Below are 121,896 nucleotides of genomic sequence, written 5' to 3'. Positions count from 1 at the left end.
GAAAGAAAGCATTGCCAGGTAAATGGGTCTACAAGATGAAGGTCACAAGTGATGATGTGCCTAAGTACAAGGCCCGTTTGGTTGCTAAAGGGTTTAAGTAAGAGAAGGGTGTGGACTTTGATGAGTTAGGAATATAATAAAGTTGAGAGAGTATGGGCCCCCATACATGATATGAGGGTAGTTTTTTTTTTCCCCGACTCACACACACGGTTGAGGCTATCAAGGGGCAACCCGCCTTGCCTCTATTTTCATGGGGATCCAACGAGGGCCGTTGCCCTGGTAGGCCGGCAGCCCATCCACTGGGCTGCCGCGGCTTCCTGGGGATATGAGGGTAGTTGGAGTGGCTGGGAAATTGGAATGCCCTCTAATTAGGACAAAACGTGCCCTAATAAACCGCCGTGATTAGTAGTTTTTCGACGACGCTCCTTCCTGAGCATTTGGCAAGATTGCTGCATTTTCATCGTTTGGATGCAATTTTGGCCTTGAAAACCACCGCTTCATCGCCAAAACACATTCCGCGCAAGCTTATGGAGCACCGATCTATCAATCCGTCCAATGGAGTTTTGCAGTCTTGGCAATCATAAGTGGTCTTATCGTGGTTTAATTGACGGCCAAGGTCTAGCCTGCATGCGCCAGGTTTTTGACTCCCTCGAATTCTTCTGTCCTTGAATCGATAGCGCTGGAATTTTCACCGTCTAACCCAGAAATTTAGTCCCTGCATTCGCAACGCATTAACTTGGCTCCATTACCCGATATTAATACAGGAATTGAATCGATTTTAATTGACTATCGACACCTTCGGAATTGAATCAATTTTCCGTGAAGTAATTTCATTGCGAACAATGGTCAACTGTCCGATATTTGAAGCAGTCATTCTTGAATTTTGCAGATGTACAAGTTACATCTGGCATCGCCTTATGGGAGGGATTCCATCACCACATTTGAAGTGTTTGATGACCATTGAAGATGCATTGTTTCCTGTTCCTGCTGCTGATGAAGAGATTCGTATCAATTTTTTGTTGTTCTTCAAATGGTACGCACGATAGCATCTGCTGTGGCGGGGTGCCGGTGTGCGATTTGCATATCATAAAGATTTTCGTGGCCTTCATAGGGCGCAAGAAAGCGTTATAATTTGTCTCACCACCCCTTCTATGTGTTTTTACTCTGTTAAAAAATCTAGATGGCTTTTTGGGCTAGCAAACTGGTTTTGTGAAAGTGAGAGCAAGAATCGGAAGTCATCGGCAGCCGTATAGCCTCATAACTGGTTATCCTGGGCTATAGGAGGGCATGCACGTTTGAGAAAATGTCAAGCTGTCATCCAGTCACTGCCCTTTGCGCCAAGTCAAATAAAGGATAAAGCATACTTGTAGAGTATTTTAAAGTCCTCAAAACTGAAGTCCAAGGAAGCTTTTAATTTATATATCATGTTGTTACAGATTCTCAATCGTCCAAAGTTTAGGCTTCTTTAGAACATTCAATAGATGGGTTGAATTCTCAATGTAGCAAAGATGTGTTTTTCTCATGCCTTTTGTCTACATTTCTGAAATCAGATGCAATTATCAGCATGATGAACAGTAGCAGCACATTAAAAGGGTCCTCTTTAAATTGGAGGACATCATACGCATGATGTCAGGGCTTGTAGTTTGGGAGTCCTTGGATTTTGTATCGTTGTTTGTAATCAATGAAAAGCTTACCAGAAAACTAAATAACTCATTTCATCTCAACACCTAAAAAAAATCCACCTGGCAAAACCTGTAGCGTTCTTTGTTTCAAAAAGCCAGGAATCACGGGCTTGCCAAAACAAGGAGCTCAAACTACAAGCCCGAAAAAGAAGAAGAGAGAAAACAAAAGTCCTTTTCTAAGGTGATAGAACACTTAAACCAAAGGATGCCCCAAGTAGACTAGATTTCATGAGCCAATATAGAAATCCAAATATAATATTCTGCTCACAGGCAGTGTACATTCTGAGAAAAGAAACTCATAGTCCTCCAGCTCAGGGGGAGGAAATATGATAATTCCAATGGCTTATCACCTAGGCAAAGAACGCTCCAAAGGCATAAAGATTTGTTAGCCGCCAGTCCAAAGTCATGAAGGTGAGGTTGCTCTCTCATCTCCAAGAGGAAGAGCTAGGTGGAAGGCACATGCCGCTTGAACACCTAGGGTGGACACTGAAGGCTGCAACACCAAAAAGAATACCAACCACCAACGTGACCTACCACCATCAACACCTCGCGGCCAGCAAAGTGTACAGGAACCAAAAATCTGCACCAAGAGACGAGATGAAAGGGGTGTTGGAGGCATTGGGTGGTGAGGTGCAAACTTAACCCAAGCCTCAACACGATTAAGCCATTGATGCCAATGCAGCATATTGAATTACAGAATTCATTAACAAAACCAAGGCAGTGGAGGCGATCTGCAGCAGGTACAGGCTGAAGGGGGCTGGAAGCACCAACAGGAATCTACTAGGAGCAAGAGAATGTAGCAGCTAAAAGGAAAACACTAACAGTGTCTCCAAGCAGCTAATATAGCTAGGACAACCTTTGCAAATATGCACAGCAAACAGAGGGCAGTGAAAGAAGGAACAAATAGTGCCATCTTCCAGTCTGCACCGACAGTACAGACTCTACGGCAGCTTGAGCACCATGGAAGAAAGATTACTAGAAAAGGTGCAACACCACTCAGTAATTGGGGGGTAAGGGTGCAAAGCTAAAACGGTCAAGGGGAAAGCCACGTCACACTCTTGTTGGGGGCTCCTTGACTAAGATTTTAAGTTTTACAAACTCTTTTATTCAATGAATTGGTATCTGCAAGGAAGTAATTTACCCTTTTGTAGTATTTTATTATCCAAATGGTGTCACTAGTTCTTTATGGAATAATCAATAACCACAAATGCCATGAGGCTTTTAAAAGTTGAGCCCTTGTCCTTTCTCCGAACACACTCAAAAAGATTGACCCTTGATGGAAGACCTTTCACATGTGTCAAACCATCCATAAGTCGAATGTTAGGAATTGGATCTTGGCGATTTGCCAATGTTAATGGTCACATTGCTTAATACGATTGAGAAAAAACAAAACAATTACAATAGTTTTGAACTAGATGTACATACCTATTTGAGGTTGTATAGGCAAAAGGATGGTTAAATGGCTATGGCGAGGCCAAGTCTACTCTCCCAAATTTAACTATGTGAGAAAGGGATTTGCCCTCAGTTAGCCATATACACCTTAGAATAAACGTCTCTTGTCTCCTGGAATTTAGTGGCCAAAGACTTCTTAGGTTACTAACCACTTGGATTTTGTATAAAGGAGGTCCAAGTCTAACTTTGGCTTTACTTGGTCCCGGGTCGTGACATGAAACTTATGTATTCTTAGGACGTCCAAGAGAAGCAATGCAAAAATGACTCTCTTTATGAGAATCAGCCTCGCCATAGTGAGACTTGTTGCCCCATGGCATCTAATCATTCTTGAGTGATTCAAAGTCTACCGTATTGTATTGGCCAAATATAGTTGTGTACAAGCCAACAAACCTCTAAGATATACTACTTGGAGCAAATGTCTAATTGCATGTGCCACAATGATGTAGATGCGATAGATATAGAGCAATCCTAGCAATATACCTACCTTTCAGTGATGATATTGTCTAGAATGCTCCAACCCTAAGCACAATCCGTTTGAGTCTTGTAAATCAAATTTAGAACTATATGACTATGGCCTTTGTATCTAGTGATGTGACTATCACATGCACCCCTGCACTAGGGAGCATTGTGACACAGTTTGACCCCAAGCAACAAGTTTAGAAGAGGCAAATGTCACATGCACCAGTGTCAAGCCCTTCCAACCCCCATGTAAGGAGGGCTTTGCCCCTCATTTCAGGACTCAACTCCCAGCCTCCAACATCGCCTATCAGCTAGCATATGGTCGAGGTTCGGTGTCCTGTTTCAGCAGCGTAGCTCCATCTCCCTCATGTCGCAGTTAGGGGACTAGGCATTTATGCCATCACTATAAATAAAGCAATGTACTATAGGAAGATCTCTGGTGTCTCTCATGAAGGAACATGGTGGAGAAGGAGAGGGAGAGAGAGAGGGTAGGCTAGGGAGATAGATAATGATACTCAAATGGAAACACAATGAGAGGAAACAGAAATGAAAGAAAGAGAAATAGAAGTACCAAAATGAAAGGACTCATATCGATAAGCTTGATGTAGACTCCTTGATGTGTGTTGATGTGACAGACAAGTACAATCATATATAGGATAGGTACACACACTAGAATACCAAAGTGTATATGAGATATCTCCCAATATGACACGTGGCACTCACACATAAGACTCTACTAGAACTCCTAGTAGAACACAATAAAAGAGACTCAACTTGACTTCATGTTCTAACACTCCCCATGGAGGAAAGGTGAGGGACTACTGGAATGGAACCAAGAACATAACATGACAATGATGGACTATGTAATTCAGAGGCTAAAGTCTGAGCGTGTTCAGAGGTTGATCCAAGCACTCTCATGGCTTGAGACTCAACATGCTCAGAGGCTCACATCTTAGCATGGCTACATGCCCAGCTCATAGGTCTAGGAATTCACCACCATCCTGGAACTTGGCCAGGCCTGATAAAGAGACCCTATCAAGCCAATACATGGCTCTTACAATACATCCCCCTCTAGGCTCCAAAACAAGGTGACATGGAGCCACACACTAGAGATAGCAAAACATCATTTTAGGAGGACTATCCAAGGATGAGAACCTTTATTGATTCATGAGATTATTACATTGAAGTTTTTGGGATTTGAATGTCTTTTTACCTTGGAATATAATGCCTGCTCCTCACAGACATCTGTGTTCTTCGTTCATGATCAAGAAGGATTGCAACCATATCATCAAAAGACATATCCCGTGCTACACGAAGTGCTGGTATAATATTACGACAGTGAGGAATATCCTCAATGCAGGAAAGGAGGACATCCACGTGATCATCTTCCCCAACAGGGGTCTTCAAAGCAGCAAGTTGGGTCCATATGATTCAAATGAGCATTAAGAGAATCTTCATGCTTCATATGGATCTTAAAGAATTCTTGCCGGAGAAAAACTTTGGAGTTGATAATTTTGTTACCAAACAGACGCTCTAGCTTGTCCCACAATTCATGTGCAGTATAATCAAAATCCAAGTGATAAATAACTTGATCAGACAAACCCAAACCAATGATAGCATGAGCTTTGTCATTGAGATTTCCCCAAGCTAGAATTTTCTTTTCTTCAGATGCAGGTTTCTTGTCTTTGCCCACTAACCACATTCCACACACCTTCCTGCATAAGCAAGAGACTCAGCTTGGTTTGCCAAGTGCCAGAAAAATTTTCAATAATAATAGCAGATTTGGAAGACTCCATTTCAGCAGGGACGAGAGGGAATATTGCAGACCTTAATCTCCGAGCTTTTGTCCCAACAGCCCTGAAAGAAGATGGCGACCAGCAGTTCGGCTTATGCTTGCATTGCACCGATCTTCTTCATGCCACGAACAAGCTGGAAACGGCCTCAGCTTGCTGAAATGTATGTACCAGTGAATCTTCTCCACGCATTAGCCAACACAGCAAAGAATGTGCTTCACGCAGTAGCCAGCGCAGCAAGAATATGTCCCACGCAGTAGCCAACACAAAACAGTCACGAATCAGGGATTTAATGCGCCTTCTCCAAGTAGCAACCACGAGCAGCTCCATGCATCAGCAGCAACGAGGCCTTACTGCCACAATCATAGTGTCGAAATTTGCAGCCAAAGTGAGGTGGAGGAGAGGCTTGCGGTGGAGGAGGAGAAGATGATGAAGGAGAAGGGGGCTGTCTTCCAAGAGGAAAGAGGGGGAGCAGCTCATCTTTCTTGGCCTCCCTCACCTCAATCCCTTGGAAGAGCAAGAGGGTAAAGGAATGAGGGAAGAAGAAAGAAAGCGAGGAGGAAGGATGGCGCTGATAGGGCTGTCTTCCAAGAGGAAAGAGGGGGAGCAGCTCCTCTTTCTTGGCCTCCCTCACCTCAATCCCTTGGAAGAGCAAGAGGGTAAAGGAATGAGGGAAGAAGAAAGAAAGCGAGGAGGAAGGATGGCTCTGATACCACATGAAGGACATGGTGGAGAAGGAGAGGGAGATAGATAATGATACTCAAATGGATCCGGGAGCACAAGAATAGGCTCTGTAGTCAACTTCTTCTTGAGTGTATTGAATGCTTTCTTCTGTGATATTCCCCATGTGAAGGCTGCATTTTTCTTAGTAAGGTCATGTAATGGAGCTGCGATATCAGCAAAATGCCTGATAAACCTTCTGTAGTAAGAACACATGCCTAGGAAACTTAGAACTTCATGCACAGTTTTCAGCTCTGGCCATTCTTGAATGGCACGGATCTTTGCCGGATCCATCTGTATCCCATTCTTGGATATTATATGCCCCAGATAATGGATTTCTTCCAAGAAGAATTCGCTTTTCTTGCTGTTTGCATAGAGCTGATGATTTCTCAGCTCTTAAAACACTATAGCAAGATGTTCCTTGTGCTCTTCTTCTGTCTTTGAAAAGACTAGGATATCATCAAAGAAAGTACCCATGAAATGCCTGTACTTTCGGAAGATGCGATCCATCATTCTATTGAATGTGGCTGGAGCATTTGTCAACCCAAAAGGCATCACTAAGTATTCATACAACCCGAATGTAGTGCGGAACGCTGTCTTGTGCACATTGGTGATAGCCACTCTTTAAGTCTATCCTGCTGAAATTTGAATCTCCATTTAACTGATCCAGCACATCATCAATGCGTGGAATAGGGAATCTATTCTTGATGGTCATTTTGCTTAGTGCGCGGTAATCGACGCACATACGGAATGAACCATCTTTCTTCTGTACTAGCAGTACAGGGGAACAAAAAGGAGACGAGTTGGGCTGAATCAACCCTTTGGACAGCAAGTCCTGTACCTGAGCCATAATCTCTTCTCGCTAAGTTGCACTAACTCTGTATGGGGGCCTATTGGGTGGCTCACTACCAGGCATTAACTCTATCTGATGATCTTCTGGTCTCTCTGGGGGTAACTCCCCTGGCAAAGCATCGGAAAAGCAATCTTTAAAGTTTACAAGAAACTGAAACTTATCTTTGTCTACATCATTCATTTCAGCATGCATATCATTCTCTTTTTCTTTTATAAAAACCATGTACGCGGAAATTGCAGACTTTATTGCTTTACCACATGTAACATCAGATACAATGGGGATAGTCTCCCCTTTATTCCTGGCAACTAAACGCTGGTTTTCCCCCCTATGCACAAACTCCAGCACTCTTTCAGGAAGAGTCAACTTCACTGCCTTGCGATGAAACCAAGGCATTCCCAAGACTACATCATGATGTTTCAGTGGAGAAATTAAGAAGTCTTCCTGATCCACATAACTCTGTACATGAAGACGGAGCTTCCCTATCAAGGGAGTGATTGGCACAGGATTCCCACAGAACATCTGATCGGCATCCAAAGCCCTGCCCAACTCCTCTGTCTTTATTCCCAGCCTCAGGGCTAGGTCCTTTGATATGAAATTATCAGTAGCCCCTGGATCAAATAAAATAAGCGCTTGCTGGTCTTTGACTTTGCCCCATGATAGCAGCAATTCTCGTTCTTCTGGGTTTGAAACATGACCCAGTATGTCAGGAATTCCTCCTGTCATTGGCTTTTGCGGTCCCCGTGGCTTCTCTGCCTCTTTTCCCTTCGAAGTTGAAGGCTTTTCTGGGCACTGGGCAGCCACATGCCCCTCTTTGCCGCACTTGAAGCATTTCCCATCTTTATGGAATTCAGCTATCTGTTCAGGGGTGAATGGAGATTTGCCTTTATATGACTTTGAAAACTGAGTACCTCTCGGCTTCTGAGGCTGAAACCCTTTCTTTTCAACCTTGGGATACTCTTTCTTTTCTGATTTTGAAAAATCAGTTTCCTTTCTTTCGGCACGTCCTGCATGCAAGGATAGTACAGTGGATGGATCTTGTAACGGCACAAGACTAGCTATTGAAGCTGAATGCATAAGGTCTTGAATGTTCTTTGCCCCCAAAGCATTCACTACTGCCTCGATTCTTGGACTGAGACCTGCTCTGTACTTTCTCATTTGGGTTCCTTTGGAGATCTTTTTGAAAGGTGCAACCTGCAAATAAGCATCCCAAAACTTTTGGTTGTACACATCCCCTGTATCTCCTGCATCCATATGCAAACTGTCCCAATCTTGAAGAACATGGTCTCTAAATTGTTTAGGCATAAACTACTGGTAGAAGGATTTCTTGAAGTCCTTCCACTTCTTTGGGGCTGACCCATCTGTGGTTTGTGCACTCCACCATGCACTAGTTGTTGCTGTCAAGTGCAAACTGTCCATTCCTAACTTGGAGGATTCTGAAAACTTTTTTGTACCAAATGCAGCATCAGACTGCCTGATGAATTGCAATGCTTTGTCTGTATGACCATACTGTCCATTGTAGGTCATAAACTTGACAGATTTACCTTCCTCTTTGAATTCCTTGGTCTCTCTGGAAGACTTACTCTTCCTAGACTTCTTGTGTTTCCTTCTTTTCCTGGATGGTTTATCTGATAAAGAAGAAGATACAGAAGTTGAACTCGAGGTAGACGGTGATGGACTAGGAGATCGGTGATGATGCCTCGATCTCTTCCTGCTATGAGACCGTCCCCTATGAGATCTCTCTTTCTCTGGCTGTACAAGAGAGTGTGCCTCTGGCATTGGCACGTCATATGCTACATTAGGCATAGCTTTTGCTTGAAACAAATGCTGAGCCCTTGGATCCTTTTTGAGATTTTATACGAGTGCGTACCATCTGCTCAAATTCTTGCTGAGTTTGTTGCACACCTCTGTCTTGGATGTACATCCCTATCTTGTGAATCCCACTGGATAGGCAATTGAGCCATTTTTCTTACAACTTGTCTGAGATCTGCAAGTTTCTCACACACACACTATCTATGCAACTGATGCACGCTGCCTTTGCTTTTCAAAGAGAAAATTTACCTCAACAAGAGGTGTCTTGCATTCACAATCTATGGCAGTACTGGGCTGTCAGCTCAAGGCATATACCCACAAAGTTGCCAAGGCATCAACAACTATATTGCCCCTTTTCTGGCTGCTGCAGAAAGCACTCAGAATGCATCTGATTCCCTTTTTCTGAACACAAAGGCATGCATTTTCTCTTTTTCTGCAAATCTCTGATTTCTCCTCTGATCTCTGCTGTTTCTGACAGTAAATACTCTCTCAGATAGGTGAGAACTGCTAGCAGAAACAGTCTCTTTTTTTTTGTTTTTTTGTTTTTTGGGGGACAGTAACCAGATGAAGTAACTGGCTGGTTACTCTAACCAGACTAGTTCTGGCCTGGTTTGGTTGGCTTTGAACTGCACCTCAACCATCTGTAGTCTAGTTAACCAGCTATGGTCTAGTTAACTAAAACTAAGGTTAGTTGTCAGATCTGGTTTGACTAACCAGTCTAGTTTGGTTAGACCGACTAACTGAACCTCTAACCAGGGTTAACTAACCAGAGTTAGTCTAGCCACTGGTTTGCCACCTCAGCAGTCCAAGTCAGCTGCCATGTGTCCTGCCATGTCATCACCCTACATGTGCTACCACGTCAGCATTAGCTCCCACTGCCATGTCAGCATCCACACGTGTCTGCCATATCAGCATCCACACATGTCTGCCACGTCAGCTCTATGCATGCCACATGTACGCCTGTGCCACGTCACCTGCCTGGCTGGCTGCCATGTAAGCCTAAGGTTGAACCTTGGCTGAGAAAATATGCGTAGGCGAATCGTCTAGAGCATTGTGCCTTAGAGACCGTCGCACGTCGCGGGCTTTTGCGTCTTTGCGTGAAGGTCCGTCAGCCAGCCTTCTGGAGACCGTCCGTTGCGAGCTCTTCTGCATACTCTTATTCTCCAAAAGAACTTTGGAGTGGTGAGGGTTATTGCATCATGACTTACGCCAACATGGAGACATCTCGTCACGTGAAAGAAAGAGCCCGACTTATATTTGTTGCACCTTGGTTGGCCTCTTTGAAAGTTCCATGGGCATTTGTTGGCAGGTCCCGCGTGGCTTTCAAGCCCCAAAGTTACAGTCGTTCGGTTACTGCAATATTTACACCTCTGCTAGTGTAATCCGTGATACAGCGGATAATGAAGCTCAGCGCCATATCTAGCAACGTCGTCAAACGGGCCAAGTGTTTCAACGTAAAATTGCTACGCTAGCCTTTATAGCTTTAGATCGTCACCCCCTTCAAAAAGAAGGCGAGCCAAGCTCTGGTACCAATGAAATACTAGCTCTCTTGTGGAACTCACGCTCGTAATTATCTGTAGAAACACTCTCATAAGAGCTCTCTCTCTCTCTCCCTCTACACACACACAGCTAGGGCCCAAGACAACATGTCGGGCTGGACCCCCCGAAGGTATTTTATTTCTTGAAGAGAGAATCTGTTTCAAGAGTTCAGCGTAGAGCTGCTTGATACATCAAATCCAAAACGTGAATGAATCATTACAAGAGCTTCAAGCTCATTTCAAATTGGCAACATGCCACTTGTCTAAAATCTAGACTAAGTCCTATTACATGCCACTAAGGACAACTCTGGAGTCTTTGAAGCACTTGGTCACGCGAACCGCCTCCTACATGCTTGTTAGGCTCCCGTAGCGCTTAGGAAAAATAACTCTTCCTAGTACTCGCAACAATTAATTAAAGCCCACCACCATGGCACCCATTAATTGTTAGCGCTTTGCATGCAAATAACACACTGTGGACTAATTCTAGTCACGGTGGGCGTCCTCACTGAATACATGTGCACACATAACAAATATAAAAATATATATTTATTTTCTAGTTGACCGAAGTCAACGCTCTTGATCATGATTAAGGAGCTTTGACCAAGGGTCGATGCGCCTTAATTATAGCCAAGTCTCGCCAACCGAAGTTGGCACAACTCTCCAACCAAAGTTGGCACATCTTGGTTAACCGTGGTTAACCCTCTTGGTGCATGCCAAGTCTCGTTGACCGAAGTCAAAACTCTCTGATTGTAGTGAGCTCTGTAGTTCTCTGGTTAACCGTAGTTAACCCTCTTGGTAATAAACCAAGTCTCCTTGACCGAGGTCAGTTTTACTTGACCAAAGTCAAGTATCTTTGACTGTAGTCAATTCTTTGACCATTAAAAGAACTCTTTGACCATAATTAACACATATAAAACTCTTTAATTATGATCAAATAAATGGTCAACTGTACTTTGACTTAGGATATTCACATTGTGGTGACATTGTATGGATGACAATAGATAGATTGAGTAAAATGGTTTATTTTTTTCCAGCTAAATTTTTTATGAAAGCTCCTCACTTAAGGACAAGTACCTTTCATGGTTGAGAAAAAGTTGACTATGTGCATATTTAATTGTCCTCAATGAAATGGTCAAAAAACTCTTTCTCATAAGCTGAATATCTTTGCTACGTTGAATCTAGCTTTTCACTTTCAAGAGCTGCAGGCCATCCGTCTTGGATGAACAAGCCATGTGCATAGGCTTCCACCTACTACGAATGGTAGATGTGGATGTGCTACCTTTAACATTGGTGCAATATCTATAATACATATCATAGCCTCAAAACTTTCTTGTTTAGCTCTAACCAATGAAGGTCTTTCCCCTCTCCTTAAGTTGGTGTGTCATTGGAACATCAACTTTGGCATAATCTTTTATAAATCTTTTATACAAGCTAGATAATCCAAGAATTATTCGTAACTTCTCAACCATTCCTTGGATAAGGCCATACAAGAATAGTCTTAACTTCTTCACGATCCATAGGGGTATGATTTTGAAAAATGCCAAATGTATTTGACCTTGTTGGTGAAAAGTTTTGGCAAAAATTTTATGTTTATGAAGCAAATTGAAAACTTTTTTCAAAATATTCTTATGCTCTTTTTTAGATTGACCAGATGAGGATATCATTCAAAAAGTCCTACAATGAACTTATAAAAAAAGGGTTTCAACATATTATTCATGAGACTCATGAATGTGGCTGGAGAATTAGCCATAATGGCCATTACGAGTTCTAAATGCCATCTTTGGCAAGGTGGAGGGAATCTACGTGGAGCAGCCAGAGGGATACACTGCATTTATGGTAGATTTTGTGGATGGAGCCGGATGATGATCAAGTTGAATGGGATAGATTGGTCTACTCTCACCCTAACAGCCCTGGAGAGGATGAGGACAGGGGGGAGTGACCTGCATCAGGATATGGGATGAGTGGACTGTCAGCTCAAGAGATGAAAGGCTTGCCATGTGGGCAGATGATAGGGCTGACTGGGATGCTATGTGGGCAGCATGGCAGGAGCAGAATGTTGGAAATATGTCTTGATTGGAGCCCATATTCAGGGCTGATCAGTCCCCTAGGGCCAAGGAGCTATTCATAGGCCATAACATGGGAGCCAAGCACTGGCACAAAGGCTACAATAAAGGATATGCTGGGGCCTGTTATAAGCCAGCAGCAGGTTGGCCAGTCTACAGACTGGCCAGCCAATGGTTGTCTGTGGACCTTCTAGGGTGGGTTCACAGACTCCTAACAGAAGGTCCGCCGTTTGTTCAGTCAGCCTCAACAAGGAGAGAGAGGGGGTCAATCCCTGCTGTAAATAGACCCCCCTATGGGGGTAGTTAATGCAAAATCTCTACACCCCCAAACTCGCCACTTTTTAATAAACCAGGGCCACAGCTTCATGTTATACCTTATAGACACGTTGGTGTTTTCGTTTTGTCTGGTGTCCTCTTTTATACACATAATCTAACTCGACTTCTCCATAGGTGTTGATATCAATCCTTTGATGAATATGTGGGGTTTTCATTAGTTGACTAATAAGGTCTGTTGTCAGTGACAACTGGTATGCTTCAATACATTCTTTGTGGGAGTAATTTTGGACTCCTGTATGAAAGCCCATTACAAATGCCCTACTTGCATTGCATCGTACTTCCACCTACTCCAATATTGATGCTGGATCTAGTTCATCCCCACATTTGATTGGGCTGAATTTACTGGCTGGAAAAGGCTCATCCTTCCAGCAGTGTACATCCGTGCAATTCCTTGTGGTGATATTGCTGGCAAAGTTCTCAGTGCTAGTGGTGCATTTCTTGTAACATTTAGCAATTAAGTACCATTCTTTGATGCCGTTTCTGTCTTTATTGACTATACCTTTTAGTATGCTGATTCTGCTCTTAAAGGTGATGCTGTGATAGCCATGTCACTGTTCTAACTGAGTGATGCACATCCCTTGTTTTCAATGCCCTTGTCCCATGATCCAGGAGTCTTGTTCATGTTTTACTGCTAGGATGCTATAGCATTTTAAAAAAAAATGTCACCACATTCATTGATACAGCATATGGTGGCTCAAGTTTGATTGAGGCTTTACAGACTCTATTCCTTTTGGTAAAACACATACTTTCCTTTTCAGCATCTGTAAATAACTGCTGTGTGCAAAAACAGTGATTGGCAAGGAATGAAACTGTTTTGGAATACATCAAGAATATGAAACGTCTTTTATTCCTACTTGGAAAAGCCATTCCTTTTTGCCTCATACTGATAATACTCAATCTGATTAGCCTAATTCTTTCTGCAAAAGCTACGAACTGCATATTGTTCCTTAATGTGTTTTTAGATCTTATAGTCTCCTTTTCTGTTTCTTATTTGCAGGCACTAGCATTGCCCAAAGGATGGCGTGGTTTGGCACATTTTCAGTTGGAAAGCCAGCGGAATGTTTTAAGGAAAAGGTATGTTGGAATATGAAGCCAAAGTGAGTCTAAAATGAGTGTTCTAGGTGGTCTAGGTGTGGTTTTATAGTCTAGTGAGTCCTAGACATGCCACGTGTCACATTGGGAGATATCCCATAGACATTGTGACTTTCTAGAGTCTAGTGTCACACTATATAGTGTTGTACTTGTCTATTGTCTATCACATCAGTCAACATCAAGCTATCAATACATTGTGAGTATTTTGGTTATTGCCTTGCACTTGTACTTTCTTTTTCCATTTTGCCTTTCATTATGCTTTCCTTATTTCCATTCCGTTCCTAGCTAGCTACCATGTCTCTTCATATGGTATTCCCTTCTCCCTTCTTCCTTTGCCTCTCCATCTTGAGCCCTTTTCCTCCTACCCAAGCCTCACCATCGAAGACCTCGAGCCTCAGCAAGGAAGGACCATGTGGAGCTGCAGTAACCGCCAATGCTCATCCAATTGAGCCGCCTCTCTGCCCGCCATCCTGCGGATCTTCTGCCCGCTCCTCTACTCGCCATTCAGCCCGCAGCAAGCAGCAAACAAGCCCGCCATTCTGCTCGCTCTTCTACCCGCCTTTGCTGCCTTACCACACGAAGCTGCCCATGCAGCTCTTGCTGGCCCTACCACGCAGCTCTTGCTGGCCTACCACGAAGCTCTTGGTGACCTGAATCTGCCCACACTGCTGCTCCAGCTCCTGCCCACACTGCTGCTGCGCTCTCTACCCACGCTGCTGCTCCTGCAAGTCGCCAAATCCGCCACCATTTCTCTGCTAAGTGCCTGCAATGAGCTGCCCAAACTGCCCACATTTTTCTACAGCTCATATGTGCCTCTGAATTCTCTCTCTCTCGCATTCCCGGCATTGGCATCGGTCTTCTACTTCCTGACATTGCTCTCTCACTTGGCCCGGACAGATTGATGTAAGCTCCCGAGAGCTCCCGAGCATGACACGGCCCAGCATCGACCTATGATTGCCCGTACTGATCGATGTGAGCTCTGGATATTTCTCGACTATCGACGATTGCTTCTTTGAGTTCTCGTGGTGCTCGAGCTTCACATTGATTGACTCTTCGAGTGCTTGTGACTCACCCGATATTACTTATCTGATTGGTGCCTGAGGTTCTTCGCATTGATCGACTTTCCGATTGCTCATGGTACCCAAGGCCTCTACATCGACTTTTGGGTGACTCTCCATCTTCTATTTTGAGAGTCATGCCATGACTGCTCCATGTAGCTACTCCATGGACTTCACCGACACATATTTTGGGGCATCCATGCCTAGTGCTTCATCGACATAGTCATCGACGTGCACATATGTGCAGTGGCTACTTGGAGGACATCTCTTACTCCTAAGAGATCTATTTTTATTATTTCTACAGCTTGATGTATTTTGGGGTCCTCTGCCCTGGGTAGTCCCCCTAAAATGATATGTATTGAGTGTTGGGTTTTCATTGAATCTAAAGGTCCTCTGCCTTGGATAGTCCTCCTAAAAAGATGTATTTGGTTTTCCTATTTTGGTGTGTGGCTTCCTAACATGTTCTGTTATGAAGCGAAGGGGGGGTGTACTGTGGGAGTAAATGTGTTGGCTTTGATAGGTCTATTTGTTTATCAGCCCTGGCTTGAGAGTTCCAGGATGTTCGTGCATTGGTCTCCTAGACCTCTGAGTTGGTCATGCATCCATGCATGATGAGCCTTTGAGCCATGCTAGATGAGATTTCTATGTTATTCTCACTAGCCTCTGAGCCATGCTCACTTACCTCTGAGATTGTGTGGGAACCATGTCTAGTTCTAGACCGGCATGCACAGTTTTGATGACCGTCATTGTCATGTTCTGTTCTTGGTTCCATTCCAGTAGTCTCTTACCTTGCCTTCATGGGGGAGTGTTGGAATACGAAGCCAAAGTGAGTCTAAAATGAGTGTTCTAGGTGTGGTTTTATAGTCTGGTGAGTCCTAGACATGCCACGTGTCATATTGGGAGATATCCCATAGACATTGTGACTTTCTAGAGTCTAGTGATGTACTTGTCTATTGTCTATCACATCAGTCAACATCAAGCTATCAATACATTGTGAGTATTTTGGTTATTGCCTTGCACTTGTACTTTCTTTCCTTTCCATTTTGCCTTTCATTATGCTTTCCATATTTCCATTCCGTTCCTAGCTAGCTACCATGTCTCTTCAAGGTACCCCCCTTCCCATTGCTGCTTTTGGAATATTTTGCTTACTATGGCCCATTGTACTCCTAGGGAAAAATTGAGAAAAGAATGAAAGGTCCTTGTTAAGCTTTGTCATCTTTTTGCATATTATATACAAGAAATAGATGGTAGCAGGTTTAAATTTGCAAACATAGAGCACTAACTTTCCCCAGAATGAATGAAGTTCAATACATATATAACTTATATCCAGGGCCTATGCTAGAGGGGTGAGGTGGGGGAATGAATACCCCAACCGCTCCTGCTCCCCTGCCCCCTATATGGAAGATGTACTAACTCTAATTGAGAGGAGACCCATCCTTTTTACTTAGCAAGTTGTGCGAACAAGATGGCAAAGCTATGGACTATTATGATCTGAGTGCCCAAATAACGTTAGACTGAGCTGTAAACATCATAAACAAGACGTAGATGGTATCAGGTTTGAATTGCAAACATAGAGCACAAACTTGTCATTGAATCAATGAAGTTCAGTACAATATAACTTGTATACCCTTGGAAATTTGTGTATGGAAGATACAAACTAACTCTAAGTGAGAGGAGGACCATCCTTGTTACTTACCGAGTTTTAAAGCAAGACGACAAAGCTATGGACTATAGCTTTTACGATCTGCGTGTCCTAATAACATTAGACTGAAGTTTTACAGACATAACCAAACATGCAATTGATAAACAAAATAGTATGCCATATTGAGTATCAGCACATGAGCAAATCATTGTGATATCATCAAAAGAGATCTGCAAACATCTTCCGGAGTTAGAACAATACAACATTAAATCTTTAAATCTTATGGAATTTGTCACTCTTACAGAAGAGTGATTTGCTCAAGCTCAAAGCTTTCTATGATGCGGGGGTTGAAATTCTTTGGACAGCAGAGGGTACATTTGGAGCAAATCGTCAGCTAAGGACGAGGATTTAGTGGCCAGTCACTCTAGAGCTGCTTTGGTAGTAATGATTCAGGGAGCAGGTCTGCTGGATAGATATATGACTCTAAGCATCAGAATGGCAAGAAGCAAGTATAGCTGAGTTTTCCACTTTAAGAGGAAAACGTAGGTGGAGCAAACACTAGAAAGTTGTCTGGCTAGAAATTACAGCTGCTAGAGAAGGTTCTCTATCAAATTGTCATATTAAAACCATTGGTAGCATGCAGGGTGGATAATTTTCATGATATAGTATTGAAGGAACATGGTAGAGAGAGGGAGAGAGAGAGGGTAGTGATGATGAGTCTAGTGTGTCACAATGCACCCTAGTGTTGGGGTGCATGTGACAGTCTGAAAAAAAAACGTACCAAATGGATTTTTGGAAATATATACGCAATGGGTTTTGGATAGTGTGGCAAGAGCTTATTAAATGATCATTATATGTGGAATGGTTGTCAGTATTAACTTCTTGTTACGGAAATTAATGAAGGTGTAGTGATCAGTGCCTATATCTCCCAAGAGCATTGATACTTCTCTCATGTACCTACGGGTGTTCAGATGGATTTTGAGGGTTATATTACAAATACTATATAGTGAATCCAGATCTGAAAGAGAAGTATAGTTTAGCAATGATTGGCATGACGTTGAAAGGTTATGACACTACTATGATTCTGAGATATATCAAAATCGGAACCTTGTTGAATATGGTTTACTCAAACCTCGGATGAGAATTGAGTAGGTGGGCTTGAATCAAATTTTGAGTTTGCTTAGAGGATTCTAGACCTTATACTTCTCCAATTTACTATGCTTGGTAAATGCATATATTTCAAGTTTTTTGTGTTAACTACCTTGTGGATACTCCTTATGGAATGCGACTTTGGAATGTGAAGTATAGTCTGAGAATAATTGATTTGTTTTCCTACCCTAATTTATGCTAGCGTAAATCGATTTTTAAAGGTGGGAGAATTTTATGTTCATAATTGGACTAACTATGGCGGATGAACTGTCTTGGGGAAGGCCAGGCTAATCTAGGATTTTGGATTGGGCCTAGGGTAAGGGTGTGGTGTAAGCAGGTGTTTTAATTAACCTAGGGTTGAGACCGAATTTGCATGGACGATGTTTATGTCCTATTGATTGAGCTAGCCGAATATTGGCGTGGATATTTTGGTATGAGAGCTAAATAGGCAAAGCGTGGGCCCTAATTAAACCAAAGCTATGTTGGACATGCAACCTAAGTTTAGGGCATATTGCTAAGGATAGCCAATGCTTGGTCGATAAGAGGCTCAGTATTGAGGGTCAGTGAGGTGGACTCTCCTTTGGATTTGACCTATTGGCAAGGGGGCAGTAGCCTAGAGGAAGGAGCATGTGGTATGGGACGTGTGTTTTGATGGCTCTCGTGGTGGTCTACACCTCAGGTGCACGGGTGGCTTGATGTACTGAGCCTATGTTGGGAGGTGAGCTGCTAACATGGGTTGTTTGAGGGATTGGCCCGTGTTGCTTTGGACTTTGGTTCGAAGTTACACCCCTCCAGGGTCAGATTATTACTTTACCAGGTCAGTAGATGTTTCATGGCAAGTGTACTTCAGCAAACTTGGGTATCCCCAAATTGGCCACATGCCACCAAAGCGACATTCTACAAAGACCTTTTTCTCTGCTTGACCAAGGATGGCTCGGATCCTACAGGTCCAATAATTAGATTTTGTACAAATAGCTATGGGATAGCTAAGGAAATCATCCCATCGATTTCACATTTAGACAAGTTGGTAGTTGACATGCAAGAGGAGCATATGTTGATGAGATGCCCTTCAAGATCCATGGAAGATAGCACAGTCTCTTTGAGCATAGGTTTAGGACATAAGTTACATCATTGACTATTCAGACCACAAATATGCTGCACTTTCTTTCCTTGAGGTCACCAGACATAGAGGGACACTAGTCGTGAGTTAGGGGCTTAGATAGCAGAGGATCAGAGGCTATTTTAGGGGGGGAAAGCATACCGAGTGGCCACCGTATGACACGAGATCTTGAGCCCACTCTTCATAGTTGCCACACAAGTAAGAGGATATCTACAAAACCAGCAAGTGGGCATCCTATTTGGGGCATCATGCTCTCCGTGTCGTGCGTTTGGTTGCTTGAAGGTGTCCATGAGTCCATCTCATGGAGCAAAGCGGAGGAAGAGAGTGACAAATCTTAGGCATGCTATAGAGATGCCAAGGATCTTGATGGGACCCTTGCCACGACCACTTCAGCTCTTGGTCTCGTAGGACTTTTTGGTCTTTTGCAGATGTTAATAAACATATTTCTCTCTCTCTCTCTCTCTCTCTCTCTCTCTCTCTCTCTCTCTCTTTGGACTGTGGTTTGGTATGAAAGCAATTTCTTGAGCCATATTGATGAGAGGGCTCGCCTCACTGGCTAGATTGGAGAGAGAACGTTTTCAAACCCAATTCTAGCATGTGCAATGGAAAACCTTCAGTTTGACTTTTAGGTCAAACCAGCAATGCTAAAGGCAACACTATCTAGGGAGTGAATCTCATGGGCATGGAGTGGGCTGCTCTTAGCTATGATTGATGGGAAGAGCTGCACTCCACATGATACTATACTTGCATGGTTTGTCACAGAGTACATATATCTAGATATCCCATTTCAGATTATCACATATATGGACATGGCAGAGAGTATGATGTGACCTTGGTGGGAAGGCAGAAGTTGCCATGGTAGGCTCTCTCATCATTTATGCAGCTTGTGGCAGATGGCGATGGGAGATGCTAGTACTCATTATCTATGAGATGGTTCCATTCTCAAGGCATGTCCCTTGGCCATCTCCTAGTATTCTCTTAGTGTGCCACCATGGGTGAGCTTTAAACCTCATCTCAAATTCCACATTGGGATTGGTTGAAAGTTGGATGCCACGTGCTGGCGCTGTGAGTCAAAACTTCATACTTTGTTACATGCAGGAGGTTGGAACAAATGAGCATGTGCTTATGAGATGTCCTTGATATTATGAGATCCAAAAGAGATACCAATGTCTCTTTGAACAAGGATTTCAAGATATGAGGGGAGTCTATGAACGACTTCTTCACAAAGGAGAAAGGGGACGATCTCGGATGTGGGATCCTATGCACAGTACTCATATGCACCAAATCGCCATGAGGATAGAGACAAGGCCAATGAGCATATGGGGTGCCCCATCCACGGTACTCTCTTTGTAGCCTGCTAATGCTAGGCTGCCTCGCGGTTCCCTCCAATGCTACCTAAAGGGGCAGTATAGACGGGTCTTATACTGTGCAAGAGACTACTGCATAGTGGATTGTTTCAAGACGTCCATGTGTATGATGTGAGACCAACACAATAGGTTGAAGGTTGGAAGATGCAGATCTTCAAGAGACGTTTGGCTACCTTGACCTACATCCATTGCTTTGAGATGTAGCTCTGCTCTATTTTTATGTTTTGTTTTTTGCACATGACATAGAGGTGTGCTAGCGGGAACCAAGCAGCTTTGGTTTCATTTGATTGGTCACCTCCAGCACAACATGCTACGTCGAAGAGTTAAAGAAACCTGGCAGGGTCCCCTCATCCATTGTACTTTGGCATTTCCAATTTACCGAGTGTCGTCTACCATTGTTGTTGTTGCGGTGGCGTTGTTCATGTTCTTAAGGATTTTGATCGTCCCTACTCATTGCTTCTTCAATTGTTATGTCCTCCATGCTGCTTGTCGATGGTGAGAGGTTGAATACTTGAAGAGCGTCGAGGGCTATATCCATGCACAAATAGGTCGTTAGACATGCATAGATCACACCACAATAAAGCATAAAGGTATTTATACACATGCATTGAAACGTACCTGTGCACTCCCCATATCTTCGAGAATCATGCATGGTCTACATCAAAATTCCCCTGATGAAAATGTTTACTGCCCTCCTCGGGGCTTTAAAAATATCAAAGACACGTATGTCCCTCGATGGGTCCGCAGCTCCTCGATCAAGGGTGCCATGTACATGTCCATATTTTTGGCCTTGTTCTTCCCTAACACAAGTAGGGCAAGCATGAGGTATCTCTTCTTTATTGCTAGCCATGGCGATATATTGTAATTCACCAAGACTATGGGCCATCTACCTCCCTTACATGGGGTGTACAAGCATCATGTATTTCAGTGCTTGGTCTCATTGGCCTTTTGTAGACGTTAAGAAATCTTTCTTTCTCTTCCTTCTTCAGCACCTCTTCTCTTTGCTCTTTCTTTTGTTACTTTGCATGCAAAATTTTCAATGGTGAGATAGTATGTATTGCTGTAATATTTGGTAAAATAATTTTGGTAATGCTAATTTTCCTTTTTGCATATAGAGATGGTTATAAGAATCTAACTTGGGTTGTGATGCTAATGAAAGTTTTCAAGAGAGGACATTTGACGAGCTGTATGTTCTTGAGGAGATTGCTTCAAATGTAAAATTTATTTCCAATCTTCCCTTCTCAAAGCGCCTTGAGGTAAGCTAATTCATCAACAGATCACAATTTGCATTTTCTAGAGAGTGGGCAAGAGTCTTTGGTGCCATTTAAACAAACGAATTTGCAATTCTGAAAGTCAAAAGAAGGGTCTTATTTATTTTTTCCAAGTATAGTGTTTGAATACTGATACCGGAAGATATGATGTGCATATCTTCATGGGCACTTAAAACATGAAGGAGGGCTGTCATAGAATGTAGTCTGTGCTGGCATTGTAGTGTTTATCTATTGTAGCTCTATGAGGAACTTTGTGCATCAAGACTACATCCATAATGTTTATTTTGTAATCCTATATCCACCTTGAATGCTTGCATAACTTTGGGTAACAACCAATCATGCTAGCAGATCCCTTTTGTCCACTCTACCATTACCTTTTTACTAAAGCAAAAGTAAAAGGAGAGATAACTTATACGGCTTACTCCAAGGGCTCTCGATATTAAATGGTATTTACCTACTTGATATTGAATGGCATTTACCTAGATGGTTCTCAAAATTGGAAAATGAGAGCAAGGATCCCCATGAGAATTCTATGTTGGCATCATTTCTAGTAACAATGTTTGTTGGGCTCCTGGTATTGAATGGTATCTACCTAGATGGTTCTCGTATTGCAAGGATCCCCATGAGAGTTCTAAGTTGGAGTCAATTCTAATAATAATGTTTGTAAGATGTATGCATTTCATTGTTAAGGCTAGTAAAGACATTTCACAATGAGGTAAGATATTTGGAAATTTATATGAAACGATGACTTGTCACACGTATGACAGTGAGATTTGTCCCACCTTCACTCAAAGTTGCAACATTTAAACAGTGTTTCCCATGTCGTATGTACAGAGAAAGGGGGTTTAAGCCTTATGATTGAGAGGATGGGGATCCTAGTGAGTGCATGGTTCTTATGATTGTAACTTATAAGAATAAGAGCATGGTGTAGGATTAGAAATGGGGACCGGGTAAGAGATGGTGTTAAGTGTCAAAATTCCAAGTGGAGTTGAGACAAAGCCTTCTCAATTCATATGTGGTTGCAAGGTTTAGAGAGGAGTTCAGGGCTGCTAGAGTTGGCCACATCAAGGAGGGTGTTTGGGCGTGAGTAGAGGTTATGAAGGAAGAAGAATGGTTCTTGGAGGGTGCTAGAAGCAATAGGTTGCTAAAGGGGGAGTGGGAATTTAACGGCTAAGGTAGTCTTAGTCTCGTGGAGTTTGTGAGAGGGAGCTAGCCTTCGTATGACTTGCAAGAGGGGGCCCTCTCAAAGACTACAAAATGTGGCGGCTTGAATCAACACAAGTTTTTAGTGCTTCAATCCCATTTTTTGCCTTAAATAGGGTTCACATATGGAATCACATCCTTAGGCTAATGTAAGGTCGAGATGACTTATTCTTACAACTAGCCTTAGGTGTAAGTGCTTCTTCAATTATATTTAAATTAATTAGAAACAAGACTTCTCACTACGTTCCTTGGCCTACACTTGCCCTGTAGCCTTGACTTAGTCGCAAGTTCTTGCGGTTCAAGGTTATCCATTTTCCAACATTATTCATGGTTTTGTCAAATGCTCATCGGGTGTTTCGAGGTATGGCCATCATTCCCATGTCTGTTTGGTATGGACCTTGATTTAGTAACTATACGAGTTAGGGATATAGGGATTGGTTTGGCAAGATAGGTCTCCTTGATTGTAAAGCGTTGAGGTCTCACCCTAGCTGTGTAAGGTTTCAATGAGAGGGTTTTGACAAAAAAGGAGCCTGTAGTTATGGTCTCACACCAATCAACCTAATTGTCTTGCCACCTCATCATATCAACACTGAATTTTTCCAGAGGGTTCCATCATGGCAACTACTAGGACAACGTCCTCAACATGTTGGCATCGGCCCTCGAAGTGTGGGTGAGAGGGGTGTTGGAAAGGTCACCTCCCCATTTGTAAGCCCCCGAGAGCATGAGGGAGCAAGACCTAGGGCAGAAGATTCCCAAAGAAGAGAGAGAGGGAGGGGTGCCACAATGGCAACACCTCACAAAAGAAAAGGATTGCAATAGATGGTGCCAAGTACAAAGCATGGAACTAGATTGGAAGGGGGCAGATCTAGAGCAATAGAAAAGGTGGCCGTCGGCAGGAGGCGACACCTATAGATCCAACAGGGCACGTGGCAACACCATTCCATCTTGTCAACGCCCCCATCATTAAAAGTTTTTTAAAATATTTAATTTATAATTTTATATTGATGTTAAATTCTTATTTGTAATATTAAAATTTGTGTTATTATATATTTAAAGTTCAAAATAATCTTAAAACCGTAAATTTAACAATATTACTTTAAGAAAATTTCTAATAATTTCAAAGAACTATTAATTCACTAAAAAATAAACTACAAATAAGAATTATGCTTTAAAAAATCATGCATTTTTATGTAAGCATACATACATATATCTCTCTATAGATACATGTATGTGTCTGCATGTGTGTGTGTGTGTGTGTGTGCACGTGCGCTATTCTGGATCTTTGGTGTTCATCCTGTTTGGGTAGGGTTTTGGTGTTCATCTTGTTCAGGAAGGGATTTGGTCTTTTGTTTCCTTGGGTCCGTTTTTGTGTACTATGGAGTCTATGGAAGGCCCATAATCGTAGAGTCTTTGGTGACCCTGACCTCTCTAAGTATCATTTCTTCCGTCCTTCTCTAGTGCAATCATTCTTTGACTGCCTGCATGCACGGGTCTGGAGATCTTTTGATGTTGTAACTGCTTGTCCCTTGTTTTTGCGGGGACAGTTTCATAGTTTCTTGTCACCAAAAAAAAAAAGAGGGGTGTGTGAATGAAATTTTCTGATCTTGTATTTGCTGGTCTCCACTTTGGGGACAGCCTCTTCTAATATAAAAAGACATGGATTTCACCCAAAAAAAAAGTGTCTTGTGTGTGTTTGATACGATCAGATGGGACTTCATTGCAAATGTCATGCAGCGGTTGGGTTTTGGGCCTAAAATGCAAAAGGTGGTTTACTGGCTTTATGATGGTGGCGCAACATCTTGTCTTTCATCTGATTCTCTCTCTTCTTCATGGTCATTAGCACGCTCTGTCCATCAAGGCTATCCGCTCAGTGCTCTGTTTTTTGCCATTGCTACACATCCCTTTTTGATGCATATGGATGATTTTGTCTCTCGACATCATTTACATGGCATTGATATTCTTGGACGTGCTCCCTTGGTTAGTCAGGCCTATGCCGATGATTGCTTCTTTTTTCTTAGGATATCTGAAGCAGATGTTAGACATCTTATGCATGCCCTTCACTTATTTGGCCTTGCAGCTAGATTGAAGGTGAACTTTGCCAAATCCAAACTTCTTCCTCTCCATGCATGTGATTGTCACCACATTTTATGGCATGGATTGATGTTGCCTTCAGATTTAGATTGTGTGCCATTTGGGCTACCCCATTGGTTGGCATATTTCTTTGCCACAAGAAAGACTATGGGTTTTACAGAAGCTGTTTCATAAGATATAATATTGGAAGCTGTCCAAATGGCCATTATATGTCCGTCTTCAAATAGTACAGTCTATTGTTATGGCCTATGTACAATTTCACTTGCCATCGATTCCTTGGTCTTTTACAGACATTGAGAAATTCATATCTAGGGCCATGGAATGCCTGTGGCGCACGTAAGTTGCTTCAGCTTCCAAAGTACAAGAAGAACTTTTTTTCTTGTTCATAGTAAGAAGATGAATAAAGTTTTGAGAGCTTGTACTTCTAGAGAAAGTATCCACAGCCTCAAAGGAGCAATTTTGTGGCAAAAATTTTGTGGGTTGTGTATCTGCAAAAACAAGAACCAAAAGAAGGTTTGAGCATATGGCCAAAATTTTGACCATATGGCTAATTCTTTGTGATATCCTTTAGTTTTTGCCATAAGTTCAAAACTTTGGCCCATCCAATTCATGAGATAATTCCTCAAGGATGGGTTTAAAAACCATTTGGACTTGTGGCACAAACTTTGTGGGTTGTGTATCCACTAAAACAAGAACCTAAGGAAGGTTTGGCCATATTTTGAATATTTTGAATATATTCATATCTAGGGCCATGGAATGCCTGTGGCACACGTAAGTCGCTTCGGCTTCCAAAGTACAAGAAGAACTTGCTTTCTTGTTCATAGTAAGAAGATGAATAAAGTTTTGAGAGCTTGTACTACTAGAGAAAGTATCCACAGCCTCAAAGGAGCAATTGGGGTTTAAATATTTTGAATATTGACACTAATGTGATAGTTCGCAAGGCTAATCTCTACTTTTCTTGAGCAGCGTCAGCCATGGACACTTGTGCTCTCCTTCTTGTTTAGTTCACTTCATTGACGCTTTTGGAAAGTGGATTCCTACTCTATCTGATGTTATTTTCGGGCATCTATATGGCTCCATCCCAGGCTGTCCATTTCCTACTCGTCTGCTCTATGATTGGCAGCTTCTTCTGGAACATTTGCATTGTCAGGCTGTCCCCCAAATCCCAAGAAATACACTCTATTTGCAGAGTATGCATTGGAGCCGTGTCTTTGATCCACTGTTGGCTCATCTTCAGCCTAGGAAGGCTTATTTTCTAGATTGATTGGGTATTTACGGTGGATGATGTGGTGGATGATAGGGGTCTTACTCTTTCGTTTCCACAGGCCAAGAGACAATTTTGCTTGGGGGCATGCATCACATGCCTATCTGGCATATTCTTACTATCATGATGCTTCCTTTTTAGTGTGTTCCCCATTATTTAATGACCATCTCTAATGGTTTGGAGATTTGATCGATGCATTATGGGTTATTCTACTCTCTTTGTGGATCTTACTGTCAAGAAAGCTTATCATCTATGCCTCTACGTCGGACTATATTCAGTTTTTCAGTTGGTGTCGTTATTGGGCACTATGGTCTTTATATCATGCCGGTAACTCTTGGCTTTACGGACACTCCATTGTGGATATTTATAATCTCTTCCATTCATTCTTGCATCGCTCCCTTTAGGACGTGCATTTCATGGGAGATCTTTCTGTGGCCCAGCTGAAGTGTTCTTTCACTGTTTTTAGCTTTCCTGTACTAGCTGTTCTTTAATGGAGCAGCTATCATATGTTTTCTTTTCAGCTTTTTTAGCATATTTTTTTACCGAAAAAACAGTGCTAATTATATTTCTTCGAGAACAAGATACAAAAAGTCAGCTTGTAGCTGACGGGCTGCGTACACAAATCGGACACAGCCCTAAAAGGTAACACAATAAATCACTCTCTCACGTCGGGATAAGGCGAGTGTGAATGAACAGCCATCGGGGTGGTGAGTAGCACCACTGAAGGCCCTGCGAGGTCTGCTCGAAGAAGAGGCCCTGAGTGTTCCAAGCCCGAAGGAAGCGTCTCCGCTTCTCTTGACCGGACCGGGAATCTCCCTGAATCTGGTCCCACTGGCCTCTGAGGGTATGAATAATCTCGCACCAAATATCAGTCATGACCTGGGCAGTCGATAAGGAGGTGCCACCGAGGATCTGCGCGCAACGCGAGGTCCAAATGTGCCACCCTGCTATGCTGCTGATAATCTCCCAGACTGGCTGCCTCTCCTGAACTCCTGTATCCGCCTCTGCTAGGTGCTGCGGGATACCCTCGAGCAGCCCCCATGTACCCTGCGTGATAAGGAAAGTGGGGTCCTGCTGGCATGCCTCGAATAAGTGATGTAGACCAGGTGCGGTGCTGCACCAACAGAACGCGCCCCACGTGATCAAGCCTAGCTCTGGTGCTGCGCGAGTGAGAATCCCGAAAGTCCACCTCCACACTTCCTGGGCGCGAGTGCAGCTCCACAGGCAGTGCTTTGGTGACTCCTCAACCACATGGCAGATCTGACAGCGTCCGTCCTGGCCTATCTGTCTCAACCAGCTCCCCACCGGAAGACCTTTGTGGGCGAGAAGCCACAGGAAGTAGGAGATCTTCCGCGGCCGCCAGCTCTCCCACAAGGCCTTCCAGAAGGCCTGCAAAAAGAATCTGGAAATACCCTGTGCATACCAGCTAGGCCGCTGGGTGGGGGGGCGACTCTGCATCCTCCCAAGAACTCGCCTGCCCAAAGTCGTGCTGTAGGCGAAGAAGGAGGTCGGCCCCTGTCCTGTCACAACCTCTGGCTAGCTCCACTCTCCTGGGTCCCACTCAAGCTCTGACAAGGCCCACCCCTCCCAGAGCTAGAGTCGCCAAAGCTGCAGCTGATCTTGCTCAATGCTAGGGTCGGTACGCCAGACCTTCCCCAAAAGGCCTACGATCCGAACCCTCTGCCATGGGAGTAGGGGGTCGATGAGTGCATCCTCTCTCCTGAGTCGTCCATCCCCCATAACCGCGAAGAAAGAAATAGAGGAGTCGACCATACGTCCTGCGACCACCAGTGGGATGCCACGGGGGGTGAACTGTCCCAGCCAACGATCGTCACCAGGCATGAGGATCTGAGGCTCCGGTGGAACCAACCAATCAGCTGGGATCGCGCCGTCGATCTCCGTGCGTCTCGCCTGGGCTCCACGAACACCTCTTGCGGCGTCTGCGAGATCAGCCGTCTCCAAATATCTGTACGTGTCCCTCCAAACTCGAAGGGACCGGGCTGGCCCCCTCATCCAACCATCCCACCTGATGTGTGATCTCTCCCCCCCCCCAACTGAAGGCCCTCGGCATCTCTGACCTGATCGTTCCAGATAAGCGGCTGGCGATCAATCTCCTCCTGACAGCGGGGAGGGGACTGAATGAGACTGAGGCGGAGCCGCCTCCAAACCATGAGGAGGCTACGAACGAGTGGGGAACGGGGCTGAGTAAGTGGGGCGGAAGTGAAGATCCACCTGAGGGATGGGAGCCACTCTCCACCTCGTCGCGGGACACAAGAACCGACCCCCTGCTGAAGTAGCATCTTCCACGTCTGCCCCCCCGGGGTCAAACCGCGGATGACTAACTTGCCTAGCAAGGCCTGACTCTGCAACTCTGGATCGATGACTCCCAGGCCTCCCTCAGCCTGCGGAAGAATAACTGTCTGCCAAGCAACCCTGGCTCTGGTATCTCTGAGGCCATCCTCCCCGGACCAAAGGAAGTTCCGAACCAGCCTCCTAAGCTGTGCCACACTGGATCTCGAGAAACACCAACAGGAAGCCACATACCAAGCTGTGGCAAGGAGGACTTGGTTGACTACCAAGGCACGACCTGCAAGGGAAAGCTTAGCAGTGCTCCAGAAAGCCAGCTTCCGTCGGATGGAATCTAGCACCGGGAGAAACTGCTGAGCTGGCGTGATGTCCAGGCCGACTTGAAAACCCAAGTATCTAGCTGTCTGTCCCCGCGGGATCCACCTGAAACCCAAAAACCTCCCCCACTGAGAACGCGCCCCGGGGTCTGTGAGGAAACCAACTGATTTGTTCCAGTTGATTTTCGCACCAGCAGCCGAATAGAAGACCTCCAGGGCCAACCTCACCCTCTCCAGCATCAACTCATCGTCCTGGACATACAGGGCTGTGTCATCCGCGTACTCCAAGTCCAAGAGCTCCGTGTCCTCGCGGAGGGGGAGGCGAACACCCCTGATCCCTGTAGACCTCGCCCGGAGATAGTAAGTCATAGCCTCGGCGAAGAAGAGAAACAGGTAAGGGGCAAGGGGGCAGCCCTGACGCACTGATCTCTCCAAGCCAAAACGCTCTCCCATCCTGCCTCCAATGATGACTCTGCTAGAGGCTGTCCTGTACAAAGCTGAAATGCCCTGAATCCAACCTGCTGGGAAACCTAGCCGCTCCAGAGTCCCCTCCAGAAAGGACCAGTCCACCCGATCGTAGGCCTTCTCAAAGTCGAGAAGTAGGATGGCAAGGTGTGATCCGCTGTGCTGAGCCCACTCTGCCGCCTCTGAAAAGGTGAAGACATTGTCCAGGATACTGCGATCCTGAACAAAGCCTGTCTGAGTGTCGTGAATGATGTCTGGAAGTAGAGGCCGAACTCTGGCGCTGATCATCTTGGCTAGGATTTTGTAGGCAGTGGTAAGGAGAGTGATTGGGCGCCACTGACGGATCTCCTGTCTATCTCCTCCCTTCGGGATGAGGCAAATCAATCCCGAGGAGAGGCTCTTTGGCATATAACCGCTGCTGAAAATCCTCTGAAAAGCTGCTAAGAGGGGCTGATGGATCTGGTCCCAGAAGGAGGTGAAGAATGCCCGGGATAGCCCATCCTCACCTGGGCATCTCTGTCCATCGATGGCCATCAAGGCCTCCAGCATCTCATCCGTGGTAAACGGTGCCAAGAGCGTCGCCTGCATGCTAGGCTGGACCAAGGAAGGAGTGTGTCTCCACACCTCCTCGCGGGCACGACGAGTGCGAGGAGCAAGTGGCTCCTGCTGAAAAAGGGTCCTGTAAAAGTCGGTGGCCAGTCCCAAGACCTCTCCCGGATCCGTGACAATGTGTCCCGACGCTGTCCTGAGACTCCGAAGCTGATTACCTGCAGCTCTCTGGCCATGTGTCCTGAAGAACTCCCTGCACATCCGGTCACCCTTCCGAGCCCAGAAGGAGAGAGAGGCGTGATAGGAAAACTCTGAGCGACGCTGGAGTGTCTCCTCAAGAAGGGCTCTGGCTCGAAGGGCCTGGATCCGAAGCTCCTCCGAGCCCGGGGATGCCTGCTAGAGCCGCTGAATGGAGGCGAGGTCTCTCTGAAGGGCTCTCTCTCTACCCCACCACTCCTGTCGAACCTGTAGGGCTGCGAGCTGCTGGCAGATTTGGCTGGACTCCTGCAACGCCTGCGCCACCGAATCAACCAAGTCCTCGCACTCGCCCCAGTCTCTGTCCCAAAGATCGCAAATATTGCTGCGCACGTCCTCCCTCGAGAAAATGGAATCGGGAATCCGGCATGAGCGGGGGGGAAGGGTCTGAGCTGCCGAATCTAATGATAAGAGCACCGGCGCATGGTTGGAGAGTGTCGTCCCTGGAACTATACCGGCCTGACCGCCTCTGCTGATGGCCCAATCACTAACATAGAATCTGTCCAGCCTCTCCAGGAGTCTGCCTCCTTCCCTGCGGAAACCCCACGAGAAGTCCAAGCTCCCGTGCCAACGCCGGAAGGACGGGTCTCGCCAACAGTCCCTTCCTCCTGTCGCAAAGATAAAAGAGTCCCAAGCGGACTGCTCTGCCTGAGCCATACCTGTAAACTCCGGTCCTCTGCCCTGCTGGTCCTCCAAGGTCTCCAAATTGTTGAAGTCACCTCCAACAATCCAGGAATCCATGTCTGGGAGAATCCCTGTAAGTGTCCTCCAGAAGGTGGCTCTACAACGGAGATCTGTGGGGGCATAAATGTTGAGGATTCCAACTCTGGAGCCCTCTAATTCCAGGCCTACCCAAAGGGCACGACTTGGAATCAACGTGCCATGATCGAAAACTCCCTGGGCTAGCTGCTCTCCCACGGAAGTACAGACACCACCACTCCTCCCCAGTGCGCCGATCGAGGGCTCCCAATAAGTGTGAGAGCGACCAGTGAGGATCTTCCCACATCTACGGGAGTGAGCCGCCGAAAGCTTGTGTTCCTGTAGCAGAAGTACATCCACACGTCCTATCACTGCTGGTTGAAGTTCCTGTCTCAGAATGAGCTTCCTGGGACCACGGGTGCCAGAAGAGTGAAACCCGTTCACATTCCAGGATACGAGGTGTAGGCTCATGGTGAGGACTGGGAGGCAGCGAACAACTGTCTGCTCGCGGTCGAGGTCGAAGAAGAAGCTGACATTTCGGAGGAGAGGCGCTGGCGCTTATGGGAAGGTTTGGAGGGGGAGGCGGGGTCGTCCTGCCCGTCCTTCAACACCTTCAGCAAAGGCGAGAGGCCTTTGGTACCATGAACAAAGGCTTTCTCGAGCCAGCTCGAGATCTCTGAGGTGGACATCCCGTAGAAGGCACGGAGTTTCTGAGGCGTCTAGGCTCTGACATCTTGGGGGAGGGGCCAAGACAGGGGGGGCCTGAGGATCACAATCAGTCTGAATCGTTTGGCGGCGCAACGCCACCGCAGGCGCACGTCACCCTCGGACCACTGAGTCTCGAGAAGCTGCCCACCGGGGACGGGCCTATCCAGGAACAAATCTGAGCATGCGTCTGCTCCCTGAGAGCCTCCCAAACCGAGTCGTCTGTCCAGGTCTCGGTGCCGTCACTGAGGAACGTGAAAGCAAAGCTAGGGCCATCCCTAGGGGCCAAGGCGGCTATCTTCCCATTCGCCCCTTTGCGGAGCAGGAAGATACTGATGTCGAGGCAAGCAGGGAAGGTCCCGAGGTCGGCCACGTCCAAGTAGTCCCAGGGGCCAGATCTGTAAAAGTCGCGGGGGAGCTCTCTCTCCTGAGGCTGAGGCCCATCAGAGTCTGCCACTGAGGGGCTAGCGGACGGAGAAGCCTGCACCGGAGGTGGTGGAGACTCCGGGTGTCCTATCAGCGGAGGGGGAGGGGGAGGGGGAGGAGGCTGGGGAATAGGCAGCTCAGACTCCTCAGGGGCGGCTGGCGGTGGAGAAGGAGGAGGGGGAGCGGGAACTGCCCTCGGCTGGGAACCGACGGAGCAGCTAGCTCTGCGGGAGAACTGAAAGAGGCGGGGGGGGGGGGAGGGATGGGGCTGCAACTGAAACTGGGGTTGAAAAGGAGGGGAAGAAGACTGAGGAGGACGCGGGGGCTGAAACTGCGGGTCGGGAGGCAAGGGGTGCCGTTGGGGGACGGGCTGGGGCTGGAGGGGGGGAGGCTGGGGAGAGGGAGAGAGGGTGACCTGAGGCTGTGGAGGGCGGGCTACCGTCGAGGAAGATGCTCTCCCAAGTCCCTGGGGCGGCTGCCTATCGGGTCTCTGTGGTGCAGCTACAGGTGGGGTAACCTCTGCCTCCTTGCCTTTATCAGAAATCTTCTTGTTCTTTCCCTTTTTTCTTCTAACCTCAGTCCAGCCGTCAGCTAGCTCTGGTCCGGGGTCCGGCTGCCTCTGCTCCTCCTGGCGTGGCTGTCCGGAGGGGGCGGAGCGGGGGGAGGCGGGGAGGGCCGAGAAGAGCTGGCGAAACGTGGGCAGGCAGCCGCCAGGTGTCCAAAGCCGTGACACCTCAGACACTGTCCTGGCTGTCCGGTGACACCATGCTCTGGGTGATGCTGCCGGCACCTGTCACGATCTCGATCGCTGTCGGGAGAGTCGCAGGATCCGCCACAGCCACACGGACTCGGGGGGCTTCTGCCGTAGTCACCGCATCGGCGAAGGTATCGTGCATAACCCAGCCGAAGTGGGAGCCAAGGTCCCTAACAATCGGCCGCAGCTCAGCAGCAAGACCAGGAAATACCAGCGTCACTGGATGGCGAGGTATACGGAATCGGGCATCAAAATCTGCTGCGCTGAACCCACGGTACCACGGGACTATCATGATAATCTTCCCGTCCACTGACGTGGGGGAGCCAGCAATCAGGTTGCTCGCAGCTTTCGCACTGGAGAGTTTGAGCCAGAAGATGCCCCTTCCCATAAGGGCCACCTCCACAATATGGCCGTCCTCTAACATGAGAGTGGACTGGAGCCAGTCCCTGATGGCTGATCTGGAGGGGGAATGTCCAATGACTCTGCCGTAGACTGATGTAAGAGCAAAGTCATTGGCCACCTCCTGAACCCGAGATGACTGCTGCTCAGTCAGGATGACGCGGTAGGCATCTGGAGAGGGAGGGACCGTCTGGGCCTCCGGTTCCGGGCAGGGAGCCGCCATACCGCCAAGACAAACTGCGAGGCTTCCGAAGAGGAAGAGGCTGTCACCCAAAAACGGGGGGGGGGTAGAAGCGGGGGGGTGGAGCCTGGGTGTGGCGGGAACGGAGGTGGCGCACGAGGTGGCGGACGGGGGGTGGGGAGGAATGGAGAGGCAGAGGGGGCGGGGTGGGGCGAGTGAACGGGGGGGGCGGGGGTGAGGGCGGGAGGGGAAGGCGGAGGTGGAAAAAAAAAAAAAAGGGTGAGTGGACGGGCTGGCGGCGGGGGGGGTGAGCGGAGTGGAGCGAGGGGGTGGCGGGCTGGGGTGGGGCGGTAGCGGGGCGGGGGTAGCGGGGCGGGATGGGGCGGTAGCAGGCTAGGGCGGTAGGGCGGTAGCGGGGCGGGGGGTAGCGGGCTAGGGCGGTAGGGCGTAGCGGGGCGGACATAGCGGGGCGGGGGGTAGCGGGTTGGGGCGGAGGGGGTTAGCGGGGCGGGGGTGAGCGGAGGGGTAGCGAAGCGGGGTAGCGGGGCGGGATAGCGGGCGGAATAGCGGGGGTAGCGGGGCGGGATAGCGAGGGTGAACGGAGGGGGTAGCAGGGCGGGATAGCGGGGCGGGGGTGAGCGGAGGGGGTAGCGGGGGCGGGGGTGAGCGGAAGGAGTAACGGCGGAGGGGGAGGTAGAGGTACGGCGGGGGAGGAAGGGAAGCTCGCAGGAGCAGGAGCAGCTCACGATCTCACACTGCAAGAAGAATGTGGTTGCAGATGTTTTGTCCAGGAATAGCTTTTTTAGCATATGAGTAGTAGTTGTCTCACTTTAAGACCTCTATGAATGTACATTTTGATGAATGCCCCCATAAAAAATGTGTGTGTGAGGCAAGTCTCTTGTAATATAAAAATATGTGAATTTCACCCCCCCAAAAAGTGTGTGTGTGTATGCCGAACTATGATCACTTTTTCTTGTGGTGCCACTATTGGGCTCTTTGGTCATTATATCGTGCTCGTACCATTTGTCTGTATGAGAAGACTTTAGTGGATATCTTTCCCTAGTTTCGATCTTCTTTACTTCGGTCTCTTCAAGATGCTTATTCCCTTGGAGACCTTCCTCAGGTCTAGTTGGAAGTCTTTTAGTATTGTTTCTAGTTTTGAGGAGTAGCTGTTCCACTCTGGGACAGCTATGAATGTACATTCTTCTTAATGAAAAGTTTCTTTTACCCCCAAAAAAAAGTGTGTGTGTGTACGTTCCATCCGAATGCAGAAGTGCTTGGTGTCATGGGATTGAAAATTAAGCGACTCTTCTTTATCAACCACAATGAATTGTGGGATGACGCTTCATAAAAGTGGCCTAGCACCTACGAGCTGTATGTATGCATGCATTATAAATATATTTGTATATGCATATATACAAATACATATATGGATTTGCATATGTATATGAGATGAATACATATATATATATTACACATATAAATGGAATTATACATTTATGTATAATCCCTTTGATTACATGTATTACACATATTACTCCTGAATATTATATGTGTTTGTATATGTATATACACATATACATATATGTATTTGGATATGTATGTATTAGATATAGACATATATGTATATTACACATATAAATGGAATTACATATAATACTTTGAATTGTGTAATAAAATTTCATATGTATTAACATTTAAATAATATTAAAAGCATGGTTTAAGGTTTAGGGCTTTTGATTTTCGGTTTGGGGTTTAGACTATAGCGTTTAGGGTTTGGTATTTTGGGTTTAGCGTTAAGGGTAAGGGTTTGGAATTTAGGGTTTAGGATTTTGACTTCAAGATTTAGGGTATAGGATTTATAATTGATGATTAGAATTATGCTTTAAGGTTTTAGGTTTAGGATTTGTTTGGGTGGTAGGGATTTGGGGTTTAGGGTTTAAGGTATGGGTTTTGGGGTTTAGCATTTAGAATTTAGAGTTTGGAGTGTAGGGGTTCGGTTTAGGTTTTTTTTTTTCAAAGAGGGGGGGATCCCATCTAACCAAGAGACATAGGGGATTTCACCCTATTATGTACACACATGACTATTACATGCACACACCTGAGTGCCACAAGGGGGTACTGCTCTCTCCAAAGATTGGCCACATTTTGTTAGGCACTTGATAAGTTGTGAGAGATGAGTGAGTGTGAGAAGAGCCATCAAGTGAGTGGAGCGAACACCCCACACAGTTGTTAAAGATGTGCATCGCAAGTCTATTCACGATCTTTAATGTTCATGGAAACCATCATCTATGATCTAGAGCATGAGCTTGAAGGGCTGGCTTCCATGATGATGACCTAAGGTGTGAGGGATTTCTTGCTTACATGTACACAACCTTAGGTAATATATCCCCAAACTCAGTACAAGTGTCTCATCTACTAGGCTACAACCTTGGGGGGATTCATTAAGTCCCCAACACCTATTTTCACAATTGCGAGATCTTGTAAAAATTGGACTCTTTCCCATGTCATCATATAAAAAACTCATCCAATGGCAATGAGACTTTCTAGGCCTTGTAGGGGAATTGGTCTCCGATAAAGTGTCATGCCATTGGTTGAGGTGGTCACTCTATAAAAGACCATGTAGCATGTGTGAGCAAGCACACATTTAAAATATCCCTATATTTGAAATTTTACCTTGTTTGGAACAACTATTTCCCCCTCTTTTATATGTATACATGTTGTATTTTTATTTTAGAAGTCCCTCTGTACATGTGCATACCATAGTTATATTAAACAAGTATTTTAAGCCCATTCTATCCATAAATGGCCCACAAGTCCCCTAAATCATAAAAAACCTTAACAAACCTGCTATCTTACATAGAGTGATAGCACCCCGGGTGCCACTACATGAGATTTGTGCATTCAATGGGCCCAAGAACCATTTTCAAAGTCTGACGTGCTCCAAGAAATCTTTCCATGTACATCATAGCCAAAGCTTGTTTGATGTCATGACACTTTGCATGGGTTAAAAATCTCATGGTCTTGGAGTGAGGTTTGAGTGTTCAATGCCCCATGAGACTTTGCATGTGAAGTATAAATCCCCAAAACATGACTCAGCTTCATGCAGAAACACATTCCACCTTAATTTGGGGCATCATGTGTTTATGACTGGAGAAATTCAGGTCACACCAAATTAGAGCATATTGTCATTCATTCATTCCCTGACCAGGATAACTGTTTGTTTTGAGCTTATTTTTGCATTCAGTAGAAGGCGTCTTAAAGAAAAAGGGGAATGTGTTTCTTTTGTGGTGATTTACTCAAATTTTGTTTGCCTTCAATGTCATATCACGTTCACTTTCTCCGCATCCTCCTCTCTTGGCTTGTTCTTGCTTCTTTGAGAGATATGTGAGCAAGTTGTTAGTTAGTTTCCCTTGTTCTTGAATGGTCCCTGCAAATTTTTTGAACTAGAAGGGATAAGCTAATGGAACATGTCCAGTAGTTCGGGATCGATTATGATACATTGACTAATGGCAGGTGTGCAAGCTCTTCAGATACCAGCAAGTTGAAGCCAATACTGTCGGTAATATGGATTCTTTTCTAATGTGTTGTTACCACTTCATATGAATAAATAACAAACCTAATTTAGAACCTTTGATTGATTGAGAGATGGAGTCACACAAGATCTTCTAATTTATTGGTTTTCTTCCTCTTTCACAGTTTACAAAGTGGGAGATTTGGCAACTTCTATGTACATTATCTTCACAGGTTCAGTCAAGGTATTGAGACATCCACGAATTTTCTATACAACAAATGACATACCTTCTGGTTTATCATGAAAGTGTTAACCCAGGATGTATAAACTATAGAGTTGCAATATCTGAGTACATCTGGAAAACAAGAAATTCAGTTTTTATTTTTTGCTATCGGCATACAAAAGCTTGTGTGGCTAAGTTGTTCTTGTGAGCAAAACATTCAATTAAGTTGAAACATCAAGTGACGAGCATTGTCCATTTTGTTCTAGTGCTTTTCTTCTTTTAAGTTTCAGGAGAAAGATGTACAATTTCAAGGGGGTAAAATTTGAAGATAAGATATTAATACATTTACTGAACGTGAGCAGGTTGCAACTGTTGGCAAAAGGGCACAAGAATTTTATACAGTTCTAAACCCTGGTGACTGTTTCGGTGAAGCTGCCCTTGTACGAAAAAATCGCTTGAGGTAATGTTTTTGAAGGTCATCTTAAGGGCAACAGACTTCAAATGTCATAACATGTTTAGGAATGTTTGCAATGCACGTAAACTTTTTATAACCTTACGTGCACAAAGTGTCTTAGTTAGGCACATTACCCATGGAATGTTTGTCTAATGGAAGGTGTGCATTCTCGTTGACTTTGCCTTCTTCCTTTGCTTTCAGGAGGGAAACTATAACTACTCGAGAAACGGTGAGAGCAAGCTCAAGATGCAACATTTTGATGAATTTTAATCAAGAAAACTGTAGATGGTAGTTAAAATAAAATGCAACAAAGAGTTAAAAAATGTGTACGATAATTTATTACTAGTAGCTTGGATGGAATTTTCTGCAATCAATCCCTCCCCCCTTCTCTCTGTGTATGTGTGTGTGTGTGTTTCTGTCTCTCTCAAATATTGGAATTGAGATTTTTCTGAGTGATGCAGATAAAAAATTGATGTAGGCACTGTAGACCCTTCAAGGGCACATCGAAAAGCCTGTGTGTGTGCATGTGTGTTTCGAAATAAACCAAAACTTTGTTGGTTTAAAAACCACCAATGTTAGGTTAAAACACATGCAAGTATATATTCTGTTGAAGCTATACATGGTTTTTTCCCCAGTGTGAGTTGGTGGTGTTGAGCAAGCAAGACTATGACTCTGTTTTAAAGACTGAGCTCTCTCGGGAAGTTAAGGAAAAAATAGATGCACTGAAGGTGAATTTCCTTCCCGATACGTTTTCCCTATATCTAAATATAAATAAAGATTACAGATAAATATAAATAAATATATAAATATATACACTTATATACATATTTATTCTTATTATTTTTTCATGAAAAGACTTAATATAAGTATGAAAGAAACTACCAAGAGGAATGAATTCAAGGCATAGACACATCATGTGGTGAGAAACAAGTGGAATACCTAAGGATATGCAAATTGTAAAACGAATGAAGACATGGTCCTACAGCTCATAGCATCATGGATACTCTGCTAGGATTTTGTTTTTGTTTCCTATCATAGCTCAGGATACTTTGCCTTCCTCATCCAATAGGTTTAGCTTGGAAGGTGGTTTCAAGTATATGACATTGTGGCGAATCTGGTGTTCAAGACGTGCACCTGTTTTAGGTGGCCATCCATCCACTATGGCTGATATGATGGCTTCTATTTGGGCGGATCTTATTTTCACCATCATGAGTCAGTGGGAGAGATATATTAGGTAGCTCGAGAGAGGTTGATCTCATTCATGAGGTGTGATTGCTCTCTATTTTTTCATATGACACCAATTCAGATGTCATGTCACTATAGACCACCTCCTTGGCTTTTTTGTCACATTGTAGAGGCCAGGGATAGAGTTCTTACTGTCCCACCTCTTGTATAATTTGTTTTGAATGGAATAAATTACCACATTCTAAAAGTGCCACACTAGGCCAATAAGAGACTTAGAGAAGAACGGACTGCCTCTCCACTTTCTAAGACAAAATGTTTTCGTGGCCCAAGTAGACCTTGAAGACCATGCATCCTAGACTAGATGGCCACCAAGGGGTGTACAATACTTGTCTTACTGTCACATTGTAGAGGCCAGGGATAGAGTTCTTACTGTCCCACCTCTTGTATAATTTGTTTTGAATGGAATAAATTACCACATTCTAAAAGTGCCACACTAGGCCAATAAGAGACTTAGAGAAGAACGGACTGCCTCTCCACTTTCTAAGACAAAATGTTTTCGTGGCCCAAGTAGACCTTGAAGACCATGCATCCTAGACTAGATGGCCACCAAGGGGTGTACAATACTTGTCTAGATGCTAGCCATGGTATGAATAGGCTGGACCTAGTGCCGTCTAAAGCCTCTATACATCTTGATCTCCAAATGGCCAGGCAGCATCAATCCACTCCCATTCACCTATGAAATGTTATGGGAATACCTCCATAAAGGCAAAGCCTCCAAAGGAGGATCAATGTATCAACTAGTAGCTTTAAAGCTAGGAGCCATCTAGTGCCTCCGTGCATTTGGATCTTTAGATATGCCAGGTGGTAATGCTTGCAATGTTCGTCCAGCAGATGTCCAACAAAGCATGTGTAAGTTTGTATGAAGAGGAGGTAACAACATCCCCCAAGTGATTAAAAAAGGGGAGGGTGCAAAGCAACCCAAAAGTCCCCAATCCCTTCCAAATAGCCTTAACTGTCTGCAATTCCAGAGGCAATGTTAAATGGACTCCTTTGCTGAAGAACATCGCGTACAAGAAGAGGTAGACCTCCACTGATTAACTACAATCCCTCTATGAATAAAAGCGAAAAGAAAATAGTGTTTTTTCTATTCCTAAGAGACGTTCTGAGCCTACCACCAAAAATAAAATCTGCACATCTACTAAAATCTCAAATTCCCTCCAATGAGAGGCTATGGAAGGCTTCCAATCTCTAAATGGTCATCTAGAATCTCTTAGCATTGCTAATAGCGGACTGAAAGAATGCGAGGCTCTTCAAATGATTTCTTGCATCAATCTATTCCCACCTCCCAAGGTCCCATTGCAAGTACTTTAAGGGGACACCCCCATAAAGCCACGACCTCTAGGAGACTAAAAGGATGCTCTTAGGATTGTGGTCTAAATACCAGCTAGAAGCCAAAAAACACTGCTTTACATAACCCATAATCCCAATTAGAGTGCCTATCCCAAAGAATCCCCATCAAACAACCAGAGTATCCCAATCTAACTCCTTCAGAGACTATTGACCTACAGTGGTATAGCTGTCCTCGAGAAGGCCCTCATCCATCTATTGAGAGCATGCTGTCTCTCCCCTACAATGGCCCAATCCCAAGGTAAAGCTGCGTCATCGGCTCAATTCTTCTTCCACTTCCTTTGAGGTGACTAACCATTTAAGATCTATGCTCCTACGAAAGGTTTTTAAAGGTCTTCCACTAAGAACCTCTCCCATCTATATAATCAAAAGAACCTAGAGGTCTGCCTTGATCACAAGAATCCTGCCTATCGATCTCTTCTTGCTGTGAAGAGGGGGGATCTTGCAAAGTGAGTTCATAAAGCTGCCCCCAGATAGCAGCCATGACAAGGGAGGGAGTCATCTTGAGATGTACTAAAGTAAGGATCCATCTATTGCTGTCCATACAATCATCACCAACAATCTTTGAATAAAGAAGCCTTTCCAAGATTCCTGCCTTGGCATAAGACCCCTGACCACCAACTTACAAAGCAAAGTCCTGTGCAGATTTGGATCTATGATATTAAGGCTCCCATCTTGCGAAAGGAGAATTAGGGTCTCCTAAGCCATCCTAGCTCTGGTATTTGCTGAACCATCAAGCCTACTCTATAAAAATTTCTAATCGGCCTTTGGAGCTGAGTGATGCAATCTCTAGAGTGACACTAACATGAGCAAACAAACCATGTTGTGGCTAACAATATCTAGTTGGCCACTACCACTCTGGAGGCAAGGCCAAGTCTAGCCGAAATCCAAGAAAAGGGTATTCCTCCTAGTGCTATCCAACACCGGCAAACTATTCGGCAAACTATTGCGAAGAAGAGATGCCCACCCCAGTAGCAGCCCAAATATGTGATGGAGGCACCCCCTTTTTTTTTTTCTCAAGAAAATTACTTCATTTAGTATGAATGAAAACGTCAGAGCAAGCTCAAATGCGGAGTACATCATGCACTGCATGAAGAAAAAAACAGCTCAAAAGGAGCTAATAAATAACCAAGGCGAAGGGTGAAAATGCTACCTCAACCTTGAGGGAGACTCAGAGAAGAAAGGAGATCCTCTCCAAATTTTGAGAAAAGTTAACTTTCCTGGCAGTGGCTGCTCTGGAGGATCCTTGCATGCTCGCCCATATGGCCATTAGAGTGTGTAATGTGTCGGTCCAAATACTGGCCATAGCTTGGGAAGGGTGAACCTGGATACCCTTCATCGCCTCTTTACACTTGGCTCTCCAAAAATGCCAAGTTGTAATGCTAGCCAAAATCTCCCAAGACGTGTCTACTGAGGCATGAGCAGCTCTGAAAGGAGTGAAGGGAACATCCTGGAGGGAACAAGACTTACTGAGTGTCGCCGTATAATGAGAGCTGGATGTGGATCATGTCCCTCGAAAAACACCCGAGGGCCAATAAGAGATAACCAAGCTATTGAACCCCAGGTCATATAGAAAGGTGCTATATGAAAGATATTGAAAATCCTAGCAACACCTTTCCAGATCGTCCTTGCCTCGTATGGACGAGTATGCAGGGAGACTCCCGTGCAGCCTCAGCTAGGAGGGCTTCGTTCTTCAGGGAATGGAAGGATTCTCCTTTCTTCTCTGAGACTCTTACTGGGTTGAGGTGGCACTTTCAGCCTGAGCCTTGGTTATCTTCCACCTCATCTTGAGGGGTTTATTTATCCTCATGGTCTCATGATGTATTCCGCTTTGAGCTTGCTCTCGCGGGTTTTTCCTCTTACTTAATAGAAGTCTCTTTCTTGAAAAAAAAAAAAGATCGTCCTCGCTTGTCTGCACTCCCAAAGGCAATGCTGTACTGACTCAAGTGCAATGTGGCAACAAGGACAAGTAGGGTCAGCTCCGAACCTGGATCTCCATAGGTTCCTTGCAATCCCTCCATGAATAGAAAGCCAAAAGAAAAGAGTAATCTTTCTATTCTTGAGGGATTTCCAGAGCCTAAGTGATAGCGGAAGTGAGAGAGGGAGAGAGAGAGGAGTGCACATGATATAGCTACCTGTACACTAAGTGTATTAACAATGAACATGAAGATATACATGTGAACCCCTTAGAATAAGGGTTAGGGTTTGCCCCTATGTCCTATGTGGATAGTGCAATTTACACTATCTTTAACACCCCCTCTTAAATTGCATTGGGTAACTAGAGGGTGCATGTACAAGACCTTTTTGTGAATTTCGTTTGGTGCGTATGCTAGCATCCAAAATTGAAAAGAAATCAGAGTAGTATGTGCGTATGTGAGCACAGCGACTACGTAGCGGAAGCATGAACAATGAGTACAACTTATGATCCTATACATAATGTGGATTTCCCCCTCTTAAGTTGTGGGTCATCCTTCGCCTTTGGGAATGAAACCCAGATAATAGGCCGAAGGGAAGAGGAAGGAAATGTGCAGAAAGTCAGGTCCACCTGGATCAAAGACCGGTCGATCAAAAGATGATTGCGTGAATGTCAAGACTAAACATGTCATAAGTTACTCTGGACTGTGCAGTTGCTCTAAGGAAAAGGCATCCGGATGTGAGGCTAGTCGATGTAGCTATGGCGATGTGATCCAGTAGGTTGTGACATACAAGGGTGTCACCAACACAAAAGAACTGATAGCAATGTGCGAGGTATGCTGCAATAATGTAATCTTTGTCGAATGATGCAGGGTCAAAGAAGACCACATAGTCGGTGTAGACAGAGTGATCCAGGGGCTGAAAATCTAGGGCCAAAGGTGTAGGTATGATACACTGCTTTGCTGAATAAGAGGCCTGTACAAATGACAAGGTATGGCAACCTGTCCAACCTGTCTACTCAACTGTCATGAGCTGGAGGTCTGAGCTGGAGGTCGTCTGATGGTGCATAGCTAAACATCCATCGGCATGGGATGTAGCAGCTGTCATAGGCTCGTCGAGAAGGAGTTGACAGTATAAAGGCCTAGAAGCTTGAAATACAACTGAAAAATCATAAGATGTCCATGAGACATATGTGGTGCCGAATGCTGATGAAGGGACTAATCTGTAATCCTGGATCCAACCATTGATATGCATCAAGTATGGATTGTATACAACAGCCATAAGTGCATGATGAAACACTGAGTCTCCCCAGGTTGTGCTATGGTTGAACTTGATGATGTCTACTGCACTAGAGTAGGACCGCACTGATGCATAAGTATCCTCGTGCTGAGGAATGATCTGCTGATCGAAAGAGGTGGTGATCACTGGATCCAAGGGTGCAATGCGGCATGAGTGAGCCGATGCTGAAATGTCCTGAAGACTAATGTGCTGATCTGAACTGCTCGTGGAAAGGTGTGTCCAAGGAATGCTTTGTGTCAAAGATGAAAGCATCAGTGATGTGGAATGAAATCACCTGAAGAGCTGAATGCGATGTGGCATATATCTCTGCGTGCGGCGAGAGATGTGAGTGTCTTGTACTGAGGACTTACCTGTTGAACAACTGCATGATCACTGGTAAACTCCTGCTCAGTATCTGCATATGATGTGATAGTAGATGGAGTCAGATCCATGCATGAATGTGATGGCTGTACATCACTAGAATCAGTCTGAGCTGATGTAGATGGGACTGCCTCGTACTGAGACTTACTGTCAAATATGCCTCGTGCTGAGGGCTTACTACTGAATGTGCCTCATGGTGAGGGCTTACCAAGAAGTGTGCCTCATGCTGAGGGCTTACCGAGGAATGTGCATGATCAGAAACTGCGGGTTGATCCATGCTAACATCTGAGGCATATGCAACTCCATTTGATTTGTTAAGGCCAATGAGGCTCGAGTCTGCATCATAGACTGGTACATACCCTGTGGCAATAAATGGTCGAAGAAGGTTCTCTTTCCACTGACGGATGTTGTCCGAAGTCATGACTGGTGTATCATCAACTGTGTGATGCGGATAACCTCATGATAGAGATGGTCTGGTGCTCTGTGCGAGAGGCTTACCCGTGTACCAGCGAGAGTGTCTACCCATGAGAACACTGTAAAAGAGCTGCCAATGGGGGGCTTACGCTAAATGGTCAAAACCAAGTCATGTGAGAACGTCTGTGTGCCAAAGATCAAGCCTGTAGTAGAATGATGACAACTGTGTGTCGAGAGTAGCCAAGAGGCTGCACAAGGCTGATGTATGTGTGCGGAAACCAATGCCAAAAAAAAAAAGTCAACAATGCGTGACTTTACATGGGTGGCATGTGTGTGTGCAAGAAGTACGCAACAATCTTGAATCCGAGAGGAAGATCATTGCCAAGTGTCACACTGAGGTGTTGAAGTGCCAAATGCCAAGAGACTGAGCTGGTCAGATGTATGAGTGTGTACATCGATGATAGAACCGAAACGATCGACGTCGGTGGGAACTAATCGGGTAATGCGGCAATGGCTTACTTGGCTTGGTGGAGTTGGATCTCCTCTATTGCGGTGCTAGTCTGCAGCTAGACTACACATCGAATTGCAAGAAACAACAAATGAATTTTACCTTGATTCATTTTAAGTGCTGGGTACACTGCAAAGGATCAAGAGGTGGTTCCGATGATGTGTGCTCAACGCATAGAGTGCGAGCTGGCGATCATTTTTGCTTTTTGGATCACCTCCGAATTCCCTCTGGATCAAAAGATATGGCTCCCGGAAGGATAGGCCAAACTTTGTCCAAGGAGGGGGCCCAAATGGATGAGGTGTCACAGTGGTGATGTGGCACTGTGGAGGTCACATATAGTGTGCCTATGTGGAGGACTATGCCTACAGAGCACTAATGTTGAGGTGGCACAGTGAGTTCATATGCTCTTACAAAAGTGTGCCTGTGTGGCACTAGCTGCTGACTGGACACAGGCTGGGGGACTACTGATTATGTGGCAGTGCTATGTGGCAGTGAGGTGGCACCAGCGAGGTATTGATGACGTGGCAGGCTCCGTGGGTGTGACATGGCACTGATGTGGCAGCATGCCACGTGTCATATGGCTGACCACATGGTGAGGCTTGAGGATAAGATTGATCCTCCACGTGTCCTCACCGGAATCTACATGGATCCCAACGGAATCTCCAAGAGATTTCGTTGATGGAGGATGTTGAAGAGCAGGCTTTGTGGCCCCGTGGCTCTGTCATGCGGGCTCGCATGAGTTGTGTTGGAGCTCAAGCTGGTGCTTTGCAGGTCGGGCTAAGAGTCGGTTGGAGTAGCCGCCTGGAGCCTGGAGCCTGGAGCCGATGAAATGGCGGAGGCCGTGTGTTGGCATCGATAGCCTTGGAGTTGGTGTTGGGGAGCATAGGAGCCGCGTTGAGTACGCTGCTTCGTTGAAGATGCCGGTGATAGGACAAAATCTGTATCAAGTTTTTGAGCACTGTATATAGTTGGGGGTAGGCACATAGTTGTACATATCTAGGGTAGGTGTGGGCTTTTGGCATTTGTGAATTTTTCTTTCACAAGCATGATGGACTGATGTATACCTTTTTGAGATAATAAAGTATGTTTTGCAGGGACTTCATGGGAAATGATGAAATGCAATGTGGTTGTACCAGACTTCCAGAGCAAGGGTGTCCGGTGTGTGGTTAAGCGAAATGTTTTTGGGGTCATGTAAAGTCAAGTCATGAAGGGTTTTTTTAATATTTTCCTGAGAATGCAGTAGCTGCGCTAGCAAAAAAGAGACAACACACTGACTGTGCATGAGAGCCAAATTGTGAAATGGCACTTAGACATGGCCAAAAACAGTCCAAAGGACAATGACATGGCAAAAGTGTGAGACAAAACCAGGGCTTAACACATGGAAAAACACAAGATTGGCATGTATGTGTACTTAAATAAATAAACATTCATTTATTTATATACATATAGATATAAATATAACTATATAAATATGAATATGTAAAGCACAATGAATGCTAGCCATTACTACGAGGGTAGAGGCCCAAAATGGCAGAAAGAAATCTACGTGCTACCCAAGAATGCAACACAGCTGAGCTAGCAAAAAAGATGTAGCAAACTGACTGCGCACAAGAGCCAGACTATGAAACGGCACTTTGACAATTTGCACTTGCATGCTACAGGAATTTGATATGTTATGGTGCCCACGTCAAGGGGATTTTCATGTGTGTGTACGGGGTTGCATGCAAGCTTTAATGTGCATGCTAATGTGTGTGGGAATTGTGTGACTAAAGGTCCAAAATGTGCATTTAATGTGACTTGGGGGAAATGTCTTGAGAGTGGTAAAATGTCACTGATGAGGTGGCAGATTAGGCTGAGGTGGCTGGACTAATTAGGAAGGCATCCTGCTCATGCAAAGGTGGCTACGTGATGGATGAAGGGATGCTTCTAGTCGACAAGCTGGACGTAGATGAAGGTGACAACTTGCAAAAGGAGATCGTGGGCACCTGGAGGATGATCGCGCAAAAAGGAAGCTCTGGAGACAGCGGGGGGTCTGAAAAAGGCGACGAGAGCTTCTTGTAAGGGGAGGGTGTGGCCATGGTGAGCAGGAGAGGCTCGTATTGGAGATGAGGCTACTAGGCGGTGAGCAGAAGAGAGCTTGGTGACGGTAGAGGCGTCGCCACAGAAGAAGTGGGAGGACCTTGGAAGAGAAGGGAGCTTCATGAGCTCTGAGAACAAGGGTAGCCTTGCATCGGGTGGCATGCGTGGGTTGAGGGCTGGAAAGAGCCGTACGGGCTTTGTATGGGCTGCAAAGGAGCTTTGTATGGGCTGATGTAGGGGATCGTGTACGGGAGGAGCAATTGAATGCCAGCTAATACTGCTGATACAGCGACGTACAGATGGGCATTAAATTCTATGTACGGGCTGCAGTACGAGTTTGTACGGGCCTTAATTGCTGATTGGTACGGGCTGGTAGTATGGTGCCTTGATTGCAGGCTGTACGGGCACGTATGGGTCATTAAAGATGTCTTCTACGAGCTGTACGGAGGATGGTCATCATTAAATACAGGCTGTACGGACTACTGTGCATGGTTGTACGGGGTGTAAGTACCTGCTGTCATACGTATGATTGTACGGCTGCTTGTACAGTGAACGTACCTGCAGGTTTACAGATGATTGTACCCGCTAGTTCTTCTTTTGGACAGCTTGTGGGCACGAGGGTCATAGGCTGGCCGTTGCCTCAAGTTGTGTACTCATGGTTGGGCAGTGTTAAATGCTAACTACCTGGGAGTGAGCAAAGCAATGATTACAGAAGAATGCACACAGAGGTTATGCTTGGGGGTCTTGCTGGCCATTGAGCAGTGGGCTGTGGGTTCATAGTATTCTGAGGCTGACTGTTTTCTGAGTTTTTTTGGGGGAAGTTCAGTTCTAAGTTCAGTCTGTTTCCGGCTGTGTAGTCTTTCCCCTCTTTCAAAGAGTCTGTGTGTTCCTGTGTGTGTGTTCTAGTCAGATTGTGTGGGAGATTGACTTGTTATTTGTGTGCTCTGGATATCTGTTCTGGAACCTGGTTCATAAGCTCATCATCTACGAGCCCACATTGCAGCTGATCCCTATGAAGTCTCACCTATCTGACGTGGTGAAGTACATAACTCCTGGTTGTCTTCCCATTTTTTTTCTTATCATCGGGAGGTTGAGAAGCTCGTTAAGAAGGCACGTTGGAGAAGAATATGCATAGCGCGCATGGCTGTTGGAGCTTTCATGTTGCTTGGTGGTTGGAGAGCCATCCGAGACATTTGTCGGAGAGCTGCCGGTTGAAGTTGCTTGGAGGCTTGGCGTTGGCCGATCGTTACACGGACGTGAGTGGTGTAGGAGCTCGAGGCGATGCTTGTTGGGAGTGCCAGGCTGAGAAGCTGCTAAGGTTGTCGTGGATGGAGGGCTCAACCGTAGGGAGCATTGAGACATTTAGAGAAGGAGGCCGGATGGAGGAGGCTTGCGCTCAGTGGCTGGAGTGTTGGAGAAGGCTGATAGAGGCTGCTCTTGTTGCTGTTGTAAAGCTTTGCCTCTATGTTGAGGTCATGGGAGGCTTCTAGAGTCGTGGAGCGGTTGATGTGGCCTGGCCAGCTTGCAGTCGTTGAATCCGTTGGAGCTGGAGAGTCGAGCTATGGCATCTGAGGCCATTGTAGGATGTTGATAAAGGAATGGTAAGAGTCGACGCTCGGTTGGAGGAGCCTAGGCGCTGCTCATCGTTATTTGAGGCCTAGCAGTCGCTGAAGGAGCTGGTTGAGGCGCTGCTGAGGCTAAGCTTTGTGGAGGATGCTTGGGTCGTGTTGGGCGCCCGTTAAGCTATGGAAAGCGTTGGGTGCTGTAGCAGAGTTGGGCATTGGAGTTTGGCCGAGAGATTCATGCTGGCCAAGAGATCTCTGCTACTGGAGCTTCTGTTTGGTGAAAAATGCCCACTGAGGAGCATCGTTTGTCTCCGTAGTAAGAGCCGGTGAAGTTGGGTCCAGGCCGTTCTTAGAGCTTTAGGCGTTTGGGGCGTTGCTGAATGTGCCGGATGGCTGTAGAGGCTGGTTTTTTGCTGCTCCAGGAGCTTTAGGTGCTTGCTTGTCGATAAGCGTTGAAAGAGGAGACGTTGCTCAGTTGGAGGACATCACCCGTCGGTTGGAGTGCCAGCTATAGAAGCCTCCAGTATGCTTGCTGAAGGAGCTAGAGCAAGGACTGCTGGTGGTTCGCTATTGGCCTGCATGCACGGAGGCGGGTGTCGCTTGCTTTTGTTACAGGCTGTAAGCACAGGGTTTAGCGGCGGCGAAGCTCTCTGGAAAGAAAACAACACTCAGAGAGCCTTACAGAATGAACCTTAGCCACTGAGAAAACACTCAAGGTCTCTCTCAAAGAATTGAAAAGGGAGGAAGACTAGAATGAGCATAACTCTCTCTCCATAGCTCAGAATGATGAGCTTTCTGAAGGAAATCGGAGAGTGGATAGAGCTCTACAAGATGAAGTAGAGCACAAATGAAGATGCCTCAAATGGAGGGTTTGTTGCCTTGACTACAGCAAGGGCTTGATGCCTTGACGGAAGCAAGGGCTTGACTCTCTTTGACGGAAATCTCTCTCGATGGAAGATGCCTCACGCAAGGAGGGCTTGACACTCACGAAGGGAGTGGAGCACCATCGGCTGTGATACCATGATGAGAGAGGGAGAGAGAGAGGAGTGCACACGATATAGCTACCTGTACACTAAGTGTATTAACAATGAACATGAAGATATACATATGAACCCCTTAGGGTTAGGGTTTGCCCCTATGCCCTATGTGGATAGTGCAATTTACACTATCTTTAACACTACGCCAAAAGTTATTCCGCACAATTGCAAAAATCTGAAAACTATCCCAATGAGGCACTTTGGAGGGCCTCCAACCTCTACTACTGAGCTGAAATTTCTGGGCCTTTTTGACTGTATAGCAAAAGAAGGGGAAGCTCTTCTCTTGGTGCCCCTCATGAATCCATTCCCACTCCCCTAGGTCCCACTGGAAGAACCTAATAGGGGAAACACCATATTATCAGAGTCTCCAAGACCCCAGCGCAAGGAGAAGAGGATCAGGGTCAAGATACCTGTGTGAGTCCTTGCCCTAGCCCATGAAACTTGCAATCCTGATAGGCTGAAAGGCAACCTCCAAAAGAATATCATCAAAAGATCTGACTGAACATCAAAGACTAGGGTATCCTCATGTGCATCCTGTAGGGTAATAATCAGTAACGGAATGCCCGTCCCTGAAAACGCTCCCCACCAAGTGGACTCTGTGATCGGCATGTCATTTGTGTCAATTCACTCTGGCGGAATGGCTGCCTCTATCTACTGTATCCTGATTGCACTCCCTCTGAGGTAGCCAATTGCTAGAAGTCTCTAAATCCAAGTGAAGCCAAAATCAACTCCCCAATATGGGATGCCCTCCTATTGATCCAAGAATCATTGGATTTATTCAAATTAACATGTGTACGTACTGCTATACAAATAAATCCAAGGTTGTACTCAATGAGTTTGGGAGGTGCATGTAAGACATTACAAAGATATGGTGTTGTAGGCATAAAGTCAACCCTATGGTTGACCAGTAGTACTTGGGTACTATATATACCAAGTACTTGTATTGTTTCATTTGAACATTTCTATTGGAGCTTTCTTGTGCGTGCACACTTGCTCACTTGTGTTCACAACCTGTCTCCACTCTGTTCCTATATTTGGTATCAGAGTAATTTCCTTGTGTTCTTTACCTTTCTTTGCAATGGGGGTCTTGATTTTGGGGGGGTATGCCAAAAATTGATCAACAACATTATTTGATGTATATAGTTTTAGTTGATGGAGAAAATGGACATGAAAACCATCTAAAGTGGATCTTGCCGTTCGATTTGATTTATGACATGACCCCATTTGGATATGCAAGTCCAAAGATACGGGGTACTACTTTTAAGGCCTGAATGGCTAAAATAGGCAGCGCGTTAACGCGCTGTCTATTTCATGCATTTAGGCCTTAAAACTAGGACCCCATTGTGTTGCCAATGGGGTCCTACTTTTGAGGCCTAAATGCATGAAATAGGTAGCGCGTTAACGTGCTACCTATTTTAGGCGTCTAGAGCCCATTCCTACGCTTGCTTCTAGACTCCCGCAAGCTTGGTGCTTCAGTGCGCATTCTTGGTTCTCACATCCAGCTCTCCAGCTTTCGTTTGAGTTATACGTACGTTCGTACAGAACTATTCGTACAGTTATGTGACAGTGTTGGGAATCCGTACGACTTGTCGGAAGGTGATTTCGAGTAGTTTTCAGCTGTTTTTCGGCGTTTTTGCTCAGATCCGGACTCTTTTTAGCTCCAGTCTCTCCCGAGTGTGTTCCAGCAGCTCCAGGCGTCTCCATACTTCTCCAGGCTCTTCCCTACACCTGTATTGTGTTCAAAAGCACTCCCAACACCTTCATTCAGCTCCAAGTAGCTCACTTCAGCTCCTTTGTCATCTCCAGCTTGCCCACATAGTCAGTCAACTGTTTTGCAGGTGGTTCCGGCCAAGGTGCACTTTTAGTAAGTGTTTTGAGCTATGTATTTCGCTTTGGGGCTGTTTTTGTAGCCCATACTCTTGCACTCTTAGGTGCATTTGCAGATATTCTGCATTGTTGGGTGCATTTGCAGTTACTTTACAGTTGTGGATGCCTTTGAGCTCTGTTGGATGCCTTTGAGCACTCGTGGGTGCGCTATTTCAAATTTGGGTTGTGCATTTTGAGTTTGGGATTGGACTTCAGATTGCAGCAGAGTGCAGTGATTGATTGATGCCATTTTTGCAGTGATTGCATTGTGCCGTCAGTGGCATTTCAGAGCAGCCATTAGTACTTTGCATTTGCAGCCAGTATTAGTTTGGGATTTGCAGGCACATTTGTAGTCAGTTATACTTTTGGGCTTGCAGTTGGTTTTGCAGATACATTTGAAGCTTGTGGGTATTCCATTTTGCATCATGTCGACTCTTTCAGACAGTTTTGGCAATTCGTTCGAGGGTGACAAGTTGGATGGACCAAACTATGCCTTGTGGTCATTCATGCTTAAGAACATCTTGGTTGGTAAGGGCTTGTGGGATATTGTTAGTGGGGATGAGGTGAGGCTAGTAGGCTCATCTACATCCAGCACAGCTTCTTCGGGTCAGACTACAGGCAAAACAATCGTTTGCTACAGCCCCTCTTGCTAGTCCCATAGCATCGATAGAGGAGCAGAAGAAGTTTGACCGCCGCAGTACCCAAGCAATGTTTTTGATTGCCACAAATGTGAAGAGGCACATTATGACGACTATCAAGTCGTGCAAGGATGCAAAGGCAGCATAGGAAAGATTAGCAAACATGTATCATGTTAAGAATGAGGCAAGGGCCATTGCCTTGACAAATCAGCTCAAGGATCTCAACATGCAGGAAGGCCAGGCCATCACTGATCATATTGCCAGGATCACTGATCTACGTGATTAGCTTGCAAGTATTGATGAGGAAATAGAAGACAAGAAGCTCGTCTCTATTACTCTCAATAGCTTAGCGTCCTCATATGGCACATTCGTCACTTCATTGACCATTGTTCTCAGGGCAGCCCTACTCTCGTTCGATGAGTTAGTTGGGCTTTTGTTGCAGGAAGAGAAGAGATGCTCAAATTTTGCCCAAGCCTCTCATCAGGCTGAGCAAGCGCTTGCCATGGGTGGAAAGGGCAAATTTTAGAAAACGTTTAAGCCAAAACACAACCATACAACTCAGCCCAAGGAGGGGAATGCAAGCAGTTCAAGAAAAAATCACAAAAAGGACAAATGCAACTATTGCAAGAAGCCAGGACATTACATCGCAGAGTGTCAGAAAAGGATTACCAATGAAAATAAAAGACAAAGGGACAGGTCTAGCAGTAATTTTGTTGCCCCCCTTGAAACTTGCGCTTCAGATGCACATGGTGAAGCTCATCTTGCCCAAGGTGATAGAGATTTTGTGTTTGCTGCATTTAATGAGATGGATGTCAGGGGGGATTTGAATGCTAAAAATCAATCAAGGGATGCTTCCCTTGTTGCAAGTGATTCATGGTATATCGACAGTGGTGCTACTAAGTACATGACTTCTCGCCAGGAGTGGTTTGAGAGCATCACACCTACTCATGGCAGACAGGTTATATGTGCCAATGATGCTTCTCAAGATATCATTGGAGTTGGGCACATTCCCATTCAGCTTGATAATGGGAAAGTTAAGTATATCCGAGATGTTTGATATGTTCCAGATTTGAGGAAAAATCTGATTTCAATTTCAAACATTGCCCATGATCAACATATGTTGGTCGAATTTCAGGATAACCAATGCAGGATCAAGGATCCAAAGAAAGGGTATGAGGTTGTAGCAACATGCACATATGACAGAGGCTTATACAAGCTTGATGCTTAGCCTTATGACAGAAGGTATTGCTGTAGCAAACACTTCCTAGGCTGATTTATGGCATGCCAAGTTTAGACATGTCCATCACAGGGCATTGTCCTACTTGTACAACAATAATATGACTCGGGGAATGCAAAAATTGCAGCAACCAGCAAATGAAGTGTGTGAGGGGTGTGCACTTGGCAAATTGCATTGCTTGCCATTCAGTAAACAAGGCAAGAATTGGGTGAAGGCAACCAGAGTGTTGTAGATAGTGCATAGTGATGTATGTGGCCCCATGACTATTCCCACGCACAGAGGAGCAAGGTACTTTGTGACCTTAATAGATGACTTCTCTAGGTTCACATGGGATTTTCTCATGAAGGAAAAATCTGAGGCGTTCCATTGGTTTCAGGAGTTCAAAGCTATGGCTGAGAACCAAACCAATTCTAGAATTGGAACACTCAACTCAGATAGAGGGGGAGAGTACATGTCACATGCATTCGAGGGATTTTTGAAGCAGCATGGGATTAAACATCACTTGACATGCCCTTACACACCACAGCATAATCCACTGTCTAAGAGGAAGAATCGTACTCTCATGGAGATGATGAGATGCATGCTGAAATTCAAGAGAGTCTCAAAGGCTTTTTGGGAAGAAGCAGATGTGACATCCACTTATATTCAGAATAGATGTCCTACCAAAGCTTTGGTTAATGTGACTCCATTTGAGGCTTCGTATGGCTTTAAGCCAAAGGTTAGTCATTTCAGAGTTTTTGGCTCAGTGACATATGCTTTGGTTCCAGATGCACATCGGACAAAGCTTGATGACAAGAGTGTCAAATGCATTTTCGTGGGGTATAGCACTGAGAGCAGGGGATTTAGGCTTTATAATCCCGCTACCAGGAAGGTAATAATCAGCAGAGATGTTCTCTTTGCTGAGAATGAGTGCATGCAGCCTGCTAGTGCAGACTTGCCACCATACGATGACACCCCTTTGGACATCATCGAGTTTGAGGATGATGAGATGGAGTCTCTTGATGCTTCCCCTTCTACTTCTCATAGTTCAGATGGCTCTCCCTCAAATGTTTCAGATTTGCAGCCAATTATTGAGAATAGACAGCCTCATGTTTGGAGGCATTATCAGCGTCGTGAGGCCAGTAAAGATGTTGATGCAGCCTCGAGTGGTACAGCAAAGAAATCTATTTCATGTTGGGCAAGGTTGACCATTCAAGATGCTAAGGATCAGCCTACTTTGGGGAAAACGAGGGCCAGCACTCAGAAAAATCAGAAAAAGGTAAATTTTGCTTTGATGACCTCAGTGATGGAAGCTGAAAGTGAGCCTTAGAGTTTCAAGGATGCTCAGCATAATCCGGCATGGCAGAAAGCTATGGAAGCTGAGATTAAATCCATTCACATGGGACTTGGTTGATGCGCCCATTGGGAAAAATGTGGTTGGCACGAAATGGATTTATAAGGTGAAATACCATTCAGATGGCACAGTTGATAAATACAAAGCCCGCTTTGTTGCCAAGGGGTACGCGCAAGAGGAGGGGATAGATTATGAGGGGACTTTCTCTCCGGTGGCCAAGATGACCACCATTCGTTTTGTCATCTCTCTTGCTGCGTTTTATGGTTGGTCAGTGTACCAGATGGATGTCAAGACCGCTTTCCTCAATGGAGATCTTAAAGAGGAGGTCTATGTATATCAGCCCCAAGGTTTTGAGGTTAAGGGACAAGAGCACAAGGAATGCAAGCTCAAGAAGGCTCTATATGGGCTGAAGCAAGCACCTCGTGTGTGGTATCAGAAGATACATCAGTTTTTGATGTCATAGGGCTTTGTAAACACTCATACAGAGCCAGATCTGTATGTTCTGCAGCAAAAATCAGAATTGGTCATGTTTGTACTATATGTGGATGACATCATACTCACTGGCAGTGATTTGCAGCAAATTACAGCAATGCAGTCCGCTTTATGTCACAACTTTGATATGACATATTTGGGCCTATTGCATTATTGTGTTGGCATTGAGTTTTGGTAGACCCATGATGGGGTTTTTATGTCACAGACAAAGTATTCGAAGGGGTTGTTGCAGAAATTTAAAATGGAGTACTGTAAGCCTGTGGCTACTCCATTGGAAAAGGGACTCAAGCTGAGTAAGCATGATACTGCTGAAAAGTTTGATGGCACTTTGTACAGGCAGTTGGTTGGCAGTTTGATATATCTATGCTCCATACTACGCCACAGGGATTTTGAGCCAGCTCATGCATTGTCCCACGATTACACATTGGAATGCAGCAAAGAAGGTTCTCAGATATGTTCATGGCACTCTCTCTCTTGGCTTGCATTATGCTTCAGATTGTGATCTAGAGCTGAGTGGTTTCACAGATTGGTCAGGGGACATTGACGACAGACGGTCCACTACTGGCTATTGCTTCTCATTGGGTTCAGCTTGTATCTCATAGCTCTGTAAGAAGCAAGAGGAGTCTCTCCTTCCTCCAGTGAAGCAGAGTACAAAGCTGCAAATTCAGCCACTACGGAGTTAATGTGGTTAAGGAAGCTTTTGCATGACTTGCATCATGCACGGGATGGCGAAGCAAACTCTATCTTCTGTGACAGCTAGAGTTGCATTGCCATAGCCAATAATCTTGTCTTTCATGCTCGCATGAAACACATTGAAAATCATTATCATTATGTACGAGATTGTATTTTTGATGGCTTCACTGATCTCATCTATTGTCCATCTGAGGACAATGTGGCAGATATCTTCACCAAAGCCCTGTCAACACATCTTTTCTTACGACATCGACATGGCTTGGGGATCAGAGACATTCTCACAATGTCAAGAGGGGTTGTGAAGTGATTCACAATGACATTGTTTTTATGTACTCCCATAGGTTGCATATCCATCTGGATGAATTTGTGCAACCATGGTACTTTAGATACTTTCAGCCATATCTTTGAGGGGGGATTTGTAAGACATTACAAAGATATGGTGTTGTAGGCATAAAGTCAACCCTATGGTTGACCGGTAGTACTTGGGTACTATATATACCAAGTACTTGTATTGTTTTATTTGAACATTTCTATTGGAGCTTTCTTGTGTGTGCACTCTTGCTCACTTGTGTTCACAACCTGTCTCCACTCTGTTCCTACAGTGCATCAAAAGAAAAACCAGGTTCATCAGCAAACTCACTCCAGAAGGTGTTCATCTTGCCTACGAGGAGATCTGTGCCTAAGTATGTTTGCATGGGATCTCAAAAAGACATGGCTTCAGCTGTGTAAATAAATACAAAAAGGGGCTAAAGGGAAATCCTTGACGGATTGATCTAGAGAGATGAAATCTATCACCTCTAACCCCTCTAATAAGCACCTAGCTAGGGGCTGATCTGTACAAAGAGGAAACCCCCTTGATCCAAGCATCTAAAAAACCAAGGTATCCTTGAAGAAATCCTAGTCTACTCTGTCATAAGCATTCTCAAAGTCTAGAAGTATAATGGCTAAATCTTGGTCACTATGCATAACCTACTCTGAAGCCTCCCAGAATGAGAAGATGTTTTACAAAATGCTCGGATCACAAAGCATGTCCCCCCCCCCCCCCCTTGCTGTTTGGGATAAGATGGGTGAGACTCTTTGTAGATTGAAAGAGAATCATGAATAGTATCAGAGTCCCTAATGCTCTATAGAAGTGATATGATTACCGATTGTCAAAAATTGATGATGAGGAGGAGGTTAATCCATGTGAACTAGGATATTTGCCCTTGTGAAGAGCAAAGAGAGCAGTCCTGAATTCTAGATTGGTAAAGGTGCATCAAGTAGAACCCTCACATCTAGTTCCACCAATCTAGGAATAACTTGCCATACCCTCTTCTTGGCATCATCCTTGTTACAAATATCTTGGTTTGCAATAAGAAGGGAGTTATAGACCTCTGAGGCAATGTACATAACAACATCTTGATTTGACTGTGAACCCCATTAGAGAGATTTTCTCTATCTTGTCTCGGAATGAGATGTAGAGAGTGTCAAGATTTCTAGGATCTATGATCTCTAGAAAGAGAGTGAGAGAATATAGAAAGGCAGAAGCGGAGACCTGCATGAGAGAGAAGACTTGAACATGGAGAAGATAAGGGGGGGGGGGGAGAGTGAGAGAGAGAGAGAGAGATGTATCATCGTTGGCAAGAGGCCTCGTGGGCCTATGAGACAAAGTGCAAGACCAAAAGGTAACTTATACAAGCCACTTGGGGCTGAAGCAAAGGGCTCACTAAGGCCCTTGCTGAGTACTAAGTGCTAAGCTAGTGAACAAAATAGTGGAGTAGCAAAATATCTCAAAAGAGTATCAGGTGCTCAGAGCTAAAGTCCCTAGTATATGCCCAGGTTCCATATATCTAGGTAACCTGGTGGTTTTCTGATGAGATGTGAGGAGCTCTCGTATCTGTGTCTCTGTTGAGCTATCTCTCGATGCGGTGGAGGCTATGGTCTCCTCGATTTTTGGATCTGATGGGCTACGTCAAGGGTGATGCCTTGTCTCTGGTGGTCACCTCTGAGGAGGGCTGAAATAGGCCGAGCTACGATCGTGCATGCTTTGGTCCCTCTCTGTGTCACATGTGGAGTGCATGTCTCTCGTCTCGCAGCATCGTGGCAGGGAGTCCTACTGCTAGTCCAGGATGCTTTCATCTCATCAAGCTTCTCTCTCTTAGCCTCAACGGTACCTGACTCAAATGCAAGAAATCTATAACAAGCGTGTGTGCTTTGTCAATCTCGGTGGCCAGTAACATCAATCGCTGCTGCTCTCAGGTTTGTCGCATCAGTATATCTCTCTATTGTCGCATCTCAATTAAATAGAGCCCAACACAAACCTGATCGAGAAAATGGATCAGCTATGTAAGTGGACCAAAGCCATGCTCCTCTTGAAAGAGGCAGTGATATGGCCCTCAGATCTCATAGTAGATTGGGCAAACACATAGAAAGTGCTCCTCTATCTCGATCTCCTCCATCCAACATAGTGTGCAAATCCTCTGCTCTTGGAGTATGCCTGCAGCTCTCCCTGCCTCGAGATCCACAGCTGATGTGACGAGACTCGCAATTGACTGATGGTGATCCTCAATGCATGTGAGACTATTGAGGTCTAATGACGAGACCATGCTCTGAAACCCTCAGGAAGTGGTGATGGTAGAACTGATCTTGGTGGGGAACTCCTCCCCTCCCAAGCCCTAGATGTATGTAGCTGGAGAGAGAGAGAGAGAGAGAGAGAGAGAGAGAGAGAGCACACTTATAGACTTTCTCTATACAAAAGGTGAGGTCCAATTGTATTCGAGTCCATACATAGGACTCTCTTGGGCTTCTTCAAATAGAGCCAAGAGTTCCACCCATTTGGGTATACAACCACAAACTTGTGCACATCCACCTCCATACAATTGCTTGTTTTCTCCACCACAAAGTACAATAGGCACGCTCCATGTGACAACATTAATGAGGCCCATGATCTTTCATGTGACCCTTCATGAGAACCATGTGTACACTCACCATCAAACTCTAGGGAGTGTTTCTAAACCATGATTCTTTTAACAACCTCCCTCAATGTAACATTTGAGAAGAGTTACATTGGATGCATGGATACATGGTTTCCTAGATTACAAGGTTGAGGCCTTTGTATTTTAGGCATGTACTTGATGGTTGTGTGATTTTCACTTTTTGAAGTCGCTTGTTTACTTGTGTATGGCATGCTTTAGATAGTCATGTCATTTTCTCCATATGCTTTCTACCTTGGCCACCCTCACACCATGGCCGACGCAAGGCTGCCACCCTTGCACAAGTAGTTTGTACGGAGTTTCCATTGGTCCTGTTTGTTTCAGCTAACAATCCTCATCAACGGGAGGATGTAGCATGGAAAGGCTTCTTTGCCCTATTAGTGAAGCACCTCTCCCTTGTGAAGATGAATAGACATGGGGAGTGAGGGAAGGAAACTCCACTTGGGAGAGCAGGGTCCTCAAAGCAATGGATGTGGAGGCTCTAGAAGAGTGGTGCCAACAATGGAAGAGAGCACAAAGTCTCCTACATCCCCACAATCAGCCAAAAGAGAGAAGGCATTATTGACCTGAGGTGCTTGCATCCGGTGGAGAAGATGAAGAAATTGACTCAAGGCATGGTCTATTAGTTACGGGAAGCCTATAAGAAACTAGATAGAAACCTTTCTGCCACACCTGGAAGCTCTAAGGGAAGTAAAGAAATGAAGAGAAGGGAGCATTACAGCTGAGGGGAAGTAGTGTTGATTCATGTGTGTGTGTGTGTGTGCAGTCTGAAACATGTTGCATGCGATGGAGCTTTTTGGGAAGACAAAATCTTGCAGGAAGGGTTTAAGGCTGTTAAGAATGCCTTATGTGTGTTCTCCCAAGATGCATGGGGATCTTAACATACTTAACATTAGTTTCACATCCTAGCCAGGAAGACTACTATGCTTCCTACCTTTTTTCAGCAAAAACAGCCATGGTCTGTCATGTTGGCAGCCATGTGTATGAACATGAGGACGCATGCTTATGGGGATTGGATTACAGATCATTGGGAGGTGGTCATTGGTAAATTTCAAGGCGTTATTATAGGCTGTCCTTTCTCATCTTCTTTAGTACAGGTCTGGAAGCGAGTGCTTTCTAAAGTTAAATGGTCTCCTACCAATTCAGCTCAGCCCAACTCTCTTTGTCAAGAAAGCATACACTGGAGCTCAGTCTTTGATATGCCTCTTGCTTTACAGGATATAACAGAGGCTGTATGGTGAATTAGAGGCTGGAGAGTAGAACAGGGGAGGCAGATGGGAGGATTAGGGGTGGGCTGGGAAACAGAAGCGGGCAGAAGCTAGAGGGGCGGATTGGGAAGTTGGATTGAAGCTGGAGGGTCGTATTAGAGGCAGAAATGGGGGGCGGATAAGGGAAGTCGGGCAGAAGCAGGAGGGGCAGATTGAAGGCAGAAATGGGTAGAGGGATAGATGCAGAGAACGGGCAGAAAGCCAGAATAGAGGCAGAAACGGGCAGAGTAGAGGCAGAAATGGCCAGAAAGGCGGAATAGGGGTGGAGGGGAGCAGAGGCCATCTGAGGTGGAAGGGAGCATGAGGCTGAGTGCAGGAGATGGGGAGGACTAGCAGCCATGGCAAATTGAAGATGTTCTTAAATTTCAGACTATGTTAGAAGGGGGTTTCCTACATTGCCCCCTTAGTTTTGCTTTCTGAACTGGTGTGCACACATGGTATATGAAGCTGTGAGCTGTAAACATTGGGATATGTATGTAATTGTCCATACAACCCTTGGGTGCACACCCATGCTTAGCTGTCCATGATAACTGCCAAATATGTATGGCAGTACACACAGCTAGAACCACCTCTTGCCCTCACGTACGCTCATTTTCACTAGAGCAAGTGCATGGGGTCAATTATCTATGTTTTCAATTTCTTAAATTGAATCCTGACATCCATTATTTGGTTCAATTTTGTTTTCTAATCTACATTTCGGCCTTAAATTAAAGTCTTTTTTTGGGGAGAAATCACAAGCATATGTAAATTATTAATGTGACAGACCATCAAAGTTTTGCGTGGGATTTCTGATCATAGTATACAACGACTCGCATGTCTGCTGATACCACGTACCTTTTCAAAAAATAGAGGTAACAGACAAATTTGTGGTGATTCATATTGTCTATTGTGATTGAGATGATCATTAGAATTGCAGTCAATTTGTTGTTGTAGTTTAAAGCTTTTTAAATTGGATGAATCGGTGTAATTCGAAGTCATATTGTAGCTTGTTTCATGGTGACGAGGTTAAAAGCATTGCTTTACTTCATACTTTTTCCCTGGTTTATTCTTCCCCCCATTGCTTTTCTGAAGAGGAAATGAAGTGGATGTTACACACTGCAATAACAATGCCGTGTAAACAGGTGATAAAATCCATTCTAAATAAGGTGATCAACTTGGTCAAATTCGAACAAGGTCACATTTGGCCAGAAGATTTCAAACCAGCTCTGTTGAGTTTTTCATGTGACTATATGAACAAAGAGTTTCTAATCGTGGATGATAGTATGCATACTAATGGAATATGAAATTCGAAACACTTAAATGTGTTAATCCATGTCAATGTTACCTTGGTTTTTCCCCCCTCGAGAAAATAACTTTTGAAAAACCATACCACACAAATCAGTCAAACGTGGGTTGCTGATTGTGGAAGGAATGCTAGAAAAAGAAATTGGTTGTCAGCCAGCCTGTTTTCAGAGATCCCAATGTTACCAAGGTTGAGAGGTGGATGCACCCACAAGGACAATGAAAACCTGTGATGGCAAACAAGACTACGTACCCCAAACAAAACAATAAGAATTTTTAAGTTGAATGTTGCAATTTATCATTGGGATCCCAAAGTCGGTATGCCTATGGGAGCCCACATTAATTGCTAGGAATCACGACAATAATTGGGACTACAATAACAACAACCTCAGTTGACCCTGCACATCTCCCTAATAGTTCTTCTGATAATAATCAATCCCTTTCATCCATTGGCACTTCCAAGGGCATGCTCCTTGCAAGTTCTTATATAGAAAGGGAGTTTACAGGCCTGAGAATTCCCACAGCTCCTCTCAGGAATTAAGGGGCAATACTAAATTCAACACGTGTTGGTGTAAACTTTATATATCCCGGGATTTCTGTGAGAACTTCCTGTATGAGTCAAGCTTTCTAGAGGAATCTATAACATAGATTCTAATGTCTAACTCAGAGCCAATATAAGCTCACCCCCATCCAAGAAGTATAGGGTCTCATGATGGTAGAGTGGTCACAAAAAGCGACGTTAAATGGGCATTGATACTTGGATTCAGATGAAGCAAGCAATGGCTATAAGCACTTGGTCGACCACAACCACTCTAGAGCAAGATCCAACCCGTCAGAACTCCTACGCTTTCCAACGTTGGAGTGAATTGTCGTCTAGGGAAGGTATCAATGCCAATCTTACAACCCAAGTATCTGACTGAAATACCTGTTGGTGCCGCTAGCAAGGATGCATTGCACAGCTCAAGGGACCTATCATAATAGCAAGAACAGGCTGCTGTTGGCCTTATAGGCCATGCAGGCAGGCCAGCAGACAGCAACAGATGTCTCTCAGAAGACAGCAGCAGATGTCTGCACAGAAGACTGCAGCAAGCCGGGCGGGCTGACAGGGATTGAAGGTGCTAGGAGGAGGTAGATGACTGTTTTGAGTGGTCAGGGGTCAATGTTGAAGCAGTACCTTATTTGCTAGATGGAGGCACACTAAGCACACCCTTTTGTATCAGCTTTTGTTTGGAGCAATTTATAAAAATACACGATCTACTGTTCTACTCTACTATTGCAATATTCAAGGGTCTAAGTCATTCAATTGTGTACACATCAAGGAAGGAGTGAGATTTGAATTAGCACTATGTGATTTCTGGGAAAACATTTACACAATCTTCCGCTGGTGGGGAGTGTTGGCTGTAGTAGCAAGAAACCTCCACCTCTGTTTTCTCAGAGCCTTGAGGAAGACTCACAAGTGCTTGAAGCTTGAAGGTGATCTCAGTTCAGGCTTGCAGAAGTCATCTCCTACCTTTGAAGGACATGTACTTGTGCAAGGAGGGTGATCAAGATTTAGACAAGTGTACTTCTTTTAAGCCCTTTAGATCCTCGTCGTGGCTAGCAGACTGCCCTCTTTGGAAGATGAAGTCCGGAGCCACTTGGTGGTTTGGATTATCTGGGAGATTATGATGGGAGTGGAGCTAAGGCCTGAAGATATCAAATGTGCTGCGTGGGTAGTGGTGACTATAGTGGATCCTAATGCAATCAGAGATTGGATACTGTGTGATGTAAAGGCCCTAGCCATAATCATTGGCATTGGAAGAATATTGACTCCAGGTCAGTACTCAACCCCAGCTCCAACGACCAGGCACGAGGGTTGGATCACCAAGGGCCAAGCGGCTAGGCTATGCAGCTGGAAGATAGCAGACGGTCCAATCCATATTTGTGGTGGTAGTAGATTTTGGAAGGAATCTCGGAAGTCAGTTCACCAAACCGCTGAGTCGGATAGGAGGTCTTAGGGTATTTAGATGATGAGTTTTGTAGGACAGACACTCTCTGTCACTCACTCTTTGCTCAATTGTTGCAAGTTGAGTATTGTTGCTCTAATAGAGGTTTGTGTCTTAGGCTGAGGCGAGCACACGCATTGGTTGTTGCATGAGCACCATCTTGCAGCTGATGCTGTTGTAACAGGCCAAGCCCCTTTATTTGATATATTATAGAGTTGTGCATGGTTTATATATACATTTGTGTTGCTTTGCTCGTTGTTCCGGCTGTACTCTTCCACCCGTCTCCATACGGTTTTGCCCACGCAGCACCAAACTTCCCCGTTAATTCTTCTCGACTTTTAACCCTTGCACCAAGTAGGCACGTGCACCAGGCATTCTAGGAAGTGCAAGAGAGGGCATCTTCACCAAGCACTCGCACCGTTGCTTTTGAGTACCAGACAGTCGGACCAACGAGGGGTGAGGGAAAAGATCGTCAATATTTGTCAATCCTGCTAGGGGACTGACATGCTGAAAGTATGAGTGGTGAATGAGCTTAGCGGTCCTTAGAACCGAGAGCATAGACACTAAGAGTATCGGTGCATGTTGACAAGTGACGAGCTACGGCAGCTGCTCGGTCTAGTTCATTACTATAACATATATCTTCGAGTGGCTAAACAAGATTTAAAGACTTTGAAGACGTGTTTGAGAATCGGTTTCTGGATAGAAGATTGTTACTAGGAAACCCTCATGTTTCTTCAAGTCTTGCATGATGTTTGAAGCATGCTCGAAACGATGCCAAAGGTATGCGGCCAGGAGAGAAAAACACCTACATCGAGGCGGTAGAAATTGGCAAGACATGAAGTGATGAACGTCTGGAAGGATCTCATAATCGGGAATGGATAACGGTGTGGATAGCTACCAGAGGGCCCTCGAAAATGGAGAGCTCAAGGATGGCTAATGCTTGGTCCCTTGCATGGTGAGATGGCATCTGACTACTGCATTGACACTCGGAGTGAACCAGTGCAAGAGACGTATCGACAACAACCTGAGGTGCCACACACAACGCATCTGAGTACTATATTGACACTTAGAGTGGGAGACACACTGACGACGACTTGAGGTGCCACACAAGACAAAATCCTCGAGGCGGTGGCAGGTTGATCCAAACATTCGTGGATCGACAGCCAAGATTTTGATTTGATGAACTTGTCTATGAGCCGATCCATGAGCACCGGTGACAACCTAATAAGCAAGCATTTGGTTCGTAGGCAAGACGTGCCTTGGACCGAGTACAAAGAAGAAGATCTGGCCGCAAGTCACCGGCAGATCAAGGTTCAGAACAAGAGTCGAACGAAGAACATAATTACCATAGGCGAGGCTCACAAAGGTCACGTGGGGTTATTTCTAGGCAACTGATACGAGCCAACTAACACCGAGCCTTGCTTGGACAAGTGACCCATCTCATCCATTGAAATCCAGGTCTATTGGAACCTTGACAGGGAGAAGAATAACTTAGAACTGGAGTCCAACATGAGTTAGAAGGCATAAATCAAAAAGCCCCATTGCGGTAGGACGTTGACAAGCAGACGCCCGGCCAATGCAGAAGGGCCCCGAAGGTGGAGTCCCTCACTAAGCAGCCCTATGGTACCTGTTGGTGGTAGGCCGGGATCAAGGCTCTTCAATCCTGCAGCTGGTAGACGTCGTCTTAGACTTGTAAAGTTTTCTGGGAGTATGTCACATACAAGGTGCCATGACTAAGAAAGAGTATATGAACTACATCCCTTGCACATTGATCAAAACTGCTCAATGTTGGTTCAACCAATTTCTAATTGGTTATTTTGCCGACTGGCAACATACATCCAAGGCATTCCTTAAAAGGCTCTGGTAAGAAATCAATGAGACAGATCTCTGCACCAAGCTTAGTGATTTGAAGTAGAAGGAGAATGAATCCATTCAGGATTTTGTATTAAGAATGCGTGCCCTCATTAACCAATTGAGCATGCCACCAGACGACAAGTCACTTTGTGCCTGGTTGAATTACGGGTTGCACTCAATTAGACCTACAATCCATTGAGATTGTTAATTTGACAAAGACCTACGAGGAGTTTGTTAATCCGACCAAGACATACGAGGAGGTGCTGAATCGAGCAGTGGTGTTGGAAAAGAGCAGACCCACCAAGAAAAAGACAAAGGGAAGTGATGAGGAAGAGACCTCGTCAAAGCCAGTCAAGTTGAAGTCCACTCTTAAAAAATCCTTGAAAGAATTGGGCTTTCAAGGCAAACTCTGGTCAAGATGAAAAGTGGTGCAAGAAGTATTCTTAGCAAGGCCATACCGCAAGTAAATGTTGGACCAAGCGTTGTGGTACATGTAACAAGTTCGGGCATGATGAGTCCGAGTGCTGGTACAACAAAAACCGCAATTCAGATGTGAATCAAGTAACAGAGGAAGCCAAGTCTAAAGATGGGTGTCCACCGAGGTCTGAGTAGAATAAAGGCAAAGGCAAGAATAAGAAGGGTAAAAATCAATGTTTGTCACAAATATGCTGCTATATTTGTGGTGAAAACCATGTCAAAGCTGAGTGTAAACTATGACGAGCATATTAAGTTGCTAAAAAATAATCAAGAAAGAATTGAAGTTGATCCGGTGTGCCAAGTCATGTTGGCAGAGGTTCCTGAACTAGTAGAAGTTCATGCAATCACCAGCCCTATACCTAGTCCAAGGAGGGACTCACCACCGACCAGAGACATTAATTGGCGGGAGCAAAAGCAAGTGGTTGCTAAATTGGCCAAAGAGTTGAAGGGGAAGGCACCTGCACTAGGCTTATAGCCGGACCCACCCATGGTTTTGCAATCAGCCGAGCAAGGTGAAGCTTTCAACAAGTACCACCGAGTGCTCGAGTCTAGAAGTCATACAAGCATGGGAGACATTTTGCAACATGAATGTTAGTCTTATTGTGACTGAATTACTAAGGATTGCTCCGTACATGCAACAACTCTGAGCCGAGGAGAGACCTATTAACGATGTAGACTCTTTGGCCACGATGCCTATCATCGATACACCAATTGTAGACGATGAAATACCCATTATTACTATTAAAATCAAGAAGCGAAATGTATCTAGTGTCATGGTGGGTGGTGGCGGGCCACCATTCACCATGACACTAGATATTAATTTAGACAGTGTGGCTAATCTCAAATTTTCGTCATTTCGAGTACGCAGGGTTGATTAATGACTAGTCGAGTAAACTAGTACACTTTTGGATGTCGTAGTCACTATTGAAGGAGTGCATTATACTGCGAGTTTGCTTCTTGATTTTAATAGTAATAATTGTCATGGTGGGTGGTGGCGGGCCACCATCCACCATGACACTAGATATTAATTTAAACAGTGTGGCTAATCTCAAATTTTCGTCATTTCAAGTACGCAAGGTTGATCAATGACCAGTCGAGTAAACAAGTACACTTTTGGATGTCGTAGTCACTATTGAAGGAGTGCATTATACTGCGAGTTTGCTTATAATTCCAATGGAAGAAAATGCCTACCCGTGGTGATCTTTGGTTGAAGGAGTATATTATAACGTGAGTTTGCTTATCATTCCAATGGAAGAAAAGGCCTACCCATTGCTACATGCCAAGGTACTTCATAATTGGGGCACCGAAGTCATGACCATAAAGATGGGAGGCACAAAGTCCAAAATCCTACTAATCCAGGAAAAGCACAGAGTAGTTGTCGTCCCAAGGGTCTAGAAGTCAAAGACTAGTTTTTTGAAGATGGAGAGATGAGACTCATGGATATGAAAATATTACCGGTCATGAAATCATAGTTATCCCAAGAAATAAAGAGATATCTTTATTAGACTGACTTTGGTCAAAGAAAAGAAATAAAGAGAAATCTTTAGTAGATTGACTTCGATCACACAAAGTTGACTTTAGTTAACTGAGAACGGTGGGGTTGGCCACAAGGGACTTGGAATAGTCCAAGAATCAGAATGCATGCATTTGTCTAACCTCTAATGGCTAAAGTGTTGGATATTGTTTATTGGATGTGTAGGGCCTAGAAGAGTGCAAAAAGGCCAAAATTTTAAGGGCCAAGTGCCAAAAAGCAAGTCCCATGAGAGAAAAACCACCAAGAAAGTGGTGCCCCACTTTAAAAAGGTCCACTAGAGTCGAAAACGAAATTCAGTGCCAAAATTGGGGAAATATAGCCCAAAAGCCAACTTTATGAAGAAAAACAGGCCCCAGCTTTCTGGAGCCCATGCTTTTGGGCTGGTAGCCTAGTCTATAAAGAGAGAGGCCTTGGGCCCTAGTGTGTGTGTTCTCTGTTCTTTCTCACCCTCTCTTTGTTTCCAAGAAGAAATCTGCTGCTGCTCCTCATCAGATGAAGTTATCAGGTGCTGTTTTTCCCTGTTATGTGTGAAATTCGAAATCTATCTTGGTGATTATCTGGTGCGACTTGAGGATCTAGGCTGCGTTTCTACTAGAAGTGATTCGTTTTTTAGGTTTTTTGGGCTGATTACAGATTCGTTTTAGGGTTTTGGTCCGATTAAAGTGGTATCAGAGCTCAGCCTTGTCACTTTTTCTAATCCAAAGTACTTCTGTTTTTTTGGTCCGTGTTAGGGTTCCTGGTCTGATTACAGTGGTATCAGAGCTCAGCCTTGTCACTTTCCCTGGTGACGACGATCCAATGTACTTCTAGATTGAAGAGGACAATGGCAATTTGGAGAAGGGAGATATTCAACACAATAGATCCAACCAAGAAAAATGCAGATTGATTGTGAATCAGCTCAGCTTGCTTCAACCAAACCAATTTGCCACAAATTAGTAACAGAGTCCAAGTGATTTGATTTGCAGGCAGTCCCAAAATTTTGGCAAAATCCATGCTTTTTGGATCAGTTCAAGTTTTGAAGCAGTCCCGCTTAGATTATGATTTGAGTTGCATACTCACAATCTGGAAATTGGGAGCTATTTGCACTTGATTTGAAGCAGCCCAAGCAATGTCATCAAATCCTTGCGGTTAGTCAAGAAAGAGAGCACAAATGAGAAGATCAATTCCCTATTCAAAGTCGACTTGCAAGCTGCTATTGTGCCTAGGGCTTGTAGTGATTGAGAAGGGGCAGACAAGCGGGTGAACAACCCATATTTGGGATTGTTTGTGTTGATGGTTATTTCAGCACTTCAAGATTCGACGCTGGAGAGCATTATCTAGGTTGATTTTGAGGAAGTAAAAACCCAAGGATCACAGGGATAAGATACATGTGGAAATTCCTTATTAAAAAGGGATTCCCAGTAAAGGCCAAGTATATTTGATTTAATAGTTATTTTTTGTCTCTAAGTCCTGAATATTTGTGTGTTGTTTTCCTTGTTTACTTCAAAGAAATGAGAGTAATACACACTTGGTTTGATTATTTATCAAAGTTATACTTCCATTGATTTTGGAAGAATTCCTTGATAGGACAAAACCCAAGCATTGGACATGGAAAAGATCTTGTGCCAAAGATATATGGAGCTATGGGATTAATTCCTGTGATCGGGAAGATTGGATGTTTGTTATGAATTGAAAGAGGTATTTGTAGAGTAAGCATGGATGTGCTAAGGAAGAATAGTATTTTGTCTTCTTGACTGTTTCAGAAATAGAGTATAATTCAAGGGAAGGCAACCTCAATGAAAGAGTGTGTTTGCTGATTTTCAAAATCAGTTTTCACATAGCTATCTATTCCAAGTTATATTATTTGAGCTCTGGAGGACTCAAGTTATATTGTTTTTGTTAAGAAACCAATTTAGCTATTCAGTCAAGAATATGGACTCACAATTTTGCCATTGCAAAGGAGAATGGATATCTTTCGTGGATACTGAGAAATACACAATTGGACCTTATATGATCTATGGTTCTATTAAATGGAAAGCTTGGTCTCTCAGTTAATTCCAAAGCAATCAATTTATATGATTCAAGCATAGCTTGAAGAGTTCTTATAAAAAGCGAAACAAGTACCCTTGAGGTCTAAGGACAGACCCACCCCACTTTAGGGTGTCATGTTCTAAATATGCTTTCATTCCGAAAAAGAACAGTTTGCCAACTACAAGCATAAGCACTCGTTTACAAATCTCATGGCTCATCGCCTATAGAGATTCCAAAAAAGGAGCTAGCAGAAATGGTATAGAATACCCTTGCCGGCCATGTTTGGCGGAAGCGCTCCCGCCTCTCGACAGTCGCTCTCAAACCTGGAGTACCGTGCTCCCAAATGGCACGCAAGGTGAAGATGATATCCTGCCAAATGGCTACTAGGGTAGCTGTTGGACAAGTCATTTGGTCTCCCATCACCCGGCTGCATTGAGCCACCCAGATGTTCCAGGCAATGATGCTGGAAACACTCTCCGAAACACCATCCTCTAGGAGAGGTGGTGGGCGTGGACAGGAGGGCTAAGCTGCGTCGTGAACCTCAATCTGGGAAACTTGCTGCCCATGTATCCTGTAAGCCGGTGTGACAGGATCTATCGCAAAGGTGTGACCTCCCTTAGTGAGCCAGGCCACCATCCCCCATGTGGAATCCGTTCTCATCCTTCGCATGCTGGCAACAATCCTGAATGACACTAGCCATATCCGCTGTGCGACAGGGCAGCCCCAAAGACAATGCGGGATCGTCTCTAGAGCTCCATCCATACAATTAATGCATCTACCATCTATTCTCATCTGCTCCAGCCCACGGGCCAATGGCAGGCCTCCATGTGCCAATAGCCAAAAGAAATAGGTACTATTGAGATTTTGAGTTCATATCGAATGAAAAGAATGGTTCCAGATTTCAACATACATGTCTACTGCTAGGATTTTGAGTTTGCATAGAATGAAAAGAATGGTTCTAGAGTTCAACACGCATGTGTGATACTAGGAAAATCCCAGAAATATATGTATGCAAACTCTTTCCTTAGTCCACATCAAAGCTAACCACTCTGGTTTGATGTGTTTCTTAGGAATAAAAGTATTAACACGCATGGAAGAGGATAGTCTTTAGAGGAGCTGGATTTCCTAGAAACACATGTCAGTAGTTCACCTTAGTTGTCTAAGTGAATTAATGTATTGCTTTTCAAAAAGGAAGAGAGTGCCAATTAAACAATTGAAAATAGGTGGGAGGGACAACTGAACTTGATTTGTGTCCTGAGCAATACCCATGAAGAACAGACATGTAATTCCTTCCCATACCATACGCTGGAAGTCAAAGTCACACGCTCACGCCTTGAGAAACCTCTCTACCCTATCAATGGATCCACAAGGCATGAACAATGTCCAACAAAATTTGTGACAAGATCTTCCCATCTTGAAGCTGATCCCCATGAAGGTCAAGCAAGGTAGTTCTGGTACGCATATAGTACGGAATTTTCTGTGCGATACATAATGGCACATTCCGCATAGTACAATATGTGTACCTTTTTTGTTTGGTTTGGGGGGGGGGGGGGGGGGCGGGGGGGGAAGTGGGGTGTTTGTTTAAGAACATAAAATTTTTAAAAAGGGTGTGGTTCAAATGTGTCCCTTTTCCCTTTGCCACTTTAAATCAATTCGGCACTTATTTGTGTATCCTTGCCACCTCTTCCCTTCTCATCCTACCTCAATGCTAGTTTCTACCCCTTCCTGCAGTGCACAAAGCCCCTCCGCGCATACTTCCCTTCCAAGTTGTAGTCACTTTCATGGTCCACATAGCCCATAGATTGTATATTATAGAAAGTCGTGAATCATTGCTTTAGTATGCTCTACAATCTTGATTTAGTAAATAGGGCCCCCGAGTGAGACAAAAACCCCTATTAATTAATTAGTTGGTGCGGGAGGAGGGGGAGTGGTATATGACGGCAAAAATATTTAGGGATAACCTTGAATTAAATAAGGGGGGAGGGGGAGGGGGAGGGGCATTAAAGAGGGCCCCTTGGACATGGTCTATGCATAAAATAAATTGAGCCATGGAGAAATATAGGTTAATTAATGCACAAATAGATCAAGCCATAGAGAAACATAGTTTAATTAAAGCATAAATAAATTAAGCCATATATAAACATAGATTAATGAAGCCTCCATGCACCAAAACTAGTTAATCAATGGGTTGGAATAGGAGAGGTGAATTGATCTTTCAGTTTCAATTGCATCTGTTTGTGTATTATTTAGTTCCATGTATGATGTATGTACACCAATAGTCAACTATGGTAGAATCTACATGATTATTGATGGTGATTAGTTGGTGTATTCTATGGATGACAGTCACTAGTATATTGTCCCTCTCCCCTCTCTCTCCCCCCCTTTTCCTCTCTCCCTTCCCTTTTTTTGGGGCGAAAGCCGGATACCTTAAAAAAATTTCCATATGGTGCAACGTACCGGTACTCATGCCATACATATTGCACCTAACATATGGCACCACGTTGAGGGTAAGCATGCAATGAGGCAACCGACTTTGACTGCTAGAAACTGTCTTAAAAGAGTCCTAAGCTGAGGAAAGGGTATTAGATCACATCGGCATGGATGTCTGTAAAAAGTCAATAACTATCTGAGGTGAATTAGCTATTGGTCTCTTGTAGTCAGACAAGTTAAGGATGAATCATGTGGCTCAGCCTTGTAAAATAAAAACTATCTGCAATAGTGCCCCATAGAGCAAAGTAACTGCATCTAGAAACCGTAGGGTTCACATGCAATTTCAAACCAAATAGACACCCCCTAGAGGTAAACGAGCAGTTCTTCTTCGCCCTTGTTCTTGCACCTCAGTTTTTTTCTTTCCTTCTAAAAGTTCCTTAAGGAGAACATTCATTGCTTCACAGGCTAAATCCCAGTCCTTATATTTCAAGTCCTAAGATGCCAATGCTCTATTTAATTGAAATTAGTGGTGTTCTTTGATCCCTTTGTACAAATTTGTGCCCTCTACGAAAACCAAAAGAGCTGTTTGGAAGTCTCTGTTGTCATTCAATATAATATTTGCTAGCTCTTACTTAAGGGCCTTTCCCTCCCCATGCCATTGGTGAATATCAATTCATTTCAAGAAAGGTAAAGTCAGAAAGTCAAAACCTATCACACTATTGGTTGAAAAGGACTAGTTAAGGATTGTGAGTGAAGTGTGCTCCAATTGGGATTGAATGGGGTTCACTTATGTTCAATAGCTTGATGGCATATTAAAATGCTTGAAGATATAACCACTTAAAGGACATTTTGTGAATTAGGTCAAAGTATAGAAAATAAGGGTTTAACTTTACGATGGGCAGTGGGAATGCTAATTTAAGCGAGATTCTTGTTAATAACTTTTTAAGATCTCTCTCGAACTTTTTCTGTATAGACACCTTACCCCATTGAAGGGGAAGCATTATGCCAATCCCTAGCCTACGTCAACGAGGTTGAGAAGATGGATGTCAGCAGGATACCACACAAGGCAATGGAAGCTACACAAATCTCTAGATTGCAGAGAGAGGGAATGAAATGGATGGACTTATAGGGCACTACTAGCAAATGTATGTGAAATCAGGGGGTTATTGATGCCGAAAATGCTATGGACATTATGAAAAGGACGAGGGGAAAAAATGTAGTTTTACAAGTAGGAAATTGATCCGATGGACAGCAATGGAATGCAAAACTCGGAGAAGACATATCAATGTTTAAAAGGCATCTAATTTTCAAAATGAGAATTTGCTCACATGATCTAGAAGTAGAGATGGGCAGGTGGGCAAGACCCAAGGTACCAAGTGAGGAAAGAATCTGCAAAATCTACCCACACCAGAGAGGTAGAAAATGAGCAGCATGTAATCCTATGGTGTCGAGCCTATGCACACATCAGAGAAAGCTATGGGGACAGCATAAACAACCAGAAAAGTATATTGAAGCAGCCGACCAAACAGCCAGGTAGCTACTTTAAAGAAGTCTTGGAACACCACAAGAAGGTATTTGGACTAGCACACAAGTGAGCTGAACAAGTATTCGCTATATGGCAAGATTGTAATATTTTCTTTCACTAGATGTAAAAAGATCACTATTTGTTAATAGTGATCACCAGTCCCATAGATCTTGAAGGGTCTGATGTGGACTTTAATACAATCATATCATATCATCGTTCTCTCTCTCTCTCTCTCTCTCTCTCTCTCTCTCTCTCTCAACTCCTCAACCTTTCCATCAGCCTTTTCATTAGTCACTCCACTTTGTTGAGTCTAGCCCACCCTTTGCTCAGTTAGTCACACACAGCCCATTCCCTTTCTTGTTCCTAGCTGGAGAAAGAGAAATGTCGCCAGCAAAGGGGTCCATGAAGTGATCAATAAGTGCACTTCCTCCCCAACACTAGTTATTTCACTTTTAGTGAATTGGTGAACACACAAGTTACTGAATTCCAAGCAAAGGTACTTGATGTAGTTTTATGAGAAGATGGTTGAGGTAACTTGCAAGCAAGTGGATGGAGAAAAAGTGTGAAACTAGGTGCATAATTTGGAACACTTTTGCGAGGACAATGGGCTTACAATGAATATAGCTAAGACAAAGGCCCTGTTGGGTAAGACTCACAAGAATTTAGCTAGTTAGTACTCTTTTATGGGGTAGCTAGGAGGATGATGTGCACACTTCAAGTAGGTATGAATTAAGGCTGATCTCTCTCTCTCTCTCTCTCTCTCTCTCTCTCTCTCTCTCTCGCTGTGTGTGTGTGTGTGTGGAGTGGGGAGGAGGGGAGCGGCTTCGTCGGCCCACTCTCACGATTGATCCACTTCCATGTACAATCTACATTGGGCTCTATCTTATGGAGATGCGCCAACATAGGGAGACACTACTACAACAAATCTGAGAGCAGCAGGAGGCGACTAAGCCACCGGGCATAGTGACGTGTCATAGACTTCTATACATTTGAGTCAACTCTAGGACACAATGAAGTAGAGGAGGAGCTAGCTGATGTGGGGTAGGCTGGATTAGCAGAGAGAGCCGACATGGTGCCGTCGAGAAAGGGACGCAGATACCATGCGCGAGACAGAGTGCGCCCAGAGCACATCCTATTGAGGTCCGACCTATCAAAACTTTTCTCAGGAGTGACCAACAGAGACGAAAGGTCACTTTGGACATAGATCAGCAGGTTCAGGGATTGAGGAGACCGCATCTCCCGCCACAGCGTGAGACAGCTCGACAGCCGCACAGCTGGAGGCCCCCTGCATCTACCGTCCAGTCAACAGATTGGCCAACCAGTCTGTTGACTTGTACCTGCTCTAGAAGCCCTGCCAGATTGCCACATGGCAGCCATACACTGCTGCGACCTGCTCTGTTACTGTCCTGTCTTCCCCAACTTGCTGTAGCACTGCCACATCTATATAAAGACAAGTAAAGGGGCAATACATTTATTCAGTGTTTAGGTCTTCTGGTGCCTCAGTTTGGGCTGCACATTCAGCAGCAGCGACCTGAGAGATACATTATATAGTGCCAGCACTTCTGGCTGTCTACCAGGGCAGCAGAGAGGCCAAGAATCATCTGTAATTAGGCAATACAGCTTGCAGATCACCTATAGGGCAAAGAGCAATATATTGCATGATCTAAAAGGGTGGTGGAGCACTCAGTCTGCAGGTCTTTATTAGGAAGAGAAGCAGCAAGGAATTTTCAGAAGCGCATCATTACGCAGCCCACTGACGCTCTAGGAGAGCACGGTTGGGACTTAGAAACCGAAGTGCGGCACAATTGTGGCTCTCTAGGGGCTGTGAAGATATCTCGGATCTCAGATTGATTCAGATTCAGATTCAGCATGGATGTACCACCCGAGATGATCCCATGAGATGAGATCAACCGTATCATATGGTTGGACCTCCTCTAGCTCCATACATATATCTGGGGCCTGGGGGTCCCCACCAAGATCTAGTTCTACCATGATCACTTCCTGAGGGTTTCAGAGCATGGTCTCGTCATCAGACCTCAGTATCTTGAGGATAGGAGAGCCTCACATGCATTGAGGATCGCAATCTGTCAGCTGCGAGTCTTGTCATACCAGCTACGGATAGAGGCAGGGAGAGCTGCAGGCATACCCAGAGAGCAGAGGATCTGCACACTATGCAAAATGGAGGAGATCGAGATAGAGGAGCACTTTCTATGTGTCAGCCTAGTCTACTATGAGATCCGAGGGCGATATCATTGTCTCTTTTAGGAGGGGCATGGCTTTGGTCCACTTACACGCTTGATCCATTTTCCCGATAAGGTTTGTGTTGGGCTCTATTTGATTGAGATGTGACGATAGAGATATACTAATGCGACAGACTAGAGAGCAGTAGGTATGATGCCACATGCCACGGAGATTGATTGAGCATAGACACTCGTTACAGATTTCTTTGCATTTGAGTCGGCTGTCGGTGAGGCTGAGGAAGAGGAGCTTGATGAGATGAGAGCATCATGGATTAGCAGTAGGAGTCCCCGCCATGATGTTGCTAGACGAGGGGCACGCCGACACCGAGAGGGACTAGAGCACGTACGATCGAGGTTCGATCTATTTTAGCCCTCCTCAGAGGTGACCAACAGAGACGAGGCGTCACCCTTGACGTAGCCCATCGGATCCACAGATCAAGGAGACCACGCCCTCCTCCGCATCGAGAGACAGCATGACAGACCCATATACGAGAGCTCCTCACATCTCGTCAGAGAGCCGCCATGCTTCCTTGATATATGGAACTTGGGCATGTAATAGGGGCATTAGCTCTGAGCACGTGATACTCTTCTAAGATATTTTGCTACTCTCCTATTTTGTTCACTAGCTTAGCACTGTAGCTTTTAGCAAGGGCCTTAGTGAGCCTTTTGCTTCAGCCCTTAGTGGGTTGTATGAGTTACCTTTTTTGGTTTTGCACTTTGTCTCATAGGCCCGCAAGGCCTCTTGCAGATGTTAATACATCTCTCTCTCTCTCTCTCTCTTTGCATTGGCATATTGTACTCATCCCCCCATTTTGCACCCAGGGACGGTTTCCTTGCATCTAGTTTACTTTGTATTTAGGCTCAGATTTGACATTATGTACTTTCACTTGCATTGTATTGCGTAGCACTTAGATGATATTCGACGATGCCTCTTCTTTGTGGCACGTTGATTTTGTGCTATCTTGTATGCAGAGTTCTTGATGTCCCATGGGCCCATTTTGGCCTTTAGTGGACAATAATACACTTTCTTTCTTTCTCTCTCTCTCTCTCTGTGCCCGTAGCGTAGCTCCGCCCGTCGCTCCCGTCGCCTGCCCTTATAGCCTTCAGTTGCTGCTTCAACAGCTTAGCTGTAGCTAGTTGCACCGCTAGCAACCAGCCAACAGCGCCGCCAGTAGTGGAACCGCCACCGCCGGTCACTTGTTCTGTCACTTGTTCTTTGCCCCCTGCTCGCCTCGCAATAAGCTCCTAGGGTCTCTAACCCTGAGTTGGGCTAAACCCTCAGCCCAACCCGGGGGTTAGGTTCAGCTAGGGGGTTCTAAAGAAATAGCCAATATGGAATGGCCTACCCTCTCCTCCAAATTTCGTCAACTCTATCAACCTCAACTCTTTGGACTCCGTACTCTATAGTTGCAGCCATGAAACCCTCTCCGTATGCACGTAATTACCAACAAGAAGGGTCCAAATGGCTCATCATTGGGCAACATGAATAGATTTATTATTTGGAGCAAGCACTAAGAGAGTTAAGGCTTAAGCTAGCAGAAGTAAAAGCCCGACTTGAAGTTCTAGAGGGACCTGGCAAGTAGGCAGTAATTACTGAGGTTATGAATTCATGTAAGAATTCTCCTCCTACTCCTCAACTAGTCTCTACAGTCAAAGATATGGTTCATACTGAAGTACAATCAATCAAGAAAGAAGTGATTGAGGAGTTTGACACAAAGGCAAACAACAATGATATCCAAGAAGAGATCAAAGAACACGAAGCCAGATGCGATAATTCATTGAAGATTAGAGTGGGAGGGCTCCTTGAAGGATGGTTCAAAGATGATGACTCTTTCAGTGAGACTTTAGCACATGTCAAAGCAGCCATGCCTAATATTGAATGGAAGGTTGATGATGATAATGATGATGATGATGATGATGATGATGATGACGCAGCAACCAATATCCGGCACTCCAGAGGACATGCTATCCTTGCACTTAAGTCATGAGATTTATGGATCAAGCTCCTTCGACAATCTTAGAAGTTGAAAGGGACCAAGATATGGATAGCTGAGGAACTTACACAAGCTCAATTGAAGAATAAGGCAGCGGAATTAGCTAAAGTCGGGGCTGCTAGGAAGGATGGAAAATGGGCAGTTTACTGTGAAGGCATAACACTAATCAAAGAGTTTAAATCCAAACCAAAAGACTCTTAGTCTTAAACTGATGTATGGTTGATTACCCCTTCAGACTATTAAGTAGGTACTCTAAATAATTGGGGTTGCTTTTGCACTCCCTGGGAGCTGCCATGTGCCCTCCCTAAAGATGATGTACTAGATGGTTTTTTTCTGTCCCATAGACCTTTTGGTCTCCCGTGGACATTATAGATTTTACTTCCTTCTCTCTCTCTCTCTCTCTCAAGCACACCTCTGGGATCCCTCGATGAATGGGGGTGGTTTTTTTGATACCTTGGTGCGGTTGATGGCCATGTATGCAACACCCTTTTGGGGGAGTGATCGATTATAGTGACTGAGTGGAGGAGGTTTGAGGCCACTTCAGATTGATGCCATTTTTCAGATAGTGACATATCTTCAACACATTTCAGCTTTGCCTAGCTTGAGACTACCGAGGTTCGCCCTCGAGCCATCTCTAGGCAACTAGCGGACAGAGGGGTTAACACTGCCTAGTATGCATGTATATCTGGATGGTTTGCTAGTCAGGGCATTCAAATGGATCAATTGCTGCCTTTTCGATATAGTTTGATTTCCATTCCTTCTCGCATTCCATGGGGTGAGATCAATTGTATCAAAGGGTTTGTTCTATTGCTTCTCCATATGTCACAGACTTTGGAGAGGGGGGAGGGGGCAGGGGCAGCAGGAGGCTCCCACCAACTTCCAGTTTTGTGACGATCACTTCTAGAGAGTATCCGAGGACGAAGTGATTATCAGACCTTAGTATATCTGGAGGACAGATGCGTCTCACTTGCACTAAGGATTGAAAAGAGGAAGTCAATGTAATCATAAGCTTAGAGAAGGGACTTCATGGTGTAAAGACAAATCATTTCATGCGAAAGCTCCTTTTAAGACCACCGGGTGCATAATAGAATAGGTAACAATGGAAATGCAATTGTGTTGTTATGTTAACTTTAATGTAGCTGAATTAGTTATGTTAAGTTTGTTAACAAAACATAAGGGTAGGCGGGAAAGGACACTCGGTCTTTGAGCCACTTAGGCCACATACAAACCTGCTTTGCATTCAGGCTACTCCGTCAATGGGCTCAATTGTGATAATTGCTTTTTTTTTGTTTCCTTGTCACCTACTAACTTCTGCTCAAGTTTGTGACCAATGGCTTTAACAGTTGATGCCTGGCTCATAGGACAAGTAAACAAGCAATAACTCAAAATTTAAAACCTTTCTTTGGAGTGCAAGACAAAGTATATGTTTGTACCATAGAGCACTTATCCATTATACAAGCCAAAGTGGCATTTACGCAATTTTATCATCAAATTATTGTTCAAAGGCTGTCTTTTTAATACTAGGATGTAGATGAGTCTTGTAAGCCTATCAAGTGTAATAAAAATCATTCAAACATTCAGTCTAGTTTCCAAATCAATTGCTTTGTAATTTTACAGTGATCACTTTTCAAGGAGAGGAGGCTGTGGAGATGTATTTTATGAAGTCTGGGGAGTGCCGGGTATTGCAATGTCCTATGCTCTATAATGGGTTTCAATTAGCATTTTTGATGTCATGTATACGATGAAAATAAACAATGAAAATTTAAGCATATTCAAACCTAAACTTCAAATAAAGCACTTAACTATCATCCTTTCCCCTCATTTTCTGATTGTTCAATGCTGTATAATTCCACAAAGTTGTATGAATTCACATTTCATAAGCAAAATACTTGTCCAAGGGTGCAAATTAACTGAATTAGGCCTCCAACTTATGGAGGGAAAGTTGAGTGGGATGAGCAGTGAGTGGCAGCAGTAGAAAGAATGTATCCAGACTGAGTAGTACATGTGTGACTTTACTGAATCTGAAGGGTTTATAACATTTGTTGCAGGAGGTAGCTGCATTTCCTTATGGTCTTTTTTTATGAAAACATGGGAAGCTTAAAATTATTTCGCATGTGATAGAAAGAGTTACCCAAATCAAGTGCTTCTTGTGGTAGATGCTTTCTTAGCATCATGATTGCGATTCTTCCATATATCTAAAGGATTTCCATGGAACACATTGTTTGTAAGAAATGGCATTTGTCTTTTTTTTTGGGCAAAAAGAGACTTCTATTAAGTATGAAAGAAATGCCCTGAGCAAAGCTCAAGGGAAGAATACATAATGCAATCATGAGAAAACATATAGAGCAAAATCAAACTCCCATAAGAGAGCTAGAGAGAATCCAAGTTTGAGGCTGAAAATGCCACCTCAATCCTGTGCGGTATTCTAAGAAGAACGGCGAGCCGCTCCATTCTATGAAGAAGACAATCCTTTTGGTAGAGGCTGCCCGTGAAGACGCTGATAAGAAAAAAAAGGAAAGACAACCAGGAATTATGTACTTCACCACGTCAGATAGCTGAGACTTCATAGGGATCAGCTGCAATGTGGGCTTGTAGATGATAAGCTTATGAACCAGATTCCAGAGTATGTGTCTTTGTAATAGGCACCGAGACAAACCCCCCACAAAAACTGACTGAACATAGATCACACAGACTCAAAGAGAGCCAAAAGACTACATAGCTTGAAACAGATAAACTTAGAACTGAACTTCCCCCCAAAACTCAGAGAACAGTCAGCCGCAGAATACTATGAACCCACAGCCCACACTCCTAAGCTTCCATCAAGAACAACGGCTCATAATTCCTGCAAAGCTGCAACAGTGCCTCCTCCTCTCCCTCTCTATCAGTATTCAGAAATCTTCTGCAATCAAATCAACATAAGATCACAACCATGTCAAAGAGGCTTTCGATTCCTTTAGGATAACTTCTCTTCCCTCACAAAGCAGAAGATCAGTGATTGACGAACATCTGCAGCAAGCATCAATTGCCTAACTCCTTTAGGACAACCATCATCGATGCAGGTCACGATCCATTGCGCCTTAGCCTGCAATTCCTTGGTCCCTCTATATCTTTGCATACGGAGTTCATGGAGTCTCTGTCGCCCAAAATTCTTCAGCTAGCAGACAACGGTACACAGCTATGCCTTAAGCTGTGTTAATCCATAGATCATCACCAACTATGCACAAACTCAACGGAAGACACTTCCATCAATAGCCCTGCTGCCTTCATTTCTCACGCTCTGATACCATGTTGGAAAATACAACTCTAAGCATGATGTTTCTAGAGTGGACACCATATGGAAGACTAATAACCTTGCATCAAGCATAATAGGAGCCACAAAAATGTTGCAACTAGTGACGTGCATGGGCCCATGAGTGCAATAAGTAAGTCACCTCAAAGGAAGTACAAGGAGAATTGAGTAGATTGCTACAGCCATACCCTTGGATTGGGTTGATACATATGATAAGCCTCACTATTGCTCTACTTGGCTTAGGTCTTTTATGAGATCAGGTATCCCACTTCAGGTCATAGGATTATGACGAGGTTTAGACGGGGATGCCTTGGTTTTTAATGTTTGTTCTGGGGGAAGGTCGTCTAGATCTAGGGATGAAGATATTATTGTGGACGTTTTTGAACCTATCAAGGTCGTAGGTCATGTGGGGCAATGTTTCTTGGCTTCACGATGGTATCTAGACCCTAACCCGGATCACTTTCCTTGGGTTCATGGAGGATTTGGTTCTATGGAGCTGTCCCCATAAAATATTTGCAGTGGGACTCTGGGATTGGGAGTGGATTGATGCAGGCCAACAAGAGCATAATCTCCCCTTCTTTCGCTACATGGTTAGTGATGCCAGGAGATTTCAACTCAGCCTTAGAGACTGTAAGCCCACTAGAGCTCTTTATTGGGAGATTTTTCAGATTTCTGCTGACCTGCAAAATTTCTTTTGGAAGATTTGCACTGGACTAGTGGAGGTCAAAGTTTTAGGCAGCCTCTACTTGCCGTCCTTGCCTTTCTACCGGGGAGTCTCTTCAGCATTGTCTATGGGATTGTCCATGTCTTGCATGATATATTTCTGCCATGAGCTTTGCTCTTGGGGTTTCTTTTATACTTAATTTGGAAAACAAAGAGGTTATATATTTGGTAATCTAAACGGACGGGGTGGGCAACATCCCTCAAGTGTGAATCATAATAATAGTGGTGGATTTGTTGCATCTTGAATGGCACATAATTCAAAGGCTGGGGATAGATTGAAGTTTATGCCCATCCTCAAGTGTGAATCATAATAATAGTGGTGGATTTGTTGCATCTTGAATGGCACATAATTCAAAGGCTGGGGATAGATTGAATTTTAAGAAAGCTAAGTATAGATTTAAGTTTAATAAAGCTAAGTGTAATTATGACTAACAGTTTAGTCATGTCATTACGGAAGGATTGCACATGAAATGAAAAGAAAGTTGCTAGGAGCAACAATCCTATTTGAATAAAAGACAGAATTTAACATTAGAGCACCATGCTCATGTTGCACAAAATGACAGAGACTGTCGTTGTAGTTGGTGGTGGAGTTTTCCTCTTCACAGTGGAGGCTGTTTGTTGTTTTGATCATCTTTGTCCCCTTGAGGTGCTCCTCTATGTGATACTGTATGATCTATAGTTAGAACATTTATCTAGACAAACCAATTCTAAAGTTCTGGATTTTGAAAATTGCGAGGATCAGCTCTCTTTAAATCGCAATCTTTTGATTGCGATACATAAATTTAAAATGGGTAATTATTTAGTGAGCTTTATATTTGTTTTCTTTTACAAGGATTACAATTCCTCTTATATGCAGGTTGTAATGGAAGTTCACAAAGAACCCAAAAATGCCCCACGGCCATTGCCTCAGGCTGCTTTAGGATCATCTCGGTGAGGAAAATAATTGAAACTTATATTCATTCATGGAAACATACTTTTGGTACCGCTCAGCATTTAGTCTCTGTTTGATGGTTTATTATTGTTTTTTTGCATTTTTGAATATCAATTGAGATCCTTCAGAGTTCCTCATTGTGATAAAACCCTTTGATATTTTTGTAGATTTTGAGTACAATGAAAATGCTCCCACATTAATGAAAAGTTTGGACTCTTGTGGGAATGTAGTTGAATGTTTTAGAATCTCTCCCATCTGCTTTTAAAAAAAAACTCTAAACTCATGCTTGGGCTTCCTTTGACAATTGAAGATGCAATCAGAACTGGCCTGCATGGTTCTTGCAAGAAGAACTCCTAGATCAATGGCAGAGAAGTGAGTACACTTGTATAATGCAACAATCCTTTCCATATTTGGAAATACAATGGGATCTATGTATTTGACCATCAAATTTCCTTCTTCCCAATAAGAAGTCTCGTCTTCTCTCTTGAATGTTCTCCTTAGCTTGAATCTTCAGCACAATATCTGAAGAGCTTCATTGTTGAACATTAGAGTAGAAGCTTTTCTCGTTCCTCCTTCCCATATCCAGATTACTTGAAAATCTAAACCTGATGATAAGGCACAAATTGAGAAGCTAACATTTCCTTGTAGAGTTGGAAGCTAGACTCAAGCTGACAACAGAGCTGAAGTAGGAAGGCAAATAGGAAGAAATGCCAAATTCAATTGTTGACATGCATGAACACTAGATGGTGATGTTATGTTGAAAGGTATGAAAGAACAAATTCAGAACTAGGCTATTCAGGACTGATATGAGTTGCTGTTGCAAGTTGTGCTCAATCAAGAAGAATACAATTTTGAAATTGCTGTATCCTTATCTCTCTGCCTCGTGCACAGAGACATTTTCTCCAAGTATGGCTGCAGTGTGCTATGTCGTTGAAAGAACTGCTGTGCTCATTTATGAGAAGGAGTAGAAACGCCTCCAAAATTCTCTCTTATGCAAGCCCAAATCAAACGTTTCACATCAGTGTTTGCAACTAAATCATTATACATGAGGGGATGGCCTATAAAGTTCACAAACCAGGCGTGATTGTTGGAAGGTGAACCATAGGCTACTTTGTAGGTTCTAAATAATACGTGTACAGGCGTTCGTGGGGATCATTGTTGCATCCAAGGTGAGATGGATCAGAAATAACTATTTGTATTACTTGGAGAATTCTCTTCCTGAGCATGTTATCACTTTGTGTTATGGTTGATGAGCCTACAGATATCAAATGCGAAGAGCCATATGTCAGCAAGAAAGTTGGAAGGCAAAAAATACAGGTTGTGGGTGTAAAACTTTACCAAAAGTTGAGGTGTCTTGTGCAGCTCACAAAGGCCAGTTTCAGAGAGGGGATATATGGAAAGTGGTAAAGTCTCCGTAGGCCTGAGGAATGATCATTCAAAGAGGTTCTCACTCTCTCACACAAAAAGAAATTTCTCATTTCTTTCAGAGACTTAGAACCCAGGAAAACCAATTCCTTTGGAGTGGCAGCTCAAGGAACAGACCATGACAGTCCAGTTCATAGCAGCTCAGGTCCCTTGAGAGAACTTGGGATAGGTGATTAGAGGCCATTATGCTTTGCAGACTGCACGTAACTATCAGTTTGCTGAAGAAGGATCAACTGGGAGGGAGTGATAGAATCATTTTTATTGCGTGTTGATGCAAAATCGTCACTAGGAAGTGAGCCTCTAGGCATTTTTTAGGAGTTTTAAGGGACTCTTGGCAATGGGATGAACAGCTCCAGTGTAAAGGTCCTGACAATACATAGATGGCTAAGAAGTAAAGACTCCTCAGTGCGTCCAGAAAAATATTCTCACAAGGTAAATAGTATTTGCTGTGGCGAATTGGAGGTAAGTCCTTAGAAAACAAAAATGATATCTAGCTTATTGGTTGTTATAAGCCTTCAGAACCAGAGTTTGATCTTTTCCAATTTTATACACATTCACCTGTTCAAGAGTTTTATGGACAAGCTAAACAATGATAGAAAGCTTTGAGTGGAAGTATATTCTTCATTGGGCATCTCATTCAAAACACAGAATAACGAGATAGAGTTGAAGCCCTCCAAACATTATTTGCATACTTAACTAGCATTATTTTGAAGAATTTGTAGGCCTGTCAATCCTGCCTACCTTCAAGAAGACTAATCTGACTGGCATAGTGATAAATTTCACCTGTTTCCCCTAATCCTTCTGCCATTGCAGAATTCACCAGCTAACATATATAAAGACCAAAAAATTGGGAGTAACATGGATCATATTCCTATGGAAAGTACAACAAGCTTCCATACAATATTCTTAATCTTCTGCAATTCCGAACACTGATTTTATTTTTAAAATGTACAAATGTTAGAATGACAATTCAAGTTGCTACCTTTCATGATGTTCGATGACTTGTGTTAGAATGGTCAACGTCGTATATTTTTCAGAAACTTCTTATTGCTTCAGTCCTGTTTTGGTCAGCAGCAGTACCAAGCATGACAACTGCAAACAGAGTTTCCTATGCAAGAATCAGCAATCTTTGATCCAATCTCCTAGCTTCATGACACGTTCTCAGTCAGTCCCTCCATTATTGTCCTCCAGGTTGCCCATTCTCCTGTCAAAGGCTAAACAGACAGGATGTGCAGTTTCTTCTCTTGAAGCAAAACAAGGTTTACATTCAAACTTTACATCAGAATCAAACTTTCAGCAGAAAATTACCTTACAGTCAACTTATGGCAGTGTTTCAAATAATGCCTGTATTGTACATGAGGCTTGTGCTCCAGTTGAAAGACTATCTCCCCAGTTTTCCGAGCATCATCCAAGTTCAGATGGAGGGTGTGATGCTGCACTTGGAACACAACAGGAAAGAAGACATCAGAGTCAATTGAGTCGCTTGTCTTTTATGAGCACAGCTAATGGCAGTGACTCTGATTTGAGGGATAGCACCAAAGAACAGAATCAACCAAAAATGGTTTTGCAATCAATTAGAACTTTTAAAAGTTTAAGCCCTTCATACACCTTGAAATCATTTCTGAGAGAATTTCAAAAAAGAGATTCTGTAAAACTCATTCCAGATTTGGATTTTTCTGATAAACAAGCTGAGTCATGGAAGACAGGAACCAATTTAACAGGGATGCTTAGAGGTGACATTAGTGATGCAGCAATTTATCAAACTAAATTTGAAAGTTGGGCCAGAAGGGTAATTGCAAGAGAAAAAAGACTTCGTGCTGAATCTGCTATAGACCATGGCTTTACATCAAATATACCTAAAGATTTGATATTGAATAGTTGGCAAGCTAGGGCAAAGAAGCCACCTCTTACTGAGGTTTGATCCTTGTCTCTAATATTGTATTTCAAATTAGAAAGAACAATTGATTGATATATATATACAGCACATGAGCGAATCCTTATGAGTCTTGATTATTTTTTCATGTTCAGAGTACAAGGGCTTGTTTAAAAAATGGACTATAGATCCAAGTTCAGGAATCGACATACTTGATTATACCAATATTTGTATCTGTTCATGTCAGGAATTGTTGTACTCCAATCAGGAGGTGGATTTAATAATCAAACTCTAATATTGAATGTTCAGGGTATGGTGCTTTTGGATGTTGGAGCTTTGCATGCTGGAGATTTTTTTGGAGAGGTTCGTTTGTCTTCCAAATCTTAGATTATTGAGTTCTCGATATTTTTTTTATCTCGTTTGGTTTGACCTGACAGGTCCCATCAGAGGGGTTTCTTAGGTGCCAAGATCAGCTGGGAATCATATTCTCACATCACCCGCTCCAAATCTCGTTTTTTGGATACTTCAATGAGTCAAAATCCTGAAGTTTCAATATTCTAGTCTTGGCCTTCCTCGTATCTTTAGCTTTTGGCACACATCACCATATATAACATACATGTCACAGTTATTCTTGTCTGACTGTCTTGTTGGTTCAATGTTTTTAACAGATTGGCCTTTTACATCATTCACAACGAAAAGCTAGCATCTTGACTGTTACTGCAGTGGAAGTGTTGGTCCTCAGTAAGTGGGACTTCCACAGACAAGTCGACAGAGACATTGTAGAATGCCTTGCTGCTAACGTAAGTGGAAGTCTGAATGAAACTAAAATTCGATGCTATTGGTAATTGTGCAGTTCCTTACGTTTGTCTTTAAGAATGATCTATTGTTGCAAGTAAAGCTGCTAAGTGTCCTTCACTGTGCAGGACTACAAGAAAATTGAGTACATCTTTCAGGAATACCGAAAGACTTGTCGATGGGCACTCTACAAGGTCTGGCCTAGTTTTGCTGCAGTAGCTCATGGTGTTTGAATATGTTTTGTTTGCTTTATCTTTTCTAAAAACTATCTAGATAGTATTTGGGATGTTGTCAACTGGAGTTAATTCCGAACTCTGACATCCTTGTTGGACAGAAAAAGGTGATGCAAGAGGTTCTTGCAACCAGGAGGCAGCGTTTTCCAAATCTTTTTGAGCATGACATGTGCAAGGGCAAGCCCTGCACAAAATTTCAAAGGAGGGAATGATATCTGTCTTAGTAATCAGCTTCTTGTGGCTCAGGTTTATGTTGTACAATAGTTTTAATTTACCTCATTAGGTAGGTATGGGAGGACCAGTGTGGGTCTTCCTTGATGGTCAAATTTGACCGGTCAAGTTTCTCCACAGCATTTTCCAGCCTCTTGTAATGGCTGTGAATGATCTTAGTAGTCGATAGCAATTATCGCCCTTTTTCTCAACCATGTATCATAGTTGGTGTCCCAAATTTGGTTTAGTCGAGGAAGTTTTCATTGTGCTGATGTCACTGCAAGAGAAAGTTGCTGTAATTTGAAGGGATGAACACGATTCCGTTTCCATTGGATCCTGTCTGCCCATTCCCAATTTATCCCAAATAAAATTTCAAATGGGGAATCGACATTATCCTTACAGAAAAGAAAGTTATAGCTTTATGGTTTATGTGCAGTAAGCTTAATCCTGTGGTAGAGCTCGCTTTGAATTACTGACTTTGCTTTCCTTCTGGGTTGGTGTGGTTCTTGGGTCCAATAGTAACGAATTGAAGTCTAATTTTTTGCCTCTCAAAACAGTATGTGAGAAGTACTAAGCTTTTGCACGTAACCATTTTGCCAGCTTGCAGGATGAGCTTTTATTGTAGTTGTTAAGTGGAGCAAAGATTGTGAGAATGGGTTTCTGATTATTGCCAAGGACAAACGATTTTGAACATCTAACAACAAATGTTATGGGTAGATTCGTGTTTTCAAAAACTCAAAAGATGGGTGGCAATGCTCGCATCCCCCCCCCCCCCCCCAAAAAAAAAATAATAATAATAATAATTCTTTAAAAAAGTACCTGTCATTAATGCTTTGAAAAATGAGCTATCCGTAAGGTGTTGGCAAGAAAAAGAAACTGGTTGCCTTGCAATCAACTTCTTTGGGTTTTGGCTCATTGCGTGGCGACACTCCATGCTCTTCGTAGAACTCTTGGTACCTTGCTTCCAAATTGAGCACATGGTATATATAATTTCCATCCAAATGTCGATGAGATTGGCAACAGGTCAGCGGATCCATTGCCCCCTCCATCTCCCAAACATTGTGCTTTGAAAAACGTATGGGTGGTTGCTTGGAGGCAAGAGTGGCACCGTGAATCTCTTAGCATATGATCGTCTCCGGACTTATTGAATAAGCAAGGGATAGCATCCCTGCCAAATGTTAGGCGTTGTGCCTGCAACAATCTCCCAAACATTGTCCTTTGAAAAACTCATGAGTGGCTGCTTGGAGGCAAGAGTGGGACGGTGAATCTCTTAGCGTATGATAGTCTCCCGACTTATTGAATAAGCAAGGGATAGCATCCCTCCCAAAAGCCAAACTACCGTCCCCCAAGGGAACATGTGTCAAATGTGCTCACCAATGAAGTGATCCTCAGTGTGCCTCCCTTTCAAAAGCCAGACTACCATCCACCAAGGGAACATGTGCTCAACATGTCAAATGCGCTCACCAATGAAATGATCCTTAATGAGCATTGTCAAATCAAGATTGGGGTGAGGGTAAGCAGCTAGGAGAAGTATTATGCTATGTAAAAGGAGGTGTATTGGCGTAATGCAACCTACAAAGGGGAAAGCACGCTATTCCACAATCACAACTTCAAGACATGGATTGTGACATGGACTTAATGACAAATTGTACAAGGAGAAGATTTTAAAGGATTGGCATGGACATGTTCATGTTTTGTTTCGTATGGGCAAGGTTGTTGTGGTTTATGCTACACTTCACATTTTTGTTTCTTGTTTTCAAAATATTCAAGGTACCACATTTCATGACAAATGGTATATGTGGCTTGCCCTAATGTAAGAGGTAGAAGAAAATGGCTAGCCATAACAAACATGAGGGTAAAAAGCTCATCTATTGAAGTTAACCAATAAGGTGATTGTCATGCCATAAAGGACTATAAGGGGTAGTCGTTCTTCACATTCACTTGTTTTAAGATAGAATTCTCCTACTCTTGACACACTCCCTCATCCTATTGTAATTACATCATCCATGGATTCGAGCACGAGTATTCTATGAGTTCATCGCGTGGACCGCATTCATTGACAAGGAGGATGAGCTTTTTGTAGTGTCCAGTAAGAATTTAGATGTCTTAAGAACATATACAAGACCCAAGGATGTTTTCATGGACATGCAAGATTTATTAAGGAATTTGCATCTTAGAGTGATGAATCTAGGCAGAGCTAAGTCTTGTAGATTATCTCACATTCTTGTATGAGGATGCCAGATTTGTGAAGTGCATTGGCTTTCTAGTGAAATTTTAGAGCCAATGTCCTAGCATTGGGGATCATAGGGAACATGGGCACTAGATTCCTCTTTTGGGATATGAAATTTATTATCCTTCTCTAGGAAGGCTAAGAAAAAGAAGAGGATGAATCCTCGCATTCTCTCTTGATTCTTTTGAGATCATAGTCTCTAAAGAGTACTGTGACCCCTACATGGAAGAGCGCTTGTAGGAAAATGAGGAGAGGTAGGCAATTGAAGACTTGGAGTTGCTCCAACGATTGAAGTCCATGTCGAGTAGAGGGGCTCATTGAAAATGAATTGTTGGATGTCTAATGCGGCTTCAGTAACCAGTCTTGGACTTTTGGGATCAAAGGAGCAGGCCATGGATAAATATCTTGTTATGACACTAGTCTTAGCTCTCCTCCTCTTCACTTTTGGAGATTGCTAGTGTGTAGTCATGTGATTCCAATTGTGTGTTTTTGAACTTCTATCTCCAATTATCTCAAGTTTTTGACTCCTGCTCCTCCTCTCACACTATTCGACTCCTTTTATGTGATTTGCTGGGAATATCATTTCAACCCCATGGGGTTTGTGCATGGTCTATCTCTTTGTTAAAGGATGTTCTTCTAGCGTTGATACATAGCTTAGGAAATTTAGATGCATCCGACTAAGAGGTTATGCGACTCTTGAAAAGGAATATTTGAAATGCAAACCATTGAAATCAATTTATGGCTTGAAGTTCGCCCTAGACAATGTTGCACCTCAAATTCAAGACTGCTTCAGCAGATCCATCACTTTACGTACTCAAAGCAAGATAGAGTATTGCTAACATCATTTTGTACGTTGATGATCTACTCACTAGAGGCTCTTGTGAATATCTACTAATGTGTGTTAGAGACAACTTGAATTAGAATTCTCAATGAAGGACATGGGGCCACCTTCATTAATTTTATGGAATTGAGATATGGGGAGCCAAAGTTACATTGGAATTCTCACTGGAGACTTGGGGACACCTTCATTAATTTTATGGAATTCAGATATGGAGATCAAATGGATAGATCCTACTTACTCAAACAAAGTATGCCAAAAGGTGTTACAAGAATTTTGGAAACATTATGCAAAGCCAACATATATTCTAGTTGAATAAATTTCGAATCTTTCACAATATGATGCCTAAAATAGTATCAACACCTCCTTAGGAGCCTAATATATGTGGTAATGACAAGTCTAGATTTGAATTATGTTGTTGAAGTTTTTAGTTGATATATTTATAATCTCAAAAGCATCCATCTTCTCATAGCACATAGAGTGCTTAGATATATCAAAGGAACCATTAATTTTGCTCTCAGATATAAAGTGCAATGTAAGTTGAACCTTAATTCCTTTCCAAATCCAAAATTTGCAACAATTATTGATGATATAACATCTCAACTATTGGATTCGTCTTCTCACTTGGTTTCACAACCATATCATGACAAACCAAGATGTAATGCATTATTGCACCATCTTCAAAAAGCAAAAATATAGACTGTAACTAACACAGCTTGTAAGTTGTGAGTCAATGAGAGGCTACTCTTAGAGCTTTAATTTTGGCCAAATTTCTCTAAAAATATTCTAGCCTCATCTTATGAAGAGCATTTTAAGAGGGGGTTTTGAGAATGTAAATTGCACTATGTACATAATTGTATCACTACTTATGCCCAACAGGAAAGGTGCACACAAAGAGTATAGAAAATGGGCATGTTCCACCTATGTAAATAGACTAATAGGGTTCCCAACTAGAGTTATGTATATAGCCTTCTAAATTATATTTTTGGAAATGTGATGGCTAGACTCTCCTCCATCCACACTCTATCTCTCTCCTACAACTCCAAATATTTCTGTCAACATGACATCCCATTTGTTTTCTTGATTTTTTAGAAATTACATTAGGATTCATTCTTAGCTTAAGGTTTTGAATTTTGGTAAATACTGACGTGAGGCTTGCCAAATGCATCCCATTGAATGTTTTTGTTTGATTATCCTTTTGTCATTAGGATACTAATTTGCCTTGGAAATTGGAGTCAATAGAGCTAAGATAATAACTTAACTAGATGCTTGGCTATTAGTAAATGGGGCTTGTAAATACAATACTTGACCAATATATATGACTAAATTTGGTTATTATTAGCCAAAGTGATGAGGGCTCAAATACTTGGCTAATATATATATTAAATTTAATAATGAAATAACATTTATGAATAACTTCGCTTGTTTTACACCAAAGTGATGAGACGTACTCAAATACTTGGCTATTAATATATTGAGCTTGTATATATTACTCTTTGATTGGTTGCTAAAAAGAGGATCTATTGCTATATATACAAGTCTTCTTTGGTGTTTAACTTAGCATTTCTTACCCATGTGAATTAAAATACTATAAGATATATAAGCAAATAATATATCATAGTTAGTTTAAACCTAGTCTTTGGTAGACTACAAGTTGAAAAAGGATTGATCCCCTGTATGTCAACTTGTATAAAATGCCCTATTGTTTTACAAAAGCCAAGAGGCTAGAACAAGGACTGTGGTATAGCATATCTACATACACTATAGGTTTACAAACTTGTGGCTTCCATATTTTTGAGCATTTGCTAGTGAAGGATGATTCGATGTAGCTACAATTGTTTTGGTCGACATTTGGTGATTTGTACATGCCTAGTGGCTATTGATAAGTAGTTATTTCAACCTTCATAGGTGATGATTTTATATCTGTGTGTGCATGCACGCACGCATGTGGGGATATGTGCGTGCTCGCACATGTGCACATGCATTTATCTCTGCCTGTGTGTGTGTTTAGATTAAAAAGTCCCATCAATAATCGAGCCATACAATTCATTCTATCAATTGGACAAAACAATAAAAAGCAAGGAAAAAATGTTTGAGACATCTAAGTTGAAAAATGCAACTAGAGTTTGCAAAAAATTTGGTCAAAATTAACAATTTTTAATAATATTGAGTTTGACAAACATAATATTGAAAAAAGATGTCAAATCCTCAGGCTTGAGGTCGGGGTCCACTTACCTGCCACCATCCAAACAAACTAGGTATTAGAACATCATAGTTACGTTTGGGTAGACAAGTAATGCCTGTTTTCCATGGCTTGTTATCGCTTTACCTAGGAATATAAACAATCATATGGATTCTTAAATAATTAAAAAAACAATTTAGCCACAAGTGAAGTTTAAGTCACAAGTGGAGTAAGGAGTGAATGAGTACATGGATTAAGAAGGGATTAGAGGAGGTATGGGACGATTAGTGGGCTTGGTATGTGGGGTGGTTAAAAAGAAAGTCTAAAGGGAAGATTTCACGGGGGTACATAAAAGAATAATTCATAGTTAGGGAAGTATTCATGTCTGTGTATGTGTGTGTGTGTGTGTGACACACACACACACATAGAGAGAGAGAGAGAGAGAGAGAGAGAGAGAGAGAGTGCACACACACACACACACATGCACGCATATACATGCCCTAACTTGAGTCTACATAACCTAAAAGGTAAGGTAGTAGGCCCTCGCTAATTTAAGTGTGGGACCCATTACCTACTTTATGCAATAAAAGTCATAGTTACACGAAGTTACATTTAGAGAACTCGCTATGAATTTCTTCATTAGAGGTAAAATTGTCACAAACCTAGTCGGGTTCTTCCTTGGATAGAGGAGGTAATGATGGGGATTATCAGAATTCGAGCGACTGCGTTCAAGTGAGGTGGAAGTTTGAGAGAGGGCTCTTGTCGATTTTCATATTCCAATGCCTGATTTATGTTGCAAAAGTATCATGCATTCTTGTCTTTTATGTTTGATGTTTTCCCCATTAAATACTGAGAAAGCATTGCTCTTACTCAATTTACCTATATGCTGAATAAAGTGGAAAATATGATAGTCTTTGCGTATGTTAGACCTTTGCCACCACTAGAACCTTTTGCACACATATAGAGAAGATGCATTTCATCTGGACTTAATATTTTCTCTTGGATCACTTGAGGAGGAAGTTTAGTGAGCCTTCCTCTCTTGAAAGGATTTGGCCAGATTAGATCTCCACTCCACTATTCTATTATTGCATTGACTAGGCCAAAGATGACTCATTGCTGGGGAAACATTTAAACTTTCATTCTTGTCAACCACAAAGGCAGCTTTCTGCTACAAGTGATCCTTTTCAAGCTTTTCAATAAAATTTCTAACAAAAAATCCCACAAAAATTTTCCTCTCTCTAGGGAAACGACCAGCACCCGAAGGATAGGTTGATCCACAATCCATGTATGGGCTATAGAGGTATTGAAAAACTGTGTTAACCTAGTACTAATAGTCACCCTGACATTGAGAATTTAGGAATAATACCAAATATAGAATAAGTCCTTATCTCACCTTATATATGGAATATCTACAAGAGCCATGTGATACATATTTTGCATGATTGTGCTACTCCAATAAAAACAGATGTTGAATTTTCTTTTATACTAAAGGGGAGCAAGTGCAACACTCTTAATTTTCTCAAGCGTGATCAAAATTTTTACAGCTTTAAAATGCAAGGAAAATAACTTTGATTTCCATATATCTCGCAGTTGAGGGTCAAAGCAATGAAGGAACTATATGACATTAACTTAGGAGTCCAAAAGCTCAAGATTCTTATGCTATCCATTGTAGCTGAAGCCAAACAAAGATGTGCTTTACCCTACCCATCCGATCCAATATTCTTCTTTACCTTACATCAATCTCCTTCTTCTGTCAACTGCTATCTCGTCATGGAAACTATAGCTTTAATCCTCTCTCGTGCTTTCTTAACATCCTTGTTAAATTCAACCTAATACCACATTGAAAATGCAAAGAGAATGTACCACCATACAAAGTTACATGAGACAATAACCCAAAAAATCAACATGGAAATCAGAAAAGACAATGGCATTGCTATTTGCTGAAAGGGTACCATCCTACATTCCCTTTCAACTCCTTGGTTTTTGCATGTTTATGATTTGGTACCCCTGGGAATTCAAGGAGCTCATCAATTCTTCAGCATTGCACTCACAAATGTTGTCTCTATCTCAAGCTTTAGATCATGGTTTTTTCTTTCTGGTTCAAGGTTGAGTAGAACATTTACATAGTGCTCATTTACATAGTGATTGAGTTAAACATTACATAGTGACCGTTCAATCTGCAAGCATAAAATTTCAAAACAGAATAGGGACTCCCAGTGTAGACAAGTACTCTAAAAGCACCCTTTGTTGGTATGTACCCTGAGCATACTAGAATGCACTCTTAATTTTGGTGACATCATTTTTTAAACCCCTAACTCTAGCATATGTAATAGTTTGCATAATAGATTCAGGAATATTATGCCTACACAAGAGATTTTCGAATATTATGAGTGCCCAAGGGACTCTTGTGGCTATACCTAAGACTCTCTACATACATAAACACAAAAGACTCTTAGAGAATATATGTAAGGTTATTACGAAGAGTATTTTATATATTTCCTTAGATTTACAAGAGTCCCACAAGTAAGAAGCATATATATATATAGTTATTGCTATACATGTTCAGACATTGTTGTCATCATATGTATTTCTCATCATTACATTAGCATTGTCATCATCCTCATTGTCCTCCATTTGTTTTCTACTTTTTCGCCATAAGCTTTCCCATCGTCCCCCCTCTAAAAATGTACCTCCTTTCCTTGCCTCCCTTAGCTTTCCCGTCATCTTCCATCTCAAGATGTACCTCCTTCCCTTGGCTCCCTTAGCTTTCCCATAGTCCTCCATCTCAAGAAATGCTTCTTTCCTTGGCCTCCCTTAGCTTCCCATCATCCTCCATCTAAAGATGTACCTCCCTTCCGTGTGCCCCTTAGCTTTCGGAGTGTCCTCCATCCATTTACACATGCTCTAGTATCTCTAAAAGTCTTCTTTTAGTGAGCTTGGCACCGACATAATGAAACTGAGTGGATACCCATTGCCTTTACACTCTAGATTGATGCGGCAGGTTGCTCTTCTTGTTCAAGCGATCATATTGCAGTAGGCTCCCTTGTTTTTTGACGATTGGATGCTGCTACTCTTTTGAACACATCTGTAGCTCTTTGCCTCCCCTTTGCCCCCTCTCTCAATTCTTCGCATGCACCAATGAGCAGTGCCACCATCTCCACACAAAGGTATGCGCATGCACTAGCACTCAACTGCACACTCAGCACGAGATTCATTACTTTGACTCTCTGGGTCTCTCACTTTCTCTCCCTCATTCTCACTCTTGAACTCCCCTCATTCTCATTTTCCCTCTCTCACTCTCTATCAACACTCACTCACTCCCTAGTTCTCACTCTCCAGCACTCGCACACTCCTCAATCTTACACTCTTCTTCCTCCCCATTATCATGCTCGCTACTTCCACACTCTCATACTCCATACGACTTACTCATGCTCCCTGCCCCTTGCTATTCCAAGCTCCATCACTCTTGCATCCCTTGCTCTACCTTTGGCCTTGTTCCACTCGGCCAAGCTGAGTGGCCTCTACCCTCGGCCTTGTTCCATACTCAACCAAGTCCCACACCTTGGATCCGTTGGGGCGCCCTCGCTCCCATTGCTCGACTAGATCAATTGGTGCATCCATTAATGTCATTTGTCACAGTCATTCTCCACTTCCTTTGCTAGGTGAGTCTTTGATTGTTTTCTATCTCGAAGGTTCAAAAAAATTTAACAAAGGCCAAAATCTACTTGCATTTGATCTATTTTATTTCATCAAAAAAATGAGCAGAGTAAGCTTCACGGAGCCCACAATATCACGGCCTCCATGGAGTCATATCCACTCATTTTTCTTGCCCTCCAAAAGCTGCCTTAAGAGAGGAAAATCCATTACCCATCATGGACAATAGGGGCCATACTTAAGGGCAGATACTTGGAAGTACTACTTTGCAAGTTGAGGCGTGGGACAAATGTTTATATGCAGCATAAGTGTCATTGTTGGATATAGAAACAGATCTCAATTAAATGTTGCTTAAGTGTCATGGTTGCATAGTGAAAAATGGAAAAAGGATGTCTTTTGGAGGCTGCAATATCACAGCCTCCTTGGAGACCTACTTGCCCTTTTCCCCCCCAGATCAAGTGGAAATGCAAGACATGGAATGGAATGGAAAGTGAAAGCAAGACTAAACAAACATAATGGAAATGAAAGAAAGCTAGAAAGAATATACAACCAAAGTAAAGTACTTACACCACCAAGAAAGGCTCGAGGCTTAAGTGATTTGACATGAGAAAGTACAATGCCTTTATAGGATAGGCACACACACACTTTGAGTGTCAAATGTATATGGGATAAGTCCCATAGTGACACGTGGCACTCTAGGATATAAAGTAGTATAGTACTACTCTAGAACTCAATAGAAACACACTAAAAGTCACTCAAATTGACTCCATTTCTAACACCCCCCATGGAGGAAAGGTGAGGGACTACAGGAATGGAACCAAAGTCATGATAATGATGGTCATGAAAACTGTGCATGCTGGTCTAGAACTAGACATGGTTCCCACACAATCTCAGAGGCAAGTGAGCATGGCTCAGAGGCTAGTGAGTAGTATAACATAGAAAGCTCATCTATCATGGCTCAGAGGCTCATCATGCATGGATGCATGATCAACTCAGAGGTCTAGGAGACCAATGCAGCAACAACTAGACCTATCAAAGCCAAAACATATGGATCCCACAGTACATCTCCTCTTGGCTCCAAAGACTAATGAGGAACATGGAGCCACACACCAAAAATAGAAAATAAATACATCATTTTAGGAGGACTATCCAAGGCAGAGTGCCTTTCTTGCCTCAACACACATGATTTATTGCATTCATTTTTGGGAAATACCCCCAAGGCAGAGAGCCCAAACACATCATGCTCAGAAAGTAAATGAATCATCATCTCCATCATCCTCTAGATGTTGGAAATAAACATGTCAAATTTGAGTAGTGAGAGCATGATCCTGTGTCAGATGTTCATCTTCATCTACATCATCACTAGTGGTGGCAGATGCCACCCAATTGGCATGATCCTTCGATTGTTATTGGGCAAGCTTCTAGTAGCACCTTCCTCCATATGACCAAGCTTGTTACAATATGTGCACTTGAATGGTTTGAATGTCTTTCCTCATGTTGGTGGAGGCAATGGCCTAGGTCTCCATTTGCTGGTGGAGGCAAGAGCCTGTGTAGTATCCGATGAGTAGGATGGAGATTCTTTATTGCGGCGATCCTTTTCAAGAAGAAAAGACACCATATCTTTGAAGGTAGTCGATGCAATTCTAAGTACTTCAAGGGCATTCTCAAAGCAAGAGATCCCTTCCATACTCATCACGAGGACAGCTATTTTATCCTCATCATCCGGGGAACACTTCAAGTTGGAGAGTTGTTGAACTAAAGATTGAATTTTTACTATATGTGCACTCAAGGTATCACACTCTTCCATTTTCAACTTATAAAATTGCATTTTCAAAAAAACCTTAGAGTTGGTGATTTTGTTACCAATTATATTCTCAAGGCGTGCCCAAATCTCCTTAGCCTTGAACTTGAAGTTGATATGATGAATCAATGAATCGTCTAGGCAAAGACCGATGATTGTGATGGCCCTCAAGTTGTGTTGCTTCCAAATCTTGGGTATTTGAGGCTCCATTGATTCCTCAAGTCCTTCATCATCTTCAATGGCATCCCAAACATTCTCCTTCATGAGAAGGAGTTGCACTTTTGTTTGCCATGTGGGGAATCCTTCCCCCTTGAATTTGTCAATAGAGAGTTTGTGGAAATCGAACCCATAGTGAATGAACTTGATAAAGATGACAGCTAGGAGAGATAACAGGATAAGAAGAGTGATGGAAGGATTGGAGCAACTATAGATGACGAGCACAATGGTGGATGGCAGCAGTAGAGGACACAAGTTGTGGATGGTGGGCATAATGGATGGCAGAAGTAGAGGAAGAGCTATTGTTTGAGATGGCGGGCAGAACTGTAGGTGGACAGTTAGCTATAGATGGTGACTCCTTGGAGCAGATGGCGGGAATAGGAGCAACAGCTTGACAGCAACCCTGAGGGTAGCATGAGCAGTAGATCTAGAGCTGCATGGGTAGCAGCAACATCGTGGAGGTAGATGGTCTACTATAGTTCATGGGTGCAGCATGCAAAATCACAAAAATGGTGGGGAGTTTGGAGCAGTAGAAGCGGGTGGAAAGAGGAGAAAAAATGGCGGCTCAGTTGGTTGAGCAATGGCGGGCAAAGCACGGGATATGTGGCAGCTGCAAGTCGTGGTAGAATCTTAGCATCATGTCATAGATGGATAGCTCCATGTTGGTGAGGCTTGGGTAGGAGGAGAAGAGCTCATGGTGGAAAAGAGAAGGCGTTCCTCCAAGGGGAATGAGGGAGAGAGGCTTCAATGTCCTCAATGTCTTACCTCAACCTCTTGGAAGGTAGCCTAGCAAGACATGGAATGGAATGGAATGGAAAGTGAAATCAAGACTAAACAAACATAATGGAAATGAAAGAAAGCTAGAAAGAAATGTACAACCAAAGTAAAGTACTTATATAACCAAGAAAGGCTTGAGGCTTGAGTGATTTGACATGAGAAAGTACAATGCCTTTATAGGATAGGCACACACACACTCTAAGTGTCAAACGTATATGGGATAAGTCCCATAGTGACATGTGGTACTCTAGGATATAAAGTAGTATAGTACTACTCTAGAACTCAATAGAAACACACTAAAAGGCACTCAAATTGATTCCATTTCCTAACATCAAATGCTAGACCAAATATTTATATGGCATGGAAAGATAACCAAAATTTTGAAAAATTGGGGCTTGAAGGAGACCACGATGATGCAAAGTACTCTTCAACCATTTTTTTGGTCATTTGCTTGACCACAAAGAGTTGGCTTTAGCCTCCAAATGAGCCCAACAACTACGCACCTTTTTGCCTTGTCTTTCCATGAATTCCCTTTCAAATTAATGGTCTTTTTTTAATTGCTTGGAAGAGGCAGTGTTAGCTAATAGAAGTTGGGGTTTGAAAGCCCAAAAAAAAATGCAAATGGAGGGTCCAAAGAGGCCACAACATCACGGCCTCCAAATATCCTCAGTTGGTCTTTTTTTTCTGATCTTCTTGGCTTAATAGGCATCTCCATAGGGGCCCAAAAAATTGGAAAAGGGGGCTCCCAAGAGGCCACAATAGTTTAGCCTTGTCCCCAAATTTTTGGCCCCTATGGAGGCTGAAGTAATGCCCAAATATGCCCCCTTTAGATCAACTAGCCTTAGTTGGCAATTTTTTTGGCCATCTCCTTGTCCCAATAGGCATTTCCATAAGGGCTAAAAAACTAGGAAAAGGGGGCTCTCGGGAGGCCACGATATCGCGGCCTCCTGGGAGCCCCCTTTTCCCATTTTTGTGGCCCTTATGGAGGCTGAAGCAACACCAAAATATGCCCCCTTTAGATCAATCAACCTCAGTTGGATTATTCTTTTTCCCATCTTTGTGGCCTAATAGGCACCTCCATAGGGGTTTAAAAAAAGGGTAAAGGGGGATCCCAGGAGGGTACAATATCGTGACCTCCTGAGAGCCTCGTTTAACCTATTTTTTTGCCCTTATGCAAGATGAACCAATGCCCAAATGGTAATGGAAGAGTGCCTTTTGGTGTAGCTGATACAGCAACAACAATCCTATGGAGCCTCTTTGCCCTTGTTTTTGGTCTTTCACATTTGCCCTTTATTCCTAAAAAACAATGAGTAAATGGGGCTTTAAGCAGCCCTCGATATCGCAGCCTCCAATGAGTCCTTTCTACTCAAATTTTTTTCCCTCTAAAAGCTGCCTTAAGAGAGGAAAATCCCATTTTTCATCATGACAATTAATCCTCTTGTGGTGGTACGAGTCCCTGTACATTGATTTCCTACATGCACGTTTGCATTGCCTTTGTGGTTCCAAAGAAAATGAAGGGCCATACAAATGAAGGACAAAGTATTCCTTGATGCCACTTTAGCCCCATATAAATGCTCTTTGAAGGGGCAGAAAAATGAGCAAGGGGGGCTCTTCGGAGACCATGATATCGCGGCCTCCAAGAAGCCCCCTTTGCTTAGTTTTTTGGGCTATCCAAACAAAGGGAAAACAAAGAAAACCTCATGCCAGTACTATGTGGAGGAGCTACAACTGAACTAATGGAGGTAGGTACTTAATACTAAAGTAACATTTACTTAGTGCTTAAGAGACTAACTAATAAACTTGTGACTACTAACTTACTAACTAGTTACTAAGTACTAAACTATGACCAACTAATAAACTTGTAACTACTAACTTATAAGTTTATAACTTGTAAACTTACTAATTGGATGCTACTAACAATTTCTAACTATTTTAAGAACTACTATGAGGAGGAGCATCAACTGAACTACTGTGAGACAGCGGGCCAAAGGTAATACTAAATGAAGACTAGATTCATACTTAAGACTAACTAATAAACTTGTGAATAGGGACTTACTAACTAGTTATACTAAGTAGTAAAAAAGTTGTAAACTACTACTACATATGAGCTAGATGCTACTAAGTACTTCTAGCTATTCTTAAAAACCCCATTCTAACTTGCAAACAATGAATAACAATTACTATAGTGATGTGAATTAGAGTATACTAACTATTACTGGCTACACTCTACTAATTACTACCAATGTCATGAAGATGTTATATGATCTTGAGTGGTTTACTGGCAATCAAAAGAACAACTTATGGCATGATAATTTTCTTCAGCACTAACTCCAATGGAGGCTGGTAATGTTTTTATGTTTCCAAGAACTTCATTGTACACTATTTTCCTTTCTTCATTTTTTTGCTCTTTGGCAAGTTGAAAGTTGTTTTGTAGCATCTCCTTTAGGAACATCAATGGTGGGATATTTTGACCAAATATTAATAACTTTTCATTTGTAGTATCCCCTCTAATAACTATTAGATCCACACTAAGCCTCATCTTTTATCCCTATTAAGTAGTGTCTCCTAACCAATGGAGTTGTTCAAAGCTTACTCTTTTGTATTTTTTTGCAAAACTGTATTGTATGAAAACATAGAGGTAGGTAAAAATGGTTGTTTCTATGGGCTCTTTTGCACACGAGAGCTTGGCCTGATGTAAGATATACTATTGTAAATCATGGGGTCTTTATAAAAGCACCTCTTGCATGAAGCTGAAGTGTGATGAATTGGAACAAGCGCTCATGGAAATGACCATTTCTATCAACCCCTCTCTTTTCATTGAGTACAACTCTACAAAAAGTACAAAAGCATTAATTTTGAAGAGCTTCTAGTTTTGTGAGGTACTACTCAATATGGATGAAAGGATAAGTTTATCTTGGATTTCATAGAGTTTGGTAGAGGATTGAAAAATGAAACCTTGTTAATATTTAGTCTGAATATCTTACCACCATTGATGGCATTAGAGGAGATACTACAAAACAAATTTGAACTATCATTGCACAAGAAATTGGAGAATAATAAAAATTGTAAAATGAAACAAATGGTCACATAATAATAATATTGGTTTCTATTAGAGCATGTTCTAAATAAATTTATATTTTAGGGGTGTCGTGGATAGTATTTCACGTTGCCATGCTTAGGATGTTTCTTTCATGAAACAATCATTTAAGAAAGAGTATATATTTTCCATGTTTTTTGTCTTCTAGCATGTAGAACAACAATGAGTCTCTTAAATAATGAGGACTTTATGGGTATCTAATTTATCTGACTTTATGTAAATTTAATCTTAATTTATCAAATATGGAATATGTCTTTCTTGATGATTAATAGGTCTCTGCTTGTAAATATTGGAGGTGTGTTACTCACTTCATCATAATCATCTAAGAAAGAACATGATATTCATGAATTGTAGAAATTGTCACTCGAATGCTACTCTCACTCAATGTTTTAACTTACTCAGTAATGATCATGAAAATCTGCTAAATTCCAACCTAGTTCGACTCTTCCTCTTGAGTGGAGGTGGTAATGATGATAAAAAGATGCCAAATTCTTGTTCTTAATGTCAAGTCAAGTTTTCCTAGATCTCATACTTTACATATGTGAGCATAACAACTTGGTGCATAATTCATAATAGAGTTGATCGATCTAAAAAAGAAGGAAAGAAGAGACTTTGGGCTTATTATTGACCTACAGATTTAACAACCATATAGTCAAAGAAGCCAAATCATCACATGGGATACTTCTACCTAGGAAATAGAATTATCCATAATTAGCATGTGATATCTTATTTCACCTTATTTATCAATGTCATTAACTTATATGCCATGTCACATAATTTGACATGTGGTAATATTGTGACACATCATAGTTAAACCACCTCAAGAAGGTTGCATGCCACATGGCATGCAAATTGTCATGTGATAATATTGTGACACATCATAGTTTAATATTGTGATACAAATTTGTTTGATATGTGGTAATATTGTGACACATCACAGTCTAACCACCTCAAGAAGGTTGCATGCCACATGGCATGCAAATTGTCATCAAGTTCTTCTTAGCAAGCATAGACACCTACCATCTATGTTGTCTAGTAAGCATACAAATTTGTATAATCAAGTACTTTAACCACACTTTTCATGTCCACATATGACCACTCATTGCCACACCACTTATTCTTCCTAGGTACATTACTTAACAAGCACATACTTGTTATCCACACAAAAATTTCATCCACATTGCACTATTCTTTTAAATCGAGTTTATGATTACCATAGCAAACAATCAGGCTAGCAATACTTGCAAGTCAAACTATCATGGGTAGGCTAGGAGTATCTTCAAGTCAGTCCCAAGATTGAACTCCTTAAATCCAATCATACAGAGTGAAATGAGTACCTAGTCAGGGAGACCATCCATTCAAAGTGGTAGGGTAATACCTAAATTGGTTTGTTCCCATACCTTAAAATTTCCTATTTATATTTGTTCTAGTGAGTATCATATTTTTAAAGGTCATATCTATTTTATAATAAGACCTTTATTCCATTCAAAATAAGTTGATGGGAAATTTTGGGGATTTTTTCTTTTTTTTGCTTCACATTCTGGCATACACCATCAAAAGTTTGAGCCAATAAAAGGATGTTATATACTCCTTAAAAGTCCTTGCCACATGCATCCTTGGATAGTATGTAGCTAATTTATTATGCTAGATTAGGAGCTACTTTGTCATGATATAAATCACCAAATTGAGGAAGCAAATTCCTTGCTCTAACATGATTTCAATGGGGCGAATCTACATATGATATTTTCATACAATCACCTTTTTGTATTTTGGGGCATGTTGTCTCAAAAGTATTTTTCTTTGGCCCATTTTGATGATATAATTGTTTGCCACCATGATGTATTTATCTCTTCCTAGATGGGTCAAGACTTTAAATGGATGAATGGATCCCCAATTTTTGAAGGGTTCCCATGGATAAGCCAGTTCCAATAGCATATGATCTTCAAAACCCAACCTTCCTATGATTGGCATGAATCACATCTTTTGCAACATTTTGTGACATCTACTCCACACAACCCTACACTTGGAACCTTTTTTTCTATGACTTTAGTGGAAAAGTGACCACCTACCACACCTTGATGTGCTTCATCCATGTTCCTCTCTCATGCCGAAAGGCGATTGCTCTCTCATGCAAAAAGATGATTAATCTCTCATGCAAAAAGATGCATCATCAAAGAATCACGTCCCCTATTTTCTCTACATGTGGCATGCCATTAGCATGTACTTTTGTACATGCCCCCCTTTTTTCCACAAGTGTCTTGCTATTAGCATGTATTTCCAAGATTTGAGTGAAATCCTTCACCATTCATTTGCATTTGTATCTTTAGGACATGTTGTTGTGGAGAGGGATTGCATGATTTTTTTGTGCTTATCTCCATACACATTGACATAGTGAATAGTCCAACTAGGAAGATGATCATCTATCTCTTTGGTGGGTTTCTTATCCTACAACTTCATGACTAGTTTGTTTAGCAAATAGAGTAGTGCTTGGTGGTCCACATAGAAGATGAATGGTTGCCCAAAATATAGTGTCAATTTTTTTGAAAACTATACACATCTCAAGGGCTTTCCTTTTAGTGGTGGTAAAATACTTCATGAGATCATCTAGCTCATGAAGTAGATGGGGAAATCCAAGTTCCATCCCGTTGAGCCATAATGGACCCAATTTCCATCCTAAATGTATCTACATGTACATGAAAGATTAGACTAGATTTCTAAGTATGGGTGCCTTTATGGCCATCTCTTGTAAGACCAAGAATAATTTAGACCATTCTTCCTTCCACTCAGACTTTGTATCTTACCTTGTGAGCTAATCAATGGGTTGAGCTATGCCAATAAATTTTTTGATGAACTACATGTAGAAGTTCAAGAACCCCACAAACAACTTGCTTGATGTTATTTGGATCTTTTATCTTTTATATGGCATTTATCCTAGAGTTCTTGATCATGATCCCTTTATTTAAACAAAACCCCTAAGAACACATAAAACACACATTTGTATTTGAGTCTCACAGTACCTTTGGAATACCATTTCTAGGAATTATAGGTGTGTGTGCTCTGTATTATAGATATAAAAATTGTCCAGGAATATTGCTAAGAATTCAATATATTCTTGAACGGCATCCACCATGAGGTGTTAAAACATGACCAATGAATTCTTCAATCCGAATGGCATTACTTTGCTTGAGTAGTCATCCATCAGGGGAATTGTGCACTCAAAGAGGGCTTGTTGCATTAGGCCCTTAAGGTTTCTCTAACTTCAAGATTTAATCAACTACTAATCACAAAAATTTAACCCTCTAAACACCCATACCCTATAAAGCCATCTCCCCTACTCTTCCATCAACTTGTGTTTCATAAAATAAAAATCACAATATTCCTATAAATGAAGAGGGATTCTCATAACAAAAGAGTAATGGTCCTAATGTATTCAGATGTCTCCTACAGAGTCATACAAGGTTCACACATATAACTTTGAGCTATGTGTCTTCTTGATTAACCTCTTGAAAAACATAAGGCTCTTCCTATTCTAGGACACTTCTTATTTTTATTATTCAAATTTTGACTATTAGATTGAATTAAAGACATGAACAAGGCATAGGCCTAATACCTAGCACACTTGGTAGGTATAATTTTATAAATCCTATACTTGAACCCACTTAACACTTAGTGTACAAAAAGGAAGTTAAAAATGAATTTTTTTCCTTAGGAATAATTAGTCTCAAGAGGATCAAGATTTTCTCCAAGGGACAAAAAGGATTCCAGAGAAGCATTAGTTTGCATAGTGTCTACCAAGTGCTATTCACATTCATCTCCATAGTCAACTAGTTTAAATGCTTTTTCAACTTTGGTGTTGTCTCCTACATCATACTCATCTGCTTTCTCTACTATCATTTGCAAATCATAGGATTAAGCTCTTGTAATGTCTCTATGTGTTTCATTGCTACTATAGCATGTACTCTGTGTTTTGAAAGCTGTTGAACATAAGACTATAACTGTTCCAATAGTTACACAAAATCCATGTTTCTCTGCATTGACTCATGTGTGGCATAATCTTGATACCGGCATTGTGCAATTTGAAATAATCTATTCTTAATATTATCCTATCCTTGTTTGCATTAATGCAATTTTTATGACTTGGAGCTCAACATTTGTTATAAACATGCTATCCACATCTATTTTCTAGGCATCAACAATTCTTGAATTTGCTTTCATACCTTCTAAAGTGGATAGCTTATGTAGAAAAATGTGTTATCTACCTATAATGCACTATTCTTTTTTGCCAAAATATCTAACTATATAAAAATTTACATTTGCATCCCATTCAGCCAAGCCTTTATCAAATTGAAACTATTAGGGTTTTTAGACAGCTTTTGTGTAAGTTCTTGAGTTTCTTTGAGATGTATTATAGTCTACATTTGCAAAGCACCTTCAAGTTCTATCACCTTGTCTTTCAATTCGCTATACTATGTCTGTTGTTGTTGAGACAAATCAAGTTCTTGCCATAAAATTTTAGTGTGCCGCTCTACATCTTTATAATTCAACTCAATTGTCACACATGTTTAGTTAGCTATTGTTGCATAAAAGTGTTTAACAAGGCAAGTAGATCTTGTGCTTGAGCCATACTAACATCCTCTAAACTAGAAAATGGCCTTTTAGGAGAAACACTCTATTGACTTAAAATGCTATTAGACAACAGAGGCTGTATGCTACATTTATGTCTTGATAGATTCAATTTGTTGATTTTTCTACTTATAGTCTACGAAGGAGAAGGAATTTGAGATGTTGCATTAGAACCTACAACAATAGGGGTTTGTTCGTGAGTGAACCTTTAGGTAACTTATTAATAGCTCATTTGGCCTCACCCACACTATAACCTGCATTCAAAAAATATTAAAGCACTAAACAAGCATCAAATTTTAGAGGTGGTTCATCATTAGACTTCCACAATTATAGGCTTAGGCAGTATGGTAAGGGTTTTATTTTTTGCGAGCTTTGATTGCAAGATTTTTCATTTTTTTGTGAGCTTTTCTTGGGTTGAGAGTTTTTTTTTGTCATTTTTTAGAACATTATATAACACAACTCTTGGGGGACTTCACATTATATAAGAGTCACATATCTTGAGCTAAACTTATAACACAACCCTTGATCCGTGATCATTTGAGAAGTAAGGTCAGTTGGCAAGGTTCTAGGACATGGATTTAGAGGAGTGTGAGAGCTCAAGAAAAGAGGGTAAGGGTTTCAAATGGTAGATTCATGTGTGGTTTCATGTTCAGAGCATTCTAAACATGCATTAATCTTTGAAGCAATGTAGTTACTAAAAGCATTTGACTGAATGGAAGCTTGCACATCTTCAAAGAAATCCAATGATTGGAAGGATTCATTTTTTATATGAAGGTAATAATTTCAAAATTGGATTCTTAAAAAAACCTTCAAATCATTGATCTTCAAACCAATGCAATGACTAATTATAGAAGCATGCCTTCAAAGCATCTTTTTGGTGATGCATAAAAAGCATCCCATATTTGAAGGCAAGCATTCCAAACTCGCATTCTACGCAAGCACTACAACTAAGGCACGCACACCAATAATGTAATAGATCTTAATCTTGAAGACCTTTCATGTCTCTTTAATCACGTGTTGATGACAATATATGTAATCCTCAAACCATGTCACAAGATAATCATGAAGATACTATTTGGGTCTCTTAAGATCGATGAAAGTCTTTATGCCAACAAGATGTCCTAGCCCCACCTAGCTCTTTGGGCTCTCTAAATCATTTCATAAGACAATTATGAAGATACTATTTGAGGTCTCTATGGATAATAATCTAACCTTTATGCCAATAAGGCCTCCTAGTTCTAGTTAATAGCTACCAATTGTAAGTGTTTAATAGAAAAATTAAACCAAAACTATTGAGTATATAGAATTTCGACACTCTAACACAAGAAATGGCTTTGTTTATATCACTCCAATCGTTTTGACTACAAACATGATCATGTTTAGAGTCATATTGTCTAAGTTAGGGCCGAAATAAGACTGGTTGTCCAAGCCCCCAAGCACTTGAGGGGCTGTGCTAGCGTAGCCCATGGCTATGCTTGAGGAGCTTGGACAACAAGTCTTATTTCGGCCATAACTTGGTCAATATGACTCCAAACATGGTCATGTTTGTAGTCAAAACGGTCGGTGTGATATGAACAAAGCCATTTCTTATGTTATCGTGTCAAATTTCTAAATATTTAAAAAGTTTTTGTTGAAATTTCGTTGTTTCATAAGAGCTTGAACTTATCATGCTACAAATGAACATAATGTTTTGCCAACCATCATTGTATATCAATAATTTAAACATATATACTTAGTAGTTATTAATAATCAATAATTTTAACAAGAGCATAATATATGATACTAAAAAGGCATCCTTATTAGCTTCACATGAATGGGAAGATTTTCCTAAACAAACACAAAAAAAAGGGGCCCTAAAGCTTGGGCAAGGGCTATGCCAACAGTCGTTCCTTGATCATGTTGTGTACAAAATGGATCAATCATATGAATAGCAAAAAATCAATGAGCTATAGAAAGTCGTTTCAGAGGGAATTTGATAGAAGGAGCTTTGTGGGGCCCCCAATTTCATTTATTATTTTTTTCACTATACAAAATTTTTACTTTAAGGCTCAAATAAAGATAGCAAGAAAACCCTTAAGCTCACAAAGGTGTATCTTTTTAGTGTTCCTCCTCATGTCTTTTCCATTCACAACTTTAAAAAAGTTGCCAAAAAAATGAAAAAGCTTGCATGCAAAGCTCACAAAAAAGTATCCCCTGTGTGGTAGGAATAGAAGTAGTCATGGGCTACTGATCAAACAAAGCATGTAGAAAAGGGGTGGCTTCGAAGTTCTGAGGGAAATTTCTTCCGTGATTATGGAGAACATCTCCCATTATCTTTGAATGAACATAACTAGCCCAACTAAACTTGTGGGTCTATTTTGCATCATGAAAGGGAGAAATTTTTTTTCTTTTGACATGTAGTCAGTTTTCACTAGCAATAAGACTCTTTCAAGAAACCAAGCCAATTGATTTTTCCATTATGGATGCCCCTAAATCACATAATAATTTTATGATGTTTTAGGTGTTTTGACCTCTTTTATCATGATCTTTTTTGAGCATTTATCCCACTCTATTCTAGTGCTAGAGGCAACTTGAAATTCTTGGCAACTATCTCTACCATGATAAAAAGGTAAGGGTGAATTTCACCTCCAATTTTAGCAATGATTTTGACCTGGACTTGAAAAGCATAGGAGCAAGAATATTTGCACACCATTCCCATGGTAGTTGAGTGTACTCAAATAAATTGATTTGATGTAGCTACCATAAGTAATTACTTGGTACATCAAGATCAATGGAAATCCAAAAATCTTAAAAGGGGAATATAACTTCTTTTGCTGAATAAACCAAAAATCTTAAAAGCGGAATATAAAGTTTTTTGCTAATCTTTTTATTCCTCAAGGTTTGAAATTAGCATCCAACTCAAGTTTGATTGTTGGGATAGATTTATGCAAACTTCCACATACTCAGATAATGGGGTTCTTTTCCATCATCTTCTTGGAGTGAGTATATAGCTCGAAGATCAAGGTAGGGCTAATAGGTTGCACATTCCAAGACAACATGTGAGATATAACATGTAATGAGTGACTAGTAGAGGCAATTCAAAGTGACTATTCCAATGAATGGCTTTTGACATGCAAACACATGAGTTTGAGTGTGTCCTTTTATAGACTAGAGATTACAACCAATGGGATTGAAGGAATCGATGCAATAGATGAAAATTGTTACTTGGTTAATTTATGTTTAGGTCCCACATAATGTGTAAGTAAAAACACATTGATAGCCTTATCATATGCATTGCTATGCAAAGCTAAAACTCTCAATGTTCCTTCACCCAAAACATTAGTAATCTAAAAATGAACATCATATTTGAGTTTCATTTTAACTGGGTAGAGACCCAACTTTAAATTGTACATCATGACAAAATCACCTTTCTTGGACAATTTGAACGAGATATTTCTAATCACCCATGCATTTATATGCCTATAAATAATGTCAAAACTTAGAAAATTTGGCACAGGAGTGTTGTACTTTGGACCTCGGTCATGGACTCCCATCAAGAGTCACACCTAGGTCATAACTAGGTCACATCATGGTCACTTGAGTAGCATGCCAAGATCGTTAGACCTTGGTCACACCTAGTTGCACCATGTTCACATGTGTTCACATCTTGGTCACTCTAGAGCAACCACAACATGACTTAGACATGACTTGATAGTACAGGACTTGGACATGACTTGTACATGACTTGGACATGAATTGGATATGACAGGAGTAATACATGACTAAGGAGTACCAAACCTCAACCCCGACCGACCTTGGTCAAAGTTGATTAGAGTGAAATACTGGTGCATTGGACTGTGGCAGTTAAGAGAGTGCACAGGTGCACAAGTGGTACACATGTTGGTGCACATGGGAAGCAGTCCAGCAGTTCAGAGGTATAGGTGGTGCACCAACCCTTGCCACCAACTAGTGTCAGGAGCATATGGATAGACACGAGTACACATGGAGCACTTGATCCATCCACTGACTTAGAATAGGCTAGAGAGTTGCAGAAGCCATCAAGGATGAAGCAATCGACAAATGGCAAAATGTTTAAGGATGCAAGAAGACAACCAATAGGAAGGAGAGGAGGGGTTTTACAACAACTAGGGGGAGAAGATGAGGAGAAGGTGAAGAGGGGGAAACGGGGAGAAAGGGGGCATTCTAGAGGAGATAAAGGGTGTGAGTGAGAGAGAGAGGCTAGAGTCAAGAGATCACCTAGTGTGTATCTTCTCCTAGTGTATTAGTCATTTGGTGTAACTCTCATGAGTGTATGATTCATTCCTTCTAATGAACTATGCTTCTTCCCATCTCTACTCGCTCCTCTAATATCTCTTCCCATTGTGTTCTCCTCCCCTCCTCTCCCTTCACCTGGTATAACAGACCCTGTGTCACGTGGTTAGAGTTCTATTCTGTTCATGTCGAGGGTTGGCTTTTGTGATTTTGTTCTGCTTTGGTTCTTCTTCTTGCTCACATCATTCTTGCACTTGTAACACTCACACATCATTAACACCATTGACTAGCACTTGCCCCATGCACCATCTGTGACACCCATGGCACGTCCTACTTGCTTCTAGCACCAGTGGCCCTAGGCCTCCAGTAAAACTTTTGGAATTGTTAGGAACCCCCGCCCCTCTCAAATAGTTTTTGGCGATCACGATGGGGACACTGCTGGTGGTTAGTAGCACAAGTGAAGTGGTGCTTAGGGTTAGAGAGAGAGGTCTTATGCTGAGTAGTTATGAACAGGGCTTAGCCCTTGTCCCGTAGCATATATTTCCCTCTCGCCACACCGCAAAGGGCGTCTGAATCTGAGACAATGCACTCTTGCACTTTCCGGTTGTGCTACCTGCAGAGATTTGCTCCCAAACTCGAAAAAGGAAAGCAACACTGGTCCTCTTACCAAGACACCGTGAACTTGGTTTGCTTTCTTGAGCTCCTTACCACGAACTAGGCTCTGATACCATGTGAAGATAGTGGGAGAGAAGGAAGGAGTCTCACTTGCGGCTTTCTCACATACACAATGGGGGAATACACACAAAGGTGGAGGCTGAAAATAGTTTTCCTCTTCTTAGTTGTGAAAGTCAAAAGAACTCTAGTATAAAGAAATAGAAGAACCCTATATGTGGGTCTCAAAAACAAACTCAGCTAACTAAGGTGGCATACTAACTGAGCCACGAACTAGAGTACATAAGGATAGCTGTCATCCAGCTATTATTCATGGGCGGTGTACCAACCGCATCTGCAGCTAACAAGTCGGTGACATAAATGCACAACGGTCACCCTGGCATATCACGAGTGGAGCTCGATATCTCAACACCCATGTCATAGCAATATAGTTTAAGTGCATAGTCTATAATAAAGCCAAACTTATCAAAACCTACCTTGTTCCACATTATGTCCGACTCAATACATCTCATAACCAACCAATCCAACAAGAGAAGCTTCCATTCACCCTTGAAACTAAAGCTGCTCATGAGGCAAGTTGTCCTAGTAATCTTTAGCTCAATCCTTTTCCAAACCATTCTTGACAACAAGCAACTCTAGACAGATGCACATTATTCCCTCGAACTTGCCACCATAATTAACATCTCGTGTTAATATCTAACCACTTTGCTAGCTTATTCCTCAAGTTAGCTTGCATTTATGAAGGACCTTCTACTAGAAGAATTTAGCATCAAGCAAAAGAACTTGTCATTCCACTAGCATGCTTGTCTTCTAATTAACCAAATAGAGTCCAATCTTATGAGCCAAAGAGTAATTAGCCTCTTAACTACATGCATATAGACATTATAAGCCTAGATTTCCTCAAGCAAAGAACTCTAAACTAATGTTTACAAATTTACCTATAAGCAACTCGAGTTGTCATATCCCTAGACTATTTCTTAGCACCTTTTGATTCACCCATATGTCCTAGCATCCAAAGCAATAGGATATATCATCCAGCAAATGCTTGTCTTCTCATCAAGGGCATCTATAGTCCAATCTTTTTCTTCTTCTTTAAAAAAAAATAAAAATCAAACACTGAGTTGGGTGGTCAGCCCCAGTCAAAAAAAGGAAACAAACTATAAAAATTGGTTGAAATTATGGGCTATCTACCTTGGGCTAGTGCCACATGTAGCAAGGGTGAGAGAACATTGACCTATGTAGTGGGGGGCAAGACATCCCTAATCTCTAAGAAACACTTGCAAATCAGGGGGTCTTTGGAACTAACCACCCAGCTGAGATCATGCAGATTGGATTTAACTAAGGCTAGGATTATTGATTCCCTTGACCCAACATGGCCCTTATGATGAAAAACAACTCTATTGTAAAGCTCTCAAATAGCAAGGAAAACCAATGCTCAAATATAGGACCAACATATTGCTAGTATAGAGGGAATCCTAGAGTGATTTTGCTATTTGCACCAAGATAAACCAAGCACTAGTTCAAACTTTTGGATGGCTCACTCAACATATCGCCCGATCTTTCTAGTGACAACATAGATCCACATCAAATGACGCACCAATTCCATCGACCTATCATATAACAAGAAGATTGGGTTGTAGTTGACCATGTCATACTTCGCCAATTTAGCTCTCATTGGTAGCCATCGAAGCAACGTTTTCCAAAGTTAAAAGCATGCCTTTCCTATGGAGCAGACCTTCCAGATCCCAGCATTAGTATTGTCACCCCCTTCTCAAAGTCCACTTGTTGTTTAGATCGGGGACAAGTGATTGATCGTTATTAAGAAACCAATAAACTAACTTGGTTGAGATTTTTCAAAGGTGTGTTTTCCCCAGGTACCATTTATAGACACACCAATGAGGCATCGTAATGCAATAGAGTGCCAAGCATTAGAAATTTGTTTGTTTATGCCTTAAGGAGGTCTGACTCCCCATCCATGATCTTAAACTACATTCGAAGCTACTCAACTAGGGTCCAACTAGCTGTGTGGGTTCTAGATTTCAACTCACAACAAACTCCAAGCTCTAATTATGTCATGCTAAGCAAAAGGGTCTTTGATGTAGGGCAGCACTTGACTCCAACAAATGCTTTCAGGATGGCTATAGCATCCCCTCTCAACCCATTTCGACCTTTCCAAGTCATCTTTCCAACACAAGTCTTCCATGTCGAGCCAAATCCTATAATCAAATATGAACCTACAATGTGAAGGTGGAAGTCAGAGAAGAGTCTATCATACTAAGAGAGTGTAGCCCATGAACCTACCCCTTTGCTCTTACCTTTTTCAACAAAGTGTTTAACAATGCTCGCCCAAGGGGAATGTGACTCAAATAACTTAGGGAGCCCTAAATTGAATATCCATCTTTCTTGCTTTTTACTAAGCTTTTACTAGTACCCTACGAATGGCAATGTCCCACCTTTGAGAGGGATCTAAGCATTCTACCCCACCTCACCCCAATATCTCCTTATGCTATCACAAAACATAGTCAAAGAAAGAAACTTTTTGTTGAATTTAATAGGAATTTCCATGGAACACTCGCTAGATAATGGGATGTTGAAATGCCACACCACTAGGGCATGGTTTGATAAGCTGATAAGGGCTAACCACTTGCCCCTCATTAGGCCTCTCATCCACCAACCTTCTTGAGAGTTATAGAATCTATTGAGCCTACCTATCTTGAATTCCCCTCACTTATTGTTCCATGTAAACCCCTAAAACTTCTAGCTTTAGCTCCATGTAATCAATTGTAGCCTGATTCAAGCAGAGTCATCCTAGGCATCTCTCTCAAAGCTGGCCGAGGATTTATTGGATGGGAACTATCACTAAGGCCTCTATAGAATTCCAATCTCCTAATATCCCATGGTTGCCAAATATTTTTGAATTCAGCCATCTCCAACATCCACCCTTTTCCTGAGGGGTATTTTGAGCGTACACACTGAAGGAACATGGTGGAAAGAGGGAGAGAGAGAGAGGGTAGGCTAGGGAGAGAGGAAGTGATGCTCAAAAAGAGACATAATGAAATGGAAATGAAATGACTAGCGCAATGAACAAAAATGAGAGTACTCACATGTAGACCAAAGAGCTTGTAGCTTGATACTCGATTAATTTGACACTAGACAAGTACATCTCTTATATAAGAGCACACACACATATGAACACCTATGCATATGGGATAACTCCCAATATGACACCTGGCATCCATAGGACTCACTAGACTATAAAACACCCCCTAGACACCTAGTAAAATCATTTTTGACTCACTTTGGCTTCATATTCCAACACCCCCCCATGAAGGCAAGGTGAGAAACTACTGGAATGGAACCAAGAATAGAACACGACAATGACAGTCATCAAAACTGTGCATGCCGGTCTAGAACTAGACATGGTTCCCACATGATCTCAAAGGCAAGTGAGCATGGCTCAAAGGCTAGTGAGCATAACATAGAAAGCTCATCTAGCATGGCTCAGAGTCTCATCATGCATGGATGCATGACCAACTCAGAGGTCTAGGAGACCAATGCACCAACATCTTGGAACTCTCAAGCTAGGCCTGATAAACAAATAGACCTATCAATTCCAATACATGGCTCCCACAGTACATCCCCCTCTTGACTCCAGGGACTAACTAGAAACATGGAGTCACACACCATAAAAGAAATACATCATTTTAGGAGGACAATCCAAGGCAGAGGACCTTTATTAACTCTTCAAACATTCTTTTTAGAGGGACTACTCAAGGCAAAGAAACTTTAACTCAAACATATATAAAAGATTTCATTCATTTTATGCATAGCAAGGGCAGAGAACCCATGAGCCCGAAGTAGCTACCGCACAAGAGTGTGCACATCCTAATGCAAAGAGGTATGTCGATAAAGAACTAGGTGAGGATGCCCTCAAATGATGTGTCAATGAAGGCCATAGGAGTAGCTACCAAGGGAGATCATGTCATGACTCTCAATGTGCCGATCAGAGAGTACTGAATGTGCAAAAGAGGCTCAAAAAAATGAGCGAAAGTGCTCAAGGGATATGCCCAATTGAAGATGCAAATCATGGGTAGCTCAAATCAGATTTGTAAGCACCAACAAATTGGGGGCACCCACGAATCGGGAGCAAAGTGAGGGCAGCTCAGCTCAATGGCTCATGCGCATTTAGAGAGGCAATGAGTAGCAGAGATGGCGCACCAATCAAAGCAGTCACCGAAGTGTACCGAGATCAGAGAAATCATATTTGACTGTTCGGGACAGTCAAACACCGCAATATCGCAATGTTGGAGATGACGAGGTGCGAAAAGAGTATTCCCCACTGTCAAAACCTCAAGTCAATGGACCGGAGTGTTGGTACAGTCAAAATGACTTGTGGGTAAGCTCGGGAAGCTCAAATCACTAGTGGAGGTCACAGGAGTCCAAATTTGAGCAAAAAATGCCAAAACTACTCGGAATTGCCTTCTAACAAGTCTTACGAACTCCTGGCACTGTCGCGTATCCACTTGTAGACGTCCATACAGTTGTATGAATAAAAAATAAAAAATTTCCCCTATAAATGGTGCAAGACAAGGTGGTTTATGTTTGGGCAGTGCCAAAATGTCAAAAAACGTCAAAACCGGACCTCAAAAGGTCAAAAAATAGCCGTTGGACTACTCCAAAACAAGTTTTTGGCGACCAACTGATGAGGAATGTCCGCCAATGCTGAGGGAGAACCATGAACTAATGCGAAAGTGAGCTAAACTCACAAATGAGGACCAGGAGCAATCACTACGACACCGGAGTACTTGATGGTGAGGCTAAGGGAAGGGAGGCTCTACCTTAGAGGAGAGGGGAGTTTCCAGTTGCGGCCTTCTCTCATCCTCTACATAGAGCAAGAACAAGGGGAAGGTAGGAAGGGAGGCTCTGATACCACATGAAGGAACATGGTGGAAAGAGGGAGGAATATAGGTTTTTTTTGTGTGATGGATATAAAGCATGTTCACAATAGTGGGAATAAAATTGTGAACCACTTGACCATCAATGGTATTTTTGACTTGGAATTTGAGGGGACGCTGCAATAAGGATAGACAAAAAGGATGCTTAGGGGTGATCTTGGATCTAGGCTAGAGGTTGTGAGATTAAATATGGTGAGGATGGCTTCTTTTGGCATACTAAGATTTTGGGGTTTGCCTTTATTTTTCTGATTCGAGGCCATTTTGGGGCCCGTTTTGGAGGCAGAAGTTCTCCACAAGCACTGAGAAAAAGGCCATGTTTTTGTTGTGCGACCACCACTCTGCAGGTCAGTGAAAGTTGCCGTAAAAATTGCATCGTATGCCTGTGCGCAGAGATATTGGGAGTTACAGAATCATCCTTATTGCCTGTTCATGCAAAATCGTCACTAGAAAGTGACTGTGTGGTCAAATACCACTTTTGTCAGTATTGCAGATTTGCCCTTGTGAGGCAGAAGCTGTGTTTTTTGCAGTGGCAGAATATTTTGCAGTGTTCTGTAATGGCGTCTGATTCTCTTTCACAGATTGTCACTGAAAAGCTTGACAAGAACAACTTCCAAGCATGGAAGTTTAGAATGACGAATTTCCTTATAGGAAAAGGCTATTGGGAGTTCATTACAGGAAATGAAGAAGAACCAGTTCTTCGAAATGAAGAAGAACTAGTTCTTCCTAATGTTCCCAATCAGCAGGAAATGCAGGCATTTAAAGGATGGCATGAGAGAGCCAGAAAAGTTATGTACTAGCTATCTATCAGTATTTTAGATTCTATGATTGTGCATATTCAAGATGCAAGTACGCCAAAGGAGGGGATACTTTGGCGAAAATGTATAGCATAAATACGCAAGCCAAGAAAATGCAGCTCAAGCAGGAGTTGCATAATGTGCAGAGAGAAAATATGAGCATCAATGACTACCGCATGAAGGTGAAGAAAATTGCAGATGCACTTGCTTCCATTGGGTCGCCAGTGGAAGATGATGATTTAGTTTCTGTGACCTTGAATGGTCTAGGAAAGGATTACGCATAGGAAAGGATTATGCATAGTTCCAGACATCCATTGCTGTCTGTGAAAAATTCCCTGATTTTGAGGAGTTGTTTGCTCTTCTAATTTTTGAAGAGCAGAGAAATGGTGGTGCATCTTCTTCAGGAGGAACTTCAAAAGAAATTGTCTTCTACTCAAATGCTGGAAGAGGTAGAGGCAGAGGTAGAGTAGGCCGATCTGGAGGTCGTGCTAGAAATCAGAATATGCAGCAAACTCAAGAAAACCAGTCCTATGGAGGAGGACATGGTAACTCTAGAGGCAGGGGGAGCCAAGGAGGTCGTGGTGGATGGCAGAGAGGCCAAAATGCAAACAGCAATGTTGAATGCTACTACTATGGTAAAATGGGTCATATGGCTAAAGACTGCTATAAAAAGCAGAATGACATCATGAGTGGAAAATTGTAGCAAGGGAATTATGCATCTTCTAGTAGACAAGGTGATGACAGAAATGAGCATCTGTTTATGGTGCAGCACATGACCAATTCTGTGACAAGTGTAGAAGAAAGAAATGATGTGTGGTATGTTAACTCAGGTGCATCAAACCACATGATAGGTCATGCAAAATGGATGCGGGATGCAAGGAAAATGGAAAGACGAGGATTTGTGGAGACTGGTGATGATACTGCACATCCTATTGTGCAGATTGGTAAAATTCCTTTGTCTATGCAGGATGGGAAAAAGAAATACTTGTCTGATGTATTTTATGTCCCGAATATCACCAAGAACCTGGTTTCTGTTGGTCAAATGGTTGAGCAGGGCTTGCAGGTCAGATTTAATCCTCATGGATGCTTTGTTGAGGATATGAAAAATAACGGTCACTTGATAGCAAAAGGAAAGAAGAAGGGTAGGATGTTTACGTTGGATGCGGACATGCCTGAATTGAATGCAGTAATGTTTGCACATGGGACCGGTGTAGTTGCAGATATTGATATCTGGCATAAACGCATTGGTCATGTTAATGTACAACGACTTAAATCAATGCAAGCCCAAAATATTATTGCAAGATTGCCTAAATTCAAGGTTGCAGAAATGCATAAGGTATGTGAAGCCTATCAATTTGGAAAACAGGCAAGGAAACCATTTCCTAGACAGAGTAAGAAGCCATTGGAATTAATCCACTCTGATGTGTGGACTACTAAAGCTACATCTATTGGAGGCTGTCATTATTTTGTCACTTTTATTGATGACTATAGCAGAAAAGTTTGGGTGTATTTTATGAAAAAGAAAAGTGAAGTGTTTGGGCATTTCAAAGCTTTTAAAGCTATGGTTGAAAAAGAAATAGGCCTGTAAATAAAATGCCTAAGGTCAGATGGAGGGGGAGAGTACCTCTCAAATGAGTTTGCAAGGTTCCTGTAGGAGCATGGCATAAAGCTGCAATATTCATGCAGTCATACCCCACAGCAAAATGGACTTGCAGAAAGGAAAAACAGGCATATTGGAGAGGTATCTCAGGCCATGCTAAATGAAAAAGACCTACCAGATTATTATTGGGCTGAAGCAGTTGCTATAGCAGTTTACATAATGAACAGAACTCCCACTGTAGCAATACATGGCATGACGCCAAAGGAGATGTATACTGGTAGCAAACCATATATTTCTCATTTGAAAATTTTTTGTTGCATTGCCTATGTTCATGTGCCAGATGAGTTGAGGTCCAAGTTGGATCCAAAAGCTGAGAAGTGCATTTTTATTGGTTATTCTCTGCAGCAGAAAGGGTATAGATGCTATAACCCTTCTACTCATAAGTTTACAGTGAGTAGAGATGTTGTTTTTGATGAGATGAGCACTTGGTATAAACCAGTAAATGTGATTGATGATGTAGATGCACAAAATGGTAATGCTGCACAGAATTCACAGCAGCAATCACAAAATATTAGTGGACCTACAGTGTCCTCTAGCAGTGGTTCACATACTTCGCCATGGACAGGCAGATTGAGATCAGGAGAATCTCCTCAAAGCAATGCAGATAGTGGTATGCAGGTATCACGAAAAGGAAAAGAGAAGCTAGATCAGCCCATGTTTGATGTGAATGCAGGTCACTCTTATGTGGATGGTGAATCCAGTGGCTCAGAAGAGAGCATTGATGATGAGTTGGGTATTCCTTCTGTTGTTACACCTGGAGTAAGGAAGACCAGGGATGTTTTGAGAGCACCTGGAAGTGAGCCTATTTTGCGCAGGTCTGCCAGAGCTAGGTATCCTATGGATAGGTTGAAATATGATGGATTTACAGCCATTCACTATGCCTATATGGTCAAAGTGATACAGGAACCAAAACCCACTTCTTTTGAGCAAGCCATGGGAAAAGAAAAATGGGAGAAAGCCATGGATGAAGAAATGGATGCCTTGGAAGCAAATGCTACATGGGAATTGGTGCCTTTGCCTAAAGACAAGAATGCAATTGGCTGTAAGTGGGTTTATAAGGTGAAGCACAATGCAGATGGTTTTGTGAACAGATAAAAGGCAAGATTAGTTGTCAAGGGGTATGCACAGACATATGGCATTGATTATGAAGAAACATTCAGTCCGGTTGCAAGGATGGCAACTGTAAGAGCAATCATTGCTATGGCTGCATCAAAGGGATGGTCTTTACATTAGATGGATGTAAAGAATGCCTTCTTGCATGGTGATTTGCAAGAAGAGGTCTTTATGGAGCAGCCACCACGTTATGTTCATGCTGTTCACATCTTGAGTTTGTTTGTAGATTGAAGAAAGCCTTGTATGACTTGAAGCAAGCACCCAGAGCATGGTCTGACAAGATAGGACAGTATCTTGTCACTATTGGCTTTCAGATTTCCAAGGCAGATTTCTCACTTTATGTGAGAAAAACAGAGAAAGGTATTATGCTGTTTGTCATTTATGTTGATGATTTGATCATCAGAGGTGATAGTGATGAAGATATCCTTCATGTGAAAATGCTATTGAAGTAGAAGTTTGAGATGAAGGATTTGGGAGAGCTGCGTTATTTCTTGGGCATTGAGGTGATTAGATCACCAAGTGGGATATAGCTCTTGCAGAGGCAGTATGGATTGGACATGCTATCCAAATATGGGATGACAGGCTGTAAGCCTATTTCAGTTCCTTTGGAGCAAAATGTGAAGCTGAGTGCAAATGCAGGTGAGCTTCTGGAAGACCCTATTATGTACAGACGCATAGTAGGAAGTTTGATTTATATAACTATTACCAGGCCAGATTTGAGCTATGCTGTTGGATTGGTAAGTCAGTTTATGCAGGCTCCAAGGAAACCACATTTGGATGCGGCTAGATGCATACTCAGGTATGTGAAGTCCACATTGCAGTATGGACTATTTTATGAGACTGGGGTTCGGATACAATTGCATGGATACACCGATGCTGATTGGGCTGGTAGTATTTCTGATAGACGATCTACCAATGGATCTTTGTTCCCTTTTGGGAGTGCTGCAGTCACTTGGAGCAGCAAGAAATAGCCTACAGTTGCCTTGTCGAGCACAGAGGCTAAGTATAGGGGTGCAGCAATGGCTGCATGTGAGGTAGCTTGGTTGCATAAGCTACTTTATGATATGCATCAGTCTATAGATGGGCCAGTTGTCATTTATTATGACAACATGAGCAGTATACACTTGGCAAATAACCCAGTCTATCATGCTAGAACAAAGCACATTGAGGCGCATTATCACTATGTGCGGGAGAAGGTTTTACTAGGTCTTATCGATCTAGTTTATGTCAACACAAAGGATCAGGTAGCTAACATATTCACAAAGGCATTGGGCGTAGAGAAGCTGCGCAAGTTCAGAGACTTGCTTGGTGTGCAGGAATTGGGATTGAGCTCGAGGGGGAGTGTTGAGATATCGAGCTCCACTCGTGATATGCCAGGGTGACCGTTGTGCATTTATGTCACCGACTTGTTAGCTGCAGATGCGGTTGGTACACCACCCATGAATAATAGCTGGATGACAGCTATCCTTATGTACTCTAGTTCGTGGCTCAGTTAGTATGCCACCTTAGTTAGCTGAGTTTGTTTTTGAGACCCACATATAGGGTTCTTCTATTTCTTTGTACTAGAGTTCTTTTGGCTTTCACAACTAAGAAGAGAAAAACTGTTTGCAGCCTCCACTTTGTGTGTATTCCCCCATTGTGTATGTGAGAAAGCCGCAAGTGAGACTCCTTCCTTCTCTCCCACTATCTTCACAATGGGAAGGTAAACTTGATGATACTCATAGTTACTTGACTGATGTGTTATGCCATTAGCTCAAGATTACACACCCATCTACATGTAACACATTCCTTGTTAGGCACGCAACATTGTGCCATCAAGTGAAAATTTGAGCACTGGTGCAACCACATGTCATGCTATTTGTGCAAGCCTGCCTAAAAAGCCTTTATCCTGCTTTTCCTATGGTCATTGGTCTTGATTAGCAAAGCCTTTACCCTGCTTGATTCGCGTTTTGGCCCACCTCTAATTCCTTGCACTTCTACTAATCGGTTATCAAGAGATTGGAGATTTTGAACATAACAACTCAGCTTTTATGTCGTCCCTGGTACTTATTCAGCAACATGATTAACCGGTACCTTATTTGCAGCGTATTGGATATATACACTAATAGAATCCAGTGCCATCATGCTTCCTTCCTGTGTCTCTAGTCCAGTTCCTAGTGATCTCTCATCTCTTAGCTTGCAATTGTTCTTTAAACTATTGTTATAATTCCCACCGTCTACTTTTGCCTTGACACCAATACTTTATCTCCCGAAATTACTCCATCTGGATGCCACCTAAAATTTATGGTAATTCTTAGCTGGGCCATCGCCTGCATATGTTGTTAAGAATATTTGTTGTGTAGTCTGGCTAGAGAGAATTTCAATGCTTTAGTTCAGGAAACAACTGCTCTTGAAATTGGAAATGCGGATGAGAAAGGAATCTTTGAAAAGAGTTCAAGAAGATACCAATCACAAAAATAGAGTAGTGCCTATTTCTAGTCTTGAATATAAGAATTATAAGGTCTTGCAGCAAGATAGGCTGAAGCTCTCATTGTGATCTCCACAGTTGTGGTTAATGGTATCAATTCTATGAGTTTATATTATAGAGCCTGTCCTCCATGAACCCATACGGACCTTCCCATTTCCTTCCTAAGGATCCCTCACGATCTCATCTTCAAGGTATATTGATGTCTTGGGCATTATGAGCAAGACTCATGATTCGTTTGGCCGCTCGCAAATTTGTTTCTTGTCCCTTTGTACCCGTCTTC

At 42.8% G+C, this 121,896-nt stretch overlaps 1 protein-coding gene across 5 annotated transcripts; it reads left to right on the top strand.

Moving 5' to 3' along the window:
• Positions 1-440: 440 nt before the first annotated feature.
• LOC147894474 (cAMP-dependent protein kinase regulatory subunit-like) lies at positions 441-86,625 on the top strand. 5 transcript variants are annotated; one of them, XM_087385019.1, is made up of 17 exons: positions 441-636; positions 890-1,033; positions 13,703-13,779; positions 21,293-21,389; positions 36,536-36,581; positions 36,719-36,777; positions 37,119-37,216; positions 37,412-37,439; positions 37,846-37,938; positions 60,241-60,328; positions 78,425-78,486; positions 81,676-81,749; positions 84,250-85,090; positions 85,358-85,411; positions 85,717-85,848; positions 85,972-86,037; positions 86,178-86,625. In XM_087385019.1, the coding sequence occupies exons 2-17, from the start codon at positions 1,031-1,033 to the stop codon at positions 86,286-86,288; spliced, it is 1,929 nt and encodes a 642-aa protein (XP_087241145.1). In that variant the 5' UTR covers positions 441-636; positions 890-1,030; the 3' UTR covers positions 86,289-86,625. The 5 variants fall into 5 exon arrangements, with proteins under 5 accessions (XP_087241145.1, XP_087241146.1, XP_087241149.1 ...); XM_087385020.1 differs by lacking the exon at positions 37,846-37,938; XM_087385023.1 differs by lacking the exons at positions 81,676-81,749; positions 84,250-85,090.
• Positions 86,626-121,896: the final 35,271 nt, after the last annotated feature.

This window comes from Dipteris shenzhenensis, chromosome 14 (genome assembly GCF_047967505.1).
Source record: "Dipteris shenzhenensis isolate YYH24624 ecotype China chromosome 14, Dip_SZ_1.0, whole genome shotgun sequence".
Lineage (NCBI taxonomy): Eukaryota > Viridiplantae > Streptophyta > Polypodiopsida > Gleicheniales > Dipteridaceae > Dipteris > Dipteris shenzhenensis.
The sequence above is the reverse complement of the archived record's forward strand: the minus strand, read 5'-3'. Positions and strand labels throughout refer to the sequence as shown.

Coding starts and splice junctions, on each gene's coding strand:
- LOC147894474 (XM_087385019.1), top strand. Junction 37,440..37,845: donor CTATAACTACTCGAGAAACG/GTGAGAGCAAGC, acceptor TTTTTTCCCCAG/TGTGAGTTGGTGGTGTTGAG. Junction 37,939..60,240: donor AAAAAATAGATGCACTGAAG/GTGAATTTCCTT, acceptor TTAATGTGACAG/ACCATCAAAGTTTTGCGTGG.